The sequence below is a fragment of the Onychostruthus taczanowskii genome, unplaced genomic scaffold, assembly GCF_017590055.1.
Source record: "Onychostruthus taczanowskii isolate IOZ18803 unplaced genomic scaffold, ASM1759005v1 scaffold74, whole genome shotgun sequence".
NCBI lineage: Eukaryota > Metazoa > Chordata > Aves > Passeriformes > Passeridae > Onychostruthus > Onychostruthus taczanowskii.
Window position 1 is genome coordinate 2,296,074 of NW_024505229.1, and position 116,592 is coordinate 2,412,665.

Sequence of the window (116,592 nt, forward strand, 5' to 3'; positions counted from 1 at the left end):
CAGGGGCTGCTCTGGGCTGTGGTCAGTCCTTGTGACCTCTCCAAAGACTTGGCACTTCCTGTGTTTGTGGCACAGCCCTCCCTGTGGAACACCCCTTGGGTGCTGGGGAAGCAAACAGGAAAGCCAAGGAGGAGATGCTCAGGCTGGGAAAGTGAAATATGGACAGGAGAGACAGCCAGGACCACAACGGGGACATGCAAGGGATGTGGGATGTGGGGATTTGGGGATTTGTAGAGAAATCTCAGCGCTTGACAGAAGGCTCACAGAGTGTGCATCTGTATGCAAACCTTGAGATAAGAAATGTAAACCTTGAGATAAGAAATGCTGACTTAGAAATGCCATGGGATAGGACAGACATGGTTGAGAGAGAAATGGAACTAGAAACAAGGAATGGAACTAGAAACAAGAAATGGAACTAGAAACAAAGAATGGAACTAGAAACAAGGTCAGAAAAGGGCATAATCCAACAAAGGATGCCTCAGGGAGGTGAGAACCTGGCACGGGGTGTCCAGAGCAGCCCAGAGAGCTGCTCCACCCCTGGCAGTGTCCAAGGCCAGGTTGGATGGGGCTTGGAGCAGCCTGGGACTGTGGAAGGTGTCCCTGCCGTGACAGGGCTGGCACTGGATGCGCTTTAAGGTCCCTTCAACCCAAACCACTCCGTGATTTCCTGACTCTGGTTTCTGAAGATGGGGATTTTTGTTGTCTTCATGGAAAGATGGGCCTGAGCTTGGAGGGCTGGGGAAGGGGAGCTGCAGATCCCACGGGCTGCAAGTGCCAGCAGCAGCAAACTCTGCACACCCAGATTAGCAGAAAGAAGATCGGGCGACATGATTAGGGGGTCTTAAGCAAAGAGAAATCAAGGATTCTTCTGAAGGAGGGGCTGAACCAGCCACTCAGCTCCCTGCTCCTGCACATCTCGTCAGGGAGCAGGGATAACCCTACTGCAGATGGGCTGACTCGATGACACCTTAAGGTCTCACAAATCCTCCCCTGTGGATTATAATCTCCCTTTGGTTCACCACACGTCACCAAAGTGTTGCTTGGTAAACTGAGGCATGGAAATTTTCCCAGAGGTATCGGAGCTAAAACCAGATGAGACAAAGCAGGATTTGGGCTCTGCCTTGAACATTTCCAGGACCAAAAATTCAGGTTATGGCCCTGTCACACTGCAGCCACCAGCATGGGAGATGCCACGGGCAGACGCGGGAAGGTTACGGCTGCGTTTGGCTGAGGCTGATTCAGAGAGATTCAGGCTCAGAAAAAAATAAACCAGACCCTCTGCCCGGTACTTTTCCGACACCAGCCTGAGCAGCAGGAACAGTCTGGATTAAAGCAGAGCATGAGTAATGTCTCTCCTGGAAGAGCAGTGCCCCGGAGAGCCGGCGCAGGGCTGATAGCACGGTCCAAGGCAGACGCATTTCCATAAACGCTGGAGCAGCAGCCTATAAATAACTGCCTGAATTTACCGCTGCTCTCATGTGACCCTGATCCCCGCATTTCCCGCTGCCATCTGTCACCATGGAAATGGCATCACACGGCCACCAGCCATTCATTCATCGGACTGGCCCAGGGGAGGGGGTCCGGCCTGGGGGAGGCTTTTCAAAGGATGGAAGTTGTGATTTCGGGAGGAAAAATACAGGGGGGAGGTTCCGAGGGAGCGGGTGAGGATGGAGCGGGCGGAGACGGAGCGGTGCCTCCCGGGAGGGATGCGGCAGAGCCGGCGCTCCCAAGCACGCTGCAGCCAGGCAGAGCTGTGGGGAGGGACAGACAGACAGACAGGCAAACCGGGATGGACAGAAACCAGGCATGAATGGACACCTCCAAGGAGCGCAGGGATGAATGAATCTCCCCCCAGGCATTTCGGAGCATCGGGAGGGGAGCTGCTTTTCCCATCTCATCTACCCCCAGCCCCCTCCTGTGCCTCTGGGAGGAGGTGGCCGCCTCTATGACCCACCTTAGTGCCTCCTCCGCGGGTGGAACAGCTCCCAAAGGCAGCTTCTCCCCCAAAACCGAGTGGGAGCAGGGTGGGGATTAACAGGACAGTGAGTGCAGAGTGCCAGAACGCTCTGAAGATGATTTTCCACCTAAGCTGTCAAGCCGACCTACATTCAAGTGATAATAATTGCAGGGGATAAAGCCCTCTGGTTTCTAAATACGAATTTGCCTGCAAAACCAGGGCCTGTCGTGGCTCATTCAGGGCCAGCACTGCAAACAAGGATGTGAAGGAGCAGACCCGGGGAAAGGAGAACCCAGCCTGACTCAGAGCAGAGGAATTTCTGGCTCTTACAGAGCATTTTCCACCCAAGAATCCCAGTCCCAGCTGTCTCTGCCAGGATGTTTCTCTCATCCCATGAGGCAAAGAGATGTGTCCAAGAATGGGAGAGGCTGCAGCATGGCTGGATCCCAAGCAGGGCATTCCCCTTGGATTTGCCTTCCCCACCACAGAGATGCCCCTTCCTCAGGGACAGCTTGAGCCTGTGACCCTCGAGCACACACAGACCTGGTGGCACTTCCAAACCTCTTGGGTCACTCAAGAGTGGGATGACAGCACCACAGGGCAGCATGTCCCCAAAAAGGGGGTTGATGGCAGACAGCCCCAGCTGGAAACATCAGGAAACAGAGAAATTTGCCTTTAAAAGCATCATCTCCCTTTATCAGGGGCTCTAATTAAGCCAGCCCGGTGCCCCTCCATGCACTCACCTGTAGGCTGTGTGTCTCCAGCCCTGGAAGGTGCAGGGATCATCTATTTTTGGCCTAGAGATCATGTCTGAAAGACAAAAGGGTGGTTGGGAGGAGGCAGCAAGCCACGTCTGAGCACAAGAAAACCACGCTGCTTCCCTCAGCCCCGGGGGACAGGCATGCAGGGAATAAAGGGGACTCTGCACAATAGAGGGAAAAATAATAAACCCCAGCCCAGGCAGAGGAATGAGAACCATGTCCCACAGCCCCTGGGAAGGGCTCCAAGCAGTGGGACATGCTTTAAAGAGCTGCTGCTCCAGAGTTCTGGTCTTAATTTTCTCCACATGCCAAGCTGCCGGCGGGGCAGCCGCGGCCGGGGCCATGTTGTGCAACGGGGCGAGCTCAGGAGCGCCAGGGCCGGGTGGCACTGCTCCAGCTCAGCCTGTCACTGCGTTTCCAGGTGCTTTTGGTGGCCTGGATGCATTTTTGGAAGGGATTTGGGTGATCTCAGAGAGATTTTTTAAGGTTTTTCCCATAGCTTGGACGATCCCCACACCAGACCTCCGGTGCTGCCCCTGGCTGCCTGCAGGGCCCATCTGAGCCAGCTCCATCTCCCTGGAGGGGTTCCAGTGGGACAGACCCCAGATCCCTGGATCCAGCCCTCTCTGCCTCACACAGAGGCCTGAGTTGGGATCTGGGATGGTCTCAGTGCCTGGACCCACTCTAGGGAGCTGTGTGGTCCTTGGACATTTTGTCCTTGGAAATGAAAATAAAAATGAAACCCTTTCAAAGGCTGCTCAGCCTCAGATCTCCTTGCACAGGCGCTGCCGACCGTGCTGCTTGTTCCTGGAGGAGCAAAGAGAGATCTCAGCCTGACCTGGGGCTGGCTTCTCTGAGTGGGGCTTGCTATAAGATGTCAGCAGAGAACAAAAAGAAAGATCCTGAAAGCGACACGTGTCTTGGAGGTGATCACGCCAGGAGATGGTAAAGCAGATGAGAGCTGGCTAAAAATATAATAACAATACTTTATAAATAATGCTTATCATAAAAATCAATACATTCACATTATACAATCAATATATCAACAGTAAGTGTTTGAGGAAGCTAAGATAATATTTTTTACATTTTTTATCATTCCTTTTTACATTTTTGCATGTTACATTTTTTAAACACTCATGTATCATGGAAACAGAGCAGAAACTTTAAAACCAGTTTGATATTAACGCCAAGGCCCAAAGGGAGGACACAGCCCTGCAGGGAGGGAGTTCACAATGATTTTGTCTGATGCTGCCCAAACCAGCACTTGGCTTGTTCCCTGCAGTTCCCTGACCGTGCAAACCTGCCTGGTGGGCTCGACAGGGCTCAGAGTGCCAAAACCAGAGGATTTTTACCCCAGCCTGCATCTTCCATATGGAAAAAGCATATCCTGGGCTCCTGAGCCAACCCTCCCAAGCTGCTCATCGTCCCTGTCCCTCTGGGGAGGTGACCCTCAGCAACCTGGCACCCAGCACCATTTTCTACCCAGCTAATGAGAAGCAGCCAGACACCATCCAGCCAGTCCCCAGCAGTAGCTGCTTCCAACAGAAGTCACCCAAAAATCGCCGCAGGGCCGTGCAGCCCCGGCTGTGGGAGCAGATGGGAACCAGGCGGCCACCTGCTGTCCCCAGCCCTCCTCACTCTCCCCAGCCCTCCTCACTGTCCCCAGCCCTCCCTGCTGTCCCCAGCCCTCCCCCTGTCCCCAGCCTGGCAGGGCAGCTCCCTGCTCATGGTGTCAGCATTCAGGAACACACAATCACAGAATGATTGTATGCAGGTGCTTTTATTGAAGAGCTCTGGGTGTCAGGGGCACAGACCCAATCTGACTGCCATGGGTTCAGGATGAACATGTTTTTATACCTTTATTATATAATTACATATTAATTATTAAACTTATGTTGTTTTATTGTATACATTGATTTCACCCAAGCACGGATTTTTGTAATTTCAAACCCCCCAAACATCATTTCTCATGATTCTTGTTACGATTAAATAATATCAATTACCAAACAATCATCGCATTTAACAATCATATCATCTATCACATAACCATCCTATCATCTTTTATCACAGTCATTAAATGATTATACAGGTGCAGTTTTGCATGATCCAGTAAAGCCCAACATTTTCCCAGGGCCTACCAGGCCCAACATTTCTTTCCAACTCCCCTGAATATCCCATGGTTTTAGAAACGTTTTATCCCTGTACTGTCAATGGCAAGGGCTGGGAGGCAGCTTCAGCAGGAGCACAGATCCCCAAGGCTCCCCTGGGACTCAGAGCTCCTGTTTCACCAGCTGCCATGTGATTTTGCCCTGGGTATATTTTAAGCGCTGAGTTTGACGTCACACCTGCTTCCCCAGGATGCTGCTTTCTATAAAGTTCCAGGCAAAACCGTTCCCAAATCTCCTTTTCAGCTTCTCCCAGCAGGCACGGAGCCACCCTGGCCTGAATCTCCCCCATTCCCTGCAGCGCTGGCTCCCCACAGCCAGGTCACCCCTCAGCTGAGGAGCAGGGAGGTGTTAATGATCCCTTTGGGAGAACAGGAAAAAGGGGGAAAAGCAGGCTGTGAGATGCTCAGCTCACCCAGCAACCAGACTGGGGCAGGATGGGTCCATCAGCCCCACAGGGTGGGTGTGGGGGGCAAGGCAACAGGGATGGATCCACGCAGAGTGGTGGGTTCATCCTGCTCCCTTCTTCTTTTTGGAGCTTGGCACAAATGAAAAATCCTTCCTGTGGCCTGACAGACCACCTTGAAAAGCCCCATCAAACCAGACCCTGTCCCATCCTCTCCACCCCAGCTGCACTCCTGGATCAAATGAAGTGCTGCATCCTGCCCCAAACCAGCATCACGCCTCCAAATTCCTCCTGTCCCAGGCTGGAGCCCCTCCAGCCCCCTGAGGCAAAGGACCTGGGCAGGGACAGAGCAGCACAGGTGCTGTGCTGGCTCTGGTGGCCGGGCACGGCTTGGCAGTGCTGCAGCACAGCATGAACTGAGCTTGAAGCTCACAGAGCTCATCCCTGAAACAGCCCCAGAGAGCTTCACCCGAGCCTCCCACCCCTCTGACCCAGCAGTTTGTGCTGGGCCCTGACTGATGGGGAGCACAGGGGGCAATGATCCAGCCTGTTTTCCCTCTGCTGCGAATTCTCACCTGCAGCTCTGTCTCAGCACATCCCGCTGGATCCCAGTGCCAGCACAGGCACACAAGTGCTCTTTGTTCTTCCCCGGATGTCCCCAAAGCCAGGAGGTGCTGTAGGAATGCCCACTGACTCCCACGTGGCACAGAGAGCCCTGAGAGCACCTGGTCTGAAATTAACCCAAAACACCTGGCCAAGAGACTGTTTCCTTACCCTGAACGCTGGGCACAGCCCAGGTTTTCTGTTTGGATCACCCAGCCAGATGTTTCCACAGCTGTCCTGTAACAGAATGTCTCAGTCTGTGATCCAGCCCCCAGTCGAGCTGTACAGGCACAGGAGGGCTCAGGGCTGGGAGAGGTCACTGGGAGGACTAAAGCAGCTGATTAAAAAACAAAAAAAACAAACAGAAAAAACCCTCCCATCGCAGCAATTCGGCTGGAAACGATCATCCACGTGAAGACAGGCGGCTTGGGATGAGCTGTCCTGCCCTCCCCTCCCTCCTTGGTGCCCCTCAACCCTCCAAGGTCCTCAACGAGCTTTAAGGACAGAAAAAGCCCCAAGGAATGTGGAACGCTGCTGGAGAGAAGAGCCTGGATGCCATCCCTGCTCCCATGCAGCGGGCAGAGCCAGGCTCCCCGCCACGGCTGGCAGCAGCCAAGGCAGCTCCCCTCGTCAGCCCCGGGGCTGCTCCTGCTCTCCCGTCCAGCATCAGCCCCAGCCCGCCTGCAACAGGGCCGGGGGAAGGGATCAGGCTCGGGGGAGCGTGGAGGAGCGATCCTGCCCCAGCAGCACCTCCTGGGATGAGCTCTGCGTGTCCCACCCCTCCAGGGGCGCGGGGTCGTGCCTTGAGCATCCCGCACCGAGGCAGCTTTGCAGGATGCCAGGACAGAGGGAGTTTTCAGGCCGGGCAACATTTCCTGCAGCTTGGCAAGGCGCTGCGAGGGCGGATTTTCATCCTTAGGGCTCCTTTCCTGGAGCCCTAAGGATGAAAAGGGTGGGGGGAACGAGGGTGGCAGAAACCAGGCATGAATGGGCATCTCCAAGGAGCACCTCCAAGGATGAATGAATCTCCCCCCAGGCATTTCAGAGCATCGGGAGGGAGCTGCTCTCCCCATCTCATCTACCCCTCCTGTGCCTCTGGGAGGAGACAGCCGCCTCTCTAACCCACCCTAGTGCCTCCTCCGCGGGTGGAACAGCTCCCAAAGGCAGCTTTCTCCCCCAAACCGAGTGGGAACAGGGTGGGGATTATTAACAGGGCAGCAGGAGGCAGCTCGGCCGAGGGGAGATGTGACAGGAGGTGCTCCCAGCCAGAGCTTCCCACCGGGAAGAGGAGGGCTGGCTGCGGTTTAGGGGCTGGTTTGTACCTGCTCCATGCTCCCTTGTTTCTGGTCTCTCCTCCTTTCTCCCAGAGCTTTCCGAGCTGGCTCCAAGTGGATGTTCCTCTGCCCAGCCCCATCCCTTCTCCCGCGGCTCCAGCACCACCCGGAGCCAAGGGAATCTGGAGCCAGCGCTGAGATCAAGCAACACTTGATGGCATCAGGGAAGGATTTACTCAGGGCCTCAGCTCCCTATTCAAGAGCCCACAGAGCTTCAGGATCCCCGCTGGGACCACCCTCCCACGGGCATCCCCCGGCACGAGCACCTCCACTGAGGGGCAGATCTTCCAGTGGAAACCCCCAGGCGGCTCAGCCTTTAGAGGGAACCCATCCAAGCAGCCTCGGCCTGTCGGTGCCCGTCCCTCCCCGCTGGCCCGGGCGCACGGAGCCGTGCCCAGCCCGCAGCACGCTCCATTGTCCGCGCCGGAGCGGCCGCTGCCACCCGCCAGGAGCTGCGGGCGGCCAGAGCAGCTGGCACCGCCAAAGAGAGCCCCGAGGAGGCGAGGAGACAAACAACCCGGGAAATCAACCCCCCGAACAAACAATGCAGCTTTCGGAGGCCGGGATCGTCCCCGCTGCAGGGCTCGGGGAGAAAGGGACCGCGGAGGAATGCGGCCACCGGGGGTCCCCGGGCAGAGGGGGCACGGGGGAGGTTCGTGTTTGTGATGGGATTGCAAAGTCCGTGGCCTTTTCAGAGACTTGGTGCTCCGTTTTGGCTGTGCCACCTGGAGATTTAACCCCTGGGGCTGAGAACAATCCGGGATCTGGGGAGTCAAGGGAAGAGTTTAGGGGTGCAGAGGGAGATAAATCATCCAGACAGGCTGGTTTTATGGATGTTCTAACCTTCCCTTCTCTTTGGCACCTACAATTTACAGCTCCTTCAAAAAGATGCTCAGGGCTGGAGCCAAGGACACAAAACACGTGGCAGCCTCTCCGCAGCTGGGAGAGGAAGGTCGGGTGGAACCAGCAGGTCGCAGCCTCCTCCGTGCCTCAGTTTCCCCTCGTAGGAGCTGTGCCCTCACCTCAATTCCTCAGCAGCTGAAGCTTTGGCTTTGCGCAGTGCACTGGGTGAGAATAGGGCTGGGGGTGCAGGAGAATGTGGGGGTCCTGCTTGGCTGGGAATTCCTCGGGGGGATAAATCAGCAAAAAAGAAGAATAAGAGGAGTCGGGAGAGAGAACGAGGCGAGGAAGAGCGAGGAGGCGGCGGCGGGGAGCCAGACGGCACCGACCATCTGCTGCGGGCGCTTTTCATCGCTCGGGCTCGCTCCAGCGCCGCTGCCTCGGCTCCTCTGCAGGGGCTGCCGCCGAGGGGAGCCGGTCCCAGCCCCAGGGAACAGCCGGGAGCGGGGCAGGGTGAGCCCAGCCCTGAGCAGCCCCGGGCCGAGGGCAGAGCCGCGTTTTGCGGGGCTGAGCTGGAGAGCGGCGCCTGCCAGGGATGGCTCCGGCACCAAACCACCCCCGGGGCCGGGGAACCGCCGGTGACCGTCGCCGGCAGAGCCACGCTGGAGCAGGGGCAGGAAAAGCCGCTGGGAGCAGCTGCAGAGGCTTCACATAACCCGGCAGAAGCCCGATGCCTCGCAGCTTTTTAAGGATGCCTCAGCTGGAGGGCTTGACGTGCACCTGGGGCTGCTGAGCTCGGCTCCAGGCTATAAATACCCCTCTGCTCCCCACAGCAGCTTCTTGGGATCCATCGGCATCCCCAACACCTCCCTTGTGCTCCCCATTGCTGCCCTCGTGCCTGTGACCCCCAAAACCCTCACCCAGGGTTCCCAACCCTGCAGCATTGCTTTCTCCACATCCCAAAATCACCTCTGCCAATGGGCAGGAAAGAAAGTCAAAATATAAAATAAAAATTTGGGCTTCCCTCCTGTGTGTGAGATCTCCCACTGGGGGACCAGCAGCACCCCCTGCCAGGCTGCACCACTCTGGGTGGGTTTGGGGGTCCCCCCGCCACAAGGGCTGCAGCCCATGAGGTGTTTGTGCCAGCCCTGCCATAACACAAACAATAACAACAAGCCACCGTTCTCCCCACAGCCCTTCTACCCTTTGTTGGGGCTGGGGGGAACCCTAGCTGTTAATTATTCCTTGCTGTTAATTATTCCCTCACCACACATGCAAAAAGCTGCCAGTTCCTCAGCATGGATGGACTCAGACCGGGCAGCATCCACTGTCCAGGGGCTGCTGCTGGGTCACAGCTGGGCACCACCTGCCCTTTAGGGAGTCCTCAGGCTCCCCAAGACCCCCCAGCCCTTCCTGGGCTGGGTGGAGCTGCCAAGAACCATCGGGGATCCCATTAACCAGAGCCTGTTAATTGCTGTTCACAGCGGGGACAGTCCTGGGAGGGAAATGCAGAGACAGTGCTGCAGCCACGTGTCCCCACAGACCAGGAAAAGCCAGCAGGAGCTGTGGGCCCAGCTCCGGACACCCCTGGGGGTTTCCAGTGCTCCACACTGGGAATATTGAGCTGTCTGTGCTGCCCTATCACAGGGGACGATTTATATCCTGCAAAACCTCTGGGGTTGGGGTTGATTCAGAGGGGCAAAGGCAGCTCTTCTGCCCATGCCAGAGGTGTGAGAGGGCAGGAGGGATCTGGCTGGGAAGCCCAGGGTTCAGACAAGCAGCAGAAGTGCACATCCCTCACTGCAGTGTTTACAAACAGGATCAGAGCTGCCAGCAGGACAAATGTGCCGTGCCTGGGGTTTGAATCCCCTCCTGATGCTGAAATCCAGAGCTGCACTCAGCCAGTGCTGGGTGCCAGTGTGAGGAGATGGCTGGGCCTGTTAGTGCTCAGTCTCTGAGCTGCTTGTTAATCCCCCTGGGGAAAATGATCTCAAAAAAATCAAAAGGTGGGGATGGACCTGTGGGCATCGGTGGAGGTGAGAGTCCAGAGGCAGTGAAGAGGATGTGGAGGGGAATAAGTGCCCTGTGTTTTGAGGGCCAAAATAAAAACCTGCCTGAAGGATTCCCAGGTACAGCTGGGAAAATACAATGTCATCGTTTGACATGAAAAGAATTTAAAGAAGTAAATTCTTTAAACTTCAAAGAAGTAATTCTTTAAACTAAAACCACCACTTACATCCAAAGAAGTCACTCACCCAGCAGCTCAATACAACCAGCTGAGAGCACCAACAGGAAAAACAGCAGGTGAAAACTGGATCCTTAATCTTGGATCAAATCCTGCTCCCAGCCCTCCCTGCCCCTTGGAACTTCACGTTCCTTTTTCCAGCAGCCCAGGAAGGTTTATCCAAGGTGGATCACAGGGAGGGGGCAGGCTGGGGACATCACAAACACAGGAGCTCACGGGAGAGGTGTCTGAGCTGCACGGGGGATCCTGCCCATGAGGAGCATTGGCACACGGGGGGCTGGAACAGACTGGTGCTCCCGAGGGAGCCACACAGCCAGGATAAAACCCCAGTATTGGTTTTACTGAACAGGAAAATTGAATTTTATTGAATATTACTGAACAGGACGTACCTTGGCTTGTCTGGCCCCAGCTGCAGAGCCAGAGCCACACCTGAGGTGCTCTGCACCCCAGAGATGCTCTGGCTTGCTGTGAGCACGGGGGGACGAGTCCAGGCACGTCAGAGCTCCAGTGCTTACAGCTGGGGCTCCTTGGTGGAAGAGGGTCACTCCTCAGGCCTCCCTGTGCTGGAGAAACCTTTCAAGGCGACGGTGAAGAAGGAGTCGGTCCCCATGGAGGGTTAATCCAGAGTTTTTATTTTGGGCCGCATGGCTCTGAGTGCAGTAACAGCTCCACAAGAACCCCCCGAGCACGTGGGGTGCCCGTCCTTTTACACGGGGGAGGGGAGGGAAAACAGGGAGCACCAACCCGGTACGGGGGGAGGGGGGCGTCTCAGGTGAGAGGGACACCTGGGTGGGCCAATGGCCCCCAGGGGGTGGAGAGCATCCTTTGAACCTGCCAATCACTCGATGCTCCCCTGGAATTTCTGGGGTATTAGACAGTGCCCAGCAGGGGTCAAGGTGGGGGAAAGTAGAGGGGATTGAGGCCTTGGGAAGGAAACTTCAGGGGAGGGACCGGGGAAACTGAGGCACACCATGACAACACACCGCAACAGCCGAGGATCGAGGATGGGACACCTCAGCACAGAAAGGGGGATGGGGAAAGCACAGGGCAGCTCTGCCTGGTGTGCCTCAGGGCAGAGCCAGCCCAGGACAGCAATCCAGCCCCGCTTCCCAACTCCTTTCCCGCCTAATTGCCTCTCCGAATTACACAATTAGCATATGCAAAGGGAATTACAGATCGGAGGCGTATCAGCATCATCCTCACGTGGTGATTTCCGTGGAGAACTGAGGAGTGAGACAGCGCAAAAAATAAATCACCTCCAAAAACCAGGGAGCAAAAAATAAATCACCTGCAAAAAGGGAGCGGGGCAGCGCCCCAGCCTCGCACACACCTTTGCACTAACCGCGGCTGTGTGCGCTTTACCAGGATAAATCTGGGATTCAGCAGCCTCCAAGCAGTCTGGGATTGCGGTGGATGAGTTATGATAATGCACACAAGTCCTCTGCCCTGCTCCTTCCCTCTCCTCCAGCGCAGGGCTGGGATTTGTGGCCTTTTCCTTCCTTCTAATCGCCCGGAGGGAGGCATTAATGGGCAGCTGGAAGGAGAAATTGCAGGGCTGGGCAGCTGCTCGCAGTTTAGGATTGCAACGTGTTAATTATGTTAAAGGCATTAAATAGTTTAACTGTGCTGATGAGGGAGGGAGAAGGAGGAGGAAAGGATGCTCTGGATGTCCGAGGTGCTGGAGGAAATAGGATCCCTACAGCCAAAGCTGCGCAGACAGTTTATTCCCCTCAATTCCTGTGGGGGAAAAACCCAGTTTTTAAGATTGAACAGCCCGGTTTGGAGATGTTCAGGTTGTGTTTGCAGGGAAGGAATCCACCTCGAAGGAGAAACCCCTTTTCCTGCGGAAGGACCGCTCCGCTCTCCCCTCTATCCCGGGAGGACGCAGCGGGGCTCCGCGGGGCCGGTGCCACCCCTGTGGCGGTCCCGTTGTCACTAGATGGCAGTGGAGCATCTCGGTGGGGCTCGGGGGGCGTCCGCAGCCTGGGAGACCCTCGAGCCTCTCCCACCCGCCGGGCAGAGCCCGCAGCCATCCCGGCCCGGGCTGGTCCCGAGGGTGCGATCCGGGGGGGATCCGGGGGGGATCCGGCACACCCCAGCCCTGGAGACAGCCCGGCTTCTGGCCGAGATCTGTTTGGGTGGGAAAACCGGAGATCTTGGCTGCTGAACCAGGATTTTACCCTGCAGCGGGCTCGGCCCCCTGCCCGCTCTGGGCCGTGTCGGGCGGCAGCACGGGCGGTTTGCAGACCCCAAACCCTCCTCTCTGTCCCTGCAAATAACCCCCCAGACCCTGCCGGACCCCAGCTGTCCCCTGGGAATGGGGGCAGCCCCAAGTGCAGGGACCCCATGTTCTCCAAGCTGTAACAGGGAGAGGCAAGACAAACCCTGGAGCTCCTCTGGGATAAATCCCAGCCCTAACCCGGGCACAATCCCACGGGAAGGACCACCCCAGGGCAGTTAAACTGCCCCGTGGGCTGGCAGCAGAGCAGGGCATCCCAGCACTCCCAAACAAGGAATTCCCCAAGAAAATCAGTTTAGTTCAATCGCTGCAGTGGCTGGAATGGAGATGAGCCAATCTAGAAACCAGCTCCATTAAATTACTGCAATTTCTGGGCGTGGGTCTGCTCTGGATTTACAGACCTCCAAGCAGGGCACTGTCCACAGCAGAGTGGATTTTCAGAGAGGTCTGGTTTTCCTGCCTCAGAACCTTCCCTCTGCCCTCCAGGACCAGCAGTCCTGGAGCTGAATCAATTCCTGCCTGGGAAGGAGACAGCAGAACCTGGAGATGGTTTCACCCCAGCGTGGTCAGGTCTGGGATGTGCAGCTGCAGGCTGAGACTCCTGCTCAGAATGCACAGGGACACCCAAAAAGGGAGAAATGCACCCCAAATTCAAGACTAGCTGGGAGGACAAAGTCCCCAGGGCCAGCAGAGCAGAGGGGTGACACAGCACAGGCAGAGCACACCCAGGCTGAGAAAAGAGGGCAATAACTAAACTGGAATTACCCTGGGCAGAGAGCCTTGCTGCAGGGCTGCTGTGGTAAGGGACATCCCCTCCAGCCCAGTAAAACCAGTGTCCCACCAGTCCCTTCATCAGGCCAGACACACAGCACCCAGCACCTGCCCAGCAGGTGCCCCCAGACCAGCTTGGGAGAGAGATTTTGGGGTTTAGTTCCTCCTTTTGGACACAGGACAGACCCCAATGAGGGGAGCAGAGAGAGGGAGCAGCCCTGAGACCTCCCCAGGCAGCAGGTGGGAGCCACGAGTCCCTGGGACTCAGCAGCCACAGCAAAGCTAAAAAAAGAGATGACATTCATTCACAATGAGCACCCAGATATTTTTGGGGTGCTTCGGTGGGTGCACCTGGAAGCTTTTAACCCTCAGAAACCAGCAGTGCCAGCACAGATCAGGGGGATGAAGCCCAGGACAGCCCCAGCGAGAGGCACTAAGACCCCATCCGTCCTCCAGAGGGGTTTTTTGCAATGGGCAGGAGAGAAAGCAGCGAGATCTGCTCATTCTCAGCCGGATTCCCAGAGTCCCCCAGGAGCTGTGCTCCTGACACCGGGGCATCGGATTTCCACGGCTGAGGATCAGCCTCTTATCACCGGAGCTGCAGGAAATTGGGGCTGATGGGAGGCCCTGGAAGCCAGGATGGGGCTGGGAGGTTGGATCAGCAGCTGCCAGGACAGTCACAGAGCCCAGGAACCCCTGAGGTCACCTACCTGGGTAGAACATCCTGGGGTGCACCCCAGGGGGGGATTTTGGGGGCTACCCCAGGGATTGCTCATCTGGGGAGGGCATGGCAGTCACCCCCTACCTCCTGCCATCTCCACACAGGGCCTGGGATGGAACATGGAACAGGGGAGTGGGGAGAGCATGAGCCTCTGCTGGGCTCTGGAGCCATGGCAGGGAGAAATCTTCATCCTCATCCTCATCCTCTTCCACAGGCTGCTGTGACAGGACACGGAAGGAAAGACGTTTGTAAGAGCATCCAAAATCCAAGTCACAGCCCCGTGTCCTGTTACCCCAACCTCTGCCCTGAGCCAAGGAGGATCAGCAGTTTCCCAGGAGCCAGGGAGGGGCAGAGCCTCAGGATGGGGTTCAGCCCCTCCTGCTGGGGTCTCCCCATCCCACCCAGCTCCTCCAGAGAGAGCTGCTCCCCCCGGGTCTGTCTGCTCCACATTTATTAAAACAACAAACAGAGGCTCTGCCTCCAGGTGCCCTCCCTCGTTCCTTCAGCCTCGGAAAAAGGCAGCAGCCCAAAGCCACCTGCTGGGTGAGGAGCAGAGAGCCAGGCTTGGCATGGGTCCCCCGTGGAACAGGGGGCTGCAGCTCTGGAGCCCCACCAGACTGGGGTGTCCCAGCAGGAAGCCAAGGGAGCAGGATCTCACCACACCTGATTCCAGGTGAGTTTTTCTTCCTGTAGCAAATGCTCTCTCTCCCACCCAGGGAGGGCAAATCCCCCTTTCGGGGTTGGATAGAACCCTCACTCCTTCCTGGGAAGCACCTGAGCAGCTCTGAGCTGCTGTGCCCTTGCCCAGAAGTGGTTTTTTTTCCCTGTGAAAAAGTGAATTGATGGATCCAGGCTGGGCTGGGGGCAGCCCTGCTGCAATCAGTGGGTGCATCTCAGCCTGGGAGACCACACAGCCCCCACAGGATCAATGAATGCTGGTGTGGAGTCTCCTCTGAATTAAAGAATTAACGAAATTACTGCGAGCTGGAGGGACACAGCCATCTTTGCACCTTCCTCTTCAGGAAAGCATTCCCAGAGGATGCTCTGAGTGACAGGAGTGCGGGGATGCCCCAAAATCCCCTCCTGAACATCCCCTCGCTGTTCCCCGCTCCTGCTGGGACGGAGAGCAAAACAAAGATGCTGCAGCAGCCTCCTGACTGCTGCTGCCAATTAACCCTCCTCGGGCACCTTGACCCTCCTGCCAGTCCCCAGGCGTGGCTGCGGCGGGGCTGAGAGGATGGCATGACCCTTCCCAGCCCCTCGGGGAGCTCGGGCACAGGGAGGGACCTTCTGCTGCCCTGAGAGCCGTGACTCCTCCTGCGGGAGGGGGGCAGCGCCGGGAAAGCCTGGCTGGGCTCATGCCCGGGGCGAGGTGATTGGATTTAGTTTCCCCCACGAGCTGAAGGGAAGGGGCAGCGCCTGGGACCCATTAAACCCCAGCCCAGCAGGGAGCAGGGGGGGCTCTGTTTCCTCTTCCCCGAGCGATGCCCTCCCAAAAAGAGGGCCAGGAGAAAACCCCAGGAGTGGGGCAAGATGGGGTCAGGCAGAGATGCTGAAGGAGGGTTGTTGGTGCAGGTCAGATCCTGCTCGTGGGGTAATTCCATCAGCCTGGGAGCAGCCTGCGCTGGGATCTGTTACCCAAATTAGCAGTGTCACACCCAAATGCATTGCTCCCTAAAGGCTAAAATTTAGTGTCTGTGCTCTGAGAACCTCTGTCCCAATGAAAACACCTCTTACAGAGCTCCCCCACTCCACAGGGTCCCCCAAGAGCCCAAACCCAGGGTCCTGTGTCCCCCCCAAGTGCCCAGCACTGGGGGTTCCATCCCCAGCTCCCTCCCCCACGTGGGTCCCTGTTCCAGCTCCTCCTCCAGCATTTGGGCACCGCACAGCTGGGGGAGAACCCCTGCTGAAGATGCTCAGAAGGAGCAGCAACTAAAAAGAAAATCACAAATCAACCCTGTTCCCCAGAATGGCCCATCCTGCCCATTTCCCAAGAGGAATGTGGTGCCCAGACCACAGCATATTTTTTTCCCAGACACACCTCTCTAAAGCACTCATTTTCCCCAAATTACCTGAGCTGATGACTTTCCAACAGGCTTCACATCCTGGGACCTGGGTTCTCTGAGTGATCCCTCCAGGAGCATCTTCTCCCAGGTGTAGGGTTGGCTGCTGAGTCCTCGCCTCCAGATCCAGAGGGTTTTCACCCTGGTTCCGTGCAGGAAGGGCTGGTCCTGGCTCTTTCTCCCTCCCCAATAACTCTGGGCACCAGGGTTTAATGGGAAAATGCTGTGGGCTGTTTGGGCAGCAGGAGGAAGGCAAGTCTTGCTCCAATTTGGCAGAGGTCGCCTCCACTTATTGCTCTGAGCTTTCCCCCCTGCTGCTCTGGAGGCTTTGAACAGCTCAGATCCCATTAATGGGGTTAAGCAACAGCAGGGAAAACACAGAGTTAGTAACTGAGGCAATATAGGGAACCTGCTGGTGTTTAGGGCCTGATCCTGTGGGCTCTCCATCACCTGGAAGTGGAGTTGTTCTTGATAAGCACCCTGGAAAAGATCAAGTCAGAGGACACAGTCTCAAGCTACATCAGGGAAGGAATAGGCTGGATATCAGGAAAAAGTGTTTTACTGAAATAATAATAAAGTACTGGAAGGCTCTTCCCAGCGAGGTGGTGGAATCAGCATCTCTGCATGTGTTTAAAAAAAGGCTGGACATGGCACGTGGTGCTACAGTCTAGTTGAGGTGTTGGGGCATAGGTTGGACTTCATGATCTTAGAGGTCTCTTCCAACCTCATGATTCTGTGATTCTATGGAAAACGAGTGGGATGTGTTTGGGGAAAGCCTCAGGGCACAGAGTTCTGCTCTGCCCCAGGGGCTCACACACAGCCCTTGCCCACACCAATCCACTTACCAGGGGCCAAACACCCCCTGGGACACGGGAGCCCTGCCTGATCCCCTCGGAGCACAGCACAATCCCTTTGCTGAGCCACTGCATCCCCTGCTGTTGTGTTTCTACCAATTAATTACTCAAAGCAATTAAGGAGCTCCAACACCTCCAGCCATCCCCTCCCTATCACAGCGTGACCCAGAGGGAGTGAGCAGGGAGCAGGGAATGCCCTGGAGCTAAACTGTGCTGCTTTGGGATGGGAGAGAAAGTGAGGCTGGAGCTTTGCTTCCGTAGGCACATGGTGTGTCTGCTGAAATTACAGAATCAGAGTGGTTTGGGTTGGAAGGGACATTAAAGATCACCTTGCATTCCTTTGTCCATCTCTGCCGACCTTTGCGAGCGCAGAAAGTTACAGACTAAACAAAAACTGCATGCTTCATCTAAATCTGAAAATTAATTTCTACTCTAAGTTAATTTTCTGACCCCCCATGTTTCAGCTCTACCCCCACGCCTTGGACAGGGACACCAAGGGCTCTGTCTGTCCCCAGTCCTGGGGCTGGCAGAGGTAAAGGCCCCAGCACCATCAAGGCCTCTCGTTCACAGAGAAGAGCAAAGGAGGTGCCAAGGGTCCCAAAAACCTCTGTACCCCATCAGTGGGTGTCCAGGGGTGAGCACAGCAGCCCAGAAGGAAAGAGAGATGGGAAACAAAAGGGAAGGAAGCACCAGACCAACGCTCCTGACTGATCAGCCCACAGCACCTCCTACACATCACACGTGCTGGCCCCGCTCCTCAGCAGGGTTAAACCCACCCCATGCTCCTCAGGGGGGTGGGGCCTTTTTTGGGTGCTTTAGAGTTTTTTGGGGGTGAAATTCCTTAAAAGTTCAGCAGCACAGGGGTTTTGTTTCCTATCAAGGAGCCTTTGAGATGCGGAACAGCTTGGGCTCCTGGCAGGGGGATTTGTGGTTGAAAGGTCAAAGCTGTTTCTGGTTCCCCTTATCAGCCTTGGCCCAGCACGGAGGAAGCGAGGGAGACCCTGGGGTCGGGTCAGAGAGGTCACTGCGGGGACAGAGCACAGGGGCACCGGGACCCGGAGATGAGGCACCGATGGCAGAAGGTGTGGAGAAACCCAGGAGTCAGGAATCCTGACTCTGTCCCTACAGCCAGCCCTACAGCCCCCACAGCCTGTCCCCACAGAGCTGTGGGATGGTGGCACACAGTGGTCACACCGTGGCCCAAGGTGGATTTGGGCACTGCAGTTACAGAGCTGTCCTCAGGAGCAGCCACTCAGCTCTGCAGACCTGTTCCATGTCCCTCCAGCCCTGCTGGGTTTGGTTTGGGTCATCCATCGACACAGATGAGGATCCAGGCTAGATTTGGGGGCTCCTCCAGGGTTCTGCAGGAGCATGGAGCTGGTTGGGCACACTTCCCCCCCAGGAAGGTCAGAAGCAGTGTTGGCTTTGCAGGACCAAGGCCTCCTGAGCTTGATGAGTCCTGAGAGACAAGGTCTCCAATCAACCTGTGTCCCATGGGGCCTCCTTGGCCTTAAACCCAAATAACTCAGAGCAGAAGCATCCTCCAACCCAGCAAAGCTGAAACATTTCTGGGCTCAGCTCTTGCCCAACCCTGTCTTGTTCACAGGCTTCATCCTCCTCTTTCCATCCATCCATCATCCATCCATCCAGTGCTCTGAGTTCTTGGACATTTCAAGCTCCCCTTTCCCTGCCCTTCCCTGCTCCTCCCCGCCCTGACAGCCGACCCCTCCGCGCTGGGCCCTGGGGCAGGGGAACCCGGCATGGGAAGGAAGAGCCCTGGGCCCATCTGGTTTCTCTGTGGCTCCCGCGGTGCTCTCGGCGCTGTCACCTCTCATTCATCCTGACAGGCACAGCCATCACCACCAGCCTGCTCCCTTCAAGTCCTGATGTGGACAATCCTGTTATGGGAAAACAAGAGCTCCTGCTGATGTGCCTGTGGGGAAAGCACAAGGCTCTGCAAAGCTGGGAGGAGTGGGAAGCACATGGGAAGGGGGAAACACTCCCTGGGATGCTTGAAGGGGTTCCTTGCGGTCCACCTCCCCTTCCCTGGTTTTCTCCACGTGTAAAGCCATCCGAACATTCCCAATCCACCAACAAACCAGCAAAGGGAGAACTGGGAGGGTATTTGCACCCCCTAACACTCATGCCACAGCCACGTGCCTCAGTTTCCCCTTGGAAAGAGGGGAGTTTTGTCCCCTGGTGTTGGCTCCATCATGGGACCGTGAGGATAAGGACACATCCAGCACCCACCACCAAGCAGCCTGCAACGATGGAGAACCCGTGTGAGCTCCATTCCATGTCTGTGGGAAGCAGGAGCAGTGGGAAAACACAGCTCTGCCCCTGCAGAGCCCCGGCACGGCTCCTTCCCCCGCCACCAGCCACCAAAAAAATCCCGATTACTTTCAGGTGTTGGCTGGTTAATAAAATCAATCTTCCTTCTAGGAAAAAGGAGGTGTGCAGGGGGGGATTTTTTTTTTTTTTCCAAAGGCTAAACACAAACCAGAAGGCAGCAGACTCCAGAGCGCTGGCTCCACTGTCCTTTCGGGACACACTTGGAGACACTCGGCTTTATTTCTTTTCTCTTGTTTCAAGCCAAGAAAAAACCTTCCTTAATTTTTAGGAGTTGCTGCGAATTTATCCCAGGAAGCCCAAGGTGATGCCATCCCACCAGCTTGGCCCCGGGGAGTTCCTCATGTTGCTGTTTGCTACAGACTTTCCGGAGAAAACTTTTTCTTTCCGTGCAATAAATTTTCCAGTTACATTTTTTAAGGGAAGAAAATGTTTTCCGGTGCTTTTGCTGCCTCTCTGTCAGGAGTGATTACTCCCAGATTTATTGGGATTTGCAAAGGAGGCAGCAATACCTGGGATCTTCGGAACTTGCCGGGATAATGATGCAGGCAGAGCTTGGCAGCCTCAGATCTGATTTATGGAGCAAGATTTCATCCGTCCCGGTGCGTACAATTTACTGGGATCTGGAAGTGGCTCATTAGGGAATGGGATGAATAAATCCATCAATCCCCAGGGAGGGGAAGGGCTTTGTCCAGCTCTGTTTGCAAATCTCAGGGGGGATTGGGGTTTTCCTTGGTGGCAGCTGGGTTGGGAGCGGGGCCCTCACCCGAGCGATTCGGATCCTCGGCACAGCACGGGACGGGCTCCGGGGGAAATGAACCCTCGGCGTGGGGGAACCGTCCTGGAACATCCCCAGGCACCAGGAGGGTCCTGGGTGGGAATCAGGGGGTGCTGAACCCCCAGCTCCACGGATCCCACGCGAGCAGGGGAAGCCGGAGCCGGACGCGTTTGCTCCCACAAAGCCGATTTTGGGAACGGCGCGGATTTGTCCCCGATCCCTCCCCGGACCACAGGGCTCTTTCAGTCCTCTTGCACTGCGCAGCCTGGAGCTAAATTTCCCCCAGCCTTCCCAAATCATCACCTCCCTTTTGCTTTTTTCCCCCATTTACAGCATTTTCCAGCCATTTTCCAGATAAACTCTGCGCAGGGTAATCGGACGGAAACTCGGAATAATGGAGCCCAGAGCAAGAGGCTCAGCCCAGCCCTGCACTAATGATGGGAATAAATTAATTTCTTCCCCTCAGGGAATTTATTTCCCTCAGGGAATAAATTCCCCCCACTCCCAGGAATTAATTCCCCCAAACCAGGCTGTTGTACATCCCATAGGAAGCATAAATCCACATAACACCCAAATTACTCTGATTCACACCCATTTCTCCAGGGTGCAGAAATGTAGCTTTAAATGTAGCAATTTAATCCAGGGGCTGGATCCTGCTCCTGGGTCTGTAGATCTTAAATCCAAAGTGATCCCACTTAATTTAACGCAAATATTTGAGACTTACAACTCTTAACAGGTTCAAATTAAAAACTCAAAAGGATTCAAATCCTACCACTTCCCAGCAAAGCAATTTTGCAATAAATTCCCTTCAATTATAGACGGAATAAATTGCCTTTAATCCCTAGCTGCTTTCCTGATTTTCCAAGCACTATCGAGTTTTTAGGAGTTGAAAGAACCATTTTGCTCCCAGTTCCACAGCTTTTACTGGGATTAATGGCATAAAGATTAATAAATATAAACTTCCAGCCCAGCATCTCTCCTGAATCCCACCCACTCCCAGCTCGGCTCGCTGCCGCTTCCAGGCTTCACTTCCACCCTTATTTTTTATATAAAATATATTTTTGGAGCAGCAGGAAAGGAAAAAACGCCTGAACTTGCCATCCTGAAGTACTTCCCAAAGCAGCCTGGAAATTCCCCACAGGGATGAAGCACAAATCTTTCCTCATTAAAGCAAAAATCCAGCACAGCATCGGGATGACGATGGGAGAAGGGATCCACGGAGCCCCCTCTGCCTCCTGGTGTAAAATTGAGTTTATGGGCCAAAATTACCCAGGGCTGGAATTCTCTGACTGCAAGGAGCGAGACGAATCCTCTTCTAAAGCAGCCCAAGGGGTTTAAACTGATTTATTCCTGCAGCTCCTTGAAACACCACTACTTTAATTTATAAAATCTCGGAATTTTATCCAGCAGCGGCAAAAAAAAAAAAAAAAATTGCTTTGATACCGGTTTGAATCAGGCTAAAATAATGTTCATTTTTATTTTCCTTTCTTTTATTTCCTCCTAATCTTTCTCCTGGAAATGCAAAGGAAAAGTCCTTGAAAATCAAAGGAAAACCCCTTGAAATGCAGCAGAAAACGAAAGCGCCGCTCGGCGTTCCCGCCGGGTGAATCCGTCCCGCGTTGTGTTCACGGGGTTCGCTCCCTCGGTTGTTGTTTAATCGTTAATTCACGGCGCGGTCTGACACCAAATGCTGCTCCGGAGCCAGCACCGGCACAAAAACAGGAACATCGAGGTTTCAACAACACAAAAAAAATGAAGGAAAATCGCTAAAAAAATGAATTTTTATGAAATTCGCTGTTTCCTGGGAAAATTCCCTCCTTTCCAGTTATTATTATCCCCCCTTGCTGCAGCCACACACTTTGTACGTACAAACTCCATAATCACCATGTATTTATACAAATTTAGGGATTTATGCAGCTGCTTGCATGTGATTTCCACATGCTCATCCTCATCTTCCTGTCATCCAGACACAAAATTCCATGATTTTAGTGTCCCTGTGCTGAGAACATAAACTAACATGGAAATATACTGGTTTGGGGCAAAATTATAATTATATTTGCATAGGATTAATTTCTTAGGGAATACATCAGAATAGCTATAAATACGTATATTTATATAAATATGAATTAATATTTAAATATTGTTCTATATAAATATGCATGCATTAATTTGGAATTACAGAATTACAGAATCACGGAATTGTTTAAAGCTCTTCTCATTTCACCCCCTGACACCTTCCACCATCCCAGATTGCTCCAAGCCTGGTCCAGCCTGGCCTCAAATATTTCCTGGGATAGAAAAATATTTAAAATACATTAAAATAAAAATATTACATAATTATTATTTTTATTAATTAAAAATATTCTTTATAATACTGTATAATATATATATATGGTATGTATAATAATATGCAATCTACATTGATCTATATCAAATATATACTATTTATATATCTTATATATATACTATACTATTTATATATATAATATACTATTTATATAGTATACTATAGAGTCTACTTTATATACTATAATACTTATATAGTACAGTATATATTATATAGTATTCTTTATATACTATTTTTAATATATATTATACTATTAATATTATATATATAATTGGAATTATATTAGCTATAAATAGTATAAATATATACTATTTATACTACAGTATAAATATATACTATTTATAGCTAATATTAATATATTGGATTTTGGTATTTTATAATATAATACGAATATCTAATTTATATCTAAATTACATCTCCAAACGCATTCACATGCCTGCAAAACACGTGTGCGACCCAGGGGCATCGTGACTCCACGTGGGTGGATATTTGTGTCTGCACTTTGGCTTTTGTGGGGTCAGGATCGTTCCCTGCATCGTCAGCCTCGGAAAACAACAACTCCAGCCTGGCTCTGGGATCCCGAAGGGTTTCCAGCCCCAGCTCCCACTCCCTCACCCAAAACAGCAAGGGATTTTATTTCTCTCGATATAAAATAGATATAAAAATGACTTTATTATTTCCCCGGGGAATTCAGTAATTTTTCCTGCCACCAACGTGCACATTCCCGAACAAAACGCAGCGGTGGCTTGGGATGAAACTGTGCAGTGGGTGAGACACGAGGATCGGAGGGGTTGGGAATGTCTGGGAGGTGGAGAGGGACATGCAGATGGACAAGGACCCAGGGTTAGGGAAAATCAAACCTGAGGAAGGGCAGAGATCCCTCCAGTGCCCCAGGAGGGGTGACCCTGGGACAGAGAGGGACAGGGATGGGTGTCCCTGGGACAGAGAGGGACAGGGATGGGTGTCCCTGGGACAGAGAGGGACAGGGATGTGCCCAGACTAAGCAGAGGATCCCACTGGAAACCTGAGGGGTGCATCCCCTGGGGATGGATGTCCCAGGGATGGATCTCCCAGGGATGGATCTCCCAGGGAGCAGGGGAAGGTCCTGAGCAGTCCAGCCTTGGAACAACAGCAGAGGAGCAGGAGTTCCTCCTGGATCCAGTGGTCTGCTGAATCCTGGCTGAATCCCACATCTTCCTCAGGCAAGGGAAGGAGCCCATGGGCATCCCCCAAATGCCCGTCCCTTAAAGGACAGAGGGAATGGCCTTTGTCCTTTTGCCCACACATGGTGCTTCCCCAGGCTGAGAAAAAACAGGAATTTCTTGCCTGGGATTGAGAGAAGCAGCAGAGCTGGAGATCATCCTCCAAGCCCTGCTCCAAGCTCGGTCAGGAAACACCCAGCAGAGCCGGGAATGCTGCAGGAGGGAGGGGCCCTCAGTGCCCGATCACCCTTCGGACAGCTGTCCCCAGACTGTCCCTTCTGCCACCACCCTGAAGCTCCTGTGTCACCGCCACGCTGAGCTGAGCTGCTCTCCAGAGGAACCCAGAGCTTTCCCTCCACAGCCTCCCAGGAACGGGCTTTCTTCCCAAACTGCCAAAAATAATAAAACCCAAGTGCCCTTGAGGAAAAGCTGGACCTGGATGTCGGCTGCTGGTCCTCATCCACCCTGCCTGACCCTCGGGCTGGGTGGGAAATGTGACCTTGGGGAAGGAGAAGCCGTTCCCTGCGCACCGGGCACTGCTCCATCCCCCCCAGCGCTGCCGAGGCTCTGGGTAACGCTGCGGAGCCTCGGCCGCCCAGGGATGTTCCTACAAACCACAGAGCTCTGCAAAGCCTCCCTGCCCCCTGCGGAGCTCTTCTGCGACATCCCCAGGGGAGGAGAGGCAGCGCTCGGGGACGGCTGGAGGCGGAAAAAAGCAAAAGGGAAAGCAAAAGGGATGCGAAAAGGGAGGAAAAAATCCGCCCAGCAAGCAGGCGACAAAGCAAAACCAGCTTTTCCCCACAGAGGATCCCATCAGAGTCCTCCTGCCTCCCTTGGTGGCTCTCTGGTGAGGCTCACTTGGTGGAAGATCCAGTTAAAACCGGGCCACAAAAGGTCATTTCCATGCAAGGGCCGACGCAGCCGCTCTTCCCCTTACGGAGATGGAGTCGGACACTGACGCTGTGAAAAGTTTCTCCTGGAAGCTTTTCAAGTCGGTGGGATCATTCTTTGCCCAAAAATAAGCTGATCCATGGAAAATGAAGCCCAGCGAGCGTCAGGAGCACCACAGGGACTTCCCTGCTGCAGTCAGCCCCACACTGGCACCCACCCACGGTGCCCCAGGAAGGGGCTGCACTTTTCAGCCTTTTCCCTGATCCCAAAGCACCCACCACATACATTCCCACATCCAGGAGCATGAGGGACCCTGCTCTGGCTCTACAGAACAGGGCAGAGGGTTGGGGGCAGGTTCAGAAAGAGATCCTGGGGGTCTTGATCCTCATCCTGCCCACTGGAAGAACCAAATTCCTTGGCAGCTCCAAGTATCAACACAAATCCCCCAAAATCTCACAAACCTCACGCTGCCTTCAGCTCCAAACACCCTAAATCCCACCTGCCCTCTCCACTTGCCCAGGGGGGTCCCAGCAACCTCTGGAGCCTGGAAAAGCAGCACACCCTAAAGCAGCACACGTGGAGAGACTCATCCCTCTGCTATTAAATTCCTTTAAATGCCAGCAGTAAAACCGGGAGAGCAACCTTAAAACTAATAAGCCTTTCCAGGAGTTATGTTATGTTTAATAATATTTAACGACCTCTTGTGAGCCAGAGGCCTCCCAGTCCCTATTTAGCCATAATTTACAGCACCCTGTGAGCTGTGGACAGTGGAACAGGGAAAATCCTGGCAGCTCCAGCTGCTGCAAAGGGAAAGTGTCAGGGAAGGCTTGGGATGCCCAGGGAGCATCGTGGGCAATGAAAGGGTGCCCATCCTGCAAGGAGGGAGCCAGATCCTGTTTTAAAGCAGCCCAAGGGGTTTAAACTGATTTATTCCTGCAGCTCCTCGAAAGGCCACTACGTTAATTTATAAAAACTTGGAATTTTATCCAGCAGTGGCAAATAAAAAAATGTTGTTTAGATACTGGTTTGAATCGGGCGAAAATAATGTTTAAAGAGGGGGTACTGCATGCTCAGACCCCTCTGTGCAGAGCCAGCCCCTCACAGGATTCTGAAGGAGTAATTTTGAGTCCGAGAACACAACGCAGCATTTCTCACAAATGCAGTTTCCCTGAGCAGGGCTGGAAAATGCAGCTGTGATTTACACCACAAATCCACCACTCCTGCAGCAACACCAGCTTTCCAATGACCCAAGAACACATCAACCCCAACCTCTGCCCAGACACAGAGGTGACATTTATATCACAAAGTCTTTGAAATGAGATTTTCTTGTGATTCCAGATTTTCACTGTGCCTGGGTGACAAAGTCTTGCCCCGGCACCACCAATGGGAGCAATAATGTTATTTATGGTGGGTGTTATCCCCTTGTTCCGCTGTCTAACATCACACATCTGGGATCCCCTGGGCTCCTCTCCACCTCTTTTTGCTGCTCACATGCAGCTCATCCCCTCCCCACAACCCCCACACCTGCAGGTTATTTTTTCATACACCTGGAGCACGGAGTGATGCCCAAGAATGAACTCAAAGTGTTGAAAAACAACAAATAAAAGCGTAAAACTTCACCCCTCCGATTTCCACTTAGTTCTTCAGGCCCCTTATTTAGTTCCTTCTCCAAGTCTTTGAATTCCAGATCTTCCCCCTCATTTTGCACACAAACACCCCCCAAGCTGTATCCTCCCCCAGCCAAGACAAACCTCCAGCCCTGGCGAGGAAAGGAGCAAAATGCAGGAAAAGGGGGGGATAAAGAAGTCCAAGCTCTGATCCACACCAGTGCCTGATGCCAAAGCCAGACTCAAGCCAGGATGAGGGGATCCAAATCCGGGGTGTGGAAGCACCAGCAGGGACACAGGGGGAGCAGGGTGGGACCCCCTTGGTGCTGGGAGCCACCAGGCACAGCAGGGCCTGCCCCAGGGACACTGTGGGATCCTGGCTCCCACATCCTGGGGTCACCACCATCCCTGCCTCCCTTCTCCCAGGGTCACCATCATCCCTGAAGCAGCCTGACCCAGGCCCCAGCCCTGGCTGTGGGGAGGAAAGGCTCCAAAGGACTCTGCAGAGCTTGTGAAGGGGAAAATAAACCCAGGAGCGACAGGACAATGGAAGTTTCTCCCCTGCCTGGTATTTCCTGCTGCTATCAGCAGTGAGGGATGGGGTTTGAAATCAAAGAGCCCTGGGTGTTTGCTGGGATCCCCGGGAGCGCAGGGAGGGGGAGCAGCCCCTGCCTTGGGGCTGGAGGGATCTGCCCCAGGCGGGGAAGTGTCCCCGGCGGGGCAGGATTTGGGATTAGAGGGTTAACCAAGTGGCTGGGAGGACGCACGTGACTGGCTGGGGGGCTGGGGGGGCGGCTGGGGGTGTGCGGGCTGGGGGGGCTGCGGGCGATCCCTCCCTCCCCATCGCCCCCCCGTCCCCCTCCTCCCGGTGCCCCGCACAAAATCCGCTCCCGCGGACCATCCCCGTCCCCTCCAACCTGCGCCATGGAGACACCGGGCTGCCCGGCCTTCCCCCCGCCTCGCCGGGCCGGGGGTCCCCCGGGGCTGCCCCGGCCTCCCACCGCCTTCGCCCTCGGGCCACCGGGGCCCCACCGGCGGCCGCCGCCGCTCAGCCCCCGCCCCGGCCGCTGCCCACCGCTCCGGGCACAGCCGCGGTACCTGGGGGTGGCCAGCCCGGGCCCCCCGGCCGTGGCCGTGCATGGGAGGCCCCTGTACCCGGCCGGGGCTGCAGGTACCAGGGGAGCGGCGGGTGGAATGGGGGGCCGGGGCCGCCGACCCCTCCCGAGCCCTTCTGCTTCTCTTCCTCCCTCTCGGGTTCCGCCGGGAGCCCCAGCCCTGACCCCCAAGAGCGTCATTGCGCTGACACGCTCTCCAGGGCTTCTCCGAGGAGGCGATGTCGCGATATGGCCCCGTCGGGGACAACCAGGGCGTCCCCCGACGGGAGCCGGAGCCGGGAAGGGCCGGTGCTGCCGAGTGTCGGCAGCTGGGATCGTGTCGCGACAGAGACCGGGGCGTCCGGGCTGGTTCCCGTTCTCCAGAAACAAGAGGGGAAGGGGGAGAAAAGGCGGCGGGAGAGACCCGGCCCCGCTGCCGCGACGGCGGGTCCGGCCCGGGGTGGGGAACGGCGGGTCCCCGTTCCCGGGGATGGAGAACGGCCGCGCTCCCCGGAGGAGGCTGGAAAGTCGCGTCCGGCCGCCGACTCCGGTTCCCGGAGCCCACCGGGCAGGAGCGGCGGCAGCAGCCGGGGCTCCGGGACCTGGGGGAGGCCGGACTGCGGGGCTGGCAGCGCTCCCCGGTGCCCGGTCCGGAGCCCCAGCGCTCCCGGTTCCCTCGGTGCCTCGCTCCGGGGCAGTAGCGCTCTCTTTCCCCGGTACCGGGCTCCGGCGCTCCCGGTTCCCCGGCTCTGCCCGGTACCCATGTCCGGAGCTCCAGCGCTCCCGGTTCCCCTCGGCCCGGCTGTCCCGGAGCTCCGTGGCCGTCTCCAGGCTCGGACAGGACCGAGCTCGTTCCCGGGCTTCTCCCGCCGTTCCTTTGCGCTCTCCCAGCCCGTCGGGGGCTGCTCCGGGCTCTCACTTTCGCTTTAATATTATTCCCCCATTTCTGCTTTAATAGAAAAAGCAAAAGGCAGAGCCGCGGGGGCGATGGGAGCCAGGTGGGACCCGGCAAAGCCGCCTCGGGGAACAGGTAGAAAAAAACCCCGAGAACTGCCGGGAAAAGTCAGGGAGCACCGGGAGGGACCCCGCCGCGGCGCTTACCTGCTCCAGCCGCGGCGGGGGATGCTGCCGATCCACGGGTGTTTGCCCCGGTTCCTGGGAGTCCTTTCCATGCCCCCATCCCTTCACTAATGATCCTTCGGAGTTCCTTCCCCTCCCCATTATCCCAGGAATTGTACAGCTGTTTCCCAGCTGCCGCCTTCCCCAGCGCCGCCAAATCTTTCGGGGGGTGTCAGTTTAGGAAGGAGTGGGAGAAAAATATCTGTATCTTCCCTTTGTCCCCCGGTGCCGCTGTGTTTATTTAGCTACGTGCCTGTATCCCGCTCCTTCCTGCCTTTTCCTTCTTTCTGGATATTTATTTATTTGTCTCCAACGCCAAAACCCGTGGGTCACTTGGAAATGCGCCGCGCTGCCTTTGAGAAAAGGGGAGAAAAATCCCAAACTCGATGCTTTATGCAGCAGGATTTTATTTTGGTCATTTTTTCCTTAATTTTGGTTGTATTTTGGTCTGCTCTTTGGTGAGATTTGGGTTTGAATGATTAAAACCCTCCAGCCCAGCGGCTGAGCCCTTTGGAGGCCAGAGCAGGGAGGAAACGGCAATTTGGCCTCATTCCTTTGCCGTTATCCATGACCAGACAGGTCGGTACTGAAAGGGACAAGGAGCAATCGCCCCCCCAAACCTCCCCCAAATTACAATTCCTTATTAATTCAAAGCAGCTGGATTGGGGCTTGGCGGCTCCATAGCCCCCAAATTGCCTTAATTAGAAAACAACCAAAAATCCAAACGGAAAGGCCGGAAAAGGCCGTGGTGGGGGCTGCTTTGGGGAGCCCTGGGGGGTCTGCAGGGATGGGGACCCCATTTCCTCACCCTGTTGGGATGTGCTGGGGAGCAGGATCCATCCCAAAGGAGGCATTTCCCCTCCTGGCCGTGGGCCTGATCCTGCCCCTCTGAGGTCCTCACCTGCAGGAACCCCAAACTGCAGCTGGTGACTGGGCTGGGATCAGGGCAAACCCAGCATTTTTAGGTTGTCCTCTCCCCAGGTGACACTTCTGTGTCCCCTCAGCAGATGGGGACCCCAAGGCATCCCTCTCCATCTGCTAATTCCCTGCACACTTCTCCTTTCCCTGCTCAGCCCACCGGGGTCCCAACAGCACCCAGAATCTTTTGGAGCTGCCAAGCTCCGGGTGTCCCCATGTGGGGACAAAGGATCCTCCTGGGGGTACAGAGGTGGCCCCCAAAACGCATGGCAGGGATTTTCCTCATGATCCAATTCCATCATGAACCCAGCAATGCAGCAGCACTGAAGGGAAGTGGGGACCCCCCAGATTTCTTGCTCGGATCCCAGAGGAGGGTGAGGAAAGGGAGCTCTTCTTCAGCAGAAAAAGCAGAGCGGGATTTTTTTACTCCTTTCCAAGAGTTTTCCCGGGAGCTGCAGCTCCAGGGAAGGGCTGGCTCAGGGGCACAGAGCCCCCCTGAACTATCTGGGGCACAGGGGGCAGCATATGGCCCAGAGCCAGGCTGGGTTTGGGGTCACTGCTGGGCCCTGTGGCTCTGCTCTGGGCTCTGAGCCAGGCTGAGGCACCAGCCTGGGCAGGAGGGGAGTGGGAGGAGAGGCGTGAGGAATGAGGAGAGTGGAGCAAAACTGTCTGCAAATAAACCCCTGTGCACACCTCCTCTGCCCCGTCCCCACGCAGTCACAGCATCCCAGTGGGACCCTGAGCACCCGCTGCTCCAGCCAGGCTTTCCTCACCTCAGAGGCTTTTCCTGCCCACAGCTCCCGCAGCGAGCCTGGGTTTCACCCTTCTCAGGGATGGATTTCACCCTTCTCAGGGATGGATTTTGCTCTTCTCAGGGATGGATTTCACCCTTCTCAGGGATGGATTTTGCTCTTCTCAGGCATGGATTTGCCCTGCTGTGTGTCCATGCTGAGCCCTTTCTCCTGGGGCAGTACCTCGACATCCCCTGGGATGGGATGGGATGGGATGGGATGCCAGGGCTGTGGCACAGACAGTTCTGGGCTTCCTTGGCACTGTTAACACCCCCTGGTGCTGTGCCTCTCCCCCCCAGGTGAGAAGGGCTGCAAAGGTGGGTTCCAGGCGATTCCCACCACCTGCAGAGTCCCCCCGAAAGCCCCGGAGGACTTGGGGTGCCCACTGGCTGCACCCCTGGGCAGCCTCCGGGACTACGGGATCCCCGAGCTCCCCGAGCCCCTGGGCAAGAGCAAGAGCAAGAAGAGGAGGAACAGGACGACCTTCAGCACGTTCCAGCTGGAGGAGCTGGAGAAGGTTTTCCAGAAGACGCATTATCCCGACGTCTACGCCCGGGAGCAGCTGGCACTGCGCACGGACCTGACCGAGGCCAGGGTGCAGGTATGGGCACAGAGGGACTGGCATGGGCACCCTGGGGGCTGCCAGGAGGGGAGATTCTCCTGCCTGCAAGGTGGTGCTGAGATAGAAGCTGTTTTCTCATGAAAATGCTAAATCCCAGATGGAAAATCTCAGGCCACACACCCTCTGCTGTGGTGCGGGTGTTGGTTGCTTCTGAATCCTCTGCGCTCCCCCCCAAACAAGCACCCAAAGGGTGGGAAGAGCCAAAATTTGGGAGGTCAGTGTCAACCCCCCCGCTCAGAATGCCCTGATTGTGATGCCCCCCGTGCAGCCATCATTCCCAGCCACCCTCCCCAGCTCAGCTCCTCCGGTCCCAGCTCGGCAGAGGAATCCCGGGAGCTCCGCGAGGGTGCAGCTGGGGTGGCACGTCCTGGGACGTGGGGCAGGACGGGACCGACCCTCCCTCCCCGGGAGCTGCTTCCAGGGATGTCCCCATGCGGTTTGAGGCTCCAAGTGGGAAGAGGCAGCTGCAGGGGGTTCTCAGCAGAGAGGAAATTAAGGTGGAGGGTAGGGAAGTGAGCAGGGAGCACCCGCTAGGAGCTGCCATCCCCAGGAGCAGGAATGGGGACAAGGCACAGGCAGGGGAAGCGTCCCCAGGAGCCCACCAGAGCCTCCGAACCCAGATTTGGGGTGGACTGAGATGAAACCACCCGTAGCCACGAGAGCCTCAAGCCAAGTATCCCGGTAGGGCATCCTCCTCTCTGGGAGGTGCTGCTGGGGTTGTCCCCACCCCAGCACGGAGGGGACATGCAGACATGGCACCTGCACCCAAAAAGCCTCATTCTGCAGCAAAATCTGGGATCAACGAGTCCCAGAAGCAGCAGGGAAAGGAAGGGGGAGCAGGACGGATCATTTTTGGTGCGGGACAAGATATTCCTGGTGTTGGTAAAGGCCAGGGTGCTCCAGCAGCGTCCTTTGCTCGGCCCCGGCTCCCCGGAGCGCTGGGGCACCGTGCCCGGCCCTGCTGCTGCTGGGAGCAGCGCGGAGCTCGGCTGGAGGCTGCCGCGGGCGGGGGAAGGGTCCCCGCACCTCAGCCCCCTCCTCCTTCCCCAGGTTTGGTTCCAGAACCGCCGGGCCAAGTGGCGGAAACGGGAACGGTACGGGAAAATCCAGGAGGTGAGAGATGGCTCGGGGGCTGCTCCAGCCCTGTGTGCTCCCATTCCCAGGGGAGGGGTCCCACCGCACCTGGGGGAGCCCCACATCACCCATTCTTGCCCCCCCACATCACCCGTTCCTGCCCCTTCTTCCCGGTTTTCCCCACCCCTGGGAGAAGTGCGGCCCGGGATGGAAAAGAGGGAGGATCGTATTTTGCACAGGCAGGAAGATGCTGCTCTACGTCCCACTCCATTGCCCTCTGGGGCAGGTTTTGGGGTGTTCCTCCTGAAGACCCCCTTTAGCTCTCTCCGTGCTTCCTGCCCCCCTTTTCTGCAAAACTGCCTTTCCTCCCCCAGTATTGAAAAGCATAAAAATAATTTAAAACTCTTCACGCACATCCCTGAAGCCAAACTCTCCCGGGGGGAATAATTCAACCAGGATTCAACCCCCCCAAGGGCAGAAAACAGAGCAAAGGCATCGCTCCCTTTGCACCCCGTGGTGGGGGGGATTTGAGGGGGGATCCAACAGGGGTGGGAGGAATCACAGGTGGGATAAGAGGAATCCTGAAGGGGGGCAGTGGGATCTAAGGCAGAATACGAGGAAACTGAGCGGGGTGTGATGTCCCCACCCTCATTTTGGTTTTTTTATTGTTGTTGTTGCTATTTCAGCTGCAGAACAACCTGTGGCCGAGCCCTGGGAGCCCCCCGGGGCTGCTGCCCCCCGAGACCATCCCGTCCCCCTGCATGTCCCCGTACCCCCCCGCTCCCAGCAATGGCTTCGTGGGCATTCCCGCTTCCCCGGGCCCCCACCCCGGCATCAACAGCCTCTACCCCCTGCACGGGCTGCCCCCGCCGGGCCTGGCCCCCCACCCCTTCGAGCCGCCCGCCCAGCACGACTACAAGGCGCCCGCCCTGATGCCGCTGAGGATGAGGAGCAAAGAGGGCGCCGGGAGCCTCCTGAACTGGGCCACCTGATCCCCCCGCGGGACGGACACGGAGCCCCCCGGAGGGCATCCCCCAGCCCAGGGAGGGGGGCAGCGTGGTGGGGCCACCTTCACCCCTCTCTGCACACCCCGAGCTTCCCGCATCCAGCACGATGTCGCTGCCCCCACCCCCGCTGAGAGGGGCCCAAGGGGGGCTGTGGGGAGGAAAAAGAGGAGCCCCCAAACCCAGGCTGCTCCAGCAGGGCTGGCACTGCAGCTCGGCACCCTGGAAATGGCTCCCCAAATTTCCTGAGCCCTCCCAGCACCTTCGGGGGTTTGATGGAGATTCCACCCCCACCGTGTGTGCCCCCTGCCCCAGCTGGGCACTGCCAGCTGTGGGTGGGACTGAGGAGGGACTGTGGAGCACCAGGGCAGCAGAGTTCTGGGGGCAACTCTCCCCTCCCCAGCTGAAATTTGGCCGCTCACCCCCTGCCCAGCACAACCAGCAATGGCAGAAATTGGGCTTTTCCTCTCCCAGTCCCATACTGGGAAGACTGGGCTGGGACAGTTGCTGGTACTGGGGGTTACTGGGGGCAGGGCCAAGGCACCCCAAAGCCCCCCCAGAGCATCACAGCTCATTCTGCTCCCTCTTGGAAGGGAAATAAGGCCCTGGCACAATAAAACATCCCAAATTAAGGCTGTTTCCCTGGCAGGGGTCACCCTGTCTCAGGAAGGAGTTTTAATCCCAGCAGGTGAGAACCCTCCCAGGACTGCAGCTGGGGTGTTGGGGCACAAATGGGTAATTTGGGGAGTGGGAGGGGGTTTGTTCTGCATTTTGCAGGGTTCTGAATATTAGTGATGGTACCTGCAAGGCCAGTAATGAGGGGGCACCTCATCTGCTCTGGGGGTCACCAGGGGGGCTCCCCAAGTTCCCCCAAGTGCCAGTGTGTCCTGTCCCCCCCTTCACCCACTGTGGCCTCCCCCACTGCAGGAAAACACCAAAACATGAAGCCAGGAATGATCCTGTTCACCCAGCACCAGGAGATGCTGGCACCCTCCCAGGGACACTCTAGGGCCAAACCCCCTCCCTGCAAAATCTACATCCTGATGGGGGGATACCCCTGTGGGGCACCTGGATCCCCTCGGGGAGGCACCAAACCTGCTGTTCCAGCCCAGCCTGGAAAAGCCCAAGGTTTTCAGCCAAGCCCTGGCAGCCTGGGCACAGCCTGGCCACAGTGGGTGCCACAGGAGGCAGCCCAGGGCTGCCCACCCTCACCCAGGACATCTCACACCCCCTCCCACTGGTGGGGATTTTGTTATTCATTTCTAAACAATAAACCACATTTTTCATAAGTTAATTATGGCTCCAGCAGCCCTATAAAGCCAGGGGGGCTGGGGATGGAGACTCCCAACAGGCTCCTCAGGCCTGTTCTGGTGCTGGGAATGGGGTTTGGGAGGCAGGATGGTGCTGGAGGACTCAGGTTGGTGCCAGGGGTGGGTACATCCCTGGCAGGACCCTGGGGGCACATCCAGCAGAGCTCTGTGGTTGAGGATGAGGAGGGCAGTAAGAAAATCCAAAGTGCCTCAGAAATCCCCATTTAAAACATCTGTCTTAGGGAGGATAAAATCCATTTGTCTCCACTGAGAGTTGGACTTTGCCAGGACTTGATGATCCCTTGAAATGTGGGATGAAGGATGAGGTTTGGGATGCTCAACACCCCAGCCACAATCAGAGTGCTGCAGTCCTTGGGGCTGGAAAAGCCCTCTGGGATCAGCCCAGCCCAGCAGCACCACAGTGTTTCCTTGTAAACCACATTCAGGGGTTACTGGGGTGCAAAGTGGTGCTGATGGAGCTGAGGGAGCTTTGCAGTGTCCTGAGCAGGTCCAAGGCTGAGGAGCAGGGTGAGCAGGGATTCCTGGAAGTTTTACTCATCATTAAAGCAAGCCAGGGCAGCATTTCCTTCTCTGTGCCTCTCCTGAAGACACATCCACACCTGGCTCTGTGCTGCCCACAGGATCAGGTGCAGCACTGGGCATCCAGATGGATCCAGGGCTCCAGCTCAGTGTCACCCCAGGCTGAGGGGGAAGAGGCCAGGATGGGGACAGCTCCAGGCATGGATTAAGGGCATGTCACCATCCATGCTGTGCCCACAGAACTCTGATGGCTCACAAGGCTGAGTTTGCAGCTTCCAGGGCTGGGGCTGAGCATCCCCACAGCTGGATTCACTCCTGGAGCTCCACAGGCTCAGAATCTCAGAATGGGGTGGAATTGGTCCTGTACCAGTCTCCCTCTGCCCCCAACCATCCCTGCAAATCCCTGCCTCAAATCAGGGTGAAATCCCCAGGATTTCATCCCCCAGGGTTGCTGCTGCCCCTCTGCCAGGGAAACTGAGGCCAGGCAATGTGCAAAGCTGAGCTCTGGCAGGATTTGGTGTCAGGATCCTCTGCTGGAAGCAAGGACCAAAGAAAATCCCAGTGGTAACAGCACAGTGGTGTCAGAAATCCCAGGACAGAGCTGGGGGAGGGTTCAGTGAATGGGACAGGCAAATGCCTGGGAGAATCTGCTCCCCCCGAGGCCACCAGCCCCCCCCAACCAACAGACCTGGGTGCAAGGTAAGATTAAACCTGCTGGGGAGGGGCCATGTACCACCCCAGGTCTGAGGGATGAGTGGGGACAAGGACATGGGATGAGGAACTCTCATCCCAGCCCAACTCCAGGCAGGAGGGACAGGGACATGGACAGAGCCCAGCCACGCTCAGGGCAGAGGTATCACCAAATATATATAATATATGTACAGCTCCTGCACCCCTCGTGGGGTGAGGGGAGGCCACCCCAGCCCCTCAAGCCCCCACAGGCCCCCTAACCCCCCAGAGGGGCTGGGCAGGGCCAGCCTGGCGTCCCACCCAAGGACCCCACTCCCACACTGCCACCTGCTCCCCCTTCCTGGCTGGGGGGCACGAGAAGGGCGGTGCCTCTGAAAGCATCACATTGGGGTGGGCATTGATCCCCCCCAAACAGGAAACCCCCAGGGCACCCCCAGCTTTGGGATGAGCCTGGAAGGAGGCAGAGGGGCAGGATGTGGTGTCAGCGAGGATCCCCCCAGCTCCATCCTCTTCCCAAGCCCACCACAACAGCACAGCCACCCAGAGACCCCCCCAAACCTCACTGCCCTGCCCTGACAGCAGGTCAGCCTCGAGCTCTCCAAGCAACCCATCCTGCCTCCCTGTGTCCATCACTGCAGCAGCTCCTCCCAGGAGATGGGCCTGGAGAAGACCTCCCTCTCCAGCCAGAGGTCGTAGTTGACCTGGAAATCCTCGGGCAGCTCCACACGCTGGCCCAGCACGCTCTGCAGGCAGTTGTCCACGGGCACGAAGTCGGGGTTGCCGTGGGCACGGTCGTAGCGCCGCGAGTTGAAGCGCTCGATGCTGGCACGCAGGGCACACTCCTCTGCCTGGAAATCCCAGGGACGGGCATCCAGGTCTGGGAACAGGGATGAGGGTGGTCAGAGCGGAGCTGGGGACTCCTCAGCCAGCCCAAAGCCCTCGGTGTGGTGGTGCAACCTCGGCCAGACTGAGCCCCATGCGGTTGCTCGCTCATTCCCCCACCAGCCAGAGCAGGGAAGAATCAGGAGGGTAAAGGCTGGAAAACTGGTGGGTTAGGATAAAGGCTGCTAATAAAGAAGGCAAAAGCTGTGCAGCACAAGGAAAGAAAAACAAGGAATTAATTCCCCACTTCCCACAAACAGGCAGGTGTTCAGCACCTTCAGGAGAACAGGCTCCCATCCCAGGGAATGGTGACTTGGATGACAAACACCATCACTCCCAACACTCCCCAATTTCTCCTTTTCCCTCCACTTTATATCCTGAGCACGATGTCCCAGGGTCTGGAATATCCTTTGGTTCTGCCTCCTCCCAGCAATCCATAGACCCCCAGCCCCCTGCCACTTAGGAAAAGTCTTTGTAGGTACTTCAAAGTGCAGAGCCAGGAATCACCAGCAGCTCCACCACCACTTCCAGCATTCCCACCACAGGGAAACAATCAAAATGAAGCCAGGAATGGGGGCTCCTTTTGGCCCCACTTGCCTCAGCACCAGCACTGGTGCACCCCAAAGAATGTTCCTGGGCCAAAACAAAACCCCTGAAACTGCAATGCCACCCTGTCCCAGCTCCCATGTCCTGATGGTGGGAGGGGGACACCCCATTGGGGCACCTGGACCCCCTCAGGGAGGCACCAAACCTGCTGTTCCAGCCCAATTTAGGCCAAAAAGCGTTTTCAGCCCAGACCTGGCAGAGCCCTGATCCCTGCAATGTCACCACCCAAAATCCCTCCCACACCCAGACATGCTGGACTGTGTCTGGCTCAGCTGGAGTTTGTTTTCCCACAGGAGTCCTGCCACTGCTGGGCTTTGCAGTGGGAGCTGGCAAGGTTTTGGGAGCTCACCAGTATTTTGGCTCTGCTGGGCAGAGCTGCCACAGCACCAGCACTGTCTCCCAAAATTCCCACTCCATCAAGCACACACAAGTGGGCAAGATCCTGGGAGGGGACACAGGCTAGCTGGCCCAAATTAGCCAAGGGAATATTCCAGATTCTGTGATGTCAGATCAGATATAAAAGCTAAGGAAAGGAGGAGAAATGATGGGGCATTTGTTATTTAAAATGTGCCTCCCAGAGCAGCAGCTCCACGTGCTGCTGCCTGGCTTCTCCAAAGTGGCTGAACAACACTTGCTGATGGGAAGTAGAGAACAAACCCATTTTTTTTTCTGCTCTTGCTGTACTAAATTACCTTATTTCAACCTACTAGTCATTCCCCAGCTGATTTTCTCTGTCCTATCCAGATGGGAAAGGATAGAGCAGCTCAGTGGGCACCTGCTCAAGCTCACCCAGCCAAGGTCCACTAAGGTCAACCCAGCACAGCTGAGCCTGGCTTCTCCAAAGTGGCTGATCACTTGCTGATGGGAAATATAGAACAAACCTGGTTTTTTTTCTGCTCTTGCTGTACTAAATTACCTTATTTCAACCTACTAGTAATTCCCCAGCTGATTTTCTCTGCCCTATCCAGATGGGAAAGGATAGAGCAGCTCAGTGGGCACCTGCTCAAGCTCACCCAGCCAAGGTCCACTAAGGTCAACCCAGCACAGCTGCCCAAGCCCCAGGCATCAAAGGGCAAGCTGGGGGCACAGCCCCTGGAGCAGGAGGGCTGGGGATGCCAGGGGTGCCACAGCCCCTGGAGCAGGAGGGCTGGGGATGCCAGGGGTGCCACAGCCCCTGGAGCAGGAGGGCTGGGAATGCCAGGGGTGCCAGGATGTACCGTTGCCGTAGGCCCAGTCGTCGTTGAGGCGGTGCCGCACTTTCTGGTAAATGGCTGACATGGTTTTCATGTTGCTCTTCCTCCACTGCCTGCCCAGGTACTTGGTCTGCACCTTGAGCAGCTTCAGCACGTAGAGCTGCATCATGGCCTGCTTCACCTTCAGAGCCCGCTTCAGGATCGGCGCCGACTTGAACACCACCAGCATCTGCCAGAACATTCCCAGATCCAGCTGGGATGGATTCCTGGGCCAACCCCTCCTCCATTCCCCTGCTCAAGCCCTGGGTTGTCCCAGGTTATCCCCAGTGCAGGTGCCTGGCCAATGCTGAGTTCCAGAACGTTCCCAGCCCTCACCATGGTGCGGGAATGCTTCCACTTGGTCAGCTTGTTCAGGATGCGCAGGAGGTTTATGCAGGAGAAGAGGTTCCGCCAGCAGAACTGGTTGTTGTCTCCAGCCTCCTGTAGGGAAGGAGATGCAGGGTCAGGCAAGGGATTGGAGAGGGGATGGGGAGAGGCTGGGGTGATCTGAGGAGCCACGTCCAAAGGGGACAGCACAGCATGTGGGCATGGAATCCTCCAATCATGGAATTAAGATTGGGAAAGCCCTCTGAGATCATCAAGTCCAACTCTTCCCCCAGCACTGTCAAGGCCACCAGTAATCCCTGTCCCCAAGTGTCACATGCACACCCACACGTTTTCTGAACACTTCCAGAGATGGTGACTCCAACACTGCCCTGGCCAGCTTGTACCAGTGCCTGACCATCCTTTTCACAAAGAATTTTTCTCCAGTATCCAACCTGAACTTCCCCTGGCACAGCTTGAGGCCATTTTTGCTTGTCCTGTTCCCTGGGACAAGAACCTGAAACCCCAGCTCCATCCTCTTGTCAGGCAGTTGTGGTGAGCCAATAGATTCCCCCCTGAGCCTCCTGTTCTCCAGGCTGAATCCCCCCAGCTCCCTCAGCCACTCCTGGTGCTCCAGCCCCTTCCCCAGCTCCATTCCCTTCCCTGGACACACTCCATCCCAGCAGACACCTGCCATTCCCACCCCCATCCCCATCCCCAGAATCCCAGGAGCTGAGCACAGGAGAGCTGAGGGTGCAGGGGCTGGGTGCTGGAGCCCTGCTGTGTCTCTGCATCCCAAATTCCCTGGGCAGCACCCCAGGCACCAGGACTGTCACAGCAGGAGGACTCACCAGGCTCTCTGCCGTCAGCTCTGGCAGCTCATGCACAACACAGTAGGGGTAGTCCAGCACGGAGATGCTGCAGGAAGGAGAGGGGTGCTTGTGCTGTTGCCCCAGATTCCCCCTGGCCTGGGGGGCAATGCAGCCCCCACTTCCCACACACTGCAGATGAGCAGTGTGGGAACTTTGCAGCTCTGCCTGAGCCACTGCCAGGGAGGGACTGCAAAGAGGCCAGAGAAACAGGGACCCCTCCCAACATCCCCCAGGAATGCAGGTGGGCAGCCTCCTCCTCACCTGTTCTTGGCAGTGATGTAGGACATGATGTTCTGGTTGAAGAACTTGAGGATGAGCGGGATGCAGTTGGCAAAGACCAGGTGCTGGGCCATGTACTCAAACTGGGGAGGAGAAACGTGGGTGAACAGGGACCCACTCAGGGTCCTGCCATGCCCAGAGACCTGTGGGCACAGCTGGACCCCAGCCCACCTCACCTGGTAGATGTGGTTGAGCTTGAAGTGTTTGAGCAGGAGCAGCAGCACAGCAGAGATGGCCTTGACGATGATCTCCTTGTGCCGATTGACATCCACACCCAGCTTCATGCTCTGCAGCACAGTGGTCCTGGGGGACACAGAGGGACACGATCAGGAGGAATTCTTCCCTCTCAGGGTGACACAGGCTGTCCAGGGAAGCTGTGGCTGCCCCATCTCTGGAAGTGTCCAAGCCCAACCTGCTCTAGTGGAAGGTGTCATGTCCCCCAAGGAGCCCCCGCCCACACCAGGTCACTCCCCCAGCTCCCTCCCATCCCTCCTTCCCTTCCCACTCCCAGCCAGCTCCTCTGCTCCACAGGCACTCACGGCATCTCCTCGGGCAGGACATCTGCCAGGATGTTGATGGAGTCTGTCTTGGCTTTGGAGGTGGGGGCTGCAGCCAGGAGGATCTTCAGCAGAGCAATCTGGGAAGAAGGGAGAGATGGAGGGGGAATGGGAGCTGCAGGGGACTGGCACCAGGCCCTTTCCCCACTGCAGGAGGGAGGAACAGGGCAGGGCCAGGGGGTAAAAACTTGGGAAGGGACTGATCCAGGGGATCCCAGTGCTCCCCAGCTCACCATGTACTGGGGCAAGCTGGGCAGCAGGCCCTGGTACAGGATCTCTGCAGGGACTTGCTCCACTTCCTCTTCCCCCTGGTGCCAGGAGAGACCAGAAAACCTCATCCCAGGAGCTGCCACCAGCACCATGGAGTATGAGCCCATGGAGTAAACCCAAATCCTGCCCCAACCCCCTCTGCCCCAGCAAAACAAACCCCTCAGCTGTGCCAAAAAAAACGTGGCAGGACCAAGTGCCCCCAACTCCCAGCCCAGGATCTCCATCCCATCCCATCCCATCCCATCCCATCCCATCCCATCCCATCCCATCCCATCCCATCCCATCCCATCCCATCCCCACACTCACTCCGGAGAGCGGGGAGCGCAGGAACTCCTCTTCCATGTGCACCTGCACCTCAGCAATGGATGTGTACTTGTGCTGCAGGGGGACAGGGTGGAGTCACCATGGTTCCCCAGTGCTGCCCCAGCCCCAGCCTGCTCCCACCACCCTGTTCCATCCCTCCCAGATCCCTGTCCAACGGGTGACCTGTGCAGGGTGGGAGCTGCTGGGCTCAGGTCTGCAACAAGGCCAGTGGGAAAGGGACGAAGACATGAAGAGAGGGATGGAACCCACTAAGAAAGGGATGGAACCCCCTAAGAAAGGGATGGAACCCCCTGAGGAAGGGATGGAACCCTCTGAGGAAGGGATGGAGCTCCTTAAGGAAGGGGCTCAGACAACCTGTGAGTCCAGGATGAGATGAAAGATTAAGGCTGCTCTCCCATCACTAGGTGGAGGAAGGGGAAAAGGTTAGGAAAATGCACCCTGAGCTGTGATGGGAACAGGGAGATGGGCAAGGGGCACCCATACAGCAGCAGGGCCTAGAGGAATTCCTTAACTCACCTGCTTCAGGGTGCGGATGCTCTCATGGATGGGCCTGGGCAAGCCCACCACGGTGTTGGTGTCACTAGAGGAGGGAAAGAGCCAGGCTGGGAGCAGGGCTGAGCACCCAGGGGTGGGGCAGAGACCACCCAGGGATGAAGCCATGGACCAGCCAGCCAAAGCCTTCCCTGCTGCCACGCAGAGACAAAAGCAGCCCCCAAACTGGCCTCCCCCACAGGTCCCCCATAACAGCAGCACTGGCTGGCTCTGCACCCACCTGCCCAGCGTGTAGCCGATGAATTTGCTGCGGCTGGATTCCAGGAACATCTCAATGTCCTTCTCCCTGCAGCAAAGGGAGAAGGAAACAGTCACACCAGCTGGAGCATCTGGAAGATGTCCAGCCAGGCACAGGGAAAGGCACAGCCCAGGCAACAGGGAAAAGCCTTGTGGTCTGGTAAAGGATGTCCAGCCAACCTCGCAAGAAAACAGCCATCAAAGTGATCACCCCATCCCAAACACCTTCCCTACTTCCCTGCTGAGATTCCCAACATCCAAGAGCCTCCGTTTCCCTGACCCTGCTCCAGTTCTCCCAACAGGGAGATCCCGGACTCACCGGACCTTGGGGGCCCAGGGCAGCCCTTTGGGGCAGGTGATGCGGTCGCTGGGGGGGTGCTGGGTAGGGGGGGGCATCACTTCATCCCGTTCCAGGGGGAAGGTCTCTCCCTCCAGGCTGTTGTCATCATCATTTTCTTCTTCCTCCTCGCGGGAGTCGTCAGCTTTGTACGGATCCCTCTCGTTGAAGGCATCGAGGTTATCCTGCTTAATGAGGGCCTGGAGCGGGGAGAGCGGGAAGGGAATGTCCCAAAAACAAGCCCAGAGCCTGGCAGCGCCCTCCTTAATGTCCCTGTCCCCACCTTGTGCTCCCTCCGGCCGCGCTTCTGCTGCTGCTCGATGAGGTCGGAGGCGGAGGCGGGCGGGGAGGCCGCCCGCATGTTGCGGATCACCTGGATGCTGTCCTCGGGCAGGGGGGGCAGGCCCAGCATCTCCCTCTTCTCTGCCTTCATGCTCTGCAGCTCCTCAAACCCTCCCAGGGTGCACTGCAAGGGACACCACAGCATGCTGAGCATGGCACAGGGGGGCTCCAGGGACAGCTGCACCTGCCCCTCCCAAACCCACTTTGCAGGGTCACAGAATTGTTCAGGTTGGAAAAGCCCTCTGAGATCAGAGTCCAACTGCTCCTGCTGCACTGCCAAGGCCACCAGTAATCCATGATACCAGGTGCCACATCTGTGTCCTTTAAATCCACCTAGGGATGCTGACTCCAACATTGTCCTGGGCAGCCTGTGCCAATGCCTGACCACTCCTTCCATGAAAAAAACTTCCCAATATCCAACCTAAACCTCCCCTGCCACATTTTGATGTCATTTTCTCTGCCCTGTCCCTGTTCCCTGGGATCAGAGCCTGACCCCCACCTGGCTGTCCCCTCCTGTCAGGAGTTGTGCAGAGCCAAAAGATCCCCCCTGAGCCTCCTTTTCTCCAGGCTGAGCCCCCTGCAACTCCCTCAGCTGCTCCAGACCCCTCCCCAGTGACATTCCCCTCCCTGGACACACTCCAGCCCCTCAAAGTCTCTCTTGTCCCGAGGAGCCCAGATCCTCCCCCAGTTTGAAACAGGAGCTGCCTGTCCTGTGCTCCTCTTGCCATTGAGAGAGGCAGAAGGATGTCCAGGCATCCACAACTGTTCAGAACCTTCCCTTCCCCAGCCAGGGACCTTGCTTTGGGTCTATCCTTAGTATCCAGCTCCAGACACCAATATCCAATGCTTCCCTGTGGAGGAAAACCTGGGATTGGGTTTAAAGGAAAACTGAACACCAGAAAAAGAGGATGGAGCAATTACAGCCAACTCTGAGAGCAGAATTCCCTCCTCTGCCAAGTATCAAACCACAAATCCCACATCCCATGGCCTCTCCTTACCAGCACAGTCTTCCAGAGCAGAAGTAGCACCTTCTTCATGGGGAAGTGTGGAGCATGGCCACTGCAGAATTTGGTCACCATCCCAAAAAGCATGACAGAGAAGGGCTCGTTGTTGTACAGGGGGGCTCCTGGAACCACACAGCACCATTAGCCAGGAATTCCTCACCCCTGGCATTACCATGATCACCACTATGACCAGCTCCTGCACCCTCCTCCCCATTAGCTCCAAGATTCTCACCTCACCCCAGACAGCTCCCTCTCCCCTTCCAAGGCCTGATAAACTCTGTAATTTCTTACCTCTATGCTTAAGAGGAAACAACAGCTCAAATATTCTGTTTTTTTTCCCAGGGAGAGGACACCCAGCAGCACAAAAGGCTGGATGGCTTCCTCTGCTCACCTCCCTCTGCCCCAGAAGTTCTGCAGAAACCAACCCAGTGCTGCCAGTCACTATTACCCAACTCCTAGAGCCAAACCCCATGTCACTGTCTCCAGCCCTGGCAGCTCTATCCCTGCTCCTGGTCCTCACCCAGCTCTGCTCTGAAGGTTTGCCTCATGCTCTTCCACTCAGGCTTGTCCCCCTCGGCCTCCTGACGCACAGTCTCCACAATCAGGTACATGATGTTCAGCAGCACCCTGCAAAAACCAAGGCAGCTGAATCCCTGCCAGGGATAAATTATGGAAGCATTGCCAGCACCCAGGGCTCAGGGAGAAGCTGGAGCAACCCACACCACATCCACAATTCAGGTACCTGCTCCACACCAGTACACAGGCACTGGGGAGAAAAGTCTCTACAAGTCCAAACAAGAAAAAAAAAATCTGCTTTCCCAAATGTTACTGCTTTCATATCCCCAACCTGTCCCATTCCTGCTGTGCAGGCTGAGCACAACAGGCACCTGCAGGAGCTCTCAGAGCTGGGACAACTCTGGGACCCCTTCCAGTGCCTGCCTCAGCCTCCCAAAGCTCCCAGAGAACCCTGGACCCCCTCCTGGTCCCCCATTCCCACTCCATACCTGAGGTCGGTGCTGTCAGCCAGGGAAATGGCCGGTTTCCTCACGGCACTGGAACAGGCTGCACTGTTGCTGTGGAGGGAAAACAGCTCAGAGAGAAATTGGGGGAATTCAAACTCTGTCATGGGCACTCCACGTGCCAGCTCCAAACCCTGAGACAGACACTGCTGCCATGAACTCCCCGTTCCCAGCCATGTGAGGAGGAGCGGAGCTGCCTGTTTGCTGCCAGGCACTTTGATTCATGGGGAATTTCAGGAGAAATCAGGAATAATCCTACATTACACATCCACCCAGGACAACAGGAGTCACTCTGGTGAATTCCAGAGCCACTCCTGAAGTGTTTTCCCACAGTACTCACTCAATCTCCATGTTCAGCAGCTCCACCAAGGCGTTGAACGTTCCCACCTCCAGCAGGAGGAAGATGTTGTACCTCATCCAAGCCTGGACCTCGGCCTCGGAGCTGCACTCCCCGAAGGTGCCTGCGAGGAGCCCCTGCTGATGCCAGCCCCACAGACCCTGCCCCAGCACCACTGCCCACCCTCCAGACTGGGGAAACTGGGGTGCACAGCACGGAGCTGCCCTCCCTGGGTAACACAGTCCAGGCTGCAGAACTGGGACAACACGGGGAAAGCAGCCAAATTTTGGGCCAAACTGCTCAAAACTATCTGCTCCCATGAGACTCAGCTTGGTTCCAGACATCCCAGGTGGAATGGAATCCACAAGGAATGAAGATTCTTCAAAATATTACACAGTGAATAATTAGTAATTATCATATCATATTAATACTACATATTAATTATATTATATATTGATATATTACAGACAATATATATAACACATTGTGTATAATGTGTAATATATAATATGAATAACATAAACTATATATGATACATAATATATATTAAATACATACAGCATTTAATATATAAAGTATAAGCATATTAAATACACAATGCATTATATGTAAAACATATCATGTAAAATATATAATATATAATATATATTATACATAATATGTATTGTAGATTATAATGCATTATGTATTACATGTAGTATACATATAATAATTAAATATTTGTATGTATATACTATACATATGAGATTATATTGCACTATGTCTCATATATATAGTATACATATATAATTATAATACGCATTATATATGTAACACATAGTACAATATAATCTACAATACATATTGTAGATTGCATTGTAATCTACAATACATATTGTATCATATATACTATAATGTACATTGTATTATAACACATATTATAATACAATGTACATTATAGTATATACAATACAAAACTGTATCACCTACTGTATATTATATAGTATATATACTATATATAATGTATCAACACCTACTGTATATTATATAGTATATATACTATACATAATGTATAAAATATATATAATATATATAAGTATCTTTTATATATATCTTATATATATAAAACACATAAAGATATATAAAATATATATAAAGATATATACAAGATATATATATCTTTTATCTATATTATATGTATCTTATCTAGATCTTGTATCTAGATAAGATATATATCTAGATCTAGATCTTATATCTATAGATATCTCTACAGAAAATATATAAATATCTTATATATATCTTACATATATACAGATATATCTATATATCTTATATCTATATCTAGAGCTTATGTATATCTTATATGTGTATATATATAAACTTTATGAACATAAAGGAGTTCTATACTAAATATTTAAATATACACTATACATAAAACAGTTAACACACGCAATACAACACACACAGCTGCCTATCTAACTGCACAACCCTCTTGTACAATACATACAATATATACATGACAACAGAAGCCATTTCCCGTGGCTAGCAGGGGGAGCCGAGGGGCAGGCCGGTGTCACCTTGTGCCACGTAGAGGATGGCGCGTGCCACGCGCAGCCGCCTCTCGCGCGCCGTGACCTCCAGCCCGTCCAGCAGGCGCATGGCGTGCGTGCGGTGCTGCGTCCGCTCCAGCTCCGGCCACTTCTTGTCCCGCACTGCAAACCACAGCAGGGCTCTGGGGACGGGCTCGGCTGGGCACAGCAGAGCCAGGGAACGCTGGGGGAAGGACTGAGGGATGGCTCCTGCTGTGCAGCAGGGGATTGCAGCAGTCGTGGCATCACGGAACGGCCCGAGCTGCGCGGGACCACGAGGATCAGAGAGGTCAACCCCTGGTGCTGCACAGGACACCCCAAAATCTCACCGGGTCACTGAAAGAACTGTCCAAATGCTCCAGGAGCTCTGGCAGCCTCGGGGCCGTGCCCATTCCCTGGGGAGCCTGGGCAGTGCCCAGCACGCTCTGGGGGAAGAACCTTTCCTGATATCCAACCTAAACCTGCCCTGACACAGCCCCAGCCATTCCCTTGACTCCTGTCTCTGTCACAGGCAGCAGAGATTGAAGCTGCCCCTCAGAAGAAGCTGCAGACCCCAGTGAGCTCTGACATCAGGCTCCTCTTCTCCAGGAAGAGAAATCCCTGTCCCTCCCCCGGGAAGAGGAATCCAGAAAAAGATCCAGCTCTCACTGTGGATCCTGAAGTCCTCCTCGAAGCATTTTCGGTTGAGCAGGAACTCTGGTCCCTCTGTGTAGCTGTACAGCTCTGCCAAAAGAGGAGAAGCTCCAAAAGCCTGCAACGCAGCCCTGGGAACTGCAGTTTTAGCAAAATATCAAAATGTAATAAAACCCCACCCAGTGCAAGGCCAAAAATATGAACTACACATATCTTGCCCCTTTTAACAACAATACAACATTTAAATATAATAATAAAGCGATACTGGAATTGACAGAGTTCCTTTAATTGTACCAGGAGAGGAAATGATGGTTGATTAATTGATCCATCACAGAAGAATTCCTTACCTGACAGCTCTGCTGTCCATTTATCCGTGTCTGCATATTCAAACTCCAGGTCTGGCGACTCCGAATAGCCCTGAAAACACCGGGGAAAAATCAGTTCCATTACAGCATATTTCAAGAAAACCAAAACCCCTGAAAACACTCACAATTCACCTCATCCTCCTGCAAATCCAGGGCTGGTCTTCCTGATTTAGGGACCAAAAACATTCCTGCAGCAGCACAAACGTTACCGAGGCAACTCCAGCCCACCTCCTGCGTCTCCAGTGCCGCATGGAGCCACTGCAGCACCCCCAGAGCACGGGGGGAGCCCCCAAAGCACAACAAACACGGCAGGACACAGGGAGAGGGTTCTCTGAGATCAGGGAGCTCTCAGAGCTCACCCATTTCACACAACATTGGGAAAATTTGGGCTATCCCCGTGCTGTCCCAGCAGATGGGATTAGTGAGGATGAAACAACTACAAACAGCTTTGGAGAAGCTTCAAAAACATCCAGGAGAATCTTTAGAGCACAAAATATCAGCTCCCTTTACAGAAGTCAAGAATATCGACCCACAGCATTTCTGGGCACCCAGCTTGAGTGGGGCAGGTGCACAGCAAGACTCTCACAAATTTCGGGATCCTGAGCACAGGGCAAATCCACACCAGAACTCTCCTGAATTATGAGGCTCCCGCTCCTGAGCACGGGGAGGATCCAGATCAGAATCCTCACCCACCCCTGAGTGAGGGGCAGACCCATACAAGAACCATCCCAAATTTTGGGGCACTCACTCCTGAGTGAGGAGCAGACCCTGAGCAGAATGCTCCTGAATTATGGGGCTCCCGCTCCTGAGTGAGGGGCAGATCCTGAGCAGAATTTTGGGACACATACTTCTGAGCACAGGGCAGACTCAGACCAGAACCCACTCAGGACATTCACCCCTGAGTGAGGAGCAGAGCCAGCCCAAATTTTGGGGCACATATTCCTGAAGAAGGGGCACACTCAGAACCAAAGCCACACAAATTCTGGGGCACACACCCCTGAATGAATCCACAAGCAGAACTATCCTAAATTTGGAGGCTCCCACTCCTGACCGAGAGGCAGGCCCACATCAGAATAATCCCAAATTCCAGGAGTCTGAGAGAGGGGTAGCTCCAACCACCTCAGATTCTCGAGATTCCCCCTCACATCCCTCCCCTGGCATTCCAGGGACCTTTCTGAGGAAGCCGTGGGAGAGAACGGCTCTGGGGCCACCCCAGGAATGAAACGCTTTGGAAAAGCCCCGGGATACCTCAGCTCCACACAACCCTCCGGCCCCACGGCTCAGGGTGAGCCCAGCACCGCGGGTGTCCCCGGGGGGGTTGGTCACCTCTCGCTGGAACCACCCTGCTCCGAGCACGGCAGCGGGACCCGACACCCCACCCGGGCTGGCACCGACCGGCAACAGCGAGAAAACCCCCGGATGGGCTGCGAGACCCCCGGGCCGGCCCTGTCACTCCCGTTTGGGACCGGCCGACCGAGCCACCCTCGCGGCCCAGCCCGGTCACGGCGGCCCGGACCTGGGGAAGGGATGGATGGATGGATGAAGGGGAAATCGGCACCGACCGAGACCGGGCAGGCTCCGGGCAGCCCCAGGGCCGAGCAGGCCGGGCAGGGAGAGCCTCTCGGCTCCACAGCCCGGGGCCACTGCGCCAGGGAACCGGTACCGAGGGAGCGGCCGGTCCAGGACCAGCCCTGGGACCAGCACTGGAGCACCGGAGCCAGCGGCCGAGCCGGTCCTGGGCTGCTCCCGGGGAAGGCGGTGCCCAAGCAGGGCTGGCAGAGCCGGACACTGGCACTCCCGGGCACCGGCACTACGGGCACCAGCACCCAGAGGGATCCACGAGCACCGGCACCACCGGGCACCGGCACCCACCGGACACCAGCACCGCCCCCGGGCACCGGCACCCACGGGCAGGCCCTGGACGAGGCCCGGCGCGGCCCGCCCCGCCCGGGAAGGCCGCCCCACTCCCGGCGGCGGCGGCGCTGACCTCGGAGTCCTTGCGCGGCGGCCGGGCCAGGTCGCGGCCCCTCCCGGGCGCGGCCGCCCCACCGCGGCCCTTGTTGTTCCCCGGGACCGGGACAGGGCCCGGCCCGGGGCCGCCGCTCGGCTCCATGTCGGCCGCTCCGCCGCGCCGACCTCTCGCGAGGACTCACCCCCTCCTCTCGCGGGAGCGGCAGGGAGAGCCGGGGCAGCGCCGCCGCCATGTTGGGAGTGGCACCCGGGGGAGCGCCGGTGTCTCCGGTGGGTACGATGCAGCTCCGCCGGCCGGCCCCGCCGTTCAGCCGTGGCGGCCGCGTCACGGCCGGCGCTGCCCGCCCCCGGCGGCCAGGGACGGCGCGACACACTGCCGGGCGGCGGGCTCCGCCCCCGCGCGGCCATCTTGGGTGCGGCGCGGCCCCGGGCGCGGCCATACTGGGTGTGGCACTTCCGCCTCGCCCCAGGGCGAGCCCGGGCGCTGGAGGCCGCCATGTTGGGAGTGGCAGGAACAGGCAGATCCCAAACTGAGGGGCCTGGAACAAAGGAATGCCCCAGGGACGGGGCTGGGGGGCTCAGACCCCAACACGGGGTGACCTGATAGGCTCAGAGGGGAGTCGGACCCGACAAAGGAACCGGACAGCGTTTAAACCACAAGCTAAGGTGTCCCGTTGGGCTTTAAAGAGGGCAAGAAGGCAAAACTCCAGAGCTGTGGCAACTCAGAAAATTCTGGCAGGACCCAATCCTCACCCCGAGATGGCCAAAGCGAGATTCCAGCCCTGCCCTTGGGCTCAGAAACAACTCAAGGTCCCCCCCAAGGCACCAAACAAACCACCCACAACCAAAAGCACTTCATTTTTCCTAATAGTTTAATTAGACTTTAATGATTTATTGCTCATCTGCAAGGATTAATATTGCATTCATTAAAAATCATTCCTATACAAAATAAACCTCTCGCTCCCGGCCCGCCGCTGCCGCCGCCATCACCCCCGGGCTCCCCCAGCATGGCTTATACAGACACAGAGCCCTTGGCCGAGATTCCACCCGGGACGGGTGGGAACGGGGACCCCCGGGCGTGGGGGGCTCACAGGGAAGGGGGGATGCTCCCGATCCTTCCCACAAACGCCCATCCCAGCGTGCTAAGCTGTCCCCAGGGAGGTCTGGGGGATGGTGGAAGGGACCCAGGTGATCCCTGGGATCCGTGGGGGAGCGAGGCAGGTGATCCCCAAAATCTATCCAGGAGGAGACCAGGCAGGGTGGGAGAGAGGAACAGTCAGAGGACATGGAGGGGGATGATCTCAGCACCTCTCCCATCCCCTGGCTCCCCAAGGAGCTCGGCACCCCCCAAAACCTGCAAATTCCCTGGGAAGGACCCGTCCAGGTGGATCCCTGCTAAGGGGGAAGGAGCAGCTCAACCACCCAGGAGGTGCCAGCAGCTCCTTCCCTCCCTTGGGTCGGGAAAGGAACAGGAGCCAGAGACACCTCAGTGGGCTGGAAGGAGCTGCCCACACCCCAGCACAAGCTGGGCAAGGGAAATGTCAGCAGGGAGGGCACAGAGGAGGTGATGGGAGCAGCCAGGACACACCAGGAGAGGGTGAGGAAAACAGTGACAGGGAGCAGAGGGGCCGGGCTGGGGTATGGGGAAGGCTCATCTCTGCATCCAGCTCAAAAAAAATAGTGAAACACCCCCAAAACCCACCCCAGACACCCTCAACACCACCCAGCACTTCCCAGTGGGAGATGGGAAGGCAGCCACGTCCCCAATGCTTCCTTTTTAAAACATCTAATAACAATCCCCACCCTCTAAAACATCTCTGTAAGGATCAAAAAGGAAAGGAGGAAGAAAAAAAACAAATAAACAAACGGAAAAAATGTTTAAAACTCAATTAAGGTGCAGTTTGGCTAAAAAAAAACAAAAACAAAACAAACAAAAAACCTAGGAGAGATGAGGATAATGCTGGGAAAGCGACCCCCATCCAGATTCAGATTAGCACCCTGAAACACTGAACTCCCCTGGACCCAGGTGGCCAGCAAACCCAGGCCAGTGCCACCAAACCTGGGCCACCTCAGCGCAGGGACCTGGGCTGGGCTTGGGCACAGTCACCCCCTTTGCCAGGTGTCCTGCAGGCCACTCTGCTCCCAGGAAGCACCCGGAGCAGGGATCTAGCAGCTAAAACTGGGCTCTTTAAGGCAATTTAGAAGTTGCAGATAATCCACACAAAGAAATAGAAGGTAAGGTAGAAGAGCATCTCCGGATCCACAGGGAGCCCGGCTGAGACCGACGTGGGCTGGAAAGGTGGGAAAAAATACAAAATAAAAGCCAAAATAAACCATTGCTGCAGGAATGAAGTGCCCTTGGCCCAGCAGGAAAGGGAAAGCCCCTCCTGGAGCCAGGGCTGGGAATCAGCAGCTTCAGCCACATGAAAGCAAGAAGCAAATCCCAGGTTGTCTGGCAAGATCAGACAGGGATGCGATCATGGAAAAGGGGGAGAAAAGAAAACCTGACCTTAAAAATCACAGATAAAATGTAAAAACAGGTTCTGGTGGTGGTGAAGAGGAAAAAAAAAAAAAAAAAAAGGTAAACCAAAATAAAAATTATTTTAAAAAATAATCTCTCAAATGTTGCCTTGTGTGGTCTGGTCCTTCATGGAAATGGTCCCGTCAGTATCTAGGAGAGAAGGAAGGGACAGTGAGGGACATGGGAGGTGCTGCTGTGCCAGGGCAAGGGGATCCCCCAGGCATGGCATTCCAGACTGGTTTGGGCTGGCAGGGACTTTAAAGCTCATCTCATTCCACGGGCAGGGACACCTTCCACTGTCCCAGGTTGCTCCAAGCCCTGCCCAGCCTGGCCTTGGACACTTCCAGGGATCCAGCAGCTCCACATCCTTCTGCTGCTGGAGACCCCAGAGCTGGAGGCAGAACTCCAAACCAGTGGGGAGCTGGGAGCTCCTGCCCAGCAGCTCTCACCTGTAGTAGTTGGGTTTGAAAGGCCCGTTTTTGTTGAGTCCCAGGTATTTGGCCTGATCGTCCGTCAGCTCCGTCAGGTGGGCGTCAAACGATGGCAGGTGCAAACTGGCCACATACTCATCTGGGAATGGCAACAGGGAACATCAGGGGCTCCACACCCACCACAGCATGGAAGGTCTGGCTGGGCAGCACCCCGGATTCACCATCACCCAGAGCAGGGCTGAGCCCAAGCCTGGGCTGGACGTGCCTCTAAAGGCACAAGGAGGGCATGGAAATTCCCAGAGAAGGGAGGCTGCAGGATGTGGGATGCCTCCCACGCTGCAGAACACTAACAAAGATAAAGCAAATAACCCCCATGGATTTTAAGGTCACTGCCTCTGGTGGCTTCCCTGAACTTGCTGTCCCTCTGGAAGTGTTTCCCAGCCCGGGTTTGAGCTCTTCTGACACTGCTGGCACATGGATTCCCAAGGGAAAAGTCAGTTCCTTCACTCACCCATCTTCTTTGGCAGCAGGTAAACGTCCTGCTTGTAGCGGCCCTCGGGAGCATTGTAGAGCTCAATCAGAGCCAGAGCCTGTGGAGAGGGGATAAGCTGGGAACAGTCAGGAATGGCCACCAGCTTGGGCAGCACAAAGCTCACAAAGGTAGAGAAGAATGTGGGAGCTGCAGGGACAGTGCAACCATTTCCAACATGCCTCGAGGGAAAGGTTCCCACCCCAGGTACATCCCAGCCTGGGTCTCCACAATCCCACTGGAGGGATCAGAGAGCAGGGATGAGATGCCACCCAACCTGTTTGCAGCATCTGGGCTCAAAACCCCAGGGAAACAGATGAGGATGGTTTAGGGTTAGCAGCTCTTCTCCTCTTAAACCACCCAGCTGCTGTGGCACATGGAAAAGGAGGGACTGCTCCTCAGAAACAGGCAAAAAACCAGGGTCATTCCTTCAGGACAGATGAAACTGCAAACCCCCAGTACTGGCTTCCACGGTTGTGAACCAAGTCCAAAACACAGGCCTGTTCCCTGTCCCCTTGGGCTGACAGCAGTGAGGATAAGGGAATTCCCCACTGTCAGCCTGGCTGCTCTTCCCCAAGAGCACCAGTGCCACCAGACCCTCCATGTTCCCAGTCCCATCAATCCCCTCAGTGTTCCCAGTGCCACCAGCCCCTCCATGTTCCCAGCCCAAACAAAACCTTGCTTTGACGTAAGCGCAAACCTGTGCTAGGTGAGCTTAAACACAAGCTGGGGAGCTTAAATCAGTGCTAGAGGGGCTAAAACCTGTGGTGGGGAAAGTTAAACCCATGCTAGGGGGTCTCACACCTCTCATAGGAGGGCTCAAACCTGTCTGGGGGAAGCTTAAACCTTTATTCCAGCCCAGCAGGATCTGTGCCATGAAACCACTCATTTAAAAGCTCTCCCAAAACTTGCTGTACCCAAAACACTGGGTCCATGCCAGCAATAACTCCAGCCCAGAAAAAGATGGTATTTCTGGCAGTGGTGCCATCTCAAGGACCAATCCCAGCATGTTCTCAGCCCCTTCCAAACCATCCCCACCCCTGGGCTTGTGCAGGGCCCCACCCATATACGGACCTGTGTGGTGGCCGTGATGGAGAGAACAAAGGTGGGAACTGTGGAGCAGCTGAGGTTGAGCAGACGGCCCTGGGAGAAAGCAGGAGTCAGCACAGAGCTGGACATGCTCCCAAATCCAAACCAAACTGAGTTCCCACATGGGATTCAACTCCATCCCCTCCCTGCACAGGGGACCAGGGAACAGGAGCACAGAGAACCAGAGCATGGTGACCAGAGCATTTGAAGTCTGCTCCAGTTTCCACCTTAACCCTTCATTTCAAGGCAGGGGAATGTTGTGGTCCCTAGAAAAGCCAGTCTCTCCTCCTGCCAGAAGAGCTCCTGTGGGAAGAGGAGCCACCCAGCACCTGGGAAACCCTGCACAGATGGGGTTTGCCTGAGTGGGATGAATCCCAGCTAGAAAGAACGGAGTCACATGGCACCTCTGTGTCTCATGTGGGATATGACACACCCGCCCTCAAGAAAGAAAACAAATAAATAAAATAAATTAAAAAACACTTTTTTTGAGCCCTGAAGCTTCTCTCAGCACTTTTCCACGTGGCTAAATCTGTGATTTCCTGACAGAGGCCCAAAGCACCATGGCCCAGCTCTCAACACACCTCGGCCAGCAGCACCACGCGCTTCCCGTCGGGCCAGATGACGTGATCCACTTGGGAGCGCACCCGCTCCCAGGTCAGCTCCGGCATCCGCAGGCTGGTCTGCAACAGGAGGAGGCACAGGCTGGGTCAAGGCAGGAGCCAGCGGGCGGGCACTGCCAGAGGAGCCAGCGGGCGGGCACTGCCAGAGGAGCCAGCAGGCAGGCACTGCCAGAGGAACCAGCAGGCAGGCACTGCCAGAGGAGCCAGCGGGTGGGCACTGGCAGAGGAGCCAGCAGGAGGGCGAGCCAGCAGGCAGGCACTGCCAGAGGAGCCAGCGGGTGGGCACTGCCAGAGGAGCCAGCGGGCGGGCACTGCCAGAGGCAGGAGCCAGCGGGCGGGCACTGCTAGGGGTGTCAGCAGGTGGGCACAGCCAGAGGCAAGGGGCACAGGCAGGCACAGCCAGAGGTAGGAGCTGGTAGATGGGCACAGTGAGAGGACCCAGCGGGCAGGCACTGGCAGAGGAGCCAGCGGGCGGGCACTGCCAGAGGAGCCAGCGGGCGGGCACTGCCAGAGGAGCCAGCGGGCGGGCACTGCCAGAGGAGCCAGCGGGCGGGCACTGCCAGAGGAGCCAGCAGGCGGGCACTAGCAGAGGAGCCAGCAGGAGGGCACTAGCTGGTAGATGGGCACAGTGAGTGGAGCCAGCAGGCGGGCACTGGCAGAGGAGCCAGCGGGCGGGCACTGCCAGAGGCAGGAGCCAGCACTCACCACATCAATCTCGGTGTTGGAGTGGCCCATGTTGCACACAATGCAGCTGTTCTTCATCCGGTCCAGGTGCTCCCTGGTCACCACGTTCACAGCTCACCCCACAGCAGTGGGAACACAAACCCTCTGCTTTCTCCTTCCCTGAATTCAAGTCACGAGAAGCTCAGCTTGGGGCAACATCAGAGGAGCTTCCCTGAGACATGAGCCCCTGTGGCTGTGACAGCAGAGAACATGTGGCACAAGTGCTCTCATGGAATATCCTGAGCTGGAAGGGATCCACAAGAGTCATCAAGTCCAACTCCTGGACCCTGCATAGGACACTCCCAACAATCCCACCCTGTGCCTGAAAGCATTGTCCAAACACCCCTCAAGCTCTGGCAGGACTGGGACTGTGACCATTCCCTGGGGAGCCTGGGCAGTGCCCAAATCTTTCATCTTTGCTCCGTGAATTAACCAGGCTCTAGGAGATCCCAAAATACCCTGAGAACATGTGGCCAAGATGTCCCTCTGCTCTGGGCCAGGACTGTGGTCATATAGCAAATCAGAGCCCAGCTGTTGTGGAAAATTAGGAGCACACAGCAGTGAAATGTCCTCCATTTCCAGCCCCCTTGAGACCCCACTTGGGAAGGATGTTCCTCAACGTGCTCCAGCCTTGTCTGTCCCTACCTGTGCAGGTGATGACAACATCCACCTGACGGATTACTTCGCTCAGCTTCACCACCCGAAATCCATCCATGCTGCCAAGAAAAGGGGAATAGGGACCACGATGAGGAGGAGAAGTTTGTTCCTTCTCTGCCCCAGGCCATGAGGGATCTCAGCAGCTCCAAACTGTCTGGCAGCAGCCCAGGCTCTCCTCTAGCCCTCCAGGGGCACCAGTGCCACAAGGGAGAGCTGTGCAACAGTTGGGATGTCCAACCCACTCTTGGAAATGTTGGAAGAGCCAGCAATGTGTGGCATAGAGACCTAAGCAGCCTCCCCAAAGCAGCCAGTGAGCATCTTCTGCCCAGTACCCCATCCCTGAGAGCTGCCCAAGCCCTTCCCCATCACACCCCCGTCAGGTGGATGCTCTCCAAAATGTACCACAGATCCCCCTGGCTTCACTCCAGCCTCTGGCAGGGTTTGGAAGAGCAGAGAGAGAGAGACACTCCTGAGCAGATGGGAGCACCTTACCAGGCTTGGAGAGCACAGATGGGGTCGATCTCGGTGACGTACACGATGGCTCCCAGGGCTCTGGCAGCAGCCCAGGCTCTCCTCTACCCCTCCAGGGACAGCAGTGCCACAAGGGAGAGCTGTGCAACAGTTGGGATGTCCAACCCACTCTTGGAAATGTTGGAAGAGCCAGCAATGTGTGGCATAGAGACCTAAGCAGCCTCCCCAAAGCAGCCAGTGAGCATCTTCTGCCCAGTACCCCATCCCTGAGAGCTGCCCAAGCCCTTCCCCATCACACCCCCGTCAGGTGGATGCTCTCCAAAATGTACCACAGATCCCCCTGGCTTCACTCCAGCCTCTGGCAGGGTTTGGAAGAGCAGAGAGAGAGAGACACTCCTGAGCAGATGGGAGCACCTTACCAGGCTTGGAGAGCACAGATGGGGTCGATCTCGGTGACGTACACGATGGCTCCCAGGGCTTTCAGGGCAGCACAGCATCCCTTCCCAACCTGCCGAGGCAGAAAGATCAGTGAGGCAGGACACAGACCCACCAGTGCCACAGTCCCTGCCCTAAACAGCCCAGGCCCATCCCAGGCTGGAAGATTCTCATCCCAGCCACTTGCCCAATGCCAGCAACAGCTCAGGATACGCCTGGTAAAAGGCACAAGTGCCACAAGCCCAGCTCCCCCTCCAAGGCCACCAGCCTCCCACTGCCAGAGGGCAGGATTAGACAGGATACTGGGAAGGAATTCTCCCCTGTGGGAGTGGTGACAGCCAATGCTGTGGCTGCTCCAGCTGGAAATATCCATGACAGGAGTTTTCCCAACCCAACGCTCTCACAGCTTGTGCAGCCCCAGCACTGCAGGAGCCTTTCTCCAAGCAGGAATTAAATTCCTCTAGGAATTAGCCTAGAGGAGCACACACTGCCCCCCTTGCCTTTAAGCTACAGGATTTCAGAGCTGTCCTGCTCCTCAGGGGGCAGATCCTCCATCCCATGCTGCCCACATCAGCATATGGAGCACAGGGTTCCTGCAACAGCATCTCGGACTTGCTTCCTCTCCTCAGTGGAAAATTAAAACAAAGTCCAGCTCTCCACATCACCAACCCACACCAACACCTGGCTCTGCTGCACAGACTCTACTCAGCCCCATTTTGTGACCAGCAAGGTGCTGGACCAAAAACATTTCCAGAGTGACCCTCACTTATCACCAAGCTCTAACCTCGGGTCTACTGAACACACCCAGGCAGGGCCAGCTGGGATTCAACTCACATCCAAAGGGGAAACCAGTCAGGGTGAACAGGCTGAGAGAGCTAAGGGTGCTCAGCCTGGAGGAGAGCAGGCTACAGCAAAACCTTAGAGCCCCTTCCAGTGCTTAAAGGGAATTCTGGAGAGCTGAAGAGGGACTTTGGACAAGGGACAGAGTGACAGGAAAAGGAGGAATGGCTTCCCACTGCCAGAGGGCAGGGTTACATGGGATAGTGGGAAGGAATTCTTCCCTGTGAAGGTGGTGAGGCACTGGAACGGACTTCTCAGAAAAGCTGTGGCTCCCCTTCCCTGGAAGGTTGGGTAGGGCTTGGAGCAACCTGGTCTAGCAGAAGGTGTCCCTGTCTGTGGCACAGAGTGGAACTGGATGAGTTTGAAGTTCCTTTTCAACTCAAATATGGGTTGGAAGTCTGGGATTCTCTGACTCCCCTGTTGTGAAGAAGTCCAGTAAAGTTTAGGACAGACCCTGGAGACAACAATGCCCAGCACATCTCCTGCCTGGAGAATCAGGCACCAGCCCAGAGCACTTGGTGAGAGCCAGCACAGTCTCTTGGTCAAGCAAAGCTGGGCTCCACCAGTGCCTAAATGAATTAGGGAGCAAATTCCTGCTGGGAAGAGCCTTTGCAGCTCCTGCCAGTCCCTGCACAGTGCTGGAAGACAAACACCCACACTGACGTGCACAGATGGAGGGAAGGTGGCAGCTCCCAGCTCCAGCCCTTCCAGGGTAGAATCAGTTACAAGCTCATTATACAATTTCCCTCTGCCAGAGTATTATTCCCAGGGAGAAGCTGCCTGCCCTGCTCAGTGACAGCCAGGCTGGATGCTGAACCTGGGCCAGGGACAGCAGATGGGAGTACCCGTGGACAGTTATAATTCAGGCCAGTGTTCCCAGCAACTGTCAGCTGTGTAGCCCAGTTCATCTGCAGCAAACTGGGAAACCTGACCCCTGATCCCCATTCTCCCAGCAGATTCCAGCAAGATTTCCCTGGTTATCGCTCACCAGGTTGGATCTATTCCTTATAGCAAGGGCAAATGGCCTCTGCACAGGGAATTGCAGAATGCTGACTTGGGGGAGGCCAGCACAGCTCACAGAACTCACCTCCCCATAACCACAAACCACCACTTGCTTCCCTCCAAACATCACATCCGTGGTCCTCTTCAGGCTGGGGGACAGAGAGAGACCTGTGTTGGGATCAGTCAACCCAAAACCAGGTCAAAGCAGCAGAGCCTGATCTCTGCTTTAGAAGCAGCTGCAGCCAAACCCACCCGGTGTGGAAGTGCCAGTGGGGAAAAGAGCAGGACTCACCCATCCAGGATGGATTCCCGGCAGCAATACAGGTTATCAAACTTCTGCTTGGTGACAGAGTCATTCACATTCATGGCTGGGACACAGAGCTTCCCAGCCTTGGAGAGCTGGTACAGCCTGGGAGAGGGCAGAGGCAGGTCAGAGCAGACAGCAGCAACTCCCTGAGATCTCTGGATCTGCCTTCCCAAAGCTCCCACCTGTGCACCCCTGTCACGCTCTCCTCCACAATCCCTCGGATCTTCTTGAACACGCTGGGGTATTTCTTATAAACCCAATGGGTCAGGTCCCCACCATCATCCAGGATCTAGAACAGGCAAGGAAGAACAGGGAGCAGTCAGGCCTCCCACTGGGAAATGCACTGGCTGAGGACAGGATGGGGAAATGATTTGGACCAGCAACTTCAGGCACTGCTGGAGGGGCTGTTTGGGCAGAGGCCTGGGGGCCAGGACTCCCGGGGTTCCCCTAGGTGCCTGCAACTCAGGGACTCCTCTAAAACCCTGAGATTTCTTACCCCTGTGTGGAGCTGCTGGATCCTAACAGGATTTCCTGGCTCTGCTATTGCTCTGCAGCCTGCAAAGGTGACCACAGGCAGATCTAACTAACTAGGCTGAGCTAAGGACACCACCACAGATGGTGTGAATGCCCAGAAAGCAAACGGGAGAGGACAGGCTGTGGGAGGTGTCCTGGCTCACAGACACATCACTGGTGACCACAGACCATGCACCAAGGGGGACATCAGCTTTGACAAGGGAAAGGTCCCCACTGTGAGCCCAGCTTTGGGAGGGAGAGGGCAGATGGCACCTGTGCTGAGAGAGGAGTGCCTGGGGCAGCTCCTGCAGGGGGAAACAGGTCCCATTTCTTGGCTCATGGCAACTCCACCAGGAGCTGCTCCTTTGCCATTGGGATGTGCCCACTCAGGACATCATCTCTGCAGCTCCTCACATTCCCATGGCTGTTCCCAGCTCATCTCCAGCTGCTGCTCTCCAAGAGCCCCCTTTTAATGGGGGTCAAAGGCCCTTTCAAGGTCAGCAGGCTCCCAGGAACAGCCCCAGGGTGGAAGGGAAGAAGAGGAAGGGCTGGAGGAGACTCCTTACCATGTTGGCCTGCCAGCCATCTACGTTAACACAGCGGTCAATGCACCACCAGAAATCATCCTCTGACTCCCCTTTCCAGGCAAACACAGCAACACCTGCAAGAACAGGAGCACCCCTGGAGTTTGCTGGGTGTGCAGAGCTCCCTGCTGCTTGGCCAGCTCCAGAAACACACGGACACAAGAGCCAGGGGGCCATGCAGAGATCACATCACTGCCCACAGCAGGATCAGACCTGCCCATCCCTCCCTAGAAGACAGTCCCCAAAAATATTAATTCCCTAAAACAGAAATACAAAATTTTTAAAAATTAAAATAAATAATAAAACCAAAGATATAATAATAAATAAATAGTAAGGAAACAAGAATACTAACAATAACTTATAGTAGTTATATTGTAGTAATGCTACTAATTAGAACTAATTAATGTACTAATACTACTATTAACTGTTTAATTTTAAACAGCATAAAATAAATAAAATATAATTAAAATATGGTTAAATATAAAATTAAAATATATTTTATATTTGTTCTTATTTTTTATTTATTTATATTTTATATCTATTTTATTTATATTCAATACAAAATATATCTATAAGCATTATCTATACATGTATTCATATTGAATATTTTATGTCAATGTATAAATATTTATAATATATTATTTAAATATTTATTTATACTTTTATATACCTAGTATAAAATATTTCTAAATATAAATGATAATTTTATAATTTTAATACAAAATTTTATATTGTTATATATTAAATATAAATTTTCCATAAATATAGAATAAAAATATATAAATATAAACCAGAATATATACAAATGAAATATGAAGTTCCCTGGAAGGTTTCCCCTGGGTGAGGCCAGGGAGGCAGGAGGGGCTGCGAGGGCTCTGGCCCAGCTGCACTCACCAGCCTCTGCCAAGGCCGCGGCCACCTCGTTCTGGGTGGAGTAGATGTTGCAGGCAGACCAGCGGCACTGCGCCCCCAGGGCACACAGCGTCTCGATCAGCACCTGCGGGACAGCGGGGTGGGCCGGCTCAGGGGGGCCCCGGGTGTTCCCGGGGACAGGGGTGTTCCAGGGGGACAGGGATAACCCGGGGACAGGGGTGTTCCGGGGACAGGGGTGTTCCAGGGGACAGGGGTGTTCCGGGGGTCAGGGGTGCTCCAGGGGGCCAGGGGTGTCCTGAGGGTCAGGGATGCCCTGGGGGACAGGGGTGTTCCAGGGATCATGGGTGCACCAGGGGACAGGGATGTCCTGGGGGTCAGAGGTGTCCCAAGGGCCAGAGGTGCCCCGGGGATCTGGGATGTCTCGGGGGTCAGGAGTGGCCCAGGGGTCAGGGCTGTCCCAAGCGCCAGCAGTGCCCCAGGAGCCAGCAGTGTCCTGGAGGTCAGGGATAACCCGGGGGTCAGGGATAACCTGGGGATCAGGGGTGCCCCGGGGGTCAGGGGTGCCCCAGGTGCCTGCAGTAGCCCAGGGCCAAGGGATAATAACCCAGAGGTCAGGGATGACCCGGGGTCACAGATGCCCCTGGCACGAGGGCAGGCCTTGGGCAGCAGTGCTGGGCACAGGAACCAAATGCTACCCTGAAATGCCACCAGCACAACGTTTCCAAAACGCATCCAGACTCAACTGAACGTGCCTTCTCCCAAAGAGATAAGGAACTTTCTCCCCCGTGGAAAAGCTGATGTCCCAGCCCAGGCCCCCCAGACAAGCAGCCACTCACCGCAGTCTGTGCTGTGATGTGGGTACAGCCCACAATTTTAGCTCCAGCCAAAGGCTTCTCCCCCTGGGCTCGTTTCCTGAGCGAAATCAGAGCAGACATGTCTGCAAAAGGAAGAGAGGTTTTAATGCTGGTTCAGTCTGCAGGGTCCCCTCTCTGCCACAGCTCCCCTCCTGTCAGGGCCTCCCAGGATACCTCCAGCCCCGAAATTTCTGCTGTTACACAGGCCGGGAGAAAACTCCTCATCCCTGGTCTGTGCAAAAAAGGACCAAAACATCAGTGTCACTTGACCAAAGGACAAGGAGAGAGGCAAGGAGGGGTCTGGGACTGGCACTGCTGGGGTAAGGCTCCTCAGGACAGTCACCAGCCCTTTGGCAGCAGGTGAAACACCTGAACATGCAAACAGAGCTGAGGGAGAAAACTCCTTAACCCTGGTCTGTGCAAAAAAAGGACCAAAACATCAGTGTCACTTGACCAAAGGACAAGGAGAGAGGCAAGGAGGGGTCTGGGACTGGCACTGCTGGGGTAAGGCTCCTCAGGACAGTCACCAGCCCTTTGGCAGCAGGTGAAACACCTGAACATGCAAACAGAGCTGCCACATCTCAGAAGAGCTGCTCTAGACATGTCTGGATTATCTTTCCCTTCTACAAGGTGAGTTATCCAATCACCTCACTGGAAATGGTAATTCAGCTTCCTACCACCCCCACAGGAAGGGGTGGAATTTTCAGCTTTCATATCTCTGAAAGTGCTACAAAACCCTTATCCATCCATAGCCAACAAAACATTAAACCCAGCAAGAGCTCTGCTCCTGACAGAAAAGGGATGGGACAGAGCATCAACATATGCTGGCACATCTCAATCTTCCCTAACTGATTTGCAGGGGGAGGGGGGGAAAGCAGGATATCCAAGGCTGCAGCAGGAGTGGGAACTGCCACTCCTCAGCTCCTGGTCTCCAGAACCTGCCCCAAGCCCCAGAAGCCCCACACTCCACTCTGTACCTTGCTCGGCGATCTCAATCTCCCGGCGCCCAAACTCTGCCTGTTTGATGTTCTTCACACAGAAATTGCTGCTGCCCTTGGAGTTGGTTTGCTGCTTCTCTCGGGGGGACACCTCATCATCAGAGCTGTCTGTGTACGAGGCAGCTAAACCAGAAGAGGAATGAATGAGTGTTATGCCAGGCCTTATGAACCCAAGAACCTCCTACCCTTCAGGTTTCTGCTTTGTTTCCCTTCTCAGCTTTCACTCATGGCTCAAACTACCAATCCCCTAAGGAAAGCCAACACCCTGAAGGAATTTTGCACTCTTTTTCTCTAAAACAGCCCAGAGGTAACAGGATTATCAACTGCCAATCACTGCCTGAGCTTTGGGAATGCCTGGAATCATTCCCTCAGCATCCAAGTATGAACAGCAGCACAAATCCTGCCACAGGGTGTGAGCAGCACATTCACTGCAGCACCCACGCTGGGTTTTTGAGAGGAACACGAGAGGACAAGGACCTGGCACCTACCAGAGCTGTAGCTGTCGGTGGAAGACTGGGAGATGGAGCGGGACAGGGACCGACGGCCCGTCTTGGTCGGGAATTTGGTGAACTCCTGCATGTCATCTGCAAATTGGATTTGCTGAAAGCAAAGGAAAGAAGTGCTAAATCAGGAGGTGATCCTCAGGGCTTGGCACCTCCTCAAGCTACAGGGACCCGTGGATCCCTTCAGTTCACAAAAATTAACATCACCAAATACAAAGTTACAGATGCCAAAAATTAAATCCTTTCCTCTGCCTGCAACAGCTGCCACCAGGTTTTTGTCACCCTGCATTGACACAACACCTGAAGATAAAAAGAGCACCCTGAAACATCCCCCTTAATCCCTTCCCAGTCCCTGAGGCTCCTTCAGGGACTACACTCCTTGTACAACCCACAACCCATGTGGAGGCAGAGCCCCTGCTCCCACAGCCCCTGCCCCAACCGATCCCAGCAGATTTCTGCCCAAAAATGCAGCAGCAAGAAAGCTGGGGTGGTCCAAACAGATCCCTGGAGCTTCCAGGCTCTTCCCCAGGAGCAGAGCATCCCACAGGTTAAAAACACCACACATCCTTCCAAAACTGACACTAAAAGCACAGGAAAAAACCTCAGCAAGAGAGAACATTTCAACAAAAAGAAGTTGACATTGCATTGGCTTTCAGCCTCCTCTGCAGGACAAGATGTTTCCATTGGAATAGAACCCCCAAAACAGCCACCTCTCTCAGCCAGAGGCAACTCAAGGCTCCAGCACCTTCCACCAGATCATCAAACTTAACTGTGTTGGGCCAGAAAGAGAGGAAAAATAACCAAAAGTGCTCAGCTGCTGCGCTCACCCCGAGTGAGCAGCCAGCAAAGGGCCTTACTGCTGCTCCTGCCAGTGAAAGGCAAGGGAGATGAAAGGGAATTAGGGAAAGCTCCAGCAACCCCAGCCTGCAGCCCCCTCCCTGCTGCCATGCAGGAGACCCTAACAAAGAACCCCAGCACGGCCCCTTCACTCAGATCACGTCGCTGCAGGATTTAATTTTGCCATTTAACGGGGATGAGACGTCATGGCAGGGAGTGGGATTAAGAAAGCATCCCCAAGACCCAGGAGACCTTGAGAGGAGTCCTAGAGAAATCAAGATGATGGAAAGAGACAGCCCAGAGCAGCCACAAGGAGGGGCTTTCAGTGTCACAGCCATCCCAAAAGCTCCCTGAGAGCTTTGATGCAGAAAACAGCCTTCAGAGGGGTGAAGAATGAAAGCATTTACTTGAAATGATCCATTCCAGAAAGGAGGAATCTGCACAGGCTGGAGCTGGGGTGGCTGCAGCACCAGTACAGCTTTTTGGGCTGGAAAACATTGCCACAATCCTACAGAATCCCACAGCAGATGGGCCAAAACCAGCATGGTATTCCACTTGGGAAGGGACACAGGGGCATGAAACCCATGGCTCACTCCAAGGGAGGGCAGGAGGGATGATGTGGGACTCCAGCATCCCTTCCAGCAACCAACTGGCACAGAGAGATCCATCACCACACCCAGCCAAGCATCCCAGGCATTCCTGTGGGTGCTGCTGCTGCAAGGTTTCCAGCCAGCTCCTCCATCCTGGACACATCACAGCCCAGTATCTGCTTCCCTGACTAGACTTCCCAGCAGACTGCAGCTGGATTCTGATGCAAACTGCTTTAGTTTGTACTAGTGGAAGGAATAGGAAGGATAAATGGAGATAGAAGGTTTAGTTTTGCAATTGTTTGAGGTCATTTGGTGCAGAGGGAGGATTTGCAGGGCACCACAACCTCCATCCCCATGGGAGAGCAGAGGGAGGTTGCAGAGGGCAGGATCCAGAGGGCATCCCAACCCTATCCCCACAGGAGAGCAGAGGGAGGATGCAGAGGAGACCACAACCCTCATCCCCAAGGGAAATCAGAGGGAGGACCTGGAGGGCATTCAAACCTCCATCCCCATGGGAGAGCAGAGGGAGGATCCAGAGGTCATCACAACCTCCACCCCCACAGGGAAGTTGGTTTTGGGATAGAAGCACTTCCAGGCAGGTACCAATATTGTGCTCAGGGTGTGTGGCAGGAGCTGGCAGGATTCCCAGCAAGGAATGATGTTGCTGGAATTTGTTCAAGGTCTATTCCTGGGATCAATCTTCCCCACACAGCCTGGGATAGGCTTGCGCTACTTCCATGCCAGTATATTGCTCACGGGCACTTCCAAGGAGGAAAAAGCATCAGCAATTTCAGGACACAAGATTTCCATGCCTTTACATCAAGCTCTTCCTCTGGCAGCTCATCAAACCAGAGGGTATAAAAAAACATTCCCCATAAAACAGCTGCTGGCATTAAAACAGCTTAAAGTGTTAGCTGAGGAATTTTCTGTATCTCAGGGAAAGGTTTCCAGGGAAGAGGTGACCCAGGAGGGAAAAAACATAAAGCACAGTGCTCCAGCCCAGGGTGCAGGTCCCTCCTGGCCTGCAGCATCCAGGATGTGTGTGCTCTGGGACAGGGCAATTCCCTTCAGGGAACTGCTGCCTAGATGGTCTCATGGAGCAAAGTTCCTTTGGGATGCAATGGAAAAGAGAGGATGGGATAGAGGGATGCTGCACTGCCCAGTCCCACAACATCCCACACCACAATCCACCTCCCCTTCAGGGCTCCAGCTGTGAGTGCTGAGCCAGCTCTGAGGCACAACCCCACCCTGCAAGAGAAACAGCAGGTTTAGGAACATGGGAATGAGGGGATTGAATCCTACAGGAGAGAAAAAGCAAGTGCTAGCAAACCAAGCGCTGAATTACCCCCAGTAATCCCTGCCGTAGCTTTACCAGGGCTCAGCTGAACTCCCCAGCTTAGCAAAATCTGCCCTGGCTAAAATTATCATCAAACACGAGGAACAGCACCCAAACCTGAGGAACCACGGGAACATCCAAGCCCTCGGAGCCCGGGGAATCGCCGCTGTGTCCGGCAGCGCAGGGAGCTCGGGCAAGGCACCGGAGCAGAGAGAGGTGCGTGACCAGCGCCCTCCACGTGCCCGCAGCTCGAGCTGCATTAAGGAGACAGAGAAAATCTCCTAATCCCTCTGCCTGTCAGGGGAACTGGAATGAACGGCATTCCCAGCTGGGGGCTGTCCCTGGCTCAGCGGGATTGGGGCTGTCCAGCTCTCAAGAGCACGGTCACGAATTGCATCCCAAACTTCATCCTGCTGGAAGCAGCTTTTCCAACCGGGTGGAGCACAAGGGTTTAAGAGCAAGGAAAATATTTTTTCATCCCAGAAATTCATGGTCAAGTAGGGAAAACAAGACAGCACCCATTTCCCGGCATAGCAATGAAGCCAGGGGTTTTCAGCATCGCTGCCTGGAAAAGGAGAAGAAGGGGCTGGAGACCTAAGGGGCCAAATGAGCAGTTCCTCACTTGGAACAGCAGGGATTTGGGGATATGTTCTGCAGGAAAACAGCAGGATCCATGATCTCCTGCCAAGTTCTTCCAGAGGTTCACTAGGCATTGCCTGCTCCCGGTCACACCAGCCAAGCCACTGCCACTGTGCCCATTTCCAGGCAGACCTGACATTTCCCAACAGCCCGCTCATGTTCAGCTCAAATCACCCTTTCCAGGGCCAGAGCTGAGGGAGCACTGTCCACCCTATTTGGCCACACTGCCCAAAGCCTCCCAAACCACCAGGAAGCTGAAGACCAGCCTGAACAAGCTTCTCTCTAGGGCATAAGGGCAAATCCACTGAGAACATTGGTGGGGCAGCACCAAACCCAGCAGCTCAAGCGTCCCCAGCACACACAGCCTCATTTGTTTAATTATTACGACACAGAGAGGGCAAACAGATTGCAGGTCCAGATTGGTACCTCCTCACCAAACTGGCAGCTCATGACTGCAGGGTGTGCCATCCTCCATGGCTGATCCCAAGCACCTTCTCTGTGGTCAGCCAGGAGAGCAGTGTTTGGAGCTGACAGAGTAAGAAAATTCCACTCCCTAACTCCAGGAGCCCAGCATGTCCCTCTCACACAGGACAATCCCACTTTTCATTTTAACACTTCTTCCATTCCCAGAACAGCTCCAGAGAGGTCGTTTAAGTTCCTTTGTTGTGCTACACATCCCTGACTGCATCCCATGCAGCCTTGGGGAAGAGCAGGAGCAGACTGTGGAAGGAACAGAGATTTTGGAAAGCATCCACCAACTCACAGCTGACATGGCTCATCAATGCACAGGCTCTACAGGGGAAAGGACACAGGCTGGGAAGCAGCTCCAGGCTCTATTCCTAGCACCCCCAGGTTTGCTTCAGCAATCCTTTCTTTATTATTAGGGAAAACATGAGCATCGGCACAAACGCAGCCACGGGAAAAGTGTCCTCCCAGCCACTTTTGTCCTGGATAAGTGGAGTGGGGACAGGAGCAGGCTCCACACATCACCCAAGAGAAGCAGGAAGCAATGAACCATCTAAAACCCTCCAGACTTCCAAGCCTGACATCAGTGGATGTGAGGACACAGCACAGTTGCCCAGGGAGGAACAGCAAAATGGGAGCAGCACGTTCCTACAGCCACACAACCACCTCTAAAGCAGAAGAGACTCTGCAACTCACTTCTGTCCTCCCAGGAGAAATCCTGGAAGGATCCAGTCCTGGGACCCTTCCTTTGGCTGCAGAAAACCAGCAGCAGGGATCAGGACTATTCAATGCAGCCAGTTCCCCTTATTTTGTATGTTCTCCCAAACAAAAACTCCCTGGCAGAGGCTGGAGGGCACTGCTGGATGACCGTGCTGCCAAGGCAGCCCTGACGTGACCCGTCTTTTAAGTTCATCATTTCTTTGTCATTCCTGGAAATTCAGCCAGACAAGGAATGCTTTACAGCTCAAACAAGCATCCTCCTCCTCACCAGCCCTGCCTCCACATGAGACAGGAGCAGCAGCTTGGAGCAAGGCTGGGTTTTGCCCACCTGGAGATGGGCACCTTCAGGTTTCAGTCTCCAAGGATTCCCTATCTGCAGAAGGACAGAGAGCTGCTGTTTCTTCCTGAGGAGGAGCTGGGTCAGGCATTTCTAAAGGACAAGTTGTTCTAATCCAATGATTTGCAGAAGCGACTCAGCACAGCATCCAGGGAGGGCAGAGGCATCCCAGGGAATGAGGCCCTTCAGCCTCATCAGCAGAGGCTAAAAAAAGTCAGATAACGAGTGTTCTCCTTCATTCCAGATCAAAAAGAAGAGAGGAGCAGCTTTGCTTGAGCCAATCCCTCAGAGAAGGGACAGAACTCTTCCATGCTGTTTTCACAGCCACCCAGATCCTGGTGGGGACCCTGAGCTTCCTGACCAGGAGAAAAGAGCTATTGCCAGGTTTGCTTCCCTGAGGCCATCCCAAACCCACTAGCTGCAGGCTCCCAGTGCTCCCAGTGTGTGTCCCTGTGCTGGCCCCTGCAGCTGGCCCCATGCCCACTGTGGCCCTGCCAGGGTGCTGGGTTTGTTTAGAGGACTTGGCTGCCCTGTCCTCAGGCCCCCTCTGCTCTGCTACCAGGCTGGGAGAGCCAGCCCCTGCTCCCACAGGACAGTGTCTAGACATGAGGCTGGACACAGGGGACACACAGGGGGACACGGCTAATGCTCCACAATCCAAAAGGACACGGATTTTTGGGGTGGGAATCAGCAAGGTAGACAGGGATGGTTTCAAGGCTCTTTTCCTGGGAGGTTTTCCAGCCTGTAAGGGTATTTGTGGATCACAGCACTCCTTAAGGATGGAAGGAAAGGAAAAACAAGATACTCGGGGAAGAGGGATGGCAGATCAGGACCAGCAAGACTCTCACCCTGACAACTCACCATCCTCACCCCCAAACCACTGCGGAGAGGAGGGTTTGGAGGTGGATTTGGCTCTGTGACTCAAATCATCCAATTTTCCCACCTCCAAGCTCTAGTCACACATGCCAGTGCAAACTTGGATGGCAAAGGGCTGCACAAATTCACATCAGGCTATGGCAAACCCATGGAAGAACCACCAGATTCCCAGTTCAAATCCTCCCAGAAGCAAACAAAACCCCAGCCAGAGCCCATGGCCAGGTGAAGGTGGGGGATTTTCCCCAGCAGTGTCCACTGCTTCACCCCACCATTCCACAGGGATGCTGGAAGAGCAGGAGAGCTGCTCAGCAAGCATCTCCTGGTCCTCCACAGCCTGAGCACTAAGGGCTCTGCGAGAGCTGGAAGTGGAACAACCCTCAGGAAGAAGGAGCTGCTTCTGCTCCAGGTGTGGCCTTTGCAGGAGGAGAACTTTCTCCTGGTGGCTCCCCCAACTTTTAGAAGAAATCCCAAGTGCTCCATTCAGACACTGCAGACAGACAGAGCTCCCCAAGGCTGCTGCTCTGTGCATGGAAGCACAGCCACGTGGAATTTGGTGCTCCTGGATCTGGAGCTCTCACTCCCAGAGGGCTCACAGGGCAGGCTGCTCTCCCTAGAGGCACAGACCTGCCTGGCACTGTCCCTGCCAACTCCCTGAGCAGGAATCCCAGCCAAATCTCCACCTGGAAACCTTTACACTGTTCCCAGCAAAGAAGTAAAAGGGCACTGAAGTTCTGGCAAAACAAAACAGCCAAGCCCTGATCCCAACATCCATCTTCCACTGCCAGGGACAGGCTGGTTGGGTAAAGCACTGGGGGAAAAAAAAAAAAAAAAAAAAATTCTGTGAGTCCAAGATGAGAATTAAGGACTTCCACATGAATCTCAAAACTCGGCAGAGGAAAAGAAACACCAGGAAAGAAAGAGACCCATTCCAAAGGTTACTAGGCTGGAAATCACCACAAGATTTCAGTCATTATGGGAATCACTATAAATGCCAATTAAAGGAAAAATAAACAGAAGCAGGGATTCAATAAAAGAAATGTGATTTTGAGTGTTAAATAGTAACTGGGGATAAATCTGCCTCATAAACACCTGGAGGTCAAAGGTGTGCTCCAGCAGGAGCAGAGGGAAAGCTCCCCACCAGCAGATAAGGAGGCATCTAGGCCTTGGACTGCAGGAATCGAGGCAAAGGCTTGGGCCTGGCTTTGATGGAGTGGGATATCTCCTGAAACACAGAGGGATATCTCCTTCCTGGCAGGAACAGCTCAAGTCCAATGTCTGGGATCCCTAAGGGCAGTGAACTCGGGTCATGTCTCACAGGTTAACCCCATAATCCCCATGAACGGGCAAACAGCAACCGGTCTAAAGCAATCCCAGATTTCTCACCTCTGGATTCCTCCCCAGTGCCCACCCAGCCTATGGCACAGCACGTGTCTGGGCAGGAGGAAAATCAGTATTAATTGGAGTGACCACACTGGAAGAACTGCACAAGCAATACAAGATCATGCCCTTTCAAGGACAAGGGGATGGCTGCCCACTGCCAGAGAGCAGGGATGGATGGGATATTGGGAAGGAATCTCCCCCTGTGAGGGTGGGCAGGCCCTGGCACAGGTGCCCAGAGCAGCTGTGGCTGCCCCTGGATCCCCAGGAGTGTCCAAGGCCAGGCTGGACAGGGCTTGGGAGCCACAGCAGAGGGAACTGGGTGAGCTTTAAGGGCCCTTCCAACCCAAACCACTCCCTATTCCATGACTGTGGGTTAAATCACTCCCAGCAGCTTATGGGGCAATCTGAGGACTGCTGGCCTCCAACAGGCCAGCTGGCAGAGCTGGAAGCCCATGGAAATGTGTTTGTGTGTCAGAGCTGAGAGGGAATCAGCTTTAATTAGCACCAATTTTTAAACTAATTAGAAAATGCCTCTCCAAGCACAGTTGTATGAGACCAAGGGAACACTTGGAAACACTACCAAACAGCTCGTTCAGCAACACCTCATGGTCCAAAGGGAGGTTCACCACAAAAAAACCCAAAAAACCAACTTACTGAGAAGGCCAAACTTCTGCTCCATAATCCTAAAGCAGCCTCTATGTTCTGGGGGAGGAATCACTCCCCTTGGCACTCTGGGCACCCCACCTGCCTCCTCTTCTCCCCCCAAACTGTCTTGGAGAATCTCAGCACTCCAAGACTTCTACTGCTCTTTCAAAAACCAAAACAGCAAATCCCACTCAGGAGAGGCCTCAGCTATCCTCAGGTACCCTTAGCTGATCCTCCATCCCTGTGTCACAGCTTTAAGGGAAAACACCCCTCAACATCAGCATGGAAACAGGAGCAGCCTGTTCTGAAAAACTGGAAATCCATCCTCTCCCTGCCCTGACTCCCAAAGCCTCTCACAGTGATATTTCCACTAGAGCTGCCCATTCCTCATTTACCAATAGACATTTTTCAGCCCTGGAAGTTACTTAGATTTTGATGCATCTGGAGAGAGGCAAAGCAGGAGAAACCTCAGGCTTCAGCATGGGCTCCTCCCTGCTCAGAAGTCTGAGGAATCACCACCAGGATGGATAAACATCAGACCTGTATCAGAGCAAAGCCAACCCTTTGCTGCAAACAGGGCTGATTCCATGAAGCCCATTTCTTTTAAAGGAGGCAGGAGGGATGAAAGTGATTTCCTTGTGGCGATGGCAAGCTCAGAGAATATTTGGAGAAGGGGTTAGTTAATGTAGGAGACACTGTGCTGCCTGCAAGATGCTGACAGCTCCAAGGTCAACAGGGATCAGCCAGATGTTCTCGCTCCAAAACATGCCCAGGTTGGATGTAAAACTCTCCCCACAGTGCAGGAATGTGTGAAATCTGGAGCTCCCTGTTGGGAGGAGAAAGGAGGAGAGGCAGAAAACAGCAGACACAGGCTGAACCTCACCCTCATCTGGAAAGAGGACACTAAAACATGAGTTTCAGGAAGGCAAAGCCCCAAGGAGCCTCCTTTTCCAGGCTGCCCACTTCTCACTGAAAAAGGCCAGAAGGAGTGATCCCTTCCACCCACACCACACAGATAAACCAGGCTCCAGCAGCTCCCACCCAAATCCTGGCTCCTGAGTGCAGGCAGCTCCTCAGCCAGGCAGGAACGGGTGCTGCCAGCCAGCTCCAGGTCTGTGGGGGCAGCCAAGGGGAAGCTGCACCCAGCTCTGAGGGCTGCGGGAGCCTCACCCGAATTACAATGCAGCCTGTTCAAGGAGCTGGAACATCATGTCCTCGGCCACCTCAGTCCTTTGGCTGTCACCAACCTGAGGTAAACAGATTCTGCAGCAGCAATAAGCTCGTTGCCAAGGCCACCGTATTGATCCCAAAGTGTAATTAAAATTCACAGTTCAAGCAGCCCAAGTCAACAGGGCAATGAGGGCAGCTCCAAAAGGCAGGACTGGCCTCAGCTTCCACATCCTGCCGTCTCAAAGGCACAGAACCCACTGGGGGGAGGGCAGCTGCCAAAAAAACAGCCCAAATTCTTCCCTGTCAGAGTGGGGAGGCCCTGGCACAGGGGGCCCAGAGCAGTTGTGGCTGCCCCGTCCCTGGAAGTGTCCAAGGCCAGGCTGGACAGGGCTTGGAGCAACCTGGGACAGTGGAAGGTGTCCCTGCCATGGCAGGCGGTGGAACTGGGTGATCCCTTCCAACCAAACCATTTCCAAACTAGCAGCTTCCTCTTTGGACCTTTGGGCCATCAACCAAGATGTCCCAGAGCACCCATTCCCAAGGTTAACCATGCCAGGGAAGCCTGCAGGGGTGATGTGGGCAGAGAGGGATGGTGCAGAGTACATTCCAGCACTGCTCAGGGTGCCCAAGCCCCTGGAATTACCCAGTGCCCTGGGAAGGGGCTCCACCTGCTGAGGTGTCACCATGATGCTCCTCCTTGGTGGGGCTCCCTGACTCTTCTCCCAGCCCCTTACAGACGTAGCCCCTGGTTTCACCAAGTTTCACTCTGGGAGAAGTTCTGGCACAAAATCCTTCGCACTGCAGGCCCTTGGGGCCACCAGCAGGTCTCAGGACAGTCACCTGGAATGTCACCACCGTGTGCTGAGTGAAGGTGAGCCAGAGGCCCCAGATAAGCAGCTCTGATCAAAGGGCTCAGCGGGAAACATAACTCTGCAAATGCAACTGTCACCCGCAGAAAACTCCTGGTGATAAAAACACAGCCAGGCACAAGCAAATCCCTCGGGCTGAGCGCTGAGGTCCCACACATTTCCTGCTCCAAAATCTGGGATGAGGCACCCACCAACTCCTCAGAGGAGCAACACAGGCAGGATCCTCACTTGCAAAGGATTAACTCCAACCGAAACTTGAAAGCCTGATTTCCAGAGTGAAATACCCCAGCCTCAGCATCTAGGAGGGAGCACAGGAACTCATTCCAACATTTGCACAGGCTGGAAAGCACAGAGGAAACTGTTCCCAGAGAAAGTATTGTGGTAGGCCAGTCCCCAGCAGAAGATAACCTGGCATTTCATGGAAGGTCAAAACAAAACACTCTGCTCCTCTCCAGCACTCCTCCCACACTCCAGACCTGGCAGCTCACATGGGAAGGGGGCTCCCAGGATGGGTGGTCTCCACCCCCACACCATTAAAAGATGAAAAGAGATGCTTCTGAAGACTGGGAAGAATGGATATCCAACTCTTCTCCCATCTCCAAAGGACCGACACAAGAGTGGAAACCCAGCCTCCTTCAGGGATGCAGGAGGAAAAGAGGGAAGCAAAAGCCAAAGGTTCTGGCACATGATTTTGAAGATGGCTTGTGCCCATCAAACCCCCAAAACCTCCTTTCTTCCCCCTCTGTGGTTCAACAATTCAATTAAGTGTCTTCTGGCCTTGCCCAGTGCTGGGGCACTGGCACAAGCCTCCCCTCTGGGCATCAGGGAGACCCTCCAAAACACCAAAACAATGGGAAGGTCCCAAGAGCAACTTAGAAAATAAAATAGGATTCTATCATTTAACACAGCACCAGAAGTGACCTGGCTGCCCCAAGCCCCAGTAATTCATCTCCACTTCAAACACTCCTGTGCTTTTTTTCCCCACTTATTAGGGTTTTCTTGCACCCCAGGGAAGGCCAGACTCATCTCAGGACATCCACAGAGGATGATGAGCTGTTCAACTCATCCCAGCCCAGGCACCTCATTATGAGAAGGAAAACTCAGACAGAGCAAGGAACCAAAGAAGTGAAGATCTGGGCAAAGGAATGAGGAGAGCCAGGTGCACGGTGCCTGCAGAACAGCAGGACAGGAGGTGGTAGCCATGGCCCCAGACAGGCTCACAAAGGCACAGAGGATTTATGAGCAGCCACTCTAAGGAATTAAATTAAAGGGACAGGAAAAACGAATGGCTACAGGAGCTCTGTCAGGACAAACAAGGGCAGTCTCGTCCCCCTGACAGCCCCAAGGGGAAGGTATCACCCGGGCTGGCAGAGCTGCAGGGACCTGGGGTAAGTCACAACAGAGCAAAGCGGGGCAAGAACAGGTCTTTGGGAAAGGGCTGTGCAGGGCAGGGATGCAGCCGGCTGCAGCAAGGTCAGCAGTGCGCAGGCCACTGCAGACAGCAACAGTGGGAAGGATGCTCTGGAGAGGACACCCAGCCCTCCCCAGGGGCCAGCAGCTCCCCACAGGGCCCCATCCCCCTCTCCCCAGCTTCTCCCTGCTCCATCTCTGCCACCCCCACAGCAGCCAGCTCGCTGCCACCGCAAAGCTGCAGCGCTGTGCATTAGCATTCCCTGCCACAGCCTGCGCGGGATCCCGCCGGAGCCGGCAGCCGCAGGGGCACAGCACCGCCCCGGCGCACCCACACCGGCTCCGTGGGCATGGAGATGGCACCCAACTCACCTCCCCAGAACCAAATCACAGCCTTCAGCCCATCTCAGAGCCCAGCAATGCTGCAGGAGAAAGATCTGTCTGCAGTGTCCATCTGTCTGCCAGCAGCCAGGTGTGGAGGAGCCCAGCAGACAGCGATGCCAGGGGGACAAGGACACAGCGGGGTGAGGTGACAGGCAGGGACAGCACGTGCCAAGCCCCCTGCCCTGCTGCAAGCACGGTGCCCCTCAGCGTGTCCTTCCCGCTCCAGGGCACCCCCAGCTTGGCTCGCTGGGAGTTTAAGGCTCCGCCGCACGGCTGACGTGGATTGGGAAAGCGACTGCTGCCAAGGGCACCTGCAGTCTCCAGGGAGGCAGGAGAGCAGATGCCCAGACGCAGCAGTGATGGCACACAGGGATCTGGAGGAGCACAACCTGCCCTTGAGCTCTGCCACCATCATCTCCACATCCATGTTCACTAAACCTGGGTAAGCCACCAGCCTCAGCATTCCCCATGTTCCCCAGCAACACCACAGCCGTGGCTGGAGAAGGTGCAAAATCAGCTTCGCTCACCTTTGCCTGCAAACCACTCCTGGCCAAAGAAGCACCTCGCTCAGACCAAACTGGAGTCATTACGCTGACAGACAAATCACCACAAACTGCAGTGAAAAGGGAGCTGTGGCAGAGCCAGGAAATTCCAGCTCTTGGGGGAAAACGTGCCTATTCCTCCTTTCACCTCCACTGAGTCAGCTCCTACTTCAGCCTGGAGTTGATCGTATTTAATCTCTTAATCTCTTACCTCCTGCTTGTTTCACTTTTTCACCTTAAACAAGTCCCTGACAAGAGGAAACAGCAATGCCAGGGGCTGAGTCCCAGCTGCAGGTGACCCCAACAAGGAGACACCAATTTCTCCACAGCACCCACAGGCCCAACGTGCTTCCAGCTGCACCCAAGATGCTCCTGCAGATCCTGGGCTCGATGCTGTGGGCTCACACTGGCACTTTCCCCGAGCTCCAGCACAAGTTAAAGCTCCTCTGAAAAGCCATTCAAAGAGAGAGATGGAGCCTGCACTGAGCTTGGCCACATTCCCACCCTCCCCATCTCCAAACGCCTCATACAAACTGCATCAGCAAAGTTCAAGGAGCCTGAAAACCCAGGAGGGACGTGCTTCAGCAGCACAGCACTATCTTGCCCACATCCACGCTGGTAAATCATCTCTCTCCACTATCTCCACTGGCCTCTGACCATGCCAGGAGGTCCAGGGCAGCTGGCACAAAAACCACTTTGACTTGCAGGGAATCAGAAGGGCGTTTTAATGGCTTAATTGCAATCCTGTTCGGAGGCATCAGAGCTGGGGGCACTCAACAGCTTATCTCAGGAGAGCAATTCTCCCTTCCTTGGTCTTTCATCCTTCTGCCAAGGCTTCTGCTGTTCCCCAGCACTATTTGCAGGAACTAGCCAGGCAAGGAAAACAGGAGCCCGGAGCAATTTGTTCCCTGAGCTCAGCTCAGCTCAGCTCTCTCCCCATCTCTGATGTTATCAGCCTCAAATGTCGCGTGTCGCTCTGGGCACCTTCAATATCCTCACCCAGCCAGGAAAAGCTGCAGCAGCCACCGAGTCCAACCAAGGCTCCTCACGCTGCACAGCCAGTCTGCAGCAGAAAATTCTGGGGATACAACATCTCATCCCCCTGAGAGGATGGCAAACTTGCCTCTGAGGATGCTTGATGGATTCCCTTTTACCACAGGTATTTTGGTTCCATGGATTGCTCCAGGATTAGCAGCCCACTGTCCCCTTGGAGCAGCCTTCTGCTGTTCACTCTGACAGAGGTGATGGTTATGAAAAGGTAAAAACAATCCCTGAGCTGGAACTGTGCTGAGCCACTGCTGGAAGAGGCAGATCCCAGCCCCACATTCCTCTGCTTGTTCCTCCAGGCCATGTCCACAGCCCAGATAAACAAGGCCTAGTCTCCAATCCCTGGCTCCCTGGGAGGGAAGACGCCTCAAATCCAGCTGACCTTCCCAAGGGTCAGATGCTCCCCAATCCCAGCAGTGGCCAGAGCAGGCAGAAGAGACTCCCCCAAAGAATCAGGATGTTCCCATTCTCAGTGACTGCTCCGCCTTCGCATCCACCGCTTCCAGGCGGCTGCAGCCCCGAGGGGAACACAATGTTCAGCTGCACAAATCTGTGCAGGGCTTGGAACACAGATCTGCCTCCCTGACAGCACTGAAACTTCAGCACTGAGCCTGGAGCACAGGGCCAGATCCCCGGGTCACCGGGGTCCTGCACCCTGCTACAGTGGCAAGACCAGCTCTTGCCCACCCTCTGTGCCATGTGAGCACCCCACAGGGTTGTGGGAGCAGCACTGGGAGACCTCAGAGCTCCTGTGAGGCCTTCAGGGATGGAGGGGTACTGAGGTGACACAGCAGCCTCCTTCTGAGCCCAAAGGTGCTCCCACCCACACCTCCAAGAGAACCCCTGTCCCCGGAGAAACTCAACACTCGGAAATCTCTCAGCCACCCTTCTGAGTGACCCACAGCTGACTCCAGGTTGTTGCTCCTGGCTCTTCCCATATAACACGTCCACTGTGCTTTGTCCCCACCACAAAGCCCGGTCACCCCACAGTCCCACACAAGGGCCTCACCCTGTCTGTCCCCTTCTCGGGTCACTCTGTCCCCCTGCACTCCTGTGGCACAGCTGAGGCCCCTGCTCTGGCCCCAGCCCCTCAGAAGCTGCCCTGCAGGTACCACTCCTCCCCTCACCCCTATGCAGGCCAGGGTTATACCCAGTACATACCCTCTCTCCCCAGAACCCAAGCCCTTCCCTCCCACCCCGAACTGGGCCAGCAGCCCCCTGGCCCATACCTGCCACCCCCAGACCGCACCAGCCCCCTTGCCGGTACCAATGTCCCTCTCTGCCACTGAAAGGGGACAAGCCCCGCTTCCCAGTTACCGCCACACGGATCAGCTCCAGCTTTCCCAGCACAACCCCCCACCTGTGGGGCTGCTCCTCTCAGAGCCGGGTCACGGTCGTGTCCCACCCACAACCGAGGGCTTCTCCCCCCAGCCGAGGGCTGCTCCCCGCCCCGAACCGGAGGCTGCATCCCCTACCCCAACCGGGGCTGAGCCCCCGAACCAGGGGCTACTGCCGCCCCCAGACCGGGGCTCTCACCCCGCAGCCGGGAGCTGCTCCCCTGAACCCCGGGCTGTTCTCCCCGGACCCAGGGGCACTCTCACCCCGCAGCCGGGGGCTGCTCCCCTGACCCAAGGGCTGTTCTCCCCGGACCCAGGGGCTGCTCTCCCCCCAGCCGGGGGCTGCTCCCCTGAACCCCGGGCTGTTCTCCCCCCAGCCGGGAGCTGCTCCCCTGACCCCTGTTCTCCCCGGACCTCAACCGGGGGCTGCTCCCCTGACCCAAGGGCTGTTCTCCCCGGACCCAGGGGCTGTTCTCCCCCCAGCCGGGAGCTGCTCCCCTGACCCAGGGGCTGTTCTCCCCCCAGCCAGGGGCTGCTCCCCTGACCCAGGGGCTGCTCTCCCCCCAGCCGGGGGCTGCTCCCCTGAACCCCGGACTGTTCTCCCCCCAGCCGGGCGCTGCTCCCTGTGCCCCACCAGAGGCACCACAGAGGGCTCCTGCCGGCAACCGGGGGCTGCCTCCCCCCTCACCGAGGGTCCTCCCCCGCCACAGCCGGGGGCTGCTCCCCCGAACCAGGATGTGATCCCCCGCTCCCCCCGCCGGCCCCGCTACCTTCTTGGGGGCCTTGGTGACGGTGGCCATGAAGGAATATTTCTCGGCGTCCTCCTTCTCCTTGGCCTGCTTCTCCTCGCCGCCGGCGGGCTCCGGCACCGACATCCTGATGCGGCGGGGAACGCGGGGCGGACCGCGACCGCCGGCGGGACGAAAGGGGACACGGTCCGGCGGAGCGGACGGGGGAACACCGCGGGCGGCTCTGGCTCGGTTCGGCCCGGCCGGCGCCTCACGCTCCGTGCGCTGCCGCCGGCGCGGTGGCTGCGGCGGGTCTGCGGCCGCCGCGCCAGGGGCGGGGCCTCGCGACGTCACTGCGCCGTGACGTCACCGCGCACCCGCCGGGCTGCCGAGGCCGCGCGGCGCTGCCGGGGGAGCGGGAGGGTGGCGGGGCGCCCCCTGGCGGACAAGGAGGGGAGGACGCTGAGGGGGCGGGAACGGGGGCGTGGTCGTGATTGGGCGTGGTCACGGTGGGGGCGTGGCCAGAGCGGGGCGTGGCCAGGAACCTCAGCGCGGGCCAAGTCCCAATTAACGACAATAATTATATAACTTAAATAAATGTAAATATAAATTTATATGTATGCATCATATGTAAATATTAAAACTAATTTAACTAATTAATTAATCTAAATAAAATAATTATAAAGATTAATGTTATACATTAAATGGCAACCATATACGTTGTTAATTATATAGAAATGTGCAAAAATATGTTAATTTATTTATATTTATAAGTTATATACATTTACATTTATAAGTGATTCTAAAACTATAACATTTGTATAAATTCGTTTTATGCATATATATAATATGCATGCATTTATGTGCTGAATAACTGAATTATATATATTTAATACATAATTATTTTATATTTATATTTATATTTATATTTATATAATTTTTTCTAAATTAATACAGAAACTAAATAAATTACATAAATTAATGGACTACTTAATTGGGAAATAAAAGCTGAAGCTAAAGAATGACGGTTTTCAGAGTAAAAAAAATTTATGTTTGTTCAGATGGAAGAAGTAAAGCAGAAGGAAACACACGATTAATCAGGAAAATAATTTGAATTAAAAAATGGGTAAAAGTAAATCGGTGAAAAAATAAAACATCAGGGAGTGTGTCAGGTTCCAGAGCTGTGGGTGCCCATCCCCAGGGCTGTGTCCTGTCCCAGAGCTTTGTGTCCATCCCCGGGGCTGTGCCCAGCCCCAGAGCTGTGTGCCCATCCCCAGGGCTGTGCCCGGCCCCAGAGATCTGGGTGCCCATCCCCAGGGCTGTGTCCTGTCCCCGAGCTTTGTGCCCATCCCCGGGGCTGTGTCCTCTCCCAGAGCTGTGAGCCCATCCCAGGTGTGTGCCGGCCCCCAGAGCTCTGGGGGCCGGCACACACCTGGGATGGGCACCCAGAGCTCTGGGGGCCCATCCCCGGGGCTGTGTCCTCTCCCAGAGCTGTGTGCCCATCCCAGGGCTGTGCCCAGCCCCAGAGCTCTGGGTGCCCATCCCCAGGGCTGTGCCCGGTCCCAAAGCTCTGTGTGCCCATCCCCGGGGCTGTGTCCTCTCCCAGAGCTGTGAGCCCATCCCAGGTGTGTGCCGGCCCCCAGAGCTCTGGGTGCCCATCCCCAGGGCTGTGCCCGGTCCCAAAGCTCTGTGTGCCCATCCCCAGGGCTGTGCCCAGCCCCAGAGTTCTGGCTGCCCATGCCAGGTGTGTGCCCGGCCCCAGAGCTGTGTGCCCATCCCCGGGTCTGTGTCCTGTCCCAGAGCTGTGGGTGCCCATCCCCAGGGCTGTGTCCTGTCCCAGAGCTGTGTGCCCATCCCAGGTGTGTGCCCAGCCCCAGAGCTCTGGGTGCCCATCCCAGGTGTGTGCCGGCCCCAGAACTCTGGGTTCCCATCCCCAGGGCTGTGCCCGGTCCCAGAACTCTGGGTTCCCATCCCCAGGGCTGTGCCCGGTCCCAAAGCTCTGGGTGCCCATCCCAGGTGTGTGCCGGCCCCAGAACTCTGGGTTCCCATCCCCAGGGCTGTGCCCGGTCCCAAAGCTCTGTGTGCCCATCCCCAGGGCTGTGTCCTGTCCCAGATGTGTGGGTGTCCATCTCTGGGTGTGTGCCCGGCCCCAGAGCTGTGTGCCCATCCCGAGGGCTGTGCCCGGACCCAGAGTTCTGGGTGCCCATCCCAGGTGTGTGCCGGCCCCCAGAGCTCTGGGGCCGGGCACAGCCCTGGGGATGGGCGCACAGAGCTTTGGGGCCGGGCACAGCCCTGGGGATGGGCGCACAGAGCTTTGGGGCCGGGCACAGCCCTGGGGATGGGCGCACAGAGCTTTGGGGCCGGGCACAGCCCTGGGGATGGGCGCACAGAGCTTTGGGGCCGGGCACAGCCCTGGGGATGGGCGCACAGAGCTTTGGGGCCGGGCACAGCCCTGGGGATGGGCGCACAGAGCTTTGGGGCCGGGCACAGCCCTGGGGATGGGCACCCAGAGCTCTGGGGGCCCATCCCAGGTGTGTGCCCGGCCCCAGAGTTCTGGGTGCCCATCCCAGGTGTGTGCCCGGCCCCAGAGCTGTGTGCCCATCCCCGGGGCTGTGTCCTGTCCCAGAGCTGTGGGTGCCCATCCCAGGTGTGTGCCCGGCCCCAGAGCTCTGGGGGCCCATCCCAGGTGTGTGCCCGGCCCCAGAGTTCTGGGTGCCCATCCCCAGGGCTGTGCCCAGCCCCAGAGTGTGTGCCCATCCCCGGGGCTGTGTCCTGTCCCAGAGCTGTGGGTGCCCATCCCAGGTGTGTGCCCGGCCCCAGAGCTGTGTGCCCATCCCCGGGGCTGTGTCCTGTCCCAGAGCTGTGGGTGCCCATCCCAGGTGTGTGCCCGGCCCCAGAGCTGTGTGCCCATCCCCGGGTCTGTGTCCTGTCCCAGAGCTGTGTGCCCATCCCAGGTGTGTTACCCCCGGTGCCAGCTCCCGTGTCGCCGGGCAGGCTGGGCCGTGCTGGCCCCGCGGCTCAGCGCCCGCCCGGATTCAGGGCAGTGCCCTCCCGGCCCTCATTAGCCATTAACGAGCCCGGCGGAGCCACCGTGTCCCCGCACTCACCCGCCCACATCCCCAGCCCAGCGTGGGGGTGCTGAGCACTGTTCGGGGGTGCTGAGCCTGGCTTCCTCCCGCACTCCTCCTCCTCACCCCCGCAGCGGGCTCTGCTGGCTCCTGCATTCCAGGGAGGGTCACAACCAACCTGTCCCCGGGGCCAGGGACACCCAGGAGCTCCATCCGCATCCCGGGCCGCGCTCCCCGGCTCCACAGAGTCCCCACGCGGGCTCTGGGGACATTCCAGGACGGGCGGACAGGGGGGGCTCCGCTCCCGGGCCACCCCGAGCCCGTCCCCAAAGCCCCTGGCAGCCGGGAGGGGCTCGGGCTGAGCCCTGCTCCTCCTTCGCTGCCCCGGAGGCGTTCCCTTAAAATACAAGCTGGGAAAACATGTGGGTTAAAACCCCAGGGGAAGGAGCAGATAACGGTTTTTAACCAAAATCACTTTGTCTGGCCACAAAACGGCCTCTGGCCACCTCAGTCCTGCAGCAGTTCCCGGGCCAAACCCCGTCCCGGAGCCGCCGTGCCCCGGGAGCCGCGGCCGCGGGGCCTTTCCGCCGCTTCTGCCCCGTCAGCAGCTCTGCGGTGCCCGCGGCCGTGCTCGGGAGGCTTCCCAGGCTGGGCAGAGCTCTCTGGGGGCTCCCGGCAGGGGTCTCAGCACATCTCGGGGGGTCTCCGAGTGCTTGGGAGGTTTCATGGCTACAGGATGAGCCTGAGATGTTCCAGCCCTGTCAATGTCACGAGCAGCAGGGCTGTGGGGACCCCCAGGACCCCCGGGGTGGGTGCTGGTGATCACAGTCTGTGCCACTCCATGCCAGCCTGTGTCTCAGGTCCCGGGAGCCTCTTGCTGGTGCCTTCCCCTCCCACCATCCATCTTTTGCCCCAAACCCCCTGTTCTCATCCCATCAAAGCACATTTTTGCAGTGCCAACACCCATTTGGGACCCCAGCAGGGACCCTCAGGTGTCCCCACACCCCCTGCCCCGGGATGGAGGGTTCTTTTCTACCCTCCCCTACAAGTGCTGAGGGACAGGGATGTAGCCCCATGGGGTTCCTGAGCGGGGGGCTGCGAGCAGGTTTTGCCCCCAGATTGCAGGGGCTGGGGGTGCAAGGTGCCCAGGGCAGGGAATCACATCCTGCCCCCACACAGGCCGGTCTCAGGGTGGGGAAAGGCCCCAGCTAGGAACATGAGGAGCAGAGGGACCCTCTTGGCCGAGCCCGAGGGCAGGCAGGCAGAGTTCAGCTATTTTCCTGCGTTTTCCAGGTGCTTTTACAGCACACAGAGCAGCCAGAAAAAGTCAGAGACGAGCGACTGTGGGGTGTAAGTACAGAGGGGGTGGGGGCTGGTGCTCCTCACACCCCCCAGCAGCCCGGGATGCGCCCAGCTCTGCCCCCCAGCTCTGCCACAGCTTCAAGCTGCCATCATCCACTCCAGCCACTCTCTCGTGTGCAGCTGTGGAGCAGCCTGGAGCATCCTGGAGCAGCCTGGAGCAGGCCAGGGACTCGCTGCCCTCAGCACCCCCAAACCCGGGCACAGTGCCCACCCCTAAGAGCAGCCTCCGGCCTCAAATACCCCCCAAATCTGACCATAATGACCGTGGCATGGATCCAGCAGGATATATATAGGTCCCACTTCCCTGGGAAGGGGATGTGGACCTGGGAAACCCCCGGCTGCTGCTGGGGAGAGGAAGGGCTGGGCTGAGTCAGCTCCCCTCGAGGAATCCTGTTTGTCAGCAAACAAGGCAGCAGCTCAGCCCTGGCACTCACAGAACACTCCCAAATCCCCTCCTGCCCTTGCCACCCCCTTGGATGAGCGATGGGGGTGTTCACCCTGCACACCCCATGGGCTGGTAGGGGCCCAGGATGGTGTGGGAGCCCCCTGGCATCCCCTGGAGATGCTGGATGTGTGCAGGGGGAGCAGGATGTGGGGCTCCCCTACTCCTGGAAAGAAGGAAGGAAAGCAGGGGGAGCGGCAGGGGGGAGGAAATGCCTCTTCCAGGGCTGTCACTCTAAGCAAAGTGCTCCAGGAAACTTTGCCTCAAGTATGTTTGCTTTAAACAGCTGCTTCCCAACCGTTCACACAGATTTTGGGGGGCCCCCGCACCAGAGCCGGTGTCTGGAGGGCTCAGCCATGCTGGCAGAGCTGGGGCAGGAAGGGCAGATGAATCCCTCTGCCCTCATTCCAGTGGCCATGAACTCCCACAGGGAAGTAGGTCAGGGTAACACCACCAGGAGTCAGCCCCAGTCACCCCCTCAGGGACCCCAGGGCTGCACAGGGGAGCCACAAGCTCCAGCTCCCCCTTGCATCCCAGACTTACACCAAGCTACACCTCTCTGTTTATTAATAATATTAAATATACAAGTTGTTTTCCATTATTTTCTTTAAATAGACTTTTAAATGCCTTTGTATAAAATATTTCAGGATTTCATTGTATAAAAAAAACCAAACCATCCCAAAACCAACAAAAAGCCCCAACCAAAAAACAAAAACAACAACAAAAAAAAACAAAAAAGGCAAAATAAATCCAACATGGGTAAAGGCAAGTTTTCTCCCCCAGGAGCAGCTCCTCCACAGTGTAAACTGGTGACTTACACCACCAGGAGTTTGGGCCCAGACTTCCTGCTGCATCAGGGCTTTTATCCTGATTTACACCAGTCCCTCGCCCAGGAACCCCCTCCTTCTGCCAGTCATAAATACACACACACACATATATATATATATATATATAAAACCCCCAAATTAATAATGATGCTTTCTTTAAAAACAATTGGGCTTGTCCATATTTTCATCCTTCATATAAAAATAATGCTTGAAACTCCCAGAGCAGCGTGGGCCACGCTTCATCTGGGGCTGGAGGGAGCCGTTGGATTTTGGGCCATCTCCAGGGCTGGTGCATCCCAAACCAGGCTCTTCCCAAAGCCCGGGAGTGGGGCTGTGCCAAGGAGCCCCAGGGTGCCCAGCTGGGGCAGTTCCAGCTCTTAGACCCAGTGGATCCCATCCTTCCCAGCCCCATTCCCTTCTCCAAAGCGCAGTCACCAAAGAAATGGAATCCCAGCGAGGCCAGCTCGTGGTGAGGACCCTGTGAGGGGCACACGGCCCCCCCCAGAACACTTGTGCAGGTTAAAAACTTTCATCCACTCTACTAAAAAATAAAAATAAGCCCTAGCAACAGGAGGATGGGGAGGGACTGGGATGGTGCCAAGGGTCACCCCAAACCCAGCCCCGTGCAGGGACACGGGCACAGGTGGGCTTTAAATATTCACAGTGTGAGGGTTTGAGTTGCAAGTCAGGGCTGGGGGTCTCAGGACTGGCCCCCCCAGAATTCAGGATGCTCCAGTTGAAGCCTCAGGAAAGGCAGGGTGAAGGGGGCGACGGGTGCTGCTCCAAACCCACTCTGCTGGGATGAGAGAAGAGCCAGAGGATTTGGGGAGCCGATCCCGTCCATCTCCATCCAGCTCCAGCCGTGTCCAGGTGGGATCAGCCTCCACCACCCACATCCAGCAGCTCCACGGTCCTGCTCCGGTCACAGCAGGCAGCGCTGCCGTCCCGCAGAGCCCGCAGGCACGGTCCCAACGCCTTGCAGCCCTTCGCCTCCCGGTGCCCGGGGGTCCCACTCAGGGCACATCCCCCCAGCCTTTTGTCCCTGCCAGGGAGGTTTTTGCAGTCTCTGGCCACCGGCACGGGGCAAGGGAAGAGGGAGTGTCAGCATCACGGTGGGATCGCGGCAAGGCTGGTGTGTGCCAACCCTCCTTCCGTCCGGATCCGTCCCCCGAGCAGCTTCACATCCTGCCTGGGGCCCTGGGAAAAGGAGGAGAGAGATGAGCAGGAGCTGGGGCTCTGCCAGGGAGGGCAGCGTGGGGAGAAGCACACGAAAACCACAGGAAAAAATACTATGTATATTAAGAAAGTGCCAGTAATGGATTAACGAGCTGCAAAACCACATGCTGGCAGCGCTGGGGCGCAGACCTGCTCCTGTCCATGTCTTCCCACCCAGAATTTCCCTGCCCATGGCCAAGGTCAGCACCAGGGATACAATATTGTCCTCACAGCTCGGACCAGAGCCCTTCAAGGTTGCTCCCAGCCCCTGATCACCTCAGAGATCCTGAGTCTCCAGCTCTGAACATTCCCTTGCTCCCTGCAGCGCCCTGTGACAGAAAGATGGGGGGTTAGAGCAGGGTCACCCAGGGTGGGGGTCCCCAAAGCCCCCCCAGGCAGGATGCTGTCACACCCACCTCCTCTCTGGTTCCTCGGGGTCGCAGCCTCCATCCTCCAGCTGCCGCTGCAGGACCTGTGTGGAGGGAGGGAAATGGGGAAATGAGCCCTGGGGAAGGGGAGGAGGCTGCAGCAGCAAATCTCCCAAATAAATCCTCCCACTACATTCAGCAGCACCAATTAATTGTCCCCCAGTCTCAAAATTATGGGGGAAATGGGGCTCAACCCACAGTGGCCAAGAGACAAGTGGGGAAACTGAGGCAGGAGAGAATCTTGGTGCCCGGGGAGGAGACGAGGCGGGGGTCTTACCCTGGATTTATACTTGTAGAAGAGCAGCCCTCCCGTGGCCAGCAGGACGGCCACCACACTGGCCACCGTAATGTAGATGAGGGGCTCCTGGCGGCCCTCCCTGGCGGGCGGCTCCTTCCTGCGCTGCTCTGCGCCCAGAACAAAGCCAGAGTCAAAGCTGGGCCCGGCCCCGCCGCCATCCTCGGGGCCCCGCAGCCGGCTGAGCCCCCAGCCCCACGCCCTCGCCCTGTCCCTGGGGCTGCCCGGGGCTCGCAGCTCCGGGGCCATCCTGGAGAAGCGGAGCTGTGTGACGGGCTCGGCCGCCGCCGCACGGATCCTGCCTCCACCGCCCGTCGAGCCAGCGCTGGGCGATGCTGTCCGAGGGGTGCTCCTGAGCCCGCCGGGCTGGTCCGGGAGGATGGAGCCTCCCCACTGCTGGCCTGGATCCTGCGGCAGGTGGCCGGTGCCCCACTCCACCAGCTCTCCATCCCCACGGAGGACGGGGATGTCACCCAGCGCCAGGCTCAGCGTCCCGGCCGGATCCTGGAGCGCTTCGGCACTGCTGCCTGGAGCTGTCTGCTTCATCTCGGGGGCCAACGCCAGCGCTGTGTCACCTAGCCCGGCACCCAGAACCTCCTCGGTCCCTGAGCCCCCGTCCGTGCTACTGGGGGGCTGAGATGGGGTCTCTAAGTCAGCGAGGGTGGCATGGAGGAGGCTGGAAGGGACCCGAGTGCTAGCGGGTGCCGTGTCCCTGCCAGTGGCAGCAGAGAGGGAGGGCTGGGTGGCAGAAGGGAGGGCAGGGGACAGGCAATTGCAGTCAGGATCTGTCCCCACACCTGAAAGAAGGAGAGAGAAGAGACAGCCGTGGGGTCACCAGCCTCCAAGAGGGGCAGAGCCAGCAGATCTGAGGTCGGGGGCACTGTCCCCGTCCCTCCCCGCAGCCCCGGGCAAGCGGGTCAAACAGCCCCTCAAAAAATGGGAGAGCATGGGAGAGGCAGGGAACAGGCAGGAGCAGGCAGGGCACTGTGAGGGTGACGAGCAGCGGGTGGGATGAAGCAAACCCGAGCCATCGGGTTCCCTGAGCTGATGGCAGTGGGTTATTCACAACTTGCAGGAGCCAGAGAGCCACGTTTAACGTCCCCACGGCACAAGGACATGGCACAGCTCCGACACAGGGATGACAGTGGGACATCTCCTCCATGCAAACAGCACGGGCGCTCGCGGAAGCGCGGACAGCAACACAGGGCTCTTCCACCCCAGCAGCAACACTCTCCCCGAAGGCTTGGCCAAGGGAAACTGAGGCACGAGGCAGCTGAAGTGACACAGCCCAGGTCATGCAGCGTGTTGGTGACACAGCAGTCCCTCCATTTCTCCGAGTTATGCTCCACCCAGCATCGGGGCTTTGAGACAGAGCCGAGCCTGATGCCTCCTTGGTCCCCCTCAGCATCTCTCCCTTGCCTTGCTTCCAGCAGGATTTAGCCCAAATCCCACCTTCAAATGGCAGCCAGCCCCTTCTCCCCTGACACTGACGCAGAGCTCGCCGACACAGGAAAGGGGCCAAGGTGGACACGTGCCACACCCACAGACACACAACTCTTAAGGTGCTCCATGCAGGCGAGCGCAAGCCCCCCAGACTGGCACAGGTTTACTGGGCAGAGGCCAAGCCTTGGCATCTCACCTGGTGAGGATCCAGCCTTCTTGGGTCCCGGGCACACCCTGCGGTAGACTCGGCTGCAATCCTTCTCAAAAGTCGTCTGCTTCTGCAGCAGATCCTTGATGTCCTGGAAGAAATCCTTCACCAGCACCAGCATCTCGTAGGGGGACGTGGTGAACTCCTTGAAGCACATCTGTGAGAGCTGGAGGAAGCACCAGGCTCAGCGTCAGCTCCACGACTGCCCGGTGTCACCCCCACAGATACCACAGTGTTCCCAAGGCAGGACTTGCTGGCTCCTCATGCTCCATGCACACCCCAGCTCTGCTCTGCTCCTGGTCCTGCCCACACCCCATCATGCTCTGCACACCCCTCTGCACCCCAAGATGCTCTGGATATCCCATTTCAGCCCAGGACACTTTGGAGATCCCATTTCACCCCAGCATGCTCTGGACACCCCATTTCACCCCAGGACACCCCATTTCACCCCAGGATGCTCTGGACATCCCATTGCACCCCAAGATGCCCTGGATATCCCATTTCACCCCAGCATGCTCTGGACACCCCATTTCACCCCAGGACACCCCATTTCACCCCAGGATGCTCTGGACATCCCATTGCACCCCAGGCCCAAAGCCCCACGAGGCTGGGGTGACTGTACCATTCTCTCCTCATCATCCTCCTCCCTGATGCAGGGGTCCACGTTCTCATCGATGTTGGTGTACATAGTGCGCACCATGTCCATCTTCTGGTCGTTGGACGAGTTCTTCTTGAACTCTGTTCTCTTCAGGATCTTGCCCATCAGGGGAAAGGCAGCTTTCACATAGCAGACGGTGTCGTTCTGCAAGGACACAGTGACAAAAAGTGACAGCAGTTACCGGATGGGTGTCCCACTCTGCCTGAAGCACAGAGGCACAAAATGCCTTTCTACAATCCCACAGGTTCCCAAAGTGGGACTTGGAAGCCACCTGGCCAAGCAGGATGGGTCCCTCCTGGGCTGTCTCCTGCAAAGGGAGACAAGAGGGGAGGCTGGGGATCTGGGGACCTCCCACCATGCACCAGCCAGCCCTGCTGACTGTCCCCAGCAAGAAACCACTCACCAACTGCATCTTGTCAATGAACTTGAAGGAGACCCTGCCCGGGTGCTGCATCTGGGTGTCAGCCTGGAAGGACAAAGCAGGATGTCACCCCACACCCCAGGGACAGCGCTGCCCAGATATGCCATGCTCTGGACAGGGGGTGCCTGAGACCCCCAAATCCACAGGGCTGGGAGGACTTTGCTCCCATTCCTGCTTCATCCCATCCCACACTCCTACTCCTCCTCCTCCTCACACAGGCACATCCCTGAGGTTGATACAGTGGCAGGAGTGAGCTCAGGATTCCTGCTCCCATCAGGATGTTGTACTTCCCAATTCACAGATCTTCTCCTGCCTTTCCCTGCCCGCTCCCACCCTGCCTATCTTCCTCCTCTTCCTCCTCCTCTTCCTGCCGGCGCCACAGCAGAGCTCAGCCCTGCTTAATTCTCCTCGGCTCTCTCCCGCACCACTCTCTCCTCTAAATCCAGGCTGCAAAAGAGCATCCTGCGGTGCAGGAGGTGGCCGTGACACCAGGGTCACACATTCTCCGGGTCCCACACGCAGCGCTGCCGGCCGCCCGTGCCACGACCCTTTCCCATGGGAGGAAAAACCCATCCTAACCAAACGCTCTCCCTCCGGGCTGCCATCCCAGGCTGGGAAGGCGAGGGCTGGCAGAATTGCCGGCCGGCAATTCTCCTCCTAGCCCGGGATGCCGTCCCGGAAACAATTGCTCCATTATCCTGCAGGCGCGGGAGCGAGGGCCAGCTCCTCCATCGGCGAGCAGAGGGCTGCAATCCCCAGCAGGAAAACCACATCTCCCATTCAAACCTGCTCCGTCCCCTTTCTCCCGCAGCCGCGGACCCAATTTTAATCCCTGCGCGGAGAGCAAAGGCTCCGGGGATGTGTCGTGCAGAGAGGGCTCGGGCAGAGGAAGCCGAGCTCGCCCAGAGCGGCTGCTGGCCCCGCAGCCCGGTGCTCAAAGAGGAAGAGGCGAAGCGAGCCCGGACGCGGCGGTTACACCGAGCTCGGAGCGCGGCTCTCGGGGACTCGGAGGCGCCGCTCTCGTCTCTCGCCCGCACACCCCTCTTGCTGCAGGCAGAATTTAATCTGCGACAACCCTGCAAATCCCTGCGTGCCCCCGATTCCCGCTTCTCCCCTGAACATCCGCGTGATTCCCCGCTCGGAGGTGAGCCAAGGGCCACGGAGAGAGAGATACGGCCCCGGCAGCTGTATCCGCTGGGGCCAGGGCTGGCCGCGCTGCGGGGCGGCTGCCAGCACCCCGAGCTGCCCACGGGCTACGCGGGATGACGGCCCCATGGCCCAGCCCGCTCGGCTCCATCGCCCGGCCGGGCCCCCCTCGCTGCCTGCCACCCACCCACAGCCCCGTTGCCAGCCCAGCTTCCAGGCAAGCAGCTGGACTCAGGAATGCAGCCGGATTCCTCTGCTTAACCCCTGCGCAGCCGCCCAGAAAGCACGGCAGCCCGCAGCGCCGGCCCCTCCACTGCTTCCCCAGCGCCCCTGCACACATCCAGCCTCACTCCTGTCCCCTTCCCGGCCTCGCTCCTGCTTCCGTCCTCTCGTTCCTCCTGGCGTCGCTTTTCCATGGCCACCCTTGATAAAGGCACGACGTCTGTCACCCTCCGGTGCCCACTTGTCCCTTGCACCCAGGGATGCTCAGCTCCTGGGTACCATCACTTCATTAGGGGAGCTGAGGATCGCCCCATTTCCTTATTTCAGCACTAAAAAGAGCTTCTTTGTGCCTGTCTCGCCCCAAATGAGCCCCGATCCCACGGCACAGCCCCGGGAGGGCACTCACCAGCTCCTCCAGCTCGGCCAGGTGTCTCTCCGTGATGATCTGCTGGCAGTAGCTGTTCTGCTCCGTCTCATGGATGCGGAGCAGCAGGAGGAGGAGGGACGACAGCAGGGAGCAGCGGAGCAGGCACACCTGAGCACGACACGGGAAGAGTTTGAAGCAGGGATAATCCACACACACGCCAAGCCCCCTGTCCCTCTCCACCACCCCCCAGCGTGACCACCTCTGTCATAGCCGGGACTTGGCCACGGTCCAGCGGGATAATCCCACTGTGGTCCTCCAGCCCCGTGCCTATCCCCATCCTGCTATTTTTAGGATCTCCAGGTCAGCAGGGAATTTCCCAAGGCCCGGTGACACAAGCCTGGATGTGGCTCTTGGCCACCTCCACATTCCCGATCCAGCCCCTCTCCCCTCTCCCGCACCATTTCTCCGTCTCTCCTGCAAATCTCCTCCTCCGCCCTGGCTCTCCAGAGCCCGTCTGACACACTGACCCACCCATCCCCAAAAATCCTCTTCCCACCCTCCAGACCCCCCCAGCTGCACCCGCCGGGCTCTTTCCATGCAGCAGCTCTGGCCTCGTCCCAAATTTCCCTCCCAATCCCCCTGCAAAGAAGCGGGGAGGCCCCGATCGGTGGCGGGACCCCGGTGAGAAACGGGGCTTGTCCCAGAGCCAAGACTCCCGAGGTGGGGGTGGAGGGGACCCTCGGGTGGATGTGCACCCCCGTCTCCCGGGACACCGGCAGGGAGAGGGTGCCTGGGTAATGGGTGGGGGGGAATTTCCCTTGGATGATGTCCAGGAATCCTCCCCTCTTGTGAAACTCCAAGATGCCGCCCGGGCCACCGCCGAGATGCGGCCACGGCTGAACGGAGCCTCACCCCGCCGGGAACGGGCTGGGGACGGGGTTGGAGCCGGGAACGGGGCTGGAGCCGGGGACCGGGACGGGGCTTCACGCCGCGGGTCCGGGGCTGGAGCCGGGCTGGGGCTTGGAGCCTCATCGCGCAGGTCCGGGCATGGAGCCGGGGCTGCAGCATCCCCCCGCCGGGAACGGGGCCGGGGCCGGGGACAGGCCGGGGCTGAAGCCGGGGCCTCCCCACGCCGGGTCTGGGAATCGTGACGGGGCTGGAGGCGGGAACCGGGAACCGGGAATCGGGAAGCGGGGCTGGAGCCGCGGCTTCACCCCGCGGGTCCGGGGCTGCCACCGCCAAGCGAGGCGGGGCTGGAGCATCCCCCGCCGGCAGCCGGGACCCCCTGAGGAGGGGACCCACCACGGGGACACGGGGACACCGGGGGCTGCCGCTCCCGCGGGGCCCCGCACAGGTGGCAGCGGGGGCCGGGCCGAGGGGGTCTCCGCGGCCGTGGGTAGCGGGAGGGGCCGCCGTACCTTGGCTCCGAGGCGGGGCATGGGGGCTGCCGTGGGACCAGGGCCGGGCGGAGCGGGCGAGACGGCGGCAGCGGCGGGGCCGAGCGGGGCCGGGCTGAGCCGCCGCCGCGGCCGCGCTCCCCTTTATAGCGCCGCGGCAGCATGTGGTTTATGAGAAAGCATTGGCGGGGGGCCCGGCCCCCCGGGGCGGGCGGCCAGGCCCCGCGGGGCCCGGGCCGGGCCAGCACCGGGAGGGCACCGAGCGGCACCGGGCGGCACTGCTGGGTCCCGTGTGCGCCGCTCGGGTCCCAGCAGAACCTCTCGGGTCCGAGCAGAACCGCTCGGGTCGGGCTGGAACCGCTCGGGTGGTTCAGTCGGTTCGACTCGCCGCCGCTGGGGTCGAGTCGGCGCCGCTCGGGTCAGGCTGGAGCCGATCGGTTCCGATCGGATTGGCTCGGCTTTCCCGGAATCGGATCGCCTCGGCACGGCTCGGCCCGGGGCACGGCGTGTGTGAGCCCCTGTTATCACAAACACGCGCGGGTGTGCTCACTGGGCTCACGCACATCTGCACAGATGTGCCAGGGACAGACACCAAGCCTGCACGGCCACGGGCACCCCGGGCACCGGTAGCCGTGGGCACACACACAGCCCTGAGCCTGGCACACGTGTGTGCACACACACAGCTGTGCATGCACCCTCGGAACGTGCACGTGTGCTCACACACCCCCATGTGTGTGTATGGTCACCCCGGGCACTTGTGAACATGTGAACATACACACAACCCCCCTGGATGTGCAGGGACACCCCTCAGAGCACACACAGAGCTCTGGGCCTTGCACATGTGTGTGTGGGCCTTGCTCATCCCTGGACACAGACACACAGACACACACAGACAGACACAAAGACACACACAGACAGACACGCACACACACACACTGTCACACACACACACACACACACACACAGAGACAGACACATGGACACACAGACAGACACAGTCAGACACACACATACACATGATGGACACCCATCAGAACGTGCAGGGATGGATGCATCAGCAAGGGTGTGCTGGGACAGATCCATGAGCATTGATCAGCCCACGTGTGCACAGACAGATCCATCTGCACGGATGGATCCACACATGCACAGGCAGATGCATTTGTAGGGATGTGCATGGACAAATGGCTGCATACGTGTGCATGATAGATCTGCACAGACACGGACAAATCCGTGTGCATGGACAGGTCCACATGAGCATAGATCTGAGGGCATGGATGGGTCCACACATGCATGGACAAATCCATGTCTGCATGAAAAGATCCCTGTTTGTATGGACAGATCCCTGTTTGCAGACAGTTCCCTGTGTACATGGACAGATCCCTGTTTGCATGGAAAGATCCCTGTGTACACGGAGAGATCCATGTTTACATGGACAGATCCCTGTTTGCAGACAATTCCCTGTGTACATGGAGAGATCCCTGTTTACATGGACAGATCCCTGTGTACATGGAGAGATCCCTGTTTACATGGACAGATCCCTGTGTACATGGACAGATCCATGTTTGCATGGAAAGATCCGTGTGTACATGGATGGATCCCTGTGTGCATGGACGGATCCATGTGTGCATGGATGGATCCCTGTGTGCATGGCTGGATCCACGTGTGCATGGCTGTGTCCATTTGTGCACAGATGGATCCCCATGTGCACAAGCAGGTCCATGTGCACAGGTACAGATAGATCCCTGGACAGGTCCGTGCACAGGGATCTGTGAGGGGCTGGATCCGGGGCCAGCAGAGCCATGCAACAAGCCCCATTCCCAGCTCTGGGATTTTCCTCTTCGCTGCCTGTTTGTTTTCCAGGCGACTGGAAGTGATTAGTGGCCACGAGGTGATCCATGGCAGTGCCAAGCACTCTGACAGGAAACCGAAAGCAAACTGCTCCACAAACACAGCGGGATGAGGCTGCAACAGGGGACGGTGACAAGGTGACAATGGGGCCAAGTGTAGGTGACAGCCACCACATCCGAGCATCGAGGGACCAGCAGGATCTGCTCCCCAGGGCCGGAAGCGCTGCTGGGCTTGCAGAAGCTGCTGAGGGGTTTTCTTGGAGCCGAGAGCTGATCCCAAGAGTGGAGGGCTGGGATCAGTGACCTGCTGGAGCAGCTGGAGTGACCAGCTGGGGAAGAGCTGGGAAGCAGCTGGAGTTGGGGACAGCAGTGACAGCCCCAAGACAGCATCAGATCTGCACCAGCACATGGGTTCCACTGGTCTTGTCACCTGCAGCATCACTTAGCAACAGCAGCAGATAAACATCTGAGGGTGCAGAGGGTGACAGGCCGGGGAGGGAGGGCGCTGCGTTAGAAACCAGCCATCCTCCCAAATATAACCCCTTTCTCCCCAAAACCCTGAGACATTACCCACATTTTTCATCATAAAGCTATTCCAGGAACCTCACAGCCCCCACGGTGGGAGGACACCAGGGTGGACACCAAGGGACAGGGTGGGTGACGCCAGCACCGGGGGTGACTCACGGGGACCCCGGTGAGGCCCTTTCACAGCGGCTGAGACCACGGGCTGCTCATGTCCCACACACTCACCGCCCTCTGCTTTAAAGGGACAGGAAAAGTGTCATGTGCTGGGTCATGGGACAAGCTGTGGGGCAGCGGGACAGGGACAGAGGGAGAGCAGGACGGAGGGACGGCAGGACGGAGGGACGGGTTAATATTAATCCGCCTCATGCATGACAGAGGGCGAGAGCAGCATCCGCCTCCTTTTTTTTGGCAGGGAAGTGGCTTTTGCCCCTCCTCCCTTCCCAAACCTGCCGAAATCCCTGAGTCACGGGGCAGAAATGGGGCTGGTGGCAGAGGTGGCAGAGACAGCAGCAGCTCCGTGCCCACACTGTAGCCAGAAAAATTGAGGGAGGCAAAATTTAGGGTGGTTGTCCCTCTCCCAGTTGCAAACTGGGACCAATGGCACTGTCACCACGCTGGTGCTGTGCAGGAGGTGCCCCTTTCCCCCCACAGCCACAGCCAAGGGGGAAAGGTAGGATGAGGTTGTGGGGCTTCCTGGGCATCCCGGGGGTGCCCACGTCTGCTGGCCCCAGCACAGAGCAGGGCTGGAGGCAAGGCAGGGCAGGATGGCTCCTGTTCCACAGGGCCTGGAGCAGCCACCAGCACCACCCCCACGCAGCCACATCTCCACCGTGGCAAGCCTAGAGCATCCCTGGACCTCAATTCTCTTGCTTCAGCAATTCCCTGTCTTCCCACCCCCCCATGGGAGTGAGAGCACATCCCAACCAATCCGTCATTTTGGGAGGCTTTTTCCAGCCAGCAAGCCCCAAAGCAGGGATAAAACCTGTGGCATGTCAAACCCCACAGCTGCATCCTAGGACCAGCCTCGGGCTGCCTCTGTGGAGAAAGTTATTTCCAGCAGGAAAATGTTGCAAGGTCTTAATCAGTTCCTTCCCGGTGATTCACCGTGGGGCCAGGATGCTCTCCCACACTCTCCTGGGTGCTGCAGCTGAGCCAGGACCCCACCAGCCCGATCCAAGCTGCAGCATTGTGTGCCCAGGCTGGAAATCCCCGTGGGAAGATCCCGAGCCAGTTCCTTCAGGAGTGGAGGAATGTGGGTTGGAAGGCACTCCCCCCCCAGCCACTGCCAGCATGGGGGGGGGACTCAGGATGTCGTGATGAGGCTGGAGCCTTCATCCCACAGCAAATCCCCTGCTCCCCCTCCTCCATCCATCCCTCCCGTGCTGCCTGCTCCACACAGGAACACTGGAACACCCTAGGGGACCATGGAACACCCCTGGGGACACTGGAATATCCATGGGGACACTGGAATATCCTAGCCTGCTCCCATCAGTGGGGGGTCTCAGGGTTGCCCCGGCAGCAGCCCCCTCCCCACGGGAGCAGAGCCCTGGCTGATGCAGGCCCAGGAATTCAGCCAGGCTGGGAGCGAGGGAACCGCAGGGTCAGGCTGTGTCCGGCGCCTGCAGAGAAAGTCCCTTCTCAGAGTTATCATAACCCGGGCTCCTCGACCACAGAGGCTCTCGGGAGACCTCCCACCACCCCAGCACGTGCTCAGGGGTCCCTAAAGGCAGTCCTGGGGTCAGGGAGGGGTGCCCATGCCGGGAGGGGTGCCAGGTGGTGAGGAGGGACCAAAGATGGGTGACAGCCCCATGTGGGTCACCAGCGTGTCCCCAGTCCTCGTGGCTGTGGCTGAGTCATGTCAGGCTCCAGCTCCACTCCTCCCTCCAGCGAGGAATGTGGCAGGGCCAGAGCCAGGAACCTTCCCAGGCAGCTGCTCACGGGCACCCGCAGAGCCTGGGGGAGGCGCGGGGCAGGAGGTGCCACCAGCTGCGGACTCAGGGTGGCAGCAGGACAGTGCCCACCCTGGGGCAATGTCCGTGTGCTCGTGCTCTGGGGGTCCCCCCAGCACACCCTGAATGAGGGTGCTGGGGGGCACAGTGCCCAGTGTGCCCAGCATTCCCTGCTGGGCATCACCCACAGCTCATGGCACAGCGCAGTGTGGGGGCAGCCCCGCTCAGCCAAGAAGGTCCTGACCCATGGCCGGGGGTCCAGGGGCTGTGCCAGGAGCAGCTGGGCACAAGTAGGGGCAGCTTGGGAATGCCCAGGGAAGCCAGGCCTCAGCACCACCTGGGGGCTTCCTGTCTGTCACCATGGCCAGGAACAGGGTGACATCCAAACGTGCCAAGCCCTTACTGGGATGCCACAGCCCTGACCGTGTGCTGGACTGTCCCTGACCCCAGCACATGTCCGAGGGACTAAATCCCACTTCAACTCCCCAGAGTGGGACTGTGTCCCCCACACGTGCCCGGCTGCAGGCTGATGGGGTGACAGCCCCGTGCCACCCCCGGCAGGGGCTGGGGTGGCCGTTTGGAGCCCGCAGGCCGGGCCGTGCCGCGGCTGCCGGGGCGTCGCAGGCAGAGCCCGCAGCCAGAACAGAGGAGCTGTTTGTGCTCCCGCCGGGGCCGGTTGTTTATCGGCAGCCGGAGCTGTTTACATCAGCCACGGACACCCAGACGTGGGGCCAGCCCCGGCTGCAGCCCGCGGTCCCCAGGTGCCGGCGGGGCTTTGCTGGGAAGGAGGGAAGCAGGGATGAGGGCTGAGGCTGAGTCACAGCCTTATCTTGCTCCACACCCGACAGCAGGATCCGGCCCCGGGGCTGCTCCTTCCCTGCTTGCCCCCATCCTTGAAAGCTGGAGGACCCCCAGCCCTAAGGGACATCCTTGCCAGCCAAAGGGACAAGCTGGGGGACAAGGACTCTTCTCACAGGGCACAGTGGGGCTTATGTCCATCATCCTCTGGAGGGTGACGAAGATGGACAGACAGAGGATTGGACAGACACCCAGCAGTGTGTAATCTCCATCATTCCACTCCCTGATCCCTGAAGGGCAGCTGGGGGTTAATGGGGACAGGGGGGGACAGCAGTGCCTTGCTTGCCGGAGAAGGAGCCCTCGCCTCCCAAAAGGAAGCAGCTCCTGCCAGGAATTCGAGGCATTACTCAGCTGGCGGCCATAGATCAGCTGTTTGGCTGCTTGGAGTCTGTTTTTCATTAGCAGCAGTGATTTTAGCACCGTGGAGCTGCCTCCTCCCTCCTGCCAACTGCTCCAGGATGGCTTTGGAGAGCCGGAGCCCTGCCTGGCAGGTGGGATGCCATGGCAGGTCAGGGATGCCAGGAGTGCTTTATCCCTGATGAGCCTTGGCTGTGGGAGCTCTCAGTGCCTCACCTGAATCCAGCCCTTTCCCGTGGCAGGGATGAAGTTCAGGGGGGTTTTTGGAGGGATGGTGCTTCTGAGGAAGCTGGTTGTGGCTCCACACCTGGATTCATCCCTTTCCCATCAGAGGGATGAAGTTAGGGTTGGTTTTTGGAGGAATGGAACTCGTAGGGAAGCCACCAGTGGCTCCACACCTGATCCATGCCTTTCCCAACACAGGGATGAAGTTCAAGCTGGTTTTTGAAGAGATGGAGCTCCTGGAGGAGCTGCCAGGATACACACACTGCCCCCTCAGCTATGCTGGCAGCCCTGGCTGGGGCCAAGTGGTTCATTTTGGGCTGAAAATGGGAGATTTTGAACTTGCAAAGGCTGGTGGGGGGAGGGTGGTGATGAGGGGGTGAAGAGGAGTTTGGGGGCTCCCAAAGCTCTCTCCAGCCTCGCACTTGTCCAGCTTGGGAAGGGTCTGGAACCCACTCAGGGCTATCAATATCATCTTTTCACCTCTGAAAAGCCAAATAAATGTGATATAAATATCGATTCCATCCCCCTGCTCCCATGCAGCCCAGGTAGCATGGGAAGGGACACATCAGGATGGAGCACGGGCAGAGCTGTGCCGGCATCTCCCGGTGCAAATCCAGCAGCTCCTGCCGCTCCCACGCTCCCAGCCAGCGCCGATGCTAAATCTGGCCTTTCCCATCTCCCTCACAGCTGGACAAGGAGCTCCCGTCTCCATCTCAGTGGCCTCATCCTCACTCCCAGGGGACATTCCCCATTCTCTTCCCCCTGCTCATCACAATTCCATCCCGTGCCAGAATGGAGCTGAGCAGCTCGCAGGAATGGGGTGAAATGGCTCCAGCTGCTTGTATGTGATTGGAGACTCAAATTTTGGTGTCTTGCTGCTCTCTCCAAGAAAACGAATGGTCCTTCCAGCAGGTGAGCTGCTTCCCTGCTCATCCAAGGACCAACAGCTCCGTCCGACCCTGGGTGGTATTGGTGCTGTGGATGCAAAGCAGCTGTTTGAGGACTGCTGAAAAGTTCTGCTCATGCAAAACTGGTAAGAAATAAGCTCCCACAGCAGCTCGGAGGGGGCTGCAGTGATGTTTAGGGCAGGAGATGTCTCGGGATAACCAGGATCACCCCGCTCCCGGCCGATAGCAGTGCGTGTGCCCGGAGGCCGCTCCTGCACCTACGCCAAGAGCATTGGATCATCCCCGGGACAGCACAAACAACCTTCAGGCACCACCAGAAAAACACAGGCTGATGCATCTTGGCATGTGCTGCTACGCCTCCGCCCATCGTCCCTCCCGGCAGCCCCGCGGCCCCGGGATCCCCGGCAGCAGCCTGCCATCCCAACGGGGGGAAATGGTGCCAGAGAGGCTGAAGAGCACCAAAAAAACCGATTAGAAACCTGCCTGGGCTCTTGTGGCCCCAGAGAGTGAGCAATGCTCGGGGGACCCTCAGCTGGACCCTGAGTCTGGGGCATCTTCCACGTGCTGGCAGGGGGAGATGCAGGAGTGGGGTCAGGCTGCTGAGGGCATCCAAGCCATGGGGAGTCAGCAGCTCCCAGAACTATTCCTCACACCCAGAGGAATGTAATGAATCAAGGATCCCCAAGGATCTTGGAAAGGTTCAAGTTTAGGGCCTGAGATGAGCCACACGAGTCCCAGCTGAACAGGGAGAGCGTGAGGCAGAGCCATGCCACCCCAAACCCATTCCCAGCCACGGGGAAGGGGCTCCACATTGCTCCCCTGCACTGCTGCACAGCCAATCTGCTGCTGCCACCCCCGCTTCAGCACTCTTAATTAAGGATAATCCATCAGAATTTCATCCCATGGCTGCTGCTGCCACATCTGGAGGCCGGTGTGGGCTGCTCGTAGCTGTGCAGTGTTTCCAAGGAACCACAGGAGTTTTCCATCCTCTTTTCATTAGCGTGTGGTTCCCGCCCCAGAGCTCCAAGCAGGGCCAGCAGCCCCACACTCAGCCAGGGACCTCGGGCCTGAGAGGTCCCCAAGCAAGCGTGGGCTATTAAAATTCATGATGTCCCCGTGGCTGGGCTGTGCCACCCCCTGGGGACAGCTCAGCTCCCGCTGGAGGGTGCTGGCACAGCAATGGGGACCTGGATCCTGTCAGCAAACGATCCTGCTTCCCAAAAAACAGCCCAGGATGGCACTCGGCAGTGGGCATGGCCCCATGCCCTCTGAGGCTGTGCCACACACCAGGGCTGGGGCTCCACAGCCTCTGCCCAAGGACTGGGGAGCCCTGGGTGTCCCTGTCCCCCTTTCCCTGGGGACAACCCCTGCAGAGAGCACACTGCCACCCAACAGGTGGGACAGAACCCCCGGCAGCTCCTGACTCTCAGGCCTGGCCACCCAACAGGTCCCTCCCGCTGTCCCGTGTCCCCGAGCCCGGCCAGCCCCGCTCACGGAGCCGCAGCTGCTCGGCCACATCTGGGGCTGATTTTCAGCCGGGAGGCTGAAACCGCGCGGGGAGCGCCGGCAGCAGCCCGAGGGCTGCCTCAGGATGTGGTGGTGGCTTGACCGGGAGGAAAGTGGCGCTGGAGGGGCACTGGGGGCCCGAAACTCCCCCCACCCTGCGCTGCCCAGAACCGGCTGCGGCCCTGGGGACGGGATTACGCCGAGCCGGAGGCATGTCCTGCGGCCAGCCCAGCGCTCCATGACCTCACCACCACGTGCCTGCGACGAGGAAGGAAAAGAGGAAACTCTCCTTTTTTTTTTCAAGGATCACTTTTGCCTAAGCTTTTCCTGAGGGTGAGAGTGTGACCCTTGGCCAGCACCACTCACCTTTTCCACGAGAGCATCACTCTGGGGTGCCGGCCGAGCCTCCCAGCCCACACACACCCCAGGATGTGGGGATGGACTCGAAGAGCTGCAATCCACCTCCCCAAATGCCCCTCAGCCTTGTCCCCAGCAGCACAGCCACCCTTGTCATGGGAAGGGTTGTCACCCATTGGTGCTGCTCCCCCCACCCACTGCACATCCTGGGTGCTTGTGGAGAACTTGAGTCCTTCACTGGGAAATTTGGGCAGAGGAAGTTGTGCCAGGCTCATAAACACATCGAAACTGTCTGTGGTTTCCACATGGGTCACATCCTCCTTGTCCCACCCCTGCAGGGTGTCCCCAGGGGTCAGAGCCACTGGTTGGATCCCCATCCCTCCCCAGGTGGCTGGAGCCACCAGGATGCAGGAAGGGAAATGGGAATTAAAAGTAATGAAAATATTTAAAAGGGCACAGGCCTGGAATGGAGCCCAGCCCAGGGATGCAGCCCAGCTCCAGAGCTGGATCCCACCTCCAACGCCAGGATGCAAAAATCCCACCTGGCTGCAGCAGGGACCAGGATGGGATTTGGAGCAGAGACCCCTGGGTTATGCCAAGCAGTTGGAATAACTGTGAAAAAGCAGGACATGAGCTAGGATCCACTCCCTGGGAAAAGCCCAAACCACCAGAGCTGCTGGTCCCTGCTGCCCCGTGCCAGCTCTCCTGGCCAGGACAGCCCAGGGTGGTTTGGCCTCACGTCAGCCCTTCTGTGCCACTGAGGTACCTGATCCCACAGCAGCACCTCTGCTTTGGCATGAGGAAAACCAAACCAAATCCCAGGAAAGCAGGAGACATTGGCAGCAGGATCACCCCCAGGACACAGACTGAAAAAAGAACAAATTCATACCCAGGAGCTGATGGTTCCTCCATGTGCAGGGAATGAGCAGGGCCTGAGCTCATTGCAACAGAGAGATGGAGGACAATTGGGATTAGAATTGGGATAGGAACCCCACAGCCTCCCTTCACACCTTCAAAACCTTTCTGCTGAGCCAGGGGGGGCGATTTTGTCCTCCCTGGTATCAGGACCAGTGATGGGTTTCGGCTGCTTTTTCCTCCCTCTGTCAGGGTCAGGATTGAAGGCACTTGAGATGATAGTTCACGTTTAGACTCAGGTGTTTATTGTTTCTTACCAATGTTACAGCCTCAAAACTGTGAGTTCTGCAGTCCTTCATTAGCAAGGCACAAAATGGCTAACTATTGTTACAAGGTATTTTAAGGCTAAACTATCCAATTAAGGTATGACACCTAAATTATTCTCAATTTTAACCCAATAACTAATCACTCAAAGTCAGCAATGTAGACTTTTCTGTCCAATTACAAAATACCACTCAAACCCATGGAGAAGAAGGAGAAGAGGAAGGTGAAGAAGAAGGACCAGCCTCCACCTTACAACCTCCATCTTGCCCCATATATATTGCTAGATTCTAAAACCTTAAACTCTAAGTTTCCCACCCTGTGATATCACACACTTCTATTCAAACTCCACACCCATAGTCCCAGTTCTGTCAATCAATTTTGGAAGATTTCTCCACGGCCTCAGGTCAATGCAGTGTTCTCTTGGGGGTCAGTGCTTGTCAGCACAGACAGTCTGAAATTCTCAGCATCCAGAACTCCAAGAGACTGGATCCTCTCAGCTCCCAGGGACCAGCAGGGGCAGGATGCAGCCGGGCATCACCAGAGCATTTCTCCCTTGGAAAGGGAAAAGCAGATCCAGGAGGATGAATTTGGCCTTCCCCAGGAAGGATTTGGAGGGGTCCAGGCAGATGCATCACGTGCCACAGTCACAGCCCACCCTCAGCCCCAGGATGCTGCTTTTGGGTTGTTTTCCCCCAATCTTCACACATTCCAGCTGGGCTGGGAGTGTTTGGCTGAAGGAGGGACTTGGGACCTGCCAGGGGGCTCGGGACCTTCTGGTCTCCTGCCCCCACCTCGAGGGGAGACCCTGGAACCTCCACAGGGAGGAGCAGCACTGGGCACCCCAATCCCAATGCGCCTTCATTTATGGGGCACCCTCATTAATGGGGCACCCCAACCTCAGGGGATCCTCATTAATGGGACACTCCAGTCTTAGGGAATCCTCATTAATGGGACACCCCAACCTCAGGGCACCCTCATTAATGGGGTGTGGGAAATGGATTTGTAGAGAATTCTCAAAGCCTGACAGAAGGCTCACACAGTGTGCATCTGTATGCAAACACTGAGATAAGAAATGCTGACTTGGAAATGCCAAGAAACACTTATAATGTATTATAATTAAGAAATAGTTGGCTTCTAATTGTGATGGCATGAATTATAACATCTGTATTGCCTCACCCTTCACATGAGACTAAAAATGGAATAAAAGTTTTTAAAACACCTCTCAGTTGCCCCATCTCTGGGTCAGAAAAGGGGTTAATCTGACAATGGGCCTTCCACATTAAAAAGGCACCTCTTCCTTGGGGTGCCCTCATCTTTAAGGCACCCCCTTTAAAGGGGCACCCTTGTTTTTAGGGGCACCTCCATGACACCCTCATTAAGAGGGCACCCTCATTAATGGGACAGGACCATTGACTGGGGATCTTTGCTTCTGGCTCCCCTGGTTTTCAGGGTGTCCTTACCCATGGGGCACCCTCATCTCTGGGGCACCCTCATTAATGGGGCAGCCACGTTAATTGTGGACCCTCACTTCTGGGGTGCCCCCTTGTCTCCAAAACACCCTCAGTAATGGGGCACCCCCATCTCTGGGCACCCCTATTAACCAGGCACCCTTATTAATAGGGCAGCCTGATTGTGGGACACCCCCCAGGACACCCCCCCCTCCCCACGAGTGCTGCATCCCCACAGAGCATCCCATGGGAATGGGGCTGGGCACCCCAAAGGCAGACAGAGCAGTGCAAGGGGTGGGGGGCACCCATCACCCCTCTGCCCCCCCATTCTGTGAGCTCCAGGCCTGGCTGTGTGCTTGCAGACCGGGAAACCAGTTGTGGTTTGGAAAAAAAAAGAGGAAAATTTGAGTTTTCCTCCTCTGTAAGAACGAAACTGAGGAGAAGGAGAAGCGGCTCTGGGTCCTGGAGCTGTTGCTGGACTTTCCTCCCTGGGGGAGGATTTTATTCAGCTGATACAAACGATATCTGGGGCTTTTTTGATTCTGGTTTCCTCCCGGCAACGGGTGGAGATGAGTCAGAAATCCAAAATAAAGATAAATAAGTTTAAAAATAAAGGGAAGCAAAGGCACAACTCCCATCCCACTTGTAAATAAACGCCGGAGCTGCTGGATGGAGCTGCAGAGGCTGGAGGCAGAGCAGGAACAGAGCCGGGTGGTGTCCCAGGACAGCTCCGGAGGGATTTTGGGCGCTCGGTGATGCTGGGCTGCATTCCCTGCTCCCTGCGGGCGGCGGATCAGGCACCGAGAGCGCTCCCCGAGGGGAATGCCCTGCCTGGATTACGGTTAATAATCCAGGATTTTGGACCCTGGAGCCGCAGCCTGGCAGGGCGCCGCGTTTGCTCAGGCTGGAAAGGAGCCGGCTTTTCCCGGGGTTCGGCGGGGTTTAACCCCTGCGTGTCCCCGTCCCGGGGTGCCCGCTCAACATTCCCGCTCGCTCCAACGCCCCCGGGCACTTCCAGGGCCCGGCAAGGCCCTGGGCGGGTGGTCCGGCAGGGATTTGGGAGCAGCCAGCACGGCTTGGCCAGACACACCGCCCGGCGCTGCTCCTCATCCTCACCGCCGCCGCAAACCCCGCCGTCCCCGCGGGGCTCTGCCGAGCGACCCCGGGGCCGCCTCCACCGCTGGATCCCGAGCCAGCATCTGGGCAGCGCCTCTCGCAGCTTCCTAATTAAGGGATTCATTAAAACACCTCCCGCCCGCGGGGGTGACGCGCGGGGGCCGTGCGGCACCTCCAGTGACGCTCTCTGCAGCCCCGAAATTCCCACCACGGCCGTCGCCGCTGGATTTTGGCAGCAGCAGCCGCTTATTCAGCCTGGAAATGAGCCGGCTCTTCCCGGGGCAGAGCCCTCGCCCCTCCGGCCGGCCGGGCTCCGGCTCAGATCCATCATTCCAGCTCAGGTCCACCAGCTCAGATCCATCCCTCGGCTCCGATCCATCCCTGCGGCTCAGATCCATGATTCCAGCTCAGATCCATCATTCCAGCTCAGATCCATCACTCCAGCTCAGCCCCATCCCTCCAGTTCAGGTCCATCCCTCAGCTCAGATCCACAATTCCAGCTCAGATCCATGATTCCAGCTCAGATCCACGATTCCAGCTCAAATCCATCCCTCAGCTCACATCCACCTTCCCGGAGCCCCTTCCCTCTTGTGGGTGCCCCGTGGGTGCTGCAGGTTCCTTTGGCACCTGGAATCCCCAATCCCAAGTGCTGGAGCCAGTTGCATCCTGCTCCTCCCTGAAGCAATGGGATGTTGCTAGGGAATTAAATGCAAAAGAGGTAGAAAAATCAGCAAAATAACAGAAGAAAATAGATCTAAGGGTGATGGCAGGGATGGGGCCACATGGAGCATCCACAGGGATGGGGTCTGGGATGCTGTGGGGAAAGGATCTCCTGTCCCTCTGCCCCATGGACATGGCTACTTGGAGTTCCACCCCCCTGGAAGCTAGAAACAGGTTGCATTTTATTTAATTTAATTTTATTTTATTTTATTTTATTTCATTTTATTTCGTTCTACTGCACTTTAATTAATTAATTAATTAAATTTAATATCACTTTTTAATCCTTTATTTAATTTTATTTGGTTTATTTTATTTTATTTCTTTATTTATTTTATTAAATTTATTTTCATTATGTTATTTTTTAAATTTCATTTTATCTTATTTATCTAACTTCTTTTTTATTTCATGCACTTAATTTTATCTTTCTTCATTTCATTCCCTTCATTTTCTCTTATTTTATTTTATTTTATTTTAATGGCAGCAATTGCTCAATTTCAGCATCTAGACCCAGAAATTCCTTTTTTAAGGGCTGGGGTGTCTCTGAGTCCTGACCATCCTGGCTGCTGCCCTCAGCCCCTCACTGAAGGGCCCCACGAGAATCCTGCAGGGGCTGAATCCTGATTCCAACCCCACCTCCTCACTCCCACCTCCAGTGCCCGGCCCTGCGGTGGCTCAGGGACGGTCCTGGGTGGTCAGATGTGGTTTGGGGGTGTCCTGTCCCCATCTGGCAGAGCTGGGGCAGTTCTCTGCTGTTCATGGGGCAGTTTTCTTTATCTCTCCCACAGCCAATCCTCCCTCCAGCAGATCTCTGCTGTCCATGGCCACTGAGTGTCCCTGCATGGCTGATCAAATTCCAGCATCCCATGGGGAGATGCTCCGCCCAGGGGAGGAGCCAAGCATTCCTACCTGGATCCAATCTGAGCCTGGAACACCCCAGCAGCCTTTGCCCACTGCATTCCCAGAGGGAGAGCAGGCCCATCTCCAGCAGCCCTGGAGCTTCAGAGGAAAACTCCAGCCTTGTGCAGGATCCCTGCTCCAGCAGAAGCACAGCTGGCACTGCAGGAGGGCTGAGCCCCCATGGGATGGGACTGTGCCACCACCCTGACCCACAGGGGGTCAGGGCCTGTTCTGACTCTGGCAGTAGTTTGTTTTCTTCTAGTATTGCATTTGTATATTTAATTTTCCTAGTAAAGAACTGTTGTTCCTATTCCCATATCTTTGCCTGAGAGCCCCTTAATTTCAAAATTATGATCATTCAGAGGGAGGGGGTTTACATTTTCCATTTCAGGGGAGGCTCCTGCCTTCCTTACCAGACACCTGGCTGTTCATACCAAGAAAAGGACTCACAGCTCTCTCCTGGCCCCTGGCCCAGCCTTGGCCAAGGTGTCTCCAACCAGAGCAGCTGGAGTGCTGAGGAACAGGAGGCACCAGCTCAGGTCCCGTGTTCCCCCAGGACCACCCACATCCTGCAGAACAAAAAGGATCCCCCTGGGAAGCTGCTGGGAGCATCTCAGGAGGCATCAGCCACATCCCAGCTCTCTGGACCTTGGCCTCCCATCTTCCATGTCCCTCAAAAGCCACTTTGAGACAGAGCCAGGACTGGGGGATGTCCAGGTGACAAACCCCCCCCAGGGATGCAGATTCCTCTGGCTCCTCCTGACCAGGGAATGGGCACTCCCAGGGATGAGTTGTTTCTCAAACCATCCTTGAATCACCCAGCATCTTCCAAACCAGGGTGAAAAGTCCCAGGATTTGTGTTGGATTCAGGCTGGACATGCTGCCTGAGCGAGTGTCCATGACTCCAGAGGCTGGATACTCTTCTTCAAAAAATTCACATTTTGGACCAATTTTAGGACCTGATCAACCCATTCCTGGACAGAAAATGGTCCTGGATATTCACATCATCCAAGGGCACAACCCTCCTGATGTCCAGCAGAAGCTGCACTGGCTGGAATAGGATGGGTTTCTCCTCCTGCTCAGCTTCCCACAGGAGCCAAGCAATAGCGAAGGTCAAACACTTTACATTCCTAATATTTACCCATGGAATTCTGTTTTCTGCCAGGAGACAGTTACTTTTTGGGGGGAAAACCCAGCTGTTTGTGTCCCAGTCAGCCTGGACCATGTTGGAAGCAATGCTGGGGGCCCTGGGACACCTGGACTCGTGTCCTGTGACTTCCGTGGGTGTCCATGGGTGAGAGGTGGCACCTGAGGGCAGGAGCAGCAGTTGGAGTTTTGCTAGAATGTGTCACATGCAGAATCTTTTGCTTCTTTTCAGCCAAGATTGGGATTAAACGTGTGAGACGGTATTTCTTGTTGGGACTCAGATGTTTATTGGTTCTTATCTCTGTCACAGTCTCTGAGTTCTACAGCACTTCACTAACAAACTAAAAATGGAGCCCTGTCTCTCTCTCTGCAAGGCCTTTTAAGGATAAACTGTCCAGTTAAGAAATGACACCTCAATTATTTTTACTTTTAACCCAATAACCAACTACCCATGGCAGCAGTGTGGACTTTTGCATCCAATTACACAAAACCACCCAAACCCATGGAGAAGAAGGTGAAGAAGGAGCAGCCTCTGCCCTACAACCTCCATCTTGCTTTATCTACATTACTATATTCCAAAACCTTAAACTCTAAGTTTCCCACCCTGTGATATCACACACTTCTATTCAAACTCCCCACCCACAATCCCAGTTCTTCCATTCCATTCTGGAAGCTTCTCCATGGCCTCAGGTCAATGCAGTGTTCTCCTGGGGGTCAGTGCCTGTCAGCACAGAAAGTCTGAAATTCTCAGCACCCAGGGTTCCAGCAGTCACAGTGCTCCTCACCCTGTCCAAAGAGCTCCCAAACACCTCCTGGGAGCCCTGTCCCTTTCTGCAGTCCCTTCCTGCCCAGCTCCCCCGAGGGAGGAAGGACCCACGGACGGTTCTGATGACGTGGGAGGAGGAACTTCCCACCCGATGCCCTGGGAAGCTCCTCCATGGGCTCTCCCTGCCCCACACCCCACTGATGGCATCTGCTCCCCCTTTCACAACTTCCTCCAGAGCTTCTCCCTCGAGTGCAACACCCCTGACCGTGCTGGGTGTCACATTCTGCACCCATCCCCCTAACAGGGACCTCACGGGGTTCCTGCTGGAGCCCTGGGTGCTGAGAATTTCAGACTTTCTGTGCTGACAGGCACTGACCCCCAGGAGAACACTGCACTGACCTGAGGCCATGGAGAAGCTTCCAAAATGGAATGGTATCACTGGGGTTTTGGGCGTGGCGTTTGAATAGAAGTGTGTTATATCACAGGGTGGGAAACTTAGAGTTTAAGGTTTTGGAATATAGAAATATAGATAAAGCAAGATGGAGGTTTTAGGGCAGAGGCTGCTCCTTCGTCTTCACCTGCTCCATGGGTTTGGGTGGTTTTGTGTAATTGGATAAAAAAGTCCTCACTGCAGCCATGGGTGGTTGGTTATTGGGTTAAAAGTAAAAATAATTGAGGTGTCATTTCTCAGTTGGACAGTTTATCCTTAAAAGGCCTTGTAGAGAGAGAGGGAGGGCTCCATTTTGTAGTTTGTTAGTGAAGTGCTGTAGAACTCAGGGTTTGTGAGACTGTAACAGAGATAAGAACCAATAAACATCTGAGTCCCAACAAGAAATATCATCTCGCGATTTAATCCCGACCCTGGCTGAAAGGAGCAAAAGTTTCTGCAGGTTCCCAACCCAACCCCATCACCCACGGGTTCTCCAGGAATGCTGACTCAGCAGCACATTCCCATGGGAAGGGAACCCACTCATTCCACCCCAGCACAGCATCGCCCTCCTGGCTGCTCAGCCCGACCAGCTCAGGGCCACGAGGCTCGGCCACACCTTCATCCTCCTCCCTGGAGAGATGCCGTGGAAATCTTTGGGGATTTTTTCCTCTGGAAAAGCTATCACTTGCACCCTTGATCCCATTCTGCTCCCCATCACGGCCACAAGCTCTGTGTCCCCGGGTTTGTCCATGGGAATGATGGGTTTGGGTCCCTGAGCAGCTCCAGGTGCTCCATCCAGCCAAGGAACTCACCTTGTTTTCTTCCAGGGAAGAGTTGGGATCTTGAGATTTGCTGAGCACCCTTTGTGTCATTCCAAGACCCCACTGGGTCACTCAGATCCCAGGATGGAGGATTTGGGGCTCATCCCTAAATTCTGGGGGATTTAGAGTTGGAGGAGCATTCCAAGGGCCAGATCCCAGCACTAGAGAGGGGCTGCTCTGGCAGAGCATGTCAGGAATCTCTTGGATTAGGGCTGCCCCTATGTGTGGAAGCGATGAGGAGGAGGGAAGGGGTAAAGACACCAGCTCTTCCATGAGGGAATTCATCCCAAATGCCAAAACTGGAGGAGAAAGAGCCAATTTCCAGCTTTCCTTGGGCTCACTTGGATCCCAGCACATCAGGGGATCTCCAGCATTTCCCATGCTGGAGAGGAACATGGAATAACTGGAGCTGTGACCTCCCTGACCTCCCTCTCCCCCTCTCCCAGCCAGACTGTGCTTACCCCAACATCCAGCCTTCCCCTGGCACCCGGAGCATGGGAAATGTGGGAAACACCTCCAAACCCTCTGAGGATCCTCATGGGCTTGGCCACCCCCAAGCAGGATTTAACCTGCTCATTTGCATGCCATCATCACCTCTAATTAAATCTGTGTGGTGCCACAGTCCTCTCAGCCCCCACTCCCCCTGGAAATCCCCAGGCTGGGCTGCCAGGATGATGGATGGTGGGAAGAAAACAGGATGGGTCCCACACACAGGAGTGGCCATGGGCACGTTGGTTTTTCCCTCTTCACACTAAAAATAAGAAGGTTGTTGCAGGTTTGTGGCCAGAGCCCTGGGCTGTGGAGGAAACCCAGCTCTTTCTGTGGCCATGGGGCTCCTGGCCTGTCCCTGGCCTGGCATCACAGCCCAAGATCACCCAAGTGGTGGGTCCCCAACGCTCTGCAGCACGTGCAACTCCCTCACTGAAATCCAAAAAATTTCTATTTCAACCTCCTCAAAGCAAAAAACCGATGGTGTGAAGGTCACGGGGCTCCAGCCAGGAGCCACCAGCTGTGTCCAGCTGTGGACACCCCTGGCTGAGCCAGACAGGGGCACGTCACTCCCAGAGTCCCCCAGATGTCACCCACTCACCACCCTTTGGAAAAGGGAGAGGGGAAACAAATCAGCCTCCAAGGATGTCACGGGGGGGTGGGGGAAGCCAAAGGGTTAAAAAAGCCCCAGGGACTTTGTCCTGTTGCTCTGAAGAGATGGGGCCAGCAGCACACTGGAAAAGCGGGATAAAGCAGAGCCACGTGGGCCAGGAGCCCACAGGACAAGGCTGAGACCCCGAGGGATTCACCGGGGTGACCCCAAGGGTGTTCCCAGGGAATGAGGGGTTTGGGGCAGCACTGAGAGGGGACCTTCAGGAACGGGACAGGACATGCAGCACCCAGTGACAGCCACCACAAAGGGACCAGCAGGGCGTTGGGGACCTAGCAGGTGACAGGGACCAGCAGGGGATTGTGCCAGGGTGGCTGTGCCAGGGTGACAATGCCAAGGTGACAATGCCAAGGTGACAATGCCAGGGTGACCATGCCAAGGTGACAATGCCAAGGTGACAATGCCAGGGTGACCATGCCAAGGTGACCATGCCACAGTGACCATGCCAGGGTGACAATGCCACAGTGACCATGCCACGGTGACAATGCCATGGTGACAAGGCCATGGTGACAATGCCAGGGTGACCATGCCAAGGTGACAATGCCACGGTGACAATGCCAAGGTGACAATGCCACGGTGACCATGCCAGGGTGACCATGCCACGGTGACAATGCCATGGTGACAAGGCCAAGGTGACAATGCCAGGGTGACCATGCCACGGTGACCATGCCACGGTGACAATGCCACGGTGACAATGCCAAGGTGACCATACCAGGATGACCATGCCAGGGTGACAATGCCACAGTGACCATGCCACGGTGACAATGCCACGGTGACCATGCCAGGGTGACCATGCCAAGGTGACCATGCCACAGTGACCATGCCAGGGTGACAATGCCACAGTGACCATGCCACGGTGACCTTGGACCAGGGGCAGACCAAGCAAGGCATGGAGGCAGGATGACAGCGAGATGTCACCAAGCGTCCTCTGTCTTTTCCTTTGTCACCCCTAAACAGCGTGTGGGCCCGGCAGCTGTGGCAGCTGGGACATTGGCCTGTCACCGCCACCACCCAGGAGTCCCCGTGGAGGGCAGGGCTTGTGGATTTGTGCACCTCCGGGGCTGTGCTTTGTGCCGTGCCATCCGTGTCATGCCACGCCATTGGTCTGACCCAGGGACTCTGAGAGTTTCCCAGCCCCTGAGGGGTTAAACGTCCCCAGCCATCCCCAAATGACGGAGACGCTGGTCCCCAGCAATTAGGTGACAGATCCGGGTACACCGCAGCCCGGGCTGGTGACGTGAGGACGGATCCAGGCTGGCTGGTGGTTTGTCCCTGGCTGGCACCCAGCCCCCGGAGGCACAGCTGCTTCCCGGCCCCGCGGCTCATGGCACCTGGCCGGGAGCGATGTGTCACCGGGAATTCCGGACTCGGCTGCCTCTGTGGTCCCCCTCTGCCTGGCGAACCCCAAAATGCCCCGAGCTGTCTCTGGGGTAGGGCAGGACCGGGTGTCCCCGGCGGGAGCAGGGTGATGTCCCCACAGCTGTCCCCTGCTCGGTGTGGAGTGCCCTCCCCAGGAGCAGAACAGGGGCCGCAGGTTGAGGCCGCTTCCCTCCCAAAAGCGCTTTGGGGGCAGATTTTGCACATTTTGATGCCGGGGGTTTCAAAACCTGAATTGGGAAAAGATTTCTGTGTCTCCAGAAGGCTCCGAGCCCCTCCCTGACTTCCCGACCCTGGGAAGGGCGAGGGGGACACAGCCGGGTTGGGGGTGTGCGGGGAACTGCTGCCTCTGGCTGAGAATTGAGGAGAAAAACACGAAAAAGGGGGTTTGGAGCGAATTTGCAGCCGGGGCCGTTCCCAGTTTACCCAGTGGGGTGACTGGGAGGAGCTGGGACGGGGCGGGGCGAGCGCTCTGTCCCTGCCGGGGCTGGGACGGGGGGGCCGCGCTCCGGCCGTGCCCTGGGCGCTGCCGGGGGGCTCGCAGCCGGAAATCGGGGAGGGGGCTTGGCTTTTGAGGGGATGTAACCCCAAATCTCCCACGGGGACCACAGGCGGCCCCTTGTGCCACCCTGCCCCGAGAAGTGTCACCCAAACGTCCCCAGCGCCAGGGACGCCGGCGGTGTCAGAGGCGCTGGCAGGACCCGGGACCCTGCACATCTGGGGCGCACATCTGGGGCGCACAGTGTGACACATCGCACGTGTGGGGGGCTGCGCACCTCGGGGGATCGATCGCACATCTGGGGGAGTGCCACAAACCTGAGGCTCCCCAGCCGGGGATGGTGGCTGTACATCTGGGGGGGTGACAGCGGGGAACACATCTGGGGGGTGATACATCTGGGGGGACACATCTGGGGGACACATCTGGGGGTGACACAGAATCACAGAATTTCTGGGTTGGAAGGGACCTATAAGATCATCGAGTCCAACCCATGTTCTAACACCTCAACTAGGTCAACTAAGTGCCACATCCAGTCTTTTTTTGAACACATCCAGTGATGGTGACTCCACCACTTTCCTGGGCAGATGATTCCAGTATTGGACCACTCTTTCTGTAAAAAACTTCCTCCATAAATCTAGCCTGTATCTCCCTTGGCACAGCTTGAGACTGTGTCCTCATGTTCTGTCTGTTGTTGCCCGGAGAAAGAGACCCCAGCTCACCACAGCCACCTTTCAGGAAGTTGAAGAGAGTGATAAGGAAGTTGAAGAGAGGGATAACACATCTGGGTGACACATCTGGGGGTGACACATCTGGGGGGTGACACAGCGGGGGACACGGGAACGTGCTGCCCCCTCGTGGCCGCAGTGGGGACTGCACCCTGCCCCTCCCCGACCGGGGAAACTGAGGCACGACCGGCACCCCTTCCCCGCCCCTTGGGGGAACTCACAGCTCCCCAGTTCCTGCTCCCCCCGGCTGTGCCCTGCGTGTCTGCCGGCACTCCCCGAACACTCCCCAGGGGGGTCGCCTGCTCCAGGTGACACTGGGGGATGCAGGACGCCGGGGTCCCCCCGCGGTGGGGTCGGTTTGGTCCGGAGGAAGAAAAAAGGAGAGAGAAGGCGAGTGGGGATGGGACAGCCTGAGGGACTGGGGAGCACAGATGGGACCCTCGGGGACACGGGGGACACGGCCTAGCTGATCCATCACCCCTTAAATTGCACTGGAGAAGCCAAAAGGCTTAAAACGAACCCAAACCTCACAAGCCTGTGCCGGGAGAGGTGTCCCAGCGGGTCACTCCAACCCCACGGACACGACCCCGGCCACCCCGTGTCCCCCCAGCCCAGCTGTCCCCACAGCTCTGGGGATGATGACCCCTGCATCCATCCTTCACCCAAATCCTGGACGCTCACCGCGGATCCGGCCCCTTCCTGGCTACGAACCACCCTGGGAGGATTTGCCTGGCAGTGGCAGCTTTGGGGCGAGCCTGGATTACACCTGCCAAGGGCACAGAGTCCTGCGGCTGGCAGGGCTGGGTCCTGCCAGGCGGGACGTCACCGCCACCCAGCCCGGGGCGGGGACCTTGGGCTGGGGACTCCGGGGCCGCGTTCCCCGCTGGATGCCCCGGGGCCAGCACGCCCTGCCGCGGATGATCGCGGAGGCGGTGGCTGTGCCAGGTGCTGGTGTCCCCAGCGTCCCTCCCCGCCTTTAACGAGAGGGCAAAGAGCAGCTGGGTGCGGTGCCGACGACAAGCCGTGTCCCCTGCCCCTGCCACCCTCCGCAGCCACGGCCCGAGCGGCAGAGCCAGGATCCAGGTGAGCGGGGACACCCCGGGGCAGAGACCCCATCTCGGGACATGCGGGGACGGGTGACCCCCGAGGGGCTGGGATGGAGCGAGGGGACTGGGAGGGAGGCTCAGGGCGGTCCCGGTGGCCACCAGGGAGACGGCACCGCCCGGGGTCGGGGGTTGGGGACACACCGGGGGTGACACAAGGACCGTGCCCAGGATCCCACAGCAGCAGCGAGACGCTCTGGCTGCTCCCCGGCAGGATGGGAGACCCCTTCGGCCGCTGGAGCAGCAGCCCCTCCCGGTGAGCGGCCAGGGGGGGCCGGATCCCACCCTGGGGACCCCCGAGGGCCGGGCGGAACAGGGGGCAGGGGGGGTAAATGTCCGTCTGTCCGTCCAGGAGCGAATATGACGACAGGACCCCGCTCCAACATTCCAACAGCTTCGTCCGCCTCACCGGGAAGAGCATCTACAGTGAGTGAGGGCTGCACCCCAAAAAGCCCTTTAGCCCCCCGCTACCGCCCCCAGCCTGTCCCTGTCACCTCACCCTGCTGTGCCCCCAGACCAGCGCAAGGACTACGGGCAGACCCTGCTCAAGCTCCAGAATGATTTCCAGTACCACGTTGAGGTAGAAGCCCCCCCAAACTGCCCCGCGCCCCCCAGCCTCGCCAGGGGCGCGTGTGACACCGTGTGACACCGTGTGACACCGTGTGACGCCGTGTGACGCCGTGTCCCCCCCCAGCACCTGCTGACGATGCCCCTGGAGCGGGAGCTCCGCAGCGCCGAGGATTGCCTGGGGCGCCTGCGGGACCTGGAGGAGCAGGGGCGGGTCTGGGGGCAGGATGTCATCCTGGAAGTCAAGGACCAGGAGCTGGTGCTGAGCGATGTGGAGAGCAAGGTACGCCCGGCCAGGGCACCCCCAAAGCCTGGCACCCTCTGCCATGGAACCCCTGAATTGTGGTGCCCCCCGAGCAGGGCACCCCCAAGGCCCAGCACTCCTCAGCCAAGGCCCTCCTTGAATCTCAGTACCCGCCGGCCAGGGCAACCCCAAACCCCCGGCCAGGGTATCCCCTGAATGCTGGCACCCCCTGGCTATGGGAACCCCCAAACTCCGGTACCCCCTGGCCAGGGTATCCCCTGAATCCTGGCACCCCCGGGCTATGGGAGCCCCCAAACCCTGGTACCCCCTGGCCAGGGTATCCCCTGAATCCTGGCACCCCCGGGCTATGGGAGCCCCCAAACCCTGGTACCCCCTGGCCAGGGTATCCCCTGAATCCTGGCACCCCCGGGCTATGGCCACCCCCATTAAACCTCACACCCCACAAGCCCGACCCCACAACCCCACCTGCACCCCTTTAACCCTTTCCTAACCGTTCGGGGACTGGTACCCCGTTTTCTGCCGTGCAGGAGGAGCTGGAGGCTTTCCCGCTGGGAAGCGTGCAGGGATGCTCGGCCGGGCTGGACAACGCCGTGCTGGCCGTCAGCGTCCAGGAGAGGAACCCGCCGAGAACCAGCGTGCTGCTCTTCCAGTGCGAGCGGCTGGGGGTGAGCCCTGGGCGGGGAGAACGGGGGGCAGCCCCCCGGGATGGGGTCTGATGGCAGCGGGTCCGTGCCAGGCAGAGACGCTGAGGAGCAGCCTGGAGAAGGTGCTGAGGCAGAGGAAGGAGGAGCAGAGCAATCACTACGGGCACAGGTATGGGGGGTAAGTGGCTCTGCAGCCCCTCCCTGGAGACAGCTCGGCTGGGCCCCGAGTCTTGCTCCCCAGAGTTGTGGTGAGTCTGGCAGCGGGGTCTCCTTGTGGTCCCACAAAAAGCCCCCCAAAGTCCCCCTGCCTGTGGGCACACACCCCCACCTGGGGGCTGAGGGGGGCCCTTTCTCCCAGTGCCCCAGCTCCCGGCTCAGCCTCCCCATCCTGCCCCCCCATGAACACCACGAGCTCGGTGTCCCCTCGTCCCCACGGGCTCAGATTGTTCCCCACCCCATTTCCCATCACTGGCCTGAGACCCCCCCCCTCCTCCCTCCTCCCCCACACCCACAGACCCCACATCCCATTCTCGGAACCAGCCCCGCTCCTACCCCACACCCACACACGAACCCCTCTGCCCCCACCCCGTGCAGCCCCCCCGGGCTCAGCTCACCCTCTCCTTCCCCTCCCCACCCCGCTGGCCCCGGAGCAGCCGGGACACACCACCGAGCCCCCCGCCGTACGCGGCCCCGGAGCGCTGGGCAGAGCCCCCCGAGCCCGATCCCCACCTGCCCCCCCGGCGTGGGCTGTTCTCCTCGGACTACCGTGAGTCTGGGCCGGGGGAGGGAGGGACCGCAGCGTGCCTCAGTTTCCCCGGGAGCAGGGGTGATGCTGGGGACCCTGTGGTGTCACCAGGCGCGCCGGAGCCCCCGCAGATGCCACGGAGCCGAGCCCCCGTCCCGGCCGTGTCCGAGGCGGACCGAGATGTTGTAAGTCCCGACCGGCCCGACCCCTCAGGGTGGGGTCACCGCGGCCCCCACCCAGCGCTCACCGCCCCCCCGCACCCACAGGAGATCCTCAACCACGTCCTGGGCGACCTGGAGCGCTTCATGGGCCAGCTGAAGGCGGCGCTGAGCTCTGCCAGCACGAAGAAGAAGCTGAAGAAGCCAGGTGGGAAGGGAGGGCAGTGTCCCGGGGGGCTGCTCGGGGTGCCGGTGCGGACAGCCCGGTGCCAGCCCCAGCTGTGCCCCTCCAGCGCTGCCCCCGAAGGATGAGTACACGGATTTCTTCCAGAAGGTGAAATACGCCCTCAACCTCTTGGTAGGTCCCGTGGGGCTGGAGGGGGAGGCTGGGGGATGTGGGGAAGGGGCTAAATGGGAATGGGGGGAGCTGTGTGGGGGATGGGGGCTGTGGGCAAAAGGGGAACTGCGGGGGAAAAGGGGGGCTGTGAGGGTGAGGGGCTGTGGGGATGGGGGGGCCTGTGGGAATCG

The 116,592-nt window shown here is 56.9% G+C and overlaps 5 protein-coding genes across 8 annotated transcripts in view; 2 read left to right on the plus strand and 3 right to left on the minus strand.

Moving 5' to 3' along the window:
* Positions 1-30,323: 30,323 nt before the first annotated feature.
* ALX3 (ALX homeobox 3) lies at positions 30,324-35,320 on the plus strand (the record flags this gene model as incomplete). Its single annotated transcript, XM_041422528.1, has 3 exons — positions 30,324-30,656; positions 31,728-31,855; positions 32,434-35,320. Coding segments are annotated over 3 exons (771 nt in total), but the record flags the coding sequence as incomplete, so codon positions are not given.
* A 134-nt stretch (positions 35,321-35,454) lies between these two features.
* On the minus strand, positions 35,455-49,337 carry STRIP1 (striatin interacting protein 1). 3 transcript variants are annotated; one of them, XM_041422543.1, is made up of 21 exons: positions 49,189-49,337; positions 47,018-47,087; positions 46,686-46,760; positions 46,026-46,160; positions 44,473-44,593; positions 44,118-44,186; positions 43,634-43,740; positions 43,108-43,235; positions 42,051-42,233; positions 41,750-41,967; positions 41,414-41,479; positions 41,158-41,221; positions 40,624-40,695; positions 40,281-40,355; positions 40,030-40,127; positions 39,667-39,793; positions 39,473-39,573; positions 39,191-39,257; positions 38,352-38,456; positions 38,001-38,205; positions 35,455-36,172 (listed from the first exon to the last, which is right to left on the minus strand). In XM_041422543.1, exons 1-21 carry the CDS (start codon positions 49,237-49,239, stop codon positions 35,925-35,927), a joined length of 2,385 nt encoding a protein of 794 aa, XP_041278477.1. In that variant the 5' UTR covers positions 49,240-49,337; the 3' UTR covers positions 35,455-35,924. The 3 variants fall into 3 exon arrangements, with proteins under 3 accessions (XP_041278477.1, XP_041278476.1, XP_041278478.1); XM_041422542.1 differs by lacking the exon at positions 49,189-49,337 and adding an exon at positions 49,023-49,172; XM_041422544.1 differs by lacking the exon at positions 49,189-49,337 and adding an exon at positions 47,168-47,750.
* A 2,635-nt stretch (positions 49,338-51,972) lies between these two features.
* On the minus strand, positions 51,973-78,602 carry AHCYL1 (adenosylhomocysteinase like 1). Its single transcript, XM_041422545.1, has 16 exons — positions 78,311-78,602; positions 62,942-63,053; positions 62,433-62,576; positions 61,438-61,538; positions 60,623-60,725; positions 59,711-59,805; positions 58,814-58,920; positions 58,617-58,733; positions 58,410-58,473; positions 56,467-56,555; positions 55,558-55,635; positions 54,902-54,989; positions 54,158-54,256; positions 53,562-53,630; positions 52,470-52,548; positions 51,973-52,097 (listed from the first exon to the last, which is right to left on the minus strand). The coding sequence occupies exons 1-16, from the start codon at positions 78,413-78,415 to the stop codon at positions 51,973-51,975; spliced, it is 1,575 nt and encodes a 524-aa protein (XP_041278479.1). The 5' UTR covers positions 78,416-78,602.
* Positions 78,603-83,781: 5,179 nt separating this feature from the next.
* On the minus strand, positions 83,782-91,878 carry CSF1 (colony stimulating factor 1). Of its 2 annotated transcripts, XM_041422747.1 has the most exons (9): positions 91,789-91,878; positions 90,410-90,538; positions 88,618-88,680; positions 88,179-88,358; positions 87,545-87,722; positions 85,888-86,702; positions 85,599-85,654; positions 85,459-85,511; positions 83,782-85,164 (listed from the first exon to the last, which is right to left on the minus strand). In XM_041422747.1, exons 1-8 carry the CDS (start codon positions 91,807-91,809, stop codon positions 85,460-85,462), a joined length of 1,494 nt encoding a protein of 497 aa, XP_041278681.1. In that variant the 5' UTR covers positions 91,810-91,878; the 3' UTR covers positions 83,782-85,164; position 85,459. The 2 variants fall into 2 exon arrangements, with proteins under 2 accessions (XP_041278681.1, XP_041278683.1); XM_041422749.1 differs by lacking the exons at positions 85,459-85,511; positions 85,599-85,654 and having other exon boundaries at positions 91,789-91,871.
* Positions 91,879-113,900: 22,022 nt separating this feature from the next.
* Positions 113,901-116,592, plus strand: part of EPS8L3 (EPS8 like 3) — a 4,686-nt gene continuing 1,994 nt past the window's right edge. Inside the window, exons 1-9 of the mRNA XM_041422529.1 lie at positions 113,901-113,941; positions 114,038-114,111; positions 114,201-114,265; positions 114,380-114,535; positions 115,045-115,182; positions 115,254-115,339; positions 115,815-115,927; positions 116,018-116,272; positions 116,358-116,422. Coding sequence (XP_041278463.1) covers positions 113,901-113,941; positions 114,038-114,111; positions 114,201-114,265; positions 114,380-114,535; positions 115,045-115,182; positions 115,254-115,339; positions 115,815-115,927; positions 116,018-116,272; positions 116,358-116,422 — 993 coding nt within the window. The remainder of the gene's footprint in view (positions 113,942-114,037; positions 114,112-114,200; positions 114,266-114,379; positions 114,536-115,044; positions 115,183-115,253; positions 115,340-115,814; positions 115,928-116,017; positions 116,273-116,357; positions 116,423-116,592) is intronic.

Bases quoted from the DNA above. Each gene is read 5' to 3' on its own strand.
- STRIP1 (XM_041422542.1), bottom strand. From the start codon at position 49,148: ATGGAGCCGAGCGGCGGCCCCGGGCCGGGCCCTGTCCCGGTCCCGGGG. The intron at 44,187-44,472 runs GTGAGTACTGTG...TTCCCTCCACAG, and splicing joins CTGCTGAACATGGAGATTGA to CAACAGTGCAGCCTGTTCCA. The intron at 41,222-41,413 runs GTGGGTGCAGAG...TCCCTCCTCTAG, and splicing joins ATCGGCTACACGCTGGGCAG to TGACACCAACACCGTGGTGG.
- CSF1 (XM_041422747.1), bottom strand. From the start codon at position 91,809: ATGCCCCGCCTCGGAGCCAAG. The intron at 88,359-88,617 runs GTGAGTGGTTTC...GTGTCCTTGCAG, and splicing joins TCATTGACAAGATGCAGTTG to AACGACACCGTCTGCTATGT. The intron at 85,512-85,598 runs GTGGGTGTGACA...TTTCTGTCACAG, and splicing joins CCCGAGGAACCAGAGAGGAG to GGCGCTGCAGGGAGCAAGGG.
- AHCYL1 (XM_041422545.1), bottom strand. From the start codon at position 78,415: ATGTCGGTGCCGGAGCCCGCCGGCGGCGAGGAGAAGCAGGCCAAGGAG. The intron at 60,726-61,437 runs GTGAGTGGCTGC...GCTGTCCCGCAG, and splicing joins ACATCACAGCACAGACTGCG to GTGCTGATCGAGACGCTGTG. The intron at 58,921-59,710 runs GTAAGGAGTCTC...TGCCTGTTCTAG, and splicing joins ATGGCTGGCAGGCCAACATG to ATCCTGGATGATGGTGGGGA.